This window comes from Protomyctophum parallelum (genome assembly GCF_964188405.1).
Source record: "Protomyctophum parallelum genome assembly, chromosome: 12".
Taxonomy (NCBI): domain Eukaryota; kingdom Metazoa; phylum Chordata; class Actinopteri; order Myctophiformes; family Myctophidae; genus Protomyctophum; species Protomyctophum parallelum.
This window is the reverse complement of record NC_139712.1, coordinates 35,204,451-35,348,629: the sequence shown is the minus strand read 5'-3', so window position 1 is coordinate 35,348,629 and position 144,179 is coordinate 35,204,451. Positions and strand designations below refer to the sequence as shown.

The following is a 144,179-nucleotide window of genomic DNA, read 5'->3' as shown; positions in this document are numbered from 1 at the left end:
ATAAAGTTGAAAATGGGTGAAGAGCTCCTTTAACAACTTAAACCTTTATACTTGCTTAACTGTACTCGCATGCATGGGCCCTATAGTAGTTAACAAATTACCTATGGGCCCTAGTTAACATATTATACCCATGGGCCCTATAGTTAACATATTATACCCATGGGCCCTATAGTTAACATATTATACCCATGGGCCCTATACTTAATCGACGGTATTGATGACGTGTAGAGATGCATGTGGTTAAACTCGATCTTAAAGTTCACTTCATGTTTTCATCTTAACCGTCTTAGCGGCAAACTCGCTGAGTATTAGTGTGTGTGTGTGTGTGTGTGTGTGTGTGTGTGTGCGTGCGTGCATGCAAATATTGTTCGAAAAAATGTCAAAAATGTCCCCAAAGAAACGACAGTGTAGACAGTGCTCTTCTCCAGAGTGAGATGAAACTTTACCCTCCATAGAGATGGAGGAAGTGATACATTTCCATCTCCAGTAATTGGCTCTCCATAATAACCTGCTATCCTCACTGTGAGACTGACAACTGCTATGCACAGAATTCATGCAGAGAGAGAAGGCCTGGTTAACACAGATTAATTTACAGACTTTACACTACAGTCTGTTCTAAAACTCTAGCTACTGTATATGTTTCAGTGTTACATGCAGTCAGATCCTTTTGTCAGGCTGGTGAATCATCAAGCCTTTGTCATGCTCTTCAAGCCTTATATATTCAGCCTTGGACATTTATTCATAGTTTAGGTCTTTAGCCATGTTTCTGTAGCTCTGTATATGTTCTGTATAGACCGATTCAGAAACGGGTCTCATGGTCACCGGCAACGTATTCCCTGTAGGCGGAGACGACATATCTGCGGTTTAAACCTGCACCTCTTCTACTACAGTGAATGGAAAAGTGACTGATGTCTGCCTCAAACTTTACTCTTTTACCTGCTTTTTACTAACATTACAAAGATGCCCAGAACATCGGGATGAACATGTGTAGTTTATGGCTGCTCCCTGGCAACATAAAAAAAAATGGAATGTCAAAATATCTACCGCAGTGGCTGAGACCAGAGCCATAGTGTAATGGTTGAGCAGTGAAAGGTCCTGAAAGATATATAATGTCAGTCTTACCCAATACCCAATCTTTCTGTTTTATGAACACAAGGCTGCTGTACTTTATACCTCATACTTTAAATGCTTAGTATGAGGTGCGGGTTTGTGGTGCGGGTTTAAACCGCAGATATGTCGTCTCTCCGACTACAGGGAATATGTAGCCTGCGACCATGAGACCCGTTTCTGAATCGGTCTATAGAGGGTATGCGTGTGACATCATCATCATACCCGGAAGTTACGCGGGAACGCTTACTGAGTGACAAAAAACTACTTTCTGGTCTTGACAGCCCATACATCAAAACAGATAACACCTATTTGATTGCATTAAACTACTTTAAACAACATTAAATTAACTTTGCCACTACCTTTGCCACGTGATTTGCCACTCAATCTGCCATTCACTTTATGCATGCACATACCCTCTATTAGTGTAATTCTGGTAGTTTGTTGATTCCCCAGGTGTTTCCTTATTCCTCTTGTTGTTCTGGTGTCTTCCTGTCTGACCTTTTATACATTACCTGTTTGCGTCATCGTTAACCGCAGAGAATGTTCCTTTTTTATCAATGAAGGCCATTAAGTGTGCTCCACTGCCGGTGTCTAGTAGCGTGTGTCCTATGTTTGTGTGAGTATGTGCTTTGTTGGTATATTTCTTATTTTATATTGCTATGCACAGCTTTGTGTGTGTGTGTGTGTGTGTGTGTGTGTGTGTGTGTGTGTGTGTGTCTGTCTGTTTGAGCACGGAATGTGATGTATGACAATATATGTTGATAATAGTGCCCCTCACTTCACACAAATGTGATTATTTGTTTCCCCCCCACGCCGCTGTGAGAGCTTGTGCTCTAAGCCTTTGCGGAAACCAGATTTTGGAACAACAATTTGAATAAATTAAGTTGAACCTTGCGGCTGCCTTTAGTCCTGCCTCTGTGTCCAATTCCTCACTCTAAAATGAAGAAAAATATGAATACATCACAATTGAGCTATTATACAGAATATTTGTGCTCACATGATTTTTATCCTGTCATGAAGCTGAGGAAGGCCAACCAGGCCGAAACACGTACGTTGTCCACTTTCGTCAGAGGTATGTGAAAAGGACATGAGTCATCATGTATCTTCGAGCCTTGCACCTAGAAAGGATTTTGTTCTAACCTGGAGGTTGTTTGCTTTGGCAGTGCTTTCACAATTCCTCACTCACCTTAACATTCAACACCCGCATGCGTGTCTCTCCATTCATCAGCGCTGTATTCATCAAATCTCAAGGTCAGCACATAGCTGTGAGTTACAGGAACTAAGCACATAATTAATTTAGACAAATCGATAAAAAGCGAAAGACCATATTTGTTTTATCATTCTTTGGATAACAAAAGATTGTTTGTGCTACACTGTATTGCTTTGTCTAAAGCTTTTGATACGTGGATGAAGAATTGCTTTCACAAGGATTATTGTCTATTGGTGTTGATTCTGTTGCCTGTATCTGTCTGAGAGACATCAATGTGTCAAAGCTGTAAAAGCCGAGTTCCTCCATAATTATAGCTAAAGTAGGACAATAGTAGTTTCAAAAGCAAGTACTCCAGTCCTTTAACTCGAGTACAAATTTGACAGCAACTTCAATTTATAATATTTGACCATAAGTATCTATACTTTGACTCGTGTACTTGAGGTGAGTACTTTATCCGGCTCGGAGCATGGACACTGACTCACTAGTAGCACTCACACACGCTCTTGTCTCTCCGAAGCCCAAACCACACCAATGGGTCGAGAGACTTGAGACACAACAAAGCGGTTCTGCGTTCGTCCCGGTGGTGTGATATGTCCTGTTGCACGTAGACCCATGTAGACGACTAGACGCATGTAGACACAAGTTGACCCAAGTGATTCAATTGGTTCAATTCAATGGTTGCTTGCAACTCTACTATGGGTCTACTCGCACATTGGAGACAGATTGGTGTGGTTTGGGCTTAACACACACTTTCTGTCTCTCTCTCTCTCTCTCTCTCTCTCTCTGTCTCTTTGTCTGTCTGTCTGCGTGCGTGCACACACGTGAAGGTGTTGCAGGGCATTCTTGAAAAAGAGAATTTGTTCTAAAGGTAAAAAAAGGAGAAAAGTATGTTATTAGATTGTTTAAAATAGTTTACAGTCTAAGCATTGTGACAGGAGGAATTTGCCGTCGGGGAATAGGGATGATACCAGGATTATTATGGCCTTGATGTGTTGTAGTCAGCAGCCATGGAGAGATCCTGTTCAATACACAGAGATTAGGCAGACAAGTGTCTATGCATGACCCTTCCTGTGCCATCCCAAAGCATGCGTCCATGACATCAGTGCAGTGTAGGCCCCCAAATATAGAGGGATAGACTCTAGGCAAAGGGTAACCATTTTTTTTTATATTTATTTTGTATATTATAATTTATATTTATCTTGCCACTGTATGTATTTCATAAATGATGGGCCAAGTACATCATGTATATTTTTTTAATAAAATGTAATATATTGTACTTCTACAATTGCTTCAAATTGCTTGCTGCAAAATCAAGTCATTTTGTCAATGTTGCTCTGTCAAATATATACTTATTTTAGAAAATACACAAGTATTCAAAAGCACCTGCTAAAAATACATTTAAATGCATATTGTTCCCACTAAATTCAAAGATTTTCCAGAAACGTTCAACAAATAGCCGGTCTACAAGCTCACGTGTTGCATTGTACACATTTTGTAAAGTATATTTTGATGGACAATACTTTTGTACAGGACTGAAAACAGGACTTGTATATGTTGTACTTTAGTAGTATTTCTACATTGTGGTACTTTTACTTATAGGTAAAATAAAACAATCTGAGTACTTCTCCCACCACTGATCCCGCTAAATACCGGGAGATTTGGAGTGAAAGGACCCCATGGTGAACAGGGTCACAGTGAACAGCCACTTGGCAGACAGCTATAGCTGGATGTCGATGACATCAGCGGCATGGTGTTCTGCACACAGTTGGAGGATTTCTGTGGAGTAGAAGATAGCGGAAGGGTTGGATTTACTGGGTGGGCAAATCCACGCATCTGCTTTTGATATCCCTCATTTGTGTATGTCCGCTAGGGATTAATCCTGTCTGTCTGTCTGTCTGTCTGTCTGTCTGTCTGTCTGTCTGTCTGTCTGTCTGTCTGTCTGTATACAGTGGCAAAACAAAACCATCTTTAGTTACTGGCTGCTGTCCGTATAGTTGCTTTGCAGGTTTTGAATAGAATATATTGACAATTTTGTCAACAAATAAAAACTAGACTAAAATGTTAGGAAGGGACTAGTGGACAAGAGATCCAGTATAAATCATTTTACACCTGGTTTCATGCTGAAAATAGCCGATCTACAAGCACGAAAGGTGGAAAAAAACTGTCATTACGACGGTATCAAGGCCCGCCAAAATACATTTTAGTCGACTAAAACTAGACTAACACTAAGACATTCCAGGTAACTAACATGTGACTAAAACTAAATGATAGCTATTCAAGAGACTATTACTAAAACTAAAATCAAAATGTGCCGTCAAAAACAACACAGGTCATACATCATCACATTCTGGCCAATGAGTATTTGCGCCCACACCTTCTTCTTCAATGTTTGTGTTACGCAATGTTCGTGTTTGCACAAACACTCAAAACCGGCGATTCATTGTCAATGGCATACAGTACAATGTTTGTGATAGGACGATGTTTGTGTTTACACAAACCCTCAAAGCTGGACATAGAAGGCGCTAGCACCCATACAAAAATCACACCCGTGTGGAGTGAGTGGCGCTCTTATCACTGTATACATCATCATGACGTAACATGTCGATTTGCTCAGACACATGACGTAAATTCTCCTTTCATTGTCAATGGTAAATGTGACACGAGTTAGGACAAAAAGCTGTACGAAAAACACTATTTTCCAAGACCATTCACAGTATAGCCTATTGCAGTATGTGTACAACCTCAATCAGCTATCGGAGATTTTGATTATTGTTGACGTTTTGATAATGCTCCACTTGAATTTCATTCAGCATCACTGAGGTGCACTGCAGTGAGCTGGAGAGCCTTGTGTGTGTGGCAGTATCTATCTATCCCCGCAGTATTATGTAACCATAAGGACTGCAGAGAGAGCTGGCATGATAATTTTGACTTGTACGGTAGCAAGGTAGAAATGTTCACTGTCTGCCAGAAACCTTTTATATCCATTATTTTAACTTAATCCTCTGGCGTCTGGCATTTTTGGTTCATGGGTGGGATGGCCGACAAATGATTATTTTGGCGGGGTTGAAAAGTTTGGGAACCCTCAGTAGCAGTGGGTAAATGTCGCTACGGTTTGGGAACCCTCAGTAGCAGTGGTAAATGTCGCTACAAGAAGACAGAAATGCTTCTCGTGTATATGTGTATAAATATATTCAGCCTTGTAATATTTAAAACATAAAACATAACATAAACATAAACATAAACTGTGGATGCCGATTCTGTTTTCATCGTTCAGGACCAGTTTATGTTTAGGAATAACTCTCATCACACAGTGTTTTGTGAGCAACTCCTTGCAACTGCTGTCAACCATTATCCCAAATGGCAGTTGAAAGCAGTTGCAAGGAGTTGCATTGGTGTGGACTGCATGCCTTTAGAAAGAAGGATTTGAGTTAGCTACTTTTCTTTCAGGGTGCGTTAGGATATGCGCACCGGGACTCGGGAGCGCACTCAAGTATTAATTTGTTTTAATTTGCACTCAAGTATTAATTTGCAAATCCAACAACCACTTTATCAAAACACTTAACAACACTCCTTTGAAACAGTTGGTTGATGACTACTATGAAGTATTTGGGTTCATATACCTTCTTCCCAAAAGGACTTTCAAACTTGGAAGGGTATGGCCTGGTCAGCCTGCAATGACATGCATAAGATCTGGTCATCCCAGCTTAGTAAGAGGTTCAAAGTAAAAAATATTTAGGACGACCGTTGAGCCGATTCTACTCTATGGCTCCGAGACAAGGACACTTTCAAATAAATTACTTTCTTCACTAGTCCAATACAGAAGAACACAGTTTGCTGACCACTGATCATGAGCTTATAATGTATCTTCCCTTCTTCTCTGGAATCCTGCCTCATAGCAGACCAGAGGTAGAAAATTGTCGTTCCCTGATCTCATCGCTATAGGGACACATGCATCAGTAAGCAGGAACTGGGGATGGCAATGAAGGACCGGGAAGTCTGGCGTGGCTTGTGAAATCTATGATCTCGACCGTGGTCAAAAAATGATGGATGATGATTCACACAGTGCGCTCAGAGCGCTATATCCGAACACACAGTGTCATCGTGGGAATGCCGTTTGGTTGTTTTGTTGTTTGGTTGGGCCCGAGCACTGAACAGTAGTTCAAAGCCTTATTTGCAATGATTATTATTTCATCCACAGTGAATCGCGTTTTTGAGACGCTAATCATACTCGAAAAGTTGTGCAACTTTACATACACATCACAAGCGGCGAACAAAAACGTATTTTAATTGTCTCAAAAAGGGGCACACTGCACAGCCTAATGGTTCAATAGCGACCCCTACAAAAGTTTTCCCGACACAATACGGTTTCATCTACATGTATGCAAATTGGTATGATACAGGTGGTACCTGTATCATGTCCCAATTTACAAAAACATCTCTTGGCGCCATGACCTAAACCAAACAGGAAGTCAGCCATTTTTTAAAATGTATTGTGGCGTTGGGCGGGCCTGTACATGTTTGTGTTCAGGAATGATGCAGAGTAGAGTGTGCACATGCACGGCTATATTGTCAGCAGACAGATAATGAAACAATGTTGAAAGAGCCCAGGGCCAGAGCAGAGGACAATGCGGTTGAGCAGCACAGCAGCAGGGATTCAGATCTAGCTTAAAAAAGAGGTGCACATGTTTCTATATGCACACAAAAATTCCCATAATGTTTTTTCCCCCTTTACCTCCTCCTCCCCTCTCTTAGGGACGAATACATGTTCTCTCCTCTCCTGCTCTCTTCAGAAAGCGTTCAGTGTGTAACCTGGGAGACCGATAGGATAGAACAGATCTTGACCAATGGTGCAGTAGCTATGTTTGTTTATTTATTCATTTAATCATTTATTCATGTATTCATTTATTACTTGCGCAAGCAGAGCGTGCAAGTAATGTTATCAGTCAGGTGCTACGATGCGTATGTCCCTTAGCAGCATATATGACGTCATATGCTGGCACGAAGCAGACTGTGCAGGTATGTTGTATGTCATGCTACGAAGCGTATGTCCCATGACGTGATGAAGATATGTACCAAATACCAATGTCCCTTAGCAGTCCACTATGTGTGTCCACTATTATGTTGCCTACCAAGGTGTTGCACCTTATGTTTATCCTCATCTACAAACACTTTCGATGTGACGCATTGTGAGGTTGTAGTTCTGCTATTGTACTTTTTTCCCCCTGCCTAGAAATGTAGCGGAATCAAAAGTGCAAATTTTGTCTTTAAAATGTACTACTAAATATACATAGCACAGTACTCAATTAAATGACTACTAGTAGAGGGTGACTACTGGGTCTGAACAAATGATGTACAGCAATAATTATACAGTTCCATTTAGTTCCATTTGGAGCTACATATGCTTGACACAAACAGAAACTCAGCGATGCGTTTTATTGCCTCCTACCTACCCTTTCTCTGACGTATTAACCCCTTGAACCCCGGGCAGCATGCCTATTCAGGGGGCGAATATTCACCAAGAATAGAAGATCTACAAGCTCAAACTGAATTGATCGGCTATTTCTGGGGAAGAGATTTGGCGTAGACGGGGATACGAGCTTGATTGATTGATTGTGTGATTGATTGATTGATTGATTGATTGAACACTGTATTGATAGTTTACAAATAGTAGAGTGGTACGATTATACAATGGTGCTAAAACTAGGATAACACAAAAAGCCCTATATTGGCCTCTTTCCATTGTGGTCCTGTGTATGCAATTCATCAAGTCTATGTAGCGCAGTGCACAGTTATAACTCAAGTCCGGTTCTCTATGACTAGAGTGGTTATAAAAAACAACCCCCCCCCCCCCCCCCTCTCTCTCTCTATCTTTCTCCCTCTCCTCAGAAAGCCGCCAGTGAGTCTGGGCAGCAGGAGACAGATGGAACGGAGCTGAGCCGAGGCTGCAACGACTCCTCCTCCTCCTCCAATACAGACCGACTGAGCTCCCTCCTCCTCGCAAGCAGCATCGTAGCCATGGATACCCCCACAGAGCCACCGGAGCAGACAGCTGCGGCCACAGACGCGGGCTCCGCTGACTCACCCGCCGCAGCGGAGCCCGAGAAGAACGCTCCCCCCGCCGCCGCTCCGGATTCCGGGAAGGATCCGAGGGCAGCTGACACAGAGACGCTTCGCCTGCCGTCACCACCAGACTCCCCCGGGATGAAGACAGCGCTTGAGCATGCCGCTGGAGCACACCTGCAGCCAGCCGGCGCCGCTGCTAACGAGATGGACGAGGCGATTAACTCGGACACTGTGCCGGTAGGACTTGTGTGGGGTATTGTCATACACAAACTAATCACAATTAAGCCATTTCATCGTTTTTTTTTTTTTTTTTAAGATTTTTCTTTTTGCGGCTTATGCCTTTTATTGTTTTTTTTTTTGAAGGGACAGACAGTAGGCTTACAGGAAACGGGAGAGAGATGGGGGAAGACATGCAGTAAATGCCGTGTCGGGCTCGGGAGTCGAACCCGCGGCACACTGTGACTGGATTACCAGTCGGGTGCCCAGACGGTTACGCCACCGCCTGGGCTTGTTTGTTGTTTTTGAGTGGTGCAACCACTCCAAGGAACAGCAATGTCCGTGTTGGTTAACCTATGTGACTTTAACCTATGTGACTTTAATGAGTACCAGTAGGGGCGCTGTTGTGCCAGAAACAGAGAGAGAGAGATAGTGCTGCACTGTTGCCTGCTAATGAGAGAGAGAGAGAGAGAGAGAGAGAGAGAGAGAGAGAGAGGGAGGGAGGGAGGGAGGGAGAGAGGGGAGAGGGGAGTTGCACCACTCAGTTCACACGGGTGTGATTTTTTTTGTGCACATGGGGCAGAATGGCATGATAGGACAAATATTGTGGAAATGGCCGAGAGGCTCACAGTGAGCTTGTAGATCTGCTATTTCCGCAGTTTGAAAATTTGATGTAGAAACGATTATGCAGAATAATTGTGATTAGCGGTGTCTCAAATAATTGTGATTATTTAAAGTAGGGTAGAAAGTGCTAAACAGAACATGAATATTCACGTCATCGGCTCTTCTGCATAGACTTCTATTGGTCAATAGTGACATAACGTACCACGTCACCGCTGGTGCTTTTTTCACTTTTCAGCCCCATCACCCTTTCAATTAGCCTGGTTAATAAACCAGACCGAATCAGCCGTTGGCAAAAAAAATCTGCCTGCGGATCCGTGCGATATTAGTCTGGTTTATTAACCAGGCTACCTTTCAATGGCTCTGACTCATACTAGCTGCTTCAAGGACAAGCCGAACCATAACAAGATAGTACCAAGGCTAGTGGAGACAATAAGCTCTTACAAGCTACCACATATCATATTGTTGCTGTTGAGAGGAAACCTCCTAACTCCATTTTAGTTTTTTGTTTTCTCCATAAATCAGTACTATTGAACACCCTATATGTCTGTGTATTGTTTCGAAAATATTGAACCAATGGAAAGTAGTAAAAAAATGCTTGGGACAAAACCTCTTTAACTCCATTGGACCCTCAAACTGTCTGCTAAAACAGCTAACTCCACCACCTCTCCCCCTCTCATGCAAAAGTAATTGATTTGACAATATATGAAGTCACAACACCAACGTTAATGAGGCTTTTTCAAAAATGTATATTTTTCATTTCCTGATAAATGAAACTTTTGGAGTTAGGTGGTTTCTTCCCGACAGCATATAAGTATACAATAAGTGATGGTAATATATAAAGGATAGATATAAGCAACCATAATAACAATAATACAGTATAAATGAATAATTCTCCTGCACGCTGCACCCTACTTTTAATAATTGTGACAGGCCGACATGACGGCTCGTACGGACGAAAAGGAAGCTCTGGTTTTGGAGGAGGCGCCGCGCTCTGAGGAGCTCAACAGGAACGAGTCGGTGGCCTCGTCGTCCGCCTCGGACACGCCGTCCAGCGCCGACAGCGTCTACGAGAGCGAGGCCCACCGCCGCCGGCGGGAGCAAGAGCAAGACCCCGAGACCCTGGAGGCTGCAGGCCCCGACGAGCACCACCACCCCCTTCAGCCAGGGGGGGCTGTTGACCCTCCACCGGACAGCGAGCCAGAGGTCGACACTCAACGTGACCCTGAGCATGCGGTGGCTGACCCTCCTTCAGACCCCGAGCCAGAGACTGACCCTCATCCTGACTGCAACGTGGAAGGAGCTCACGGGTAGGGATGTTAACGCAGTCCCGCCCCCGACCAGCGGCCCGGGAGAGAATTTCCAATTCATTTTTCCCATAGACGTTTCAGAAAGTATTTGTTTAAAGATCGTTAAGCCTCGGACAAAGCCAACTGGGATCATGACAAATCATCATGACAATAAACACACTCTTTTGGGCCGAACAAATAATTAGAAAGAAGAAAAAAGGGGGAGGGTACAAAATATTTTTTTGTTTGTTTTTGTTGTTTTTCTTCTTACTAATTATTTGTTCGGCCCATTTTCTTTTTGTTTATTGTCATGATTTGTCACCATCCGAGTTGGCTTTGTCCGAGGCATACAGGCCTTTAAATAAATACTTTTTGAAACGTCTATGCCTGGGAAAAATGAATGGGAAATTCTGTTCCAGGCCGCTCGTCATTCTGAAATGGGGCGGGACTGCGACGCTCTATAGTGCTGCATGGGCAATATATGGATATTATGGATATTGTGATATTAGAATACAGTATATGTCGTCTGGGGTTGTAATATTGTATTATGGAAGAGTGTTGTTTTCTTCCTGGTCTTATTCACTTAAACCTTATGTTAAATTTATAATATAGGGCAGCCACATAGCAGTGTCCGTAGTCTTCTGGTTCCACTGCAAAATCGACCATTCATTTATTTTTCCATAGAGGTTTACAAAAATATGTATATCAATTATTTTAAGCCTAGAATCAAGCCATACAGGGTCCTGGTGATTCATGACCATAACACCTTTGATTCTGTGAAGAAGAAAAAAAAGATTGAATATTTAATGATATGATATTTAATAAATACTCTTTGTTTAGTGGTTTGGTTTTATGGTCATGATTCACCAGGATCCTGGATGGCTTGTTTCTAGGCTTAAAATAATTGTATAAAAATATCGCTACTCCATCTTAGGCCATAGCACTTCACATTTAAAGCCAGGCGTTTCTACGGGTGCCATAGTAGAAAAAAAACTACAAATTGCGGACCCTGTGGCGGACCGGAAGTATTAGCCGACCCCGGTTCCGCCGCTCCATTTGACCCTTCACTAGCATGAAACATCTGAAAAATGAATGGCCGATTTTTCAGATTAACCAGAAAACCACACCCACTGCTATGCAGTATGCCCTATACAAGACTTTTTTTTTTTCTATTTTGGAAAACAAACTATATTATGTTATCATCAGAATGATATCATCACAATACAGTGCAGATATTCAGGTATTTCTTGAAAAAATATTGATATTTGATATTTCTATCCACCAATGCCACTCACAGGAGTTGCCACCACGACTCTGAGCCTGAAATGGATTGTGAGCTAGACGTCGAGCCTGAGGCTGCGGATCACGATCCAGGTCTCGACAGAGACCTGGAAGTGGAAGTGGAGGACGCGGAGGCTGACGAAATCCCGTTTGAGCCGCGGATTACGGAGCTGGTGGAAGAGTTGACACTGGGGCAGTACTTCCTCAGAGAAGAGTCTATGTCGGACTTCTCCGACGAGGTGGACGAGTGCCTGCGGGTGGAGATCGAGGCCGTTTCGTCAGACAGCGACACAAACGCAAACGAGAAGTGGAGGTCGATATTCTCCTCGTCCATCAACAAGGAGGACGACGACTCGTATCTGGACAGCCTGCAGCTGAGCGCCCAGGAGCTCTTCGTGCAGAAGGTTGAGGTGAGAGTATAGCGATGGAAGCATTGTCAAATTGTCAATATCATCCATCATACTCTGGGATCAATTCACCTTTTCCATGTTCTAGATCTAGAGAGAAACAGCGGATGTGGAAAATGTGTGTGTAGATACAGTTTTGGAGTAGACAGACACGTAGGCACTGGCTGGCACTCTTTACATTTAAAATAGACACCAGGTTCCCATGCTGACGCAAGCGATTTTTATTGCTTGATAAACATCTCTGCTCACAAATGATGTTTAATCACAATTGTCATACTATGAAATATTGATTATTGTCGCATCCTTATAGATGATAGACACAAACGATGGCGACGGCGTTCAGATTGTGGAACTTCCCCTGGAGGAGGACGTGCTGGAACAACCCGACGACAACCTCTCGTTCCCCAGCCCTCCGCAGGAAGTCACATATAACCCTTTGACGCTTCAAGTCCTGTCGAGGATTTCGGAAGACGGCAGCAAAAGCGGGAAAGACAGCAGCAGCGGCGGTGGCGACAAGTGCCACCAGCACCTCGTCACGGATCTCGCCGGCAAGAAGCTGCCGAAGGACTTCTGCGTCATCCAGGAGACCGTGAGCGAGAACGTCAGCACGGAACACGTGGACTTCAGGCTGGCGCGCAAACAGTGGCTGGAAATGGAGGAGCAGACCAAGAACCGCGTCGCCTTGCCCACCACGACCAGACAGCCCATGCTGCACGGCAGTCACAGCTTCATGTACACGCCTGTACGCAACGTGGAGAGACCTCACAGGTAGTTATATATTGTTAAATACTTAAACCCTCTAGTCTTAGAGAACCAGACTTGATTAACAACTTGACGTTGACCGCTACACAATCTATTCTCTCTATCTCTTCACCAAGAAGTAGCAGAAGCTCACAATGCGTCCCATTGCGACACGTTGTGAGCTTGTAGATCTGCAATTTTTGCTCATTGTGTGTACACCAACATATTCTAAAATTGCTAATTTACAACCTCACAAAGCACCACAGAAAAAAAGTAGCATCATAATTATAGATGTCCCGATACTGTATCGGTATCGGAAAAGTATCGGATCGGCCCTTATTTGGTCATATCGGGTCATAGCGGTATCGGCGAATATGCCAATCTAACCTCCGATCTGACACAGGGGTATGCGGTTGACACTATGGCAGGTAAATAAAATGTTGGAGCATGTGGAGTTTGCTTTCGAGTTGCCCAAAGTGCACAGTTGAGTGAGGAGTCTGCTATAAACACAACATGAGATATTCAGCTATAAACTTTATTCGGTGGACTTCAAAGTATGATCTTTTTTTCTTTTTGTATTATTATAAATATTATTCTTTAAAAAAAGTGTATCGGGACATCCCTAATCATAATGCGATATTATCGCAGTGTATCCTATCGTATTTAATAAATATTGTGATATTTGATATATTCTTTTGTACTACAGGAAGGCCCACGAGCTGGAGAACTTGACCCTGCTGGGAGACTATCCTCACACCCAGTTCAGCCCTTGCTCCGAGGACTCTGGCCTGGACGACTCCAGCTACAAGTCTCCTTACGACGACCCGGAGACTCCCATCGAGAAGGAGATCCGCATGGCGATGGAGAGAGAGAACGACTTTAGGAGAGAGAGGGGCCAAAGTATCCCTAGATCCACCAGTACCCCGCTCACACCATCCTTTATCATCACATCCTCACCGGCCAAGGTCCCGACTAACCACAACGCAAATAACACAATGGTCCTAGGTGATCAGAGGTGGGTACTGTATACAGTGTATAGCCATAAACTCTATGCGATTAAAAATAATTAAAAATATCGTTACTCCGTCTTAGGCCGTAGCACTTAAAAGCCAGGCGTTTTTATGGGCGCCCTTTTACCTGTGCCAGGCAAAAAACTAGAAAAAACTACAAATTGCGGACCCTGTGACGCGGCTTTTGAACCGGAAGTATTAGCCGACCCCGTTTCCGCCGCTCCATTTGACCATTCACTAGCATGAAACAAACTGATCTGCTAACCGGAGCAACGCGGGAGGTTTTTTTATTGACATCCTAATGTGCCTCACCTCATATAACCTCACCTGAGCTTCAATTTGGAGATAAACGCCGCTAAAGATCATGGCCATTACAGGAGTCTAAGTTTTGTCTTGCATATTGATGCAATCAAAACAGCTTTTCACCAGAGGAGAAAAAGTTTTTTTTTTAATGAGTTAATAGCATAGGCAGACTCTTCACATACTAGAGCATGTCTGAAATAAGTTTCAGAGCTGAAATCGTCATGTAAATATAAAATAAATGCTTAAACATGTAGCTCGGTGTAATGAGTCCACAGAAGTGAACCTTTCAAGCCTGTTTTCTCAACTCGCTTTCTGCAAAACATTACTCTATAAGCCATATCTCCAAAACTGGTGGGTCAAACTGAACAACCAATATGTCAATTTGAAGCTATGATTCCCTGCTTTATATGACATGAAAAAACGAAAATTCAAAATAATTCAAATTCAGTCAAATTTGGTCACATATAGACATTACATTATATAGATTATATAGACGGATTATAATAGACAGATGAGAGATTAACCTATAGACCTGGCATATAGTTTCAACACAGATGATTTATTTGTTCATATTATACTGGACTTGGACTGATGCTAGGTTTTTGGTTTACCTATGATCCTAGATATAATTTGATGTATTACCTCAGGTTTACCTTGCTTACTGGATGAAGAGTGTCTGCTAAATGTATAAATTGTACAACAGTGTGGACGCGGCTAACTCCAACTTCATCAAACTGGGAACCTCCAGCCTGATAGTCAGGAGCAACTCTGACTACTGCCTCAACAAGGTACGTACCAGTCATGTTGATTTATTTTGACAGCATATTTTGATTTAGTTTACTTTAAACCATTAAGACCTGAGACCAGATTCTACAAAAGTCTTCTAAATCCTAACTGGGGGGAAAAAAACGGGAAAAAACTGTATCTATGCCTAGTAATTGCTCAAACTATTTCACGTCAAAATATATATTCAAAGATTTGCACACGTTTTCAGAGTTTTTAACTCAATCTTTGCTTCTGGGGGGTCCCTAGCTGGAACAACATATTTTCAGATGGGGATCCGGTCCGTGGCCAAATACAGATAATTCTGGGGGTCCTTGACATGAAAAAGCACTACACCACTGACATAGGAACATGGGTTTTTCAGAAAACTTTTAGGATTTTAGGACGTTTTTTTAAGAATGGGGCTCAGTCCTAAATGGGTTAGTAGTCAATAGTCATAGATACATGCAGCATCACTGTCCGCCCACTGTACTGTACTGTACTGTACTGTACTGTACTGTACTGTACTGTACTGTACTGTACTGTACTGTACTGTACTGTACTGTACTGTACTGTACTGTACTGTACTGTACTGTACTGTACTGTACTGTACTGTACTGTGTAAGCAGGCCTGTGAGCAGCCCCAGGAGAAGACCTTCCTCAGCAACCCGTTCTTCAAGCTGCGCTCCAGGAGCACGCTGTCCCTGGTGGACGAAGAGATCTGCATGGCCAGGACGAGAGAGGAGGAGCTGAGGAAAGAGAGAGCCTGTCTGCACACTAAAGACAGGTTGTTCAACCCGCACCACATGGAGGCCCTGACCTTCCTCAACCCAGGTGAGATTGATTGATTGATTGATGTTCTTATTGTCAAAAATGTAGCCTTCAATCCAGACTGAGTTGCGCTCGTTCAGCGTTGTTTTTTCCCCCCACTTCATTTATCGGTCTGGCTATTTGAGCCTGATTTCTGAACTTCATCTGTTGTGTAGGCACATCATTGCTGATTTACTGATTAGATAGTGCTCACCATAGATGTAGATAAAAAATGTAATAAATATATGCCACATTGGCCGCTGCAGTTCGTTGGAGCCAATGTGTGTCGACGGGAGAGCGGAACAATTTACACACTGGGGCGGAAGTGTGGAAGGCACGCTACGCCACGCTGCCACTCAAGTGACTATTGGCCAATCACAGCGCATCTTTTCCGGGACTTGTCAGACCCAAAACATCCGCTCTGTGACGCACGCGGAAGGCTTCCGCTATGCTTTGCAAGGGAATCTCGGGAAAGCTTTGCACCCCTCTCGAGAACAGAGCTGGAAGAGGCGTCTACCTTTATATGTCTATGGTGCTCACTGAATCACAATAGGAAGGGAAGTGACTTGGATTACAGATTGGAAGGCTCTGGTCGCACACCGGCCCACAGCACAGACCGGATCAGAAAACCGAAAATGGTATTGATCACAGGCTAGGAATTCTGCCAGACTGAGAAGCGAAGTAAAAAAAAAAAAAAAACGCTGAACGTATGATTCCAGGCTATATTTATACATGATGACCAGATACATGATTTGTACATATCTGTCAAAAGCTTCAATTATCAATTATTTAGTGTTTGAGAGCATGTGATTTTGCCCTCATTCTCTCAGATGACGTGCCAGTGAAATGCAAGTCATCTCCATCTTCACCCATGAAAACAGCTTTCAAGATGGACCGCTCTACTTTATCCTGTGAGCACAGGGTAAGACCATGCTATTATGTTATCATTGGTTTTTTAATTTATTTTATTTTTTCATAAATTAAACACCTATATACATCTTACAGGAGTGTTGTTACAAAAGTTGTGAAAATAGCAGATATACAAGCTTGTCTTCTTCTTTTGGCTAATTCCCATGAAGGTCGCCACACCTGATATGTTTCCATTTGGTTCCGCATCTGCATCTTCAGCATCCTTCTCCCAAAAAGTAGCCCTCATCCCTGCTTATCTGCACCTTCTCAACCTCAACCTCGCCTCTCTTGCTTTATCCCCAAACCTTCTAGTCTGGGCTGACCCTCTAATGTAGTCATTTCGGATCATGCCCTTCCTTGTCACTCCTAATTAGCATCTTCAATTCTGCCAGCCACCTCCAGCTCTGCCTCCTGTCTTTTCGTCAGTGCCACCGTTTCCAAGCTGTACAGCATGGATGGTCTCATTACCATCCAGTGCATCTTCCCTCTCACTCTTGCTGGTACCCTTCTGTCACAAATAACTCCTGACAATTCTCCTCTACAAGCTTGTACATGTACATTGTATTAACAAGTGCTTGTGTCGACATTCAATATACACAATTACACATCGTAGCTGCATGTCGGGTGCAGGTCCAAAAGTGTTACTTTTCAGGAAATGGAAATTAAACCTGGGTACAATGAATCCAATGTAGTTATTATTTAGTCCACAAGCACTTACACTTACACCATATAGGTGGAAATCTTCCAATAGTTGGAATTCCTTTGAAAATGTAAAAAAATAATAATTGCGAACGCAGTGATTGCGAATGCACTGAGCACTAACTATGAGACCCTGCAGATCATGTCTGTGTGTGTGTCTGTCTGTCTGTGTGTCTGTCTGTCCCGCTGTGACACCACCCGCCCGCCACCAGAGGTCGCAGCTGTAGCACACACACACACACACACACACACACACACACACACACACACAAACAACCACACACACACAAACAACCACACACACACACACACACAGTAGAAAACTTAAAAAAATTACTAACTAAAAAGAAAAAAAAAGTACGTAATTTATTCTAATTGTTGTTATTGCAATTTACGAGCTGCGTTCGCTTCCCGCATTTGCGCGTCTTACTTGTAATAATAATACGATCTACAAGTTCACAATGTGTCACATTGTGAGCTCGTAGATTGCAACTTTTTGCAACTTTCTGCCACATTGTCGTACGACAAATATAAAACAGGGCATTCGTTTATTCGATTAAAAATCAATAATGAATGAATGAATTGTTGCTGCTGAACTTACATAATATCAACCATGTCACCATTCAATTAAGGCTGTGACTCGCTGAAAGCCTCACTGACGCTGGAGAAAAAAAAGCAAAGAGGTTACCTTTCCATTTCCAATGGTCTGTACGACGTGTCATTGCTCCAAACCTGAACCGAGCTCTATAAGAGAAGCGTCAGTTGGTTTTGATGTGTTCACTGTAGCTGCAACAGTTGTAAACAATGCAAGCGTTGACTGTTTTATGCTTATTTATTTTCAAGAAATGAATGATTAAAGAAATTGTATTCCACATTCAGTCCAAACTCCTGACGGAGGAGGAGGAGGACATGGAGATGCAGGAGGTGGGAGAGGTGGTGGAGGAGGAGTTGGAGGAGGAGGTGGTGGAGGAGGAGGAGTTGGAGGAGTTGGAGGTGGTGGAGGAGGAGTTGGAGGAGGAGTGGGAGTTTGTGCTTTGAGCAGTACTCTGATGTTGAACTTAATTAAAGGTAGCAATACCACAATGTTGAAATACTCTTGAGTAAAAGACAATGGAATAAATATTGTGGAACACGGGTTATGCGTTCAAAGTGTTTTAAAATAGGCCTACTGAAGTAAATGTACTGAGTTACTCTTGTCTTTCTTAGTTTCCAGAGGTCTACACGGCGAACGGACGGCGGAAGAGTGCCCTGGCTCTGCGCTGGGAGGCGGGAGAGTTCATCGGAACAGCAGAAGGCGCTGCCAACTGAACGGTAGGCGGGGCCAGCAAGATGGCGGTGAAAAGCATCCGTGGTCAACTTCGACGCGTGTTAGTTCCACTTTAGATGTCGCGTTGCAAATTGTTTGTGTACGTGTGTGTACGCGACACGACCTGACTGTCTGCTTCTGTGACGCATCAGTTAAAAAACCCCAGCTAAACTGTGTTTGTCTACGCTGGATTTAAAAGGAGCAGGAACATTGAAACAAGCGTTTAAAGCTGCAATATAACTTTTTTAGTGAATGCAACATTATTTTAACCATTATGATATAGACAACATTGAACCAATAGATGTCGCGTTTCACGTCAACAACCCCTCTTTGGCACAAGGTTTCTTACCGTATTTCCCGAGTAAGATCTACAAGGCAGCACTCATGCAGTTCGCATGAGGTCTCTTATTTCCCTGAGTCATGGCTAAAAGTATGCTGTTAGCCCCATTGCAACACTGTGCCATAAGTTTCCTAATTTCCCTGAGTCATGTCTACAAGGCAGCACCCATGCCGTTTGCACCATTTTAACGTGGAGCTTGCACGCATCTCTAAAGGGGAAAACTTGGATTAACCATTCTTGTGTCCGTCTGATTACAGACATAAAAACAATACTATTAAAATGTGGTGGAAATCTTTATCTCCGTATTTATTTTTATTTTTAATAGGTCAATCAATGCTATTGGTCAAACTTTGTGTCTTTGGGGTCTAAAGATGTAGACCCTAAAAAATATAATAATTGGAAATTCATAGTTTTGGATAAGGTTTCCATCTGATGGTGACAATAGTACTATATTTACGACAATCATCGGCACGACAATAGCCTTAAAGCGGGTGAGCTAGCAAATATGCTCTGAGAGCATCTGAGCAATTAACTCAATGGCCATTCGCAAACTCATAACGGTTTTGATTTTTTAACTAAACACAAATCTTCAAATCAGCCAAAATGAATATCGATTACACACTTAATGTGTGGAAAAGATCTATAAAGGAATTCAACTAGTCATTGTTATGCCTATAGATTCCTGAATGTTAATTACTGCCACAGTAATGTACGGTCCAGTTTGATAAACCTTTTCTTGACATTTGACGTGTAAATCAGATTTAAAAAAGACGTATTTTAATGTTCTGTCTTGATAACGCAAATGCTACATTGTTATTATGTGCTGTATGTATATTTATTGTATTTTCATACTGTGCTTCAAGAAATGCTGGATTTGGAGCTTTCCCGTAACTGGAAATGTTATAGAATGGTAATTTACAGTGAAGAATGTGTAATGATATAAAAATATGTCAGAATGTTTCACAAATATAGCGGATCTACAAGTTCGCAACACGTCACTCACATCTGCTGTTTTAAATTAGCCAAAGTATGAAAATAGGGCTTAAGTGGTTAATGTACAAGTAAATGTATGTTACAAGTAAAAGGTATATGCTACCTTGGCCAGTGTTCAACGTGTACAGTATAAATAAATGTACTCATTATGCAGAATGTTGTTCAAAATGTGTCAATACTGTATCTTTCAAAATAGCAGACCTACGAGCTGATGTGACGCATTGTGAGCCTGTAGATCGGCCTATCTTTGAACTGAGTATGTATAAAATAGGGCTTAAATCGTTAATGTATGTTTTGTACTAATAATACGTCTACAAAGTAACCTGTAGTTTTCAAATAATTGCAGTGGAGCAAAAAGTGCAATATAATATAAAAGTATTTAAAGGATTGAAAAACGGGTGTAAAAGTACGACACAATTGTACTTATTAACTGTACTTGAGTAAATTTACTTGGTTACATTCCACCATTGGTTGGAATGACTTTGAGCAAACATCGGGGATATATTCCATAATCAGTTGTGGACTTATTTTCATATGGAAATTCAAGCACAAATATTTTTGCTTCATGATATAAAGGGTATTAGCTATAGAAATATGAAATGACTCTTGTTTCAAAGGCACTTTTGTCTACTTTGTCTACAAAAAAACCCCGCAAAAATCGACTGCACTAGCTTCTAGGCGTTCCCATGGGAAGCGTCTTTTCAATGAGGTTTAGGAATAGGGCTGTGAAACTATCATGTCCGTGCTCGCCTCACGCACACCCGCTGGCATTAAATACAGATTTAATTGGTTACGGTTTGTACTTTGCACCAAGTCCTTTAGGCCTCAATAAGGGACACTGGTATGGCTATATACTCGTAAATGTAACTTCTAATCAATGTTTGTTTTTTTGTGAGTTGTCACTTACAAAATAATTGTTCCAGATTGTCGGAACTGCAGCTTTGCACGGCATCAGCGTGACAACTCTTTGACGTTCATGATGTTTTAGTAATTTAACGCTTCCATTGTTTTAGTAGAAATTACTATAATGACCACACTTGCTTTGCTGATGTTCTAAAATACAAAAAGTCTCCTGCTGTGAGAAAGGTCAACTCCCCCCCCCCCCCCCCCCCTCCAAAAAAACACAACAAGTTTCACCAGGGACCAGTATGTTGTGGCCCCGCCCCATGCATCCTGGAAACACCCCTTATGTGCTGGGACTGCCCCTCCTGCATCACACACGTTTTTAATGTGCCTGATGTGTGCTCATGGGCTCAGGCTTGTCTTGACAAGTTAAAGACGTAGTGAAATTACACTTTTAAGAGCATAATGAGGACATATCATTAGATGCCAATACATTTTTGTGTATTCTTATGTCAAAAGTCTCTAATAGTCAAATGTTGCTATACCACGGCCATACTGCAGGTGAAACAACAAAAACAAAATTGGGGGGGGGTGGGGGGGTGAGGGGGGTGAGTCCTCACTTATACTGATTTCTGCCATTGTTTTCTTCATGGCAGTCTTCAACATAGGGTGGATTGTTGCCTTTGTTTTATTCACGTCAGTGTTCCAAGAGATTATTGCAACAATAAATAATGTATCTCAATAAATGTGCCTACTGTATGTGTGTTTCGAAATTAATGTCTGAACTTAACATGTTTTGAGGATACTGCAGTCTGTAGTCCTTGGCTACAACATGCGGCTAGCCTAAAAAGAAACACAAAGATGAACAAAAATGACTGAATTAAATGGTAGAGTATGTTAACTAATACTGTTGGGACAGTCAGGACATCTGCAGGTGCACAAGTTCTGAGAAAAAGGTTCTGAGACCGCTCTGAAAGAACGTGGATTTAGTTATAATATCACCTCCCTTTATGAGTGAAATTAATGTTCAGACATCGGAAGGAGCATGTACAACTAACTCAACTGTTGTATTTGGTCTCCCTGCTGTTCTATTGAGAAATGCTGGTTCCATATTGTGACAGCCGGCAGGCTCTTTTTGGCTCAGGGGTAAACATCTCAGCACTTGTGTGGGAGTCGGTGGTTCGATTTCCCGGTGGAACACAACATTTACAAAGTGTAGCTTTAAAACTGTTCACCGTTCATGAGCTATGCCTGTTCAAAGTTTGCATTTTCAATTAAGTGCTATAGCGCCACGCTTTGGCCAATGGTTGTGGGCTTCGCGACCTCACCGTTTGGCATAGGCCTTTAGCATATTGGCAAGTTTCGCGAAAGCCGTCTGCACAGTTAAGCCAGAACTGCTATTTTTGGCGGAAGTAGAAAACAAACAAATACAATACAGGCCATTTGTCATGGTCATACTAACTACAATGTCACACACAAAGGTAGCAAAAACAGTTTTTCTTTCTTTTTAGTTTTTGGACCTACAAGGATTCCACCCGACAGCAATGGTGAATTACTGATACATCATAACAAATATTAAGGTTATAGATGGATTATAGCGGTCACCATCACACCCAGGAACGCTGCATGACCAACCAGGAACACCACCAGCATCACCGTTTTAAACTGTACCTGAGAGACAGACAGACAGACAATTCAGGGGGGTTCCAGCAGCAACAGTTTAACATGACTTAAAACACTTCAAAAGAAGGGTCTAATTATATAACACAGATACTAAGAGACAGAATAATGTCACACAGAGTTGGATATTTTTTTTACTCTATTACTTTCTTTGTGGACAATTACGGTAATCAAGTTAGAACACAATTCTACAGTAGAGCTGCAGCTATTGATTAGTGACTTTTTCCATTAATCGAAAAATCGATTATACTTTTTACATTACATTACATACATTTTATATAGATTTTGAGCTTGTTGCCATTTTCACTATTTTGGTCATTTATTGAGATTTGTCATCCACAATAATATGCCCAAAATAGGGATTGATTATGAATTGATTATTTTATTAACTAATTTACTATTTGATGTTGTTTTAATTAAATCGATAGTTTGATTCCGCATTCTGGAGAAATCCTTCGCAGAAAATAGCAGATTGCAAAGCGTTGTGAGCTTGTAGATCTGCTATTTACAGTATATTCAGTGAAGATTGTTTTAATAAACAGTGTACTGTTGCAGACCGTGTGTGTTTGTGATGTGTGACACTCACCCCTTGGTGTTTGTGACGCTCTGGACGGGATAACAAGCTCTCTTTGTCCTCACCACTTCCTGTGAACAACAGATCAACAACAACAATAAATCCAGCGCAGCGATAGTTCATTGAGACATGGAAGTCAGAAGGTTTATTATAATATATTACCCCGGTCCCCCCTCATTCTCTAATAGTAATTCATTCAGCTCCTTTAAATCAGCTGTCTCTCCACGTCAACTCCCTTCACTCTCATTCATAGATACACGCTATCTAATCTCATCTCACTCACGCCCAAATTCCCTCAGTGCAAATCAGGCGGTCTTCTTAAAGGACCACTTCACCACTTTTCAACCTATCTTCATATACTAGGTAATAGGTCCTCACTAATAATCATGATAAAATGGCACGATTATTTTCTACTCAGTCTGTGTCTCATAGGAGGGCTGTGGGCAGTTTAGAAACCGTCTTCCAGTGACATCATCATTAGGCAGATTATTTTTTAAACAAGATTTTTTTACAAAAATGTTTAGATTTTCATGCCTGCAGTTTTTATTAGCTTTTATTCCCCATCGATGATGTCACTGGAAGACGGTTTCTGAACTGCCCACAGCCCTCCTATGAGACACAGACCGAGTAGAAAAAAATTGCGCCATTTCTTCATGATTATTAGTGAGGACCTATTATATGAAGGTAGGTTGAAAAGTGGTGAAGTGGTCCTTTAAGCAGGCTCAGCTCACTACTCATTCTACATGCTGAGCTGTCAAAGCATTTTGTACAGCGTTGGCGTGACATTTCCCCCACCTCCCCGGCCTCCTCCCTGTAGTATTTAAGTTCAAGTTGTTATTAGGATGAAAGCTTTTATGAAATATCTGCTGAGACCATTAGGGTTTATCCCATGGAAGATGATTCTGAACATCTAGTTTGACCACTTCAGATGCGCGTGAATCAAAATCGCCTATTTTCGGTGTGTTACATGCTTACATAGAAGACATCCTGGCTTCCATGTAATGCAAATTAATGTTACAAATGTCATACCGTTAAACGACTAACGTATAAAAGGCTGACATTTTCAAGCCGTTTACAATTGGCCTTCCCACATCCATAATTACTTAGCTTCATAAAGCCAGGAACATACTGTAGAGCTTACAAATCCGTTTTTACTATTATTTTTACTATCTGTAAGATAAGGTGTTTTGATATGATAACCCACATTTTTATTAAATTCAGATTCTTTATAAAAGTAACACCACAATGTGAAAATACTAATAAACGTGCAAAAGAGAGGTTGTATAAACTTTGCACATAGATATCGTAACCTTTATTTATTGATCGATCAATAGCATAGCATATGAGCACTTTGGTATTTGCACGCTGTAATTTGCACATTGTAGTTAGCAGAGTAAAGAAATGAATGCAGTCATGATTTTATTGTTGATTAAATTCCACTGAACATTTTGAGTTGTTTCCTGTCCAGCTGAGCTGGCCACTTGGCTAACGAGTTCCACCTGTGGTCTGTGGAGAAAGAATGTTTGGTGTGATAATATGGCGAGTGCAATACGAATTCCAATACCCCAAATCTTGGCCACTCGCTCACTGGCGTTACTGTGAAATTGGTGAATTGCTGAAATATGTGACAATCACGTAGAGTTCAACCTGGCGGTATTCAGGCCACGTATTTAAAGACCTCCATGTATGATATGTGAAGTCCACAAGATGGTCACATATTTCGTCAGGACACGAATTTCACCTATTTCAACTGTGAGTGAGAGTGAGCGAGCGAGTGGCCGAGATTTTGGGTATTGGAATTTGGCCTATGCGTGCAATATAGACCAACGCCAACATCTAATACCCTACCCACAATGCTAATGATTAAAGCTTAAGATGTAACAAGGTGGGCTGTTCTGTTTGTCAGTGTAATTGGGATGGACCAAATCAGAATGGCAGAAGGGGGGTTAATTGTGCTGTGTTGATGTGAAGTTGCTAAAGGATATCATTATTGTTGTAGTGTATTGTCGTAGTACAATCATTATAGTTCAGGGAGGTTTCATATATTTTATGAGTGTTCATGTTATGTAGAATATTTGTGTATGAATTTGTAGTATATTTATGCATTTGTATATTAATCTACCCCTTGACATGGTTGAGTCCAATTAAAGTCTAATTGCTCCAGCTGAGTATAAAAACAACAAAGAATTCAGTCAGTGGTAGGATAAGAGCCAGGCACCACCTGTGTTGGAGCGCCTGTTTCAATGTAGTTTTGGTGACAGTGAATAAAACACTTTTTAATTGCACTTTACAAGCACGCACTCTGTACTGCTTTCAGTTACATTAATTCTCACAGAGAAAGAGGGGGTAAAACAATAATTGGCAAAAAATAGACATACACTTCAAAACATGTACTGCAAGTACCATTCTACAGAACTTGAGTTTGTCAGTATAGACAAATTCAGAAACGGGTCTCATTGTCGCAGCAAACATATTTCCTGTAGGCGGAGATGACAGTGTAAACTCTCAGGTCCTACTACATCGAATGGTAGAGTGACTGACCGCTCAAACGTTACTCTTTTACCTGCTTTTCACTAACACTAACTTTACAGAGATGCCCAGAACATCGGGATGAACCTGTGTATAGTTTATGGCTGCTCCAACAGTGGTGGCAACATTCAACTTTGGAGAAAAACGGAATGTCAAAAAAATACACCGCGGTGGCTGTAGACCAGAGCCATAGAGTAATGGTTGAGAAGAAGCAGTGAAAGGTCCTGAATGATACATAAACGTCAGTCTTACCCAATACCCACACATTCTGTTGTATATGCACAGAAATCTGCTGTACTAAGTAAAAAGTCTATACCTGTCATCCTGCACATCTGAGAGTGGATGAGGAGCACCAGGTCTGTCAGAACAATCCACAGCAACCACCCACCCAGCACACAGGTGCACCAGCCCCCTGCCAACAGCAAGGCCTGCTGGGTAACACCCAGGAAGATACTGATCACTGAGAGGAGAGGAGAGGGGAGGGGAGGGGAGAAGAGGGGAGAGGAGAGGAGAGGAGAGGCAAGATAATCAGAGAGAGATCATTCATGAGAGACTAGAAGACATCTTCAATCATGATGTTTTCCCGTTAACACTAAAAACAACTATTATTGAGGCCACTTTCCTCTCTATGGTGACATAGGATTGCTGCTCCATCAATCATAAATAATTCAGCCTCATACTCACCAGCCAGGATCTGTGCAGCGCTGCCTGTCGCCAGATGCATCCAGTTGAACAGGAAGCGCCTGCGGAGAGAACGAAGGAATACTGTGTCTTGGAATCAGGAGACCTAAAAAAGCTTGATTTATATAGTTTGCTGCACTGAGGTGGTTGTGAGCTTCTCGCGACATTCTATGGAGCGTAAATCAGTGTTGTTTTCGTTGATTAATACTATGACGAAAAATGTTCATCGACTACCGTATTTCACTGACAAACTACATAAAAACTAAGCCATGATGACTAAATATACTGACAATTTCGTCAACAAATAAAAACTAGACTAATGTTAGGAAGGGACTAGTGGACAAGAGATCCAGTATAAGTCATTGTACACTTGGTTACATGCTGAAAATAGCCGATCTAAAAAGCTCACAACGCGTCAAGCTTGTAGAAGTGTAAAAACATTACGATGGCATCAACGCCCACCAAAATACATTTTAGTCGGCTAAAATCTTATGATATTTAGTGATATTTAGGTGACTAAAATGTGACTGAAACTAAATGAAAAGTATTGAAGAGACTAGGACTAAAACAAAAATCTAAATGTGCTGCCAAACACAACACTGGCGTAAATCAGGTGATGTGTTACTTGTATACGTCTAGTCTTACCGGGAGGATTCTGGAGCGGGTCGGAACACGGCCATGACTGGTTGGACGATGGACAGAACCATGACACTACATCCTGTGTAGGAATGAGAACCTGCACGCTGCATGACAACATAAAACACACACGCACATAGTCGTGAAGCCTCATCCTCTCCTTGCACAAAATGGTCATGTGTGCACAGGAACAATAAAAGGCTTAAACACAACACAGTTGTCCATCTTAAGCGATGTACCACAGTGATGTCCAATATCCTGTGAACCGGTCTTAGAACTCTACTTTACACGAAGGCATGCATACGTATGCACAGCGCCTGGCTTCATCCCACAACCAAGTATGAATCACACTTGACCACTTTAAGCCATTTAGGCCTGACCTCAAATTAAAAAAAAATGTTTTTCACGTGATCAGAGCAGAGGGATCAGACAGCTATATAAAAAAATGTACCCATCTGAACTGAGTGAATTTCCGTACTCGGACGGACACAGGGCCAGGGACAGACATAGCTGTGTTTAGGACCATAGCACCACTCAAAAACCAGGCAGCTAATCCACTGGTTGGTGTGTTAGTCTGCACTGACTCACTCACAGCAACCAATGACACTAGTCTGGCTGTGTGGACTGCATTTAGCACTGTCACACACTCCACTGTCTCTACTGCCACCGGTGTCACCCACAGTGGTGGACAAAGTATAGGCATATGTATGTACTCACTGCCCAAGTAAATGCTCCAGTATTCACACACACATTACAAAGTACATTTTCAAATTATTGTTAATATATTATTAATATATCTGATATTATATTATATATAATAAATATATTTTTGGTATTATTTTGTCACCCAAGAGTCTAAATGTAGTGGAGTCAAAAGTACAATATTTCTGTTTGAAAACACAAAAATGTACATGAGTATACAGTACTCAAGTAAAATGTACTTAGTTACTGTCCACCACTCTCTCTCTCCGACAAACAGCATGTCACGCTGACACTGAGTCACCCATTCTTAGACACACACACGCGCGCACACACACACACACACACACACACACACGAAGCAGTGAACATGCAGAGCAGAGAGGATTCTGGGATTGTTCGAAATGAATCGAACAGCCAGACAGATGGGTGGACAGGTGGAACACACACACGCACACATGCGCACACGCATGCACGCACGCATGCACGCACACACGCACACACACACACACACACACACACACACACGATGCCTGCCAGTGAGGGTGAGTACAGTCCCCCACAGTCATAAGGAGCCGGTCAGGTGGAAACCTCATGTCTCATCTCATGGAACACACACACGCACACATGCGCACACGCATGCACGGACGCACACACACACACACACACACACACACACACACACAATGCCTGCCAGTGAGGGTGAGTACAGTCCCCCACAGCCATAAGGAGCCGGTCAGGTGGAAACCTCATGTCTCATCTCATTTCAGGATTAAAAAAATAAGCGAAGAAAGCAGATAGCTCGAAACAAACCAAGAAATAAAAACTCAAAGATAAAAGTTAAAATATGGCGATAAGAGGTGTGTGCAACAGCAACAATGTAGTGCAGTGGTTTTCAACCCTTTTCACATCGAGGTCCATTATTTATTCGTCATTTGAGTAATAGACCACCATTTGACGACATTTAGCCTCTCAGACCCAAAACTAAAGAATATTGTATTGTCGTTGGAGGATTCTGTCCACAATTCCATGCTGTATTGATGTGGTATACCATTAGGAGAGATAACAAAGAATTTAACTTTTGAGAGTGTAAAATTAAACCAAATGGACCTGCAAAGGTCCAACTCAAGAGTTAAAGATCTATCATTTAGCTGGGGACCACCTGGAACCCCCTCAAGGACCACTGGTTGAAAACCACTGATGTATTATATTGATACAGTATACTAGTTACGGTTACCTGACTCCATCCTCCTCTGTATATGAAAGGCAGAATGAACGCTGCACAGGTCACACTCACAGCCAGCACCATCAGCCCTCGATGCACCTATTAAACATTAAATGTTTAGCAGTTTTTATTTTTACATTTTTTGTTACAATAAGTTTTAAATGGCTATATATTGTGACAGTAATCTTTGCTATAGAGTGTTTGTTCAGTAACTAGGGGTCGGGATGCCATATGTTCAGGTCGGTAATGCCAGTTTTTCAGGAACAAGTGAAATTGTGACTTTGGAACTGGAACATAATATATATATAATATTTTTTCACTGTTTTGTTTATTCAAGATTCAGTAAATCAAATGACAGTATATATGACACACCCATATGAAACATATCAAAGATAACAAAATGTTGTGAGTCCATACACAACATATTGTAGTAAGAACTGGAACATAATATTGAAACTGATAAATGGACACTTTCCTGATTGGATAAAATTGGCAACCCACCTGAACATTTATTATCTGTTTATTAAAGACAGGGTGATAACATATCAAAAGATCTAAAAAAAGAAATCTTTTCAAATCAACAAAAGATATTTTTTCCCCAAATAATGAAATGAAAAAATAAAATTAAAATAAATAAAAAACGAGATGAAAGCAAACATCATTCAGACCTGGAACCAGGGCTTGTGTCCCAGCAGTGTGGTGTGTGTCCACTGCTCTTTGTAATGTCGAGCCACCAGCACTCCTGTGCTGACCAGCACCATCCAAGCACACAGCATCAGTACCCCTGTGGACACATGCATAGTCTATGGGCCAGACCCTATGGGTGCTTAGATTGACATGCACATTGAAGGACACTTCTTTTTTTCACAATTTGGTGCTTGGACTTGGGGGTGGGGGGGGGGGAAGGGGGATACTTCAACATACGGACTACGGTACAGTATGTCATTAATATACCTTAGAGTTGTTGTATGGAAATAATAAAATATAGTCCCCACCTTCTGCTTAGCCTGGAAGTGGAGGTCTAGAATTTGGGGTCATGTGATCAGTGACATACTGTAGGGAGGGTGTACTCTTATTTGTTGGTGAACCAGTGTTGATTTTGTCGACTAAACCTATGACGAAAAATGTTCGTCGACTAAGTGTAAAAACAGTCATTAAGACGGCATCAAGGCCTGCCAAAATACATTTTAGTCGACTAAATCAACTGTAGATTTAGTCATTTAGTCGACTGAAATTAGACTAACACTAAAACATTCCGGGTAACTAAAATGTGACTAAAACTAAGTGTAACCTATGCCAAAAACAACACTGTGGTGAGGTGAACAAACCGTGCATTTTGATGAGCAGTGGTGAGTGTGAGCCGGTCAGATCACGTGGCGGTCCAGTGATCAGGGTTTGATCGCTGGAGATCAGAGGCTGACGCTCGTGTCTGTAGATCAGACCTGTGGAAGACATTTTCATTATCATCGCTGTCAGACAGAAACCTTTGTATCTTCATATTTCAACTTTAATGATTTTTATTTTGCTGTGTTTTATTTATACATTAATCAACGCCCTATACTTCGTTATAGTACAGTCAGTGTCAGAAAAAGGTAGCAAAATGTGTCGCATCACGACACGTAAGTAATAACTACATTGGATCCATGGGAAGGCAGGTACCTTTTTTTACACTTCCTGAAAAGTAAGCGTTAGACATTTGGACCAACGGCGAACATATTTGACATCCAGAAATCCAGAAAGTCACAGCAATTGTGTTCCGGCTTGGATCAGTGTAATCTCTCATTCTGACAGATTCTACAGTGTTTGCCCCAGAGGCAAAAGCTAAAGGAAAATGTATTATTTCTCCCCTTTTTTAACCGAATGGGTCTCAGATTGGGATCAGTGGAAACAACATTTTAAGTACTTATATATTGGTATTGCTTTTTTTTAATATCAATGTTATATTATCATTTAAATCTTAGTGTTTTATTTTTTATTTATTTTTACCTGCAATAACCTCAAGGCCCACATGGTTATATGAACACATCAGCATTCAGAGAGCCTCTCAGCCTCTCTACCAGCAGCTCTCCAATCAGCTCAGTCATAACACATACCATAATATCCAATCAACAACAGCGCAATCGATGGTTGCTTCAGACTGTCAAGTGGACGGAAGCAATCATTTCACACTGTCAAAACATTGCCTGTGTGTGTGTGTGTGTGTGTGTGTGTGTGTGTGTGTGTGTGTGTGAGAGAGAGAGAGAGAGAGAGAGAGAGAGAGAGAGAGAGAGAGAGTGAGTCATCACCACATGCACGCACAAAGGCTGATTTGCATGCACGCACGCTTGTGTGCATGCTTGTGTGCATGCACGCACGCACGCACGCACGCACGCACGCACGCACGCACACACGCACACACACACACACACACACACACACACACACACACACACACACACACACACTTTGAGGCACATGGCAGAGCCAGCCCCCAGCTGTGTTCAAAACTATCAGTAGTTCCCACAACCAGAGCTGGAGTAGTAAGTAACTACTCAAAAGCTGTACAATGTTGAGGTACATTTACTTCTACTTTTGGCCATTTTTACTCAAGCAGAATTTTGATTACAGGACATTCTTTCATTCACATTCATTCATTTAGTATACATTGTGGCATTGCTCTTATTACTTATTGACTTATAGTCACTGCATATAATATATGCAAAAATGCACACATTTCACATCAGTTATGTGAAATGCATGTGTCAGGTTGTGGCAGTGGTGGTTATGTTATGTGAAATGTGTCCTCTGCATTTGACCCATCCTATAACTACAGTGAGCAGCCATTAGTTGCTCAGGGAGCAGTTAGGAGTTACAGTATGTATCTTGCTCAGGGACACTGTGGGGCCTGGAAGCGAACCTGGAACCTTCGGCTTCCCAGTCCGGTTCGCTAATTATTCGTCCCAAACTACAACTTCTTCCACCACTGCCACAACCTGACGTGTGTCACACGATACAGCTTCACATTGTGGTGAATGTGTGGAGTCACGGTGGTGTGCATCGAGTCACTTACTCTGAACTATAATAAAGAGGTGATTCATTGATTCTGTGGTTAAAATACACTCTGGGAAGTGCAGTCTTTGAACCCACTGTATACTGTTTAAAGTGAAACACTCTGTGAACTTCAGTTCTCCTATGTTGTGAGCTTGTAGACGTGCCTGTCATGTGGATTAGATGCTATAACTAGAAAAAGTGCCCTTCTGGGCACAGGTCTCCACCAGGATAGGAATGTAGGACATTGCAGCTTGCCTTCATCTGGTGGTTGGATAAAAGGGCAACAAAAGTAAACTAGGGAGTTGGCATACAAAGTTATCCACAGATCCGTGCAGTTAGAGGTAAAAACCCTTTTCGGCCAGTTATAGCGCCACCTTGAGGCTGAGTTGAAATTGTTCATGTGGCATTTCTTCCTCGGCCTAGTGGGAATGTGCGTGCAGAATTTCACGGAAATCACGCGATGTGTTCATGATTTGCAGCATTTTGTTTGAAACTGAGCACTCCTGTGAACTTTGGAAGCCTGCAATCTTAACCAATCAGGATGGAGTCTGAGAAATCTGAAAGACCCGTTTCGTTGAATGGCTCTAGAGAGACTGTGTACCAATTTGCGCGATGTTTGGACAAAATCTGTAGGTGTACTGTGCAAAAACTTGTTTTGCACAAAGCGGCCTCCTGGTGGCGCTATAACAGGCCGTTCTGGAAAGTTTGGGGCAGAGGTTCATCGTTGGCATCCAGGGAGTGTGTGTGCAAAATTTGGCATCGACCGGGTTAACGGTGGCCGAGATTAGCTGCTCACGGACACACGGACGGACACACACACACACACACGGACGGACACACACACGGACGGACGGACGGACGGATGGAGTGCAAAACATACTCTCCCCCCATGCCTTCGGCCTGGTGGAGACAATTAGTTGTTTGTATAGGATAGATGTACTTGTAGATTCGCTATTTGTCGTACGAGAAGTATGTAGGGCTTAGTGTGTGCGTGCATGTGCCTGTGTTTGTGTATGTGTGTGTGGAAGGGTCTCCTTTTTTATAAGATGTAAGAAGGCGGGGGGGGTACAAAGAATGACCGCTACAGTATATGGAGTGGTCGGGATCAGGTGTGGCCCTTGTTGCTTCTTGTAGAAATAATGCTCCAACATTTCAGTGTTTCTATCTGTATGAGTGTGCATGCACACACGCACACACACACACACACACACACACACACACACACACACACACACACACACACACACACACACACACACTAACACACTCACCATGGTGAGCTTTGCCGTAGGCCAGAAACAGGAAGTAGGTGTGGTTTAAGTGGAACCTGTTCTCTTGCTGGGGGAGGATCTTTCTACTGAAACGACACTGGATGATGCCGTCGGACAGTCTCCAGGCTCGCCCCCACAGAGAGTCCTGAAAACACACCAACACAGCCACTTTATCAGTTTGTCACATTTCAACACAGTTTATCACAGTTTCACCCAGTTTAACCCAGTTCAACCCAGTTCAACCCAGTTTAACCCAGTTTAACCCAGTTCAACCCAGTTTAACCCAGTACAACCAAGTTCAACCCAGTTCAACCAAGTTTAACCCAGTTTAACCAAGTTTAACCCAGTTTAACCAAGTTCAACCCAGTTTAACCCAGTTTAACCCAGTTTAACCCAGGTCAACCAAGTTTAACCCATTCTGTACGGGAACCCCTTTTGGTGTTTTAAACATCATGTTATGCTTTAGCTATTGAAAAATAGCAGACCTACAAGCTCGTAGCGCGCCACTCGGTGGCGCGCTACGAGCTTGTAGGTCTGCTATTTTTGAAAAATCGTGAAAATGTGGTGCAAATCCTGACAGAAAACGGTCAGGATTTAGAAGACATTTTCATAAATTTCGACGTCAGGCCTAAATGGATTAAACACAGTTCAACCCAGTTTAACCCTTTTTCACATTATGTACATACTGTACAATACCTGTACTGTTTATGCTACAATATCATATAAATGTAAATATCTGTGTTCTTTCTCTTGACCCGGCCGTTTGTTTCCTATGTTTTCTGTCTGTGTGCATGGCTGAGTGCACACACCCACATGCGTGCGTGCGTGCGTGCGTGCGTGCGTGCGTGAGTGCGTGTGTGTGTGCGTGGTACCTCAGGTTCCAGTGCAGGGGTAGTGCGTCCAGTGATATATGCAGGATTGATGTGAACTGCGTCTCCGTCTCTCACACACAGATACGCGTCATCATTTCCCTGCAAAATACACAAACAACACAACACCGCCAGAGTACCGCTGTTCAAAAACAGCAAACCAATTTTGATATGAATAATACCGCGTTACCGGTAGAGGAGTAAAAGTACAATATTTTTCCTCTGAGATAGTAGAAGTAGAAGTAAAAGTATTTGAAGTTGGAAATATACAAGTAAAGTACAAATACCTTAACCCATTCTGAACGGGAACCCCTTTTGGTGTTTTAAGAATTATGTTATACTTTAGCTATTGAACAATAGCAGATCTACAAGCTTGTAGCTTGTAGATCTGAGCTTGTAGATCTATTTTAGAAAGATTGTGAAAATGTGGTGCAAATCTTTGAATATATATATATTCTTTCAGAGCGAACGTTTTTAACTCAAATCTTTGCTTCTGAACGTTTTATCTCCTGGGTCAAATTGCTGTACATCTCTCCATTAGCCTCGGTTAGAACGAACAATGTTCAATCTGAATACTTTAGTCTACACCGCTGGACTAGACAAGGCTGCCCATTGAGCCCACTGTTATTTGCATTAGCCATTGAACCACTTTCGATTGCACTAAGAACTAATCCACATATCACCGGTATATTTAGGTTTGGGTCGGAGTTAAAGGTTTCTCTCTATGCAGATGATCTCCTCCTGTATGTCTCTGACTTGTCCACTTCGGTCCCCGCTGCGCTTACTACTCTCAATTCATTTGGTAGAATATCTGGATACAAATTGAACTTGAACAAGAGTGAACTATTTCCTGTTAATAGAGCCGTCAGGACATACCCTCTTCACAACTTCCCCTTTAGGATTGCTCCTGATGGGTTTACGTACCTTGGAGTTCATGTCTCGCGTGAATATGACGATCTATATAAAACTAACTTTGCTCCCTTAATGAAAAGAGTCAAAGAAGACTTTGACCGTTGGTCTTTGCTCAACTTATCCTTGGTTGCAAGAGTTAACACTGTTAAGATGAACATTCTCCCTCGATTCTTATACTTGTTCCAATGTATCCCCCTCTTTCTCCCCCTGACCTTCTTTAGTAAATTAGATATTATGATCTCTGAATTCATTTGGAACAAGAAGGTGCCTAGGTTGCGTAAGCAGTACCTACAGAGGCCCAAATCTCTTGGGGGAATGGCTCTGCCTAACTTTAGATTTTACTACTGGGCCTCCAACATTAGGATTTTCCAATATTGGATCTTATATGAAATAGCGGAACCCCCTCCAACGTGGTTAGCTATGGAGGCAAACTCGGCTGGTCCAGTGTCACTGAAGGCTTTAACATACTCTCCCATTCTCTCCTCAACCGCCCTGTACACTAAAAATACTATTGTTAAAAAGACTCTAAAAATATGGATCCAATTTAGACGCCATTTCGGATTGCACTCACTCTCTATTAATGCCCCAATAGCAGCCAATCATATTTTCCATCCCTCTTTGATAGATGGTGCCTTCTCAACCTGGAAAAGTCTTGGGATTTATACTTTCAAGGAGAAGGTCTTTGCATCCTTTCAGCAACTCTCATTTGAATATACGCTTCCCAAACAGAACTTTTTTTAGATATTTACAGGTTCGTAGTTTTGTTCAGAAAGCATTTCCCACGTTTCCAAATTTACCTAATGACTCTGTTATAGACACCCTTCTGACTCCGTTGCCAACCTTGAAGGGTGCGATCTCATGTATTTATGATGAGATTTGTTGTTTGCGCCCAGAGTCTTTGGATTCATTAAAGGCTCGTTGGGAGGTGGATATTGGAGAGGAGATAACTGAGGAGGTTTGGGATACAATTCTACATCGGGTACATGGGTCCTCTATTTGTGCGAGGCATGCTCTTATTCAATGTAAATTACTACACCGTGTCTACTACACCAAGGCCAGGTTGTCTAGAATATATAACGATGTGTCTCCTGAGTGTGATAGATGTCGGCAGGCTCCCGCAGACCTCATCCATACGTTCTGGCTCTGCCCTTCTCTACACAAATATTGGACCGATATCTTCAATTCCTTATCAAAGATAGTCGGGCAAAGAGTGGAGCCCACACCTTTGGGGGCCCTGTTTGTTGTTTTTCCCTCAATACCGTCGCTCTCCAAACCAGAGAGGGATGTTTTGGCCTTTGTCACTTTGTTAGCGAGGAGACTAATTCTGACCAACTGGAAATCGCCCACTTCCCCTTCTCACACTCATTGGGTTAGGGACACCTTGTACTGTGTAAAACTGGAGAAGATTAGACACTCCTTGAATGGTTCTTCCGATAGGTTTGGGAGGATATGGGGTCCATTCTTTCAATTCATTCAGAATTTGAATCCGTCTCTGCTTGGGGATGAGTGAGGTCTGCTGGACTTTTGTTTTAAAAGTAGCTTATACTGTGATTGGATTGTATGGATTGTATTGGATTGGATTATGGATGTATCATGTACCTATGTTTATTTTTATTTTTATATAGGATGTTGTGTACTGTTGTTTTGTCTGTTTTTGTCTGCCTTTTATTTTTCAACTTTTACTGATCTTGTATTTAAGGTTTGTTTGTCTTGTTTTCTGTTGTCCTTTTTCTTTGGGGTGAAAATTCAATGTGTTTACTCTTTTATGTCATACTTGTGGGGTTTATTTAAGAGAAGCTGTTAATGTTAATTATTCTTTTTCAAACTATCTCAATAATGCTTCTGTGAAAAAAACCAATAAACAAAGTTATAAAAAAAAAAAAATCTTTGCTTCTGGGGGGTCTCTGGAAAACATATTTTCAGACGCGGGTCGGCGAACCACTGACATAGAAACATGGATTTTTTGAGAAAACTGTCATGATTTAGAAGGGACTACATGCAACAAATTAGCTTATAGCTAACTCTGGCCCATTTACATGGATGTGAAAACTGACGTGTTGATTAATGAGCATTATTGTCCCTGTCAAATAAATAAATAAATGGGTTAAGTACAGTACTCAAGTAAATGAGTAAACAGCACTTGAGTACATCTACTTAGTTATTTTACACGAGTGAAAACTGACTGAGACTTTTTCTGCACGCCCCTTATTTTTCTTGGAGGTAAGGGACGCCCGCTGGGATATTCAGGTACTACACCCTGCCTACCATCCACTTGTCCAGGGACAGGGCGAAGGACACGTATCCGTCAGCAGGCCCGCTCAGCTCAAACGTGACGCTGGTCCCCGCCGGAGCGTCGGCGCTGAACGACAGGAAGTAGCAGTAGTGGTCGGAGGCCGGGTCACATCCTGCCGGGTCCCTGAGACATGACTTCCTGGTGCCACACCCCTCTGACGAGAACTGAGGTGGAGGAGGGGGAGGAAGAGGAGGAGGAGGTGGTGGAGGAGGACAACGATTAGGAGGAGTGCAACAGATAAAAGGATGAATCGATTTAATCGATTAAAAAAGAAAAAAAAATGATAATTGATCATTTAATAAAAAAATCGATTAGTAATGTCCTGACGTGCTGTGCCGTGCCGGTGTGTGTGTGTGTGTGTGTGTGTGCACGCGCGCATCTTTAAGTGGCATGTGTTGCACTGTGTCTCCTGTGTGTGTTTAATTAATGAAATTGGTTGCATCTTTTGTGTTTCAATCAGATGCAACTGTTTATGCCGTGCTCTCAAATACATACACACAAATGTTTAAAAAAAATCACACCCGTGTGAACTGAGTGGTGCAACTCCCCTCTCCCCCTGCCCCCCCCCCCCCCACACTAAAAAAGAAAAGGGATATTGCCTTACAGCAGTGGTCAGAGGGGTTGAGGAGGTGGTGCTGGGGGTGCTCGTGGCCACAGGGGGCGCAGTCCTTGGACTGGCACTGGCAGGGGCTCCTTTCAGAGAGACCACCGGACCTGGAAGCCTCACCCAGTACACCTTGTGGCTGTGCACCACCGTTACACTGCAAGGATAAGACAGACAGACAGACAGAGGCACATTTTAACGATTTTTCAAAAATAGCAGACCTACAAGTTCATAGCGGTCACTCGGTGGCGCGCTATGAACTTGTAGATCTGCTATTTTTCAATAGCTAAATTATAACATAATGTATGTATCCACCAAAAGGGGTTCCCGCTCAAAATGGGTTAAAGATCGTGATACACCGGCTGCATAATTGTAGATAACGATGTCATGAGAAAGGTCAGATAACGGCGAGACATATTAGCCACCCCAGGCTCTAATAACTGTATATGACTTCAAATGAGAATAGTGTAGCCGATTATATATAATTAAAAAAAAGAACACTCACTAGAATTGTACGATTTCGGGAGGGTTCTCTGCAGCCATCCAAACCGCTTGCACCGTGGTCTTTTTGTCACCGCTCCTGTGACTAACTCCAGATGCCTTTAAAATGACAGGGTTTCAATTCAGAATGCCACAAACACCTGCAAAAACGACTTATTAAAAATGACAGAGAAAACATATTTGGACAGTAATTTGTGGCTGTGACTGACGTGGTGTAATAACCCCAGTGTTTCAGGTTTGGTTGCGTGTAGAAAGAACATTTAGTGGTAAATGACACAATTCATTATTAAAACAAGTACTTTAGTTGTGTTTGTTTTTGTTTTTCATATCTCGGTTTGATGTTGAAAATGATCTGCCATGGCATCTAGGGCTGGGCGATACAATATTTTATTATAAAAAATAAAATAGCTGATCTACAAGTTGTGAGCGTGTGTGTGTGTGTGTGTGTGTGTGTGTGTGTGTGTGTGTGCGTGTGCGTGTGCGTGTGCGTGTGCGTGTCCAGTGTGTGTGTACCTGTGTATGGCCACAAGTCAGCAGCTGGGTGGTGCTGGGGTCCACCAGGCTGAAGGAACCCACAGCAGGAGAACTACACCTCCCAGCATTCACTGCAGGAGTACTACATGCCCCAGCATCCCTTGCCTCCATCAGGAAACCTTTGAAGTGTGTTGAGGCGGAGGTGGATAATGTCACTGGGTAGAGAAAAAGAAAATATAACGTTTATTATTTTCCTAGGTAACAAATTTTCTTTCTTCTGTTAAGATCTCATATCTTCGCTGTCGGGCAGAAACCATCTCTATATTTCATCCCTTTTTTTGTCCATTATTGAAAGAAAATGAAACATAACACTAACTAACAAGGGGATATATTGGTTAAATATGGTTAAAGATTTAACCCTGAACTGTAGTGTATGGAAAATATATGTTGTTTTGTGTAATTAAACCATGGTCATTCATTTTCTGTTGACAAGGTTTCTATACTTGACAGCGATGGTAATGATAACTTAAAGATTGAGAGGTGAAAATGGTAAACGGTGTTACCGGTGATGTTGCTGTGTGGACTGAACGTGGTGGTGTCTACCAGGACGTCGTATGGAGGTGGGTCAACCTGTGGCTCGTAGCCGTGTTGAGGTACCATGTCTGCACACGCCACGGACACACGACCGTTGCTGTAAGCCAGCGCTGGGTCTGCGTACACACTCAATACCACCAGGACACAGCCTGGAAGGTACATGTTCGCACCTGAAAGGAAAGGACATTACAGGCAGTGAGTGGTAAAGCGAGGGGGGGGGCGGGGGGTGACACATTAGCGTTGACTCCCATTGTAACAATGGAATGCGGAAGTGCTCATTCTATCTCAATGGGATAGTTCTAATGTTTGGAACTATATATAGCCCATAGGCACCCGCCTTGCGGCGAGATCAAAGCGTGTCGCCACTCTCTTACTATTACACTCGGGTTTTACCCAGGCTAGACTCTCCCCGCTGGCAGCTATGTGGTGGATGTTTTATGTAAAATTATACATGAGTAAAAAAGTACATACAAGTATTGGCATAATAATACAAAATATACTTCTTAAGTATATTTGCTACGGCCGTAGCACTTGCCGTAGCACTTGTCCTAGCCTCAACGACCTTACGGCGTTTGCAAAGGCTCAACTTATACAACTTAGATAGCATTTGATGTGGACATAGCACTCTATAGTGTATAAGCATAGTTTCTGGGGAATGCCAGGCAGGAATGTTCAATGTAGATTGGTGGTTTTCAAAGTGGGGAGTCAGGGCTAGGCTGGGATCCAGACTGATTTGTTAATAAAATAAATTAATTTAATCAAAAAATATTTTGAAAACTAGCAAATGTTAAACCTTTATTTTTGGCATTTGAAGTATACAATTTACAATTTAGGCATTTAATTGAATCCAGAGTGATTTACAGTAAGCAGAAACAACACATGGTAATACATCAAATGCATATAAAATAGAATCATACCCAGTAAGTACAGAGGTTTAAGGGTCCCCGTCTAGGTTTTTTAACCTAGTCGCCCTAGTCTAATGAAGGCCGTGCTGTAGGCTCACTGCAGTAGAACGCAATCAGTTGCACACAGGTCCAACTTTAGTCCAGTGTTTTGATGAGATAAGCAGCACCACATTGAAGTATCGCCGGCTGTTGGATAGTCATACAAATAATTGTTTAATTGTATAATACTACTACTACTACTACTACTAATACTACTACTACTACTACTACTACTACTACTACTACTACTAATAATAATAATAAAAAGGAAGGGTTATACAAGATTTCCACCTGACAGCAACGGTATACATTTTCAAATGAAACATGCAGTAGGCCTACTGTTTGCATTCACACACACACCCACAGTGATGGATACAATACTGCACGGGGAGGTGGGGATGGTAAAATACATGCATCTGCTTTTGCTATCCCCCCCCCCCCTATTTTGGGCATATTTTGGGCATATATTATTATTATTATCAGGAATGTACTTTGTGGTTAGGCACAAGCTTGGCTCAGGGAGGAGGACGCCCATAGCCCTAGAATGGATCTTGTTGTTTCATACAGTATACAGTATTTCACATACAGAGCCATAGAACATGCAAAGTCCAAGCCAGGGCACTTTGGATAATAACATCATATCCTGTGTTTGTAAAACCAATGTATTATTATTATTATTATTATCAGCCATCTACAAGCTCACAGCTTGTCACAAATGGATGCAACACACACACACACACACACACACACACACACACACACACACACACACACACACACACACACACACACACACACACACACACACACACACACACACACACACACACACACACACACACACACACACACACACGTGACCATATAATAAGTGTTTTAATGTGTAGATTAATATTGAATTTCTCCCTAAACTGTCTATAAACACAATATAGGGAATTAAGAACATAACTTCCCACTTTGTATCCTTGTTTCTTTAAACTTAAACACAAGTTAAAAAGGTCATTAGGTTTAAAATGTTCATGTCTTACTTTGTGGCAGCTTCCTTGTAAACCTGTCGTGTTGTTGTGAATGTGTTGATTGTGTTCTGTCACTTTACAGTGAAGATGGCTGTGCCTCCACTCTCCACCTCTAGAGGGCAGCATTCCTCCTCCTCCTCCTCCTCCACGGTGAGCAAACTACACAGCCAATGAATGCATTAAAGAAGGAGAGGTCACACAGGCACTACAGACTGGGTGGACTGGATAAGATCATAGATTCATGAATGAAAACATTTTCATCAGGTTCACGGATGACGCGGGCAGACATTTATTTGACAAAGGTTTAAAAAAAGAATAATCATACAGTAGCTAAATTAACACCCAGATCTCACATTAAATTACGTCAGATTGAAATAAATTAGTGTTAGTGAGTAAAATAAATTATTGTGAGAGCTGGGTGTTCATTCATAACATACACACAGACCACAGTACAAGATACAAGATAAGAACATATCAGTGTTATTCACAACAGAAAGAAAGTGACAAATGTGACCATTCCTTGTTGTATACTCCTCCTTTCTCTCAGCCAGAAGGGGGTGTGTGTGGGGGGGCGTGGTGTTGTGCAGAGTGCAGACTGGAAGACACGGGAAAAACGGCTCCGTCTTTTGAGCTAATTTAGAACTTCCTGTCTGAGAGCTAGCTAATTTAAGACATCCGGTTGCCTTCAGAATAAAATAAGGTTATTTAATTAATAATTATTACATTACATTATTAGTATTATTATTACATTACAGTTATTGTAAAGACACACATTATGTTTCTGTGTAAAAATAAGTAATTAAATAACATCAAAAAGTTATCTAAATGGATAAATGCTATTCACTGGAGTGAATATTCTATTATATTCTAAAAACGACTTATAAATCCTAAAGCCTTGTTTATACTTCACTGTGCAACGGTCCTATGCTGGACAATAGCAGATATGCAAACTCACAGCACATCTCATTCAAGACACTGAACTTGCAGATCTGCCATTTTTGAACACACTATAAAGTTAACCATTTATCATGCTGCTCTACGTGGCACTGCATTCTGTGACATTAAACCAAATGGCATTTTCCACTCTATGACACTACTGTTCTACATTTTGGTCTAATAAAATAGGCTATTAATTTAATCAATCAAACTGCATTAACTAACAGAGATACTACTAACCAAGCTATCCATGTCAACATGCTCTATAGGAGTCTCAATAACAGGTATAAGTAACGTTTAATGTTTAGTAATGTTTAATGTAGCAGAAGAGGCCATTCATTGAACAGAGTTTTGCACAATTTTAACATCCCAGATCGATTGAAATATGAATCTACTGTGCTGTGCTACACCATGATATATTAAGAGTACAATAACATTCCATTGTGAATAAAAACCTATTAACCACAGTGTAATGCTAAAGGTTTCATCACAGGGCTGTCTGCTTCATGTAATATCATTAAAAGTGTTGTTGGTGACAGTTATATGAGTTGGAAGCATTAAGACCCATTTTAACCCTCAATGGCTTCCTTTCTGACAAATAACGTTATTGTAAAAAAAAAAATATATATTCACGCGTTCATATGTAGCTATTTTGCATTAGAAGCGGATGGGACCAAGGGACCCGGATGTAACGTAAGAGGACTACAATAGATTCGCGGTTAAATCTCGCGGGCGTGGCCTCACACCGGAAGGAAGTGCCGCCGCCCTCAAATACGGAAGAGACGCGTGGAGGTAGGTTTGGTCAGTGTTTGTTTGGAACGTGCCACGTCACCATCGCGGGTCCGTCTTCGGAGCAAGTAAGTGATTAAATGTTATTTAATACTTAACGCTGTTGTTGTTTGTGTGTTCAAACGTCTATCACTTGAAGTTACTTGTTATGATGTTTATATATGATGTTTGTACGAAACTGTAAAACAGTGTTTCAGTAGCCGAATGGTTAGTGTCGAAGGTTTATAAACAACTATGCCCGGCCTCAATGTTTACTAACCGTCGACAGTACCCACTCGACTACCGAAACATGGCTTTAAAGAGTAGTATTTACATATCTAAACACAACAAGTAACTTCAAAAGTGATAACATGTTTGAGCCACGGACCACCATTTCACATTAATAGACTCTCACAATGGTGGTCAGTGGCTCAAATGGGTCTGAGAGACTAGATGGCCTCAAATGGTGGTCCGTGGCTCAAACGCTGAATAAATAATCGACTAGGGGTGAAAATAGTATTGTTTGGTAGGTAAAAGGACAGACATTCTGTGAAAATTGGCACGAAGCAACAAACATTCTTTGAAATTGGTGGGAAACGATCCCGGGCACTCATGTTAACAAAGCTCAGTCACTAACCACTATGCTACAATCAGCATTATATAATCAAAGGATCAAAAGTAGCAATCTTCTACATTCTCTAATTGTGTAGTTTTTTTGGAAATTAAGCAGATGCTTAACAACAATTGAACTATTGAGAGTGTAAAGATCTACTATTGGGGTCAATTTGGTTACCTAAATTAAATTGCTCTGTATTGTGACATTGTGATCATTGCTATAGTGTGTGTTCAGTAACAGTGTTAAATAGCTCTATAGTGTGACAGTAATCATTGCTATAGTGTGTGTTCAGTAACAGTGTTAAATAGCTCTATATTGTGACAGTAATCATTGCTATAGTGTGTGTGTTCAGTAACAGTGTTAAATAGCTCTATATTGTGACAGTAATCATTGCTATAGTGTGTGTGTTCAGTAACAGTGTTAAATAGCTCTATATTGTGACAGTAATCATTGCTACATTGTGTGTTCAGTAACAGTGTTAAATAGCTCTATAGTGTGACAGTAATCATTGCTATAGTGTGTGTTCAGTAACTTGCAACACAGCAGCCAAGTATATGCAGAACACATATACACGCATTTGACATAACACAAACAACAAGACAATTTACATACATAAAGACATGAAGAAAAGAGCAATATCCACCGCTTAGATTATCCTGTGGCTACTACAACTCTAGCCCCTTTCGGGACCCTACGTAAAACTTTTTTGATATTTTGTTTAGTTTTACGTTGGGTCCCTGCTCGCTAGTGTATTTTCGTATGGAAATTCCTAAATGCGGATGTGGAGATTCTCTCTAAAATAGGACCCGCGGCATGTGACGCCATTATTTTCCTTGAGTTATTCTGAATTCGGTAACTTTAAGTAGCTATACATCCCGGTGCGAATATCTCCTGTGGCGCGGAAGCCGTTAAGTATTTTTAATCTTTGTTTGACCGATTTGGTCGCTTTATTTCTTCTTGTTTGTTTACCGTTTATTGTACCGCCTCCCGGTGTGCGGTTGGCTTGTGAGGCTACGTCCCTGCCTCTGATCTGCTGTGTCATAGCTATAGCGCCACTAGCTAGCCAGATAGGCGGTACAATGAGGTGTCAATAAACAAGAAGAATCCAAGCTTCCAAATCGGGCAAACATATATTAAAAATACTTAACGGCTTCCGCGCCACAGGAGATATTCGCACCGGGATGTATAGCTACTTAAAGTTACCGAATTCAGAATAACTCAAGGAAAATAATGGCGTCACATGCCGCGGGGAGGCGTTTTAACATGTAAACATGAGCCAGTAAATGTTTTAATCAGGTGGCATGGACGACGTGGAACAGGACCCAATGCACTGGGTCGAACAAATGTCAGAAACTTCAGTAGCATTTGGGTTCTGCTTGGAGGGCTACTACAACTCCTGATTAAACCCTTTTCTATTTATTAAAGAGCTGGAGAGACAGGAATATTCCTGTTACTGAACACACACTATAGCAATTATTACTGTCACAATAACTTTGTACTTTTGCTACTGATATTTGTGTGCAACATTTGAGCTGGTGTCAAGTCACCTTAATTCAAGTGATAGATTATATACAGGGGCATGCCATATGGTCTACCTGCACAGCCTTTGTGATTACTGGTAGATCACGATGTACCTTTTGGGCACCCCTGCAATACAGGATTCCTGTCCAGAATTGTTTTTTATTAAATATAGAGGGTTTAAGTGTAGGGTTTGTCATGTTGGTGTTCTCTATAACTTTTCGTCCTGGGCATGACGTTAAACTGTCCAGTGTAACTCCAAGTTACATGGGGTGGGTATGGTTTGAGAGTTTGTGATGCTCAGTTCTTTTTTTGCGTCTCGGTTCCTCAGGTGGAAGCTGCATAGTTGGGTTTTTGATGGGTTGGGTTTCAAGTGGCTGGTCGTTTGTTTAGATATTGAAAAGGAGGGGGGCGAGCGCGCTACCTTGTGGGAGGCCGTTCTTTTCGGCTTTCCATTTACTCCTCTGGTCATTTAACTGAACATAGAAGCGCCTGTTGTTGAGGAGGCTTTTCCTGACCATTGTGCGGTGTTGGACAGTGTCGTAGGCAGCAGAGAGATCTCTGAATGCTGCTCCAGTTATTTGTTTCCCCTCAAACCCATCCTCAATGTGTTGGGTGAGGTTGAGCTCTGTCCAGCACAGGAGCGGCTGGGACGGAAACCAGCTTGGTCTTTAGTCAGCTTGGTATCTATGAGTGGCAACAAGGCGTTGGAGTAGCAGCTTCTCATATAGCCTTGTAGGTGATGCAGAGGGAAATGGGTCCGTAGCTCTTTGTGGATAATGGGTCTATGCCAGGTTTAGGGATTGCAACCACGTTGGCCTTTTCCCAGACAGAAGGGATGGTTTTCTGTGCTATGCATGTGTTCAGCATCCCCACAAGCCAGGTCTTTGCGTTGGGTCCCAGGTGCTGTAACATTTCTGCCAGTAGGTCATCAATCCCTGCTGCTTTTCCGGGTTTCAACTTTCCCATTGCAGTTTCAAGTTCTTCTAGGTCGAAGGGTTTGGTTTGAGGGCTGGCTGATTGTGGTTGGTCTGATACCACTGTGCGATGGTATTCTCCTGTGGGTCGGTGGCGGTCTTGGTCACAACTGGTGGCCAACAGTTGTAACCAACACCGCCACCGACCCACATAGAATACCATCGCACAGTGGTATCAGACCAACCACAATCAGCCAGCCCTCAAACCAAACCCTTCGACTTAGAAGAACGTGAAACTGCAATGGGAAAGTTGAAACCCGGAAAAGCAGCAGGGATTGATGGCATACTGGCAGAAATGATACAGCACCTGGGACCTATCGCAAGGACCTGGCTTGTGGGGATGCTGAACACATGCATAGCACAGAAAACCATCCCTTCTGTTTGGAAAAAGGCTGGAGTAGTTGCAATCCCTAAACCTGGCAAAGACCCATTATCCCCGAAGAGCTACCGACCCATTTCCCTCCTCTGCATCACCTACAAGCTCTATGAGAGGCACTACAATTTCTGAACAGACTATATTTACATCAATATGTCTGGGTCCCCACCTACTCACTCAGGGTTGACGTGTCACACCTGCAGTGATGGGAGGGGCACCAAAATGTGGTATTTTGATTGTTTAATGGGGGCACTCCCTTAGTATAAAAGTGTATGTTTTGTGTACACATGACCTGATGAAGATCAAATGGATCGAAACGCTGTCAGTATTTCAACAAAGAACGTCTTTCTTATACCTGTGGTGTGCGGGCTCCATCCAATACCTACACCAGTTGTGATGCAACAGAGTTTGCTGTGACCGTTGTGAATTATGGGTGGTGTGGTTTTTGCCAAGACGGTGGATTGTGGCCCATGCCTTCCTGCTGTTATTTGACATGTTGGTGTTCTCTATATCTTTTCGTCCTGGGCATGACGTTAAACTGTTCCGTTCGAGAGGACCAGCGACCCTCGAATGTAAACGGCCACGAAAGGAAATTATGTGTGTGTGAGGTGTTCTCTATAGGTTGGGTTTCAGGTGGTTGTATTGTAGTAGCTTGACATTTCTTGGAGGGCACTTTCAAGGACAGACTCAATCTTCTGGAAGTCTGCTTGTTGGGTCGTAATGCAGAGGTTGTCGGCGTAGATGAAACGCTGGCATTAGGCATTGGGTAGTGGCTGGTCGTTTGTGTAGATATTGAAAAGGAGGGGGGCGAGCACGCTACCTTGTTGGAGGCCGTTCTTTTGGGCTTTCCATTTACTCCTCTGGTCATTTAACTGGACATAGAAGCGCCTGTTGTTGAGGAGGCTTTTCCTGACCATTGTGCGGTGTTGGACAGTGTCGTAGGCAGCAGAGAGATCTCTGAATGCTGCTCCAGTTATTTGTTTCCCCTCAAACCCATCCTCAATGTGTTGGGTGAGGTTGAGCTCTGTCCAGCACAGGAGCGGCTGGGACGGAAACCAGCTTGGTCTTTAGTCAGCTTGGTATCTATGAGTGGCAACAAGGCGTTGGAGTAGCAGCTTCTCATATAGCCTTGTAGGTGATGCAGAGGGAAATGGGTCGGTAGCTCTTTGTGGATAATGGGTCTTTGCCAGGTTTAGGGATTGCAACCACTTTGGCCTTTTCCCAGACAGAAGGGATGGTTTTCTGTGCTATGCATGTGTTCAGCATCCCCACAAGCCAGGTCTTTGTGTTGGGTCCCAGGTGCTGTAACATTTCTGCCAGTAGGTCATCAATCCCTGCTGCTTTTCCGGGTTTCAACTTTCCAATTGCAGTTTCAAGTTCTTCTAGGTCGAAGGGTTTGGTTTGAGGGCTGGCTGATTGTGGTTGGTCTGATACCACTGTGCGATGGTATTCTCCTGTGGGTCGGTGGCGGTCTTGGTCACAACTGGTGGCCAACAGTTGTAACCAACACCGCCACCGACCCACATAGAATACCATCGCACAGTGGTATCAGACCAACCACAATCAGCCAGCCCTCAAACCAAACCCTTCGACTTAGAAGAACGTGAAACTGCAATGGGAAAGTTGAAACCCGGAAAAGCAGCAGGGATTGATGGCATACTGGCAGAAATGATACAGCACCTGGGACCTATCGCAAGGACCTGGCTTGTGGGGATGCTGAACACATGCATAGCACAGAAAACCATCCCTTCTATTTGGAAAAAGGCTGGAGTAGTTGCAATCCCTAAACCTGGCAAAGACCCATTATCCCCGAAGAGCTACCGACCCATTTCCCTCCTCTGCATCACCTACAAGCTCTATGAGAGGCACTACAATTTCTGAACAGACTATATTTACATCAATATGTCTGGGTCCCCACCTACTCACTCAGGGTTGACGTGTCACACCTGCAGTGATGGGAGGGGCACCAAAATGTGGTATTTTGATTGTTTAATGGGGGCACTCCCTTAGTATAAAAGTGTATGTTTTGTGTACACATGACCTGATGAAGATCAAATGGATCGAAACACTGTCAGTATTTCAACAAAGAACGTCTTTCTTATACCTGTGGTGTGCGGGCTCCATCCAATACCTACACCAGTTGTGATGCAACAGAGTTTGCTGTGACCGTTGTGAATTATGGGTGGTGTGGTTTTTGCCAAGACGGTGGATTGTGGCCCATGCCTTCCTGCTGTTATTTGACATGTTGGTGTTCTCTATATCTTTTCGTCCTGGGCATGACGTTAAACTGTTCCGTTCGAGAGGACCAGCGACCCTCGAATGTAAACGGCCACGAAAGGAAATTATGTGTGTGTGAGGTGTTCTCTATAGGTTGGGTTTCAGGTGGTTGTATTGTAGTAGCTTGACATTTCTTGGAGGGCACTTTCAAGGACAGACTCAATCTTCTGGAAGTCTGCTTGTTGGGTCGTAATGCAGAGGTTGTCGGCGTAGATGAAACGCTGGCATTAGGCATTGGGTAGTGGCTGGTCGTTTGTGTAGATATTGAAAAGGAGGGGGGCGAGCACGCTACCTTGTTGGAGGCCGTTCTTTTGGGCTTTCCATTTACTCCTCTGGTCATTTAACTGGACATAGAAGCGCCTGTTGTTGAGGAGGCTTTTCCTGACCATTGTGCGGTGTTGGACAGTGTCGTAGGCAGCAGAGAGATCTCTGAATGCTGCTCCAGTTATTTGTTTCCCCTCAAACCCATCCTCAATGTGTTGGGTGAGGTTGAGCTCTGTCCAGCACAGGAGCGGCTGGGACGGAAACCAGCTTGGTCTTTAGTCAGCTTGGTATCTATGAGTGGCAACAAGGCGTTGGAGTAGCAGCTTCTCATATAGCCTTGTAGGTGATGCAGAGGGAAATGGGTCGGTAGCTCTTTGTGGATAATGGGTCTTTGCCAGGTTTAGGGATTGCAACCACTTTGGCCTTTTCCCAGACAGAAGGGATGGTTTTCTGTGCTATGCATGTGTTCAGCATCCCCACAAGCCAGGTCTTTGCGTTGGGTCCCAGGTGCTGTAACATTTCTGCCAGTAGGTCATCAATCCCTGCTGCTTTTCCGGGTTTCAACTTTCCCATTGCAGTTTCAAGTTCTTCTAGGTCGAAGGGTTTGGTTTGAGGGCTGGCTGATTGTGGTTGGTCTGATACCACTGTGCGATGGTATTCTCCTGTGGGTCGGTGGCGGTCTTGGTCACAACTGGTGGCCAACAGTTGTAACCAACACCGCCACCGACCCACATAGAATACCATCGCACAGTGGTATCAGACCAACCACAATCAGCCAGCCCTCAAACCAAACCCTTCGACTTAGAAGAACGTGAAACTGCAATGGGAAAGTTGAAACCCGGAAAAGCAGCAGGGATTGATGGCATACTGGCAGAAATGATACAGCACCTGGGACCTATCGCAAGGACCTGGCTTGTGGGGATGCTGAACACATGCATAGCACAGAAAACCATCCCTTCTGTTTGGAAAAAGGCTGGAGTAGTTGCAATCCCTAAACCTGGCAAAGACCCATTATCCCCGAAGAGCTACCGACCCATTTCCCTCCTCTGCATCACCTACAAGCTCTATGAGAGGCACTACAATTTCTGAACAGACTATATTTACATCAATATGTCTGGGTCCCCACCTACTCACTCAGGGTTGACGTGTCACACCTGCAGTGATGGGAGGGGCACCAAAATGTGGTATTTTGATTGTTTAATGGGGGCACTCCCTTAGTATAAAAGTGTATGTTTTGTGTACACATGACCTGATGAAGATCAAATGGATCGAAACACTGTCAGTATTTCAACAAAGAACGTCTTTCTTATACCTGTGGTGTGCGGGCTCCATCCAATACCTACACCAGTTGTGATGCAACAGAGTTTGCTGTGACCGTTGTGAATTATGGGTGGTGTGGTTTTTGCCAAGACGGTGGATTGTGGCCCATGCCTTCCTGCTGTTATTTGACATGTTGGTGTTCTCTATATCTTTTCGTCCTGGGCATGACGTTAAACTGTTCCGTTCGAGAGGACCAGCGACCCTCGAATGTAAACGGCCACGAAAGGAAATTATGTGTGTGTGAGGTGTTCTCTATAGGTTGGGTTTCAGGTGGTTGTATTGTAGTAGCTTGACATTTCTTGGAGGGCACTTTCAAGGACAGACTCAATCTTCTGGAAGTCTGCTTGTTGGGTCGTAATGCAGAGGTTGTCGGCGTAGATGAAACGCTGGCATTAGGCATTGGGTAGTGGCTGGTCGTTTGTGTAGATATTGAAAAGGAGGGGGGCGAGCACGCTACCTTGTTGGAGGCCGTTCTTTTGGGCTTTCCATTTACTCCTCTGGTCATTTAACTGGACATAGAAGCGCCTGTTGTTGAGGAGGCTTTTCCTGACCATTGTGCGGTGTTGGACAGTGTCGTAGGCAGCAGAGAGATCTCTGAATGCTGCTCCAGTTATTTGTTTCCCCTCAAACCCATCCTCAATGTGTTGGGTGAGGTTGAGCTCTGTCCAGCACAGGAGCGGCTGGGACGGAAACCAGCTTGGTCTTTAGTCAGCTTGGTATCTATGAGTGGCAACAAGGCGTTGGAGTAGCAGCTTCTCATATAGCCTTGTAGGTGATGCAGAGGGAAATGGGTCGGTAGCTCTTTGTGGATAATGGGTCTTTGCCAGGTTTAGGGATTGCAACCACTTTGGCCTTTTCCCAGACAGAAGGGATGGTTTTCTGTGCTATGCATGTGTTCAGCATCCCCACAAGCCAGGTCTTTGCGTTGGGTCCCAGGTGCTGTAACATTTCTGCCAGTAGGTCATCAATCCCTGCTGCTTTTCCGGGTTTCAACTTTCCCATTGCAGTTTCAAGTTCTTCTAGGTCGAAGGGTTTGGTTTGAGGGCTGGCTGATTGTGGTTGGTCTGATACCACTGTGCGATGGTATTCTCCTGTGGGTCGGTGGCGGTCTTGGTCACAACTGGTGGCCAACAGTTGTAACCAACACCGCCACCGACCCACATAGAATACCATCGCACAGTGGTATCAGACCAACCACAATCAGCCAGCCCTCAAACCAAACCCTTCGACTTAGAAGAACGTGAAACTGCAATGGGAAAGTTGAAACCCGGAAAAGCAGCAGGGATTGATGGCATACTTGCAGAAATGATACAGCACCTGGGACCTATCGCAAGGACCTGGCTTGTGGGGATGCTGAACACATGCATAGCACAGAAAACCATCCCTTCTGTTTGGAAAAAGGCTGGAGTAGTTGCAATCCCTAAACCTGGCAAAGACCCATTATCCCCGAAGAGCTACCGACCCATTTCCCTCCTCTGCATCACGTCTTTCTTATACCTGTGGTGTGCGGGCTCCATCCAATACCTACACCAGTTGTGATGCAACAGAGTTTGCTGTGACCGTTGTGAATTATGGGTGGTGTGGTCTTTGCCAAGACGGTGGATTGTGGCCCATGCCTTCCTGCTGTTATTTGTCATTATGGTGTTCTCTATATCTTTTCGTCCTGGGCATGACGTTAAACTGTTCCGTTCGAGAGGACCGGCGACCCTCGAATGTAAACGGCCACGAAAGGAAACTGTGTGTGTGAGGTGTTCTCTATCATTTCATTCCAGACTTCACTGTCTATCTCCTGTGTTTTCCATTCATCTTGAGCGTTACACAGTCGTCTGATGTGCGGGGGGAGGTGCCGGCTAGCGCATAAAGGCACGGACGGGACAGGTGTTGTCTTGACCCATCCCGTGATGATGCGACAGGTGTCATTTAGGGCTGTGTCGACCAATTTGGTGTGACGTGATCGGCTCCAGCTTGAGCAGGCATACTCTGCTGTAGAGAAAGACAGGGCCATGGCAGTTGCACGGATTGTTTGTGGGTCTGCGCCCCACTTGGGAGTTCACTAGTTTTCACAGGATGTTATTGTGGGTGTTGACCGTGGCTTTTGTGTTCTCCAGGTGTTTTTTTGAAGAAGAGTGTCCTGTCCAGTGTAACTCCAAGATACATGGGGTGGGTATGGTTGGAGAGTTTGTGACCATCCCAAGTGACGCTCAGTTCTTTTCTCGCGTCTCGGTTCCTCAGGTGGAAGCTGCATAGTTGGGTTTGTGTGTCTTTCTTTTTCTGTCTTTCTTTCTTAGGACGGAGATCAAGGTAGACGCCATAGGAAGGCTCAACACTAGCCGATGCCCCTAGAGATCCATCCCAAAGCTTCCCTCAGGGAGCACAGCAAGCCAGCTAGCCAGCAAGCCTGCCCAGTCAGCCAACGCAGCCAGTCAGCTCCGCCAGTCAGCCAGTGTAGAAAGTCAGGCTGCCAAGCCAGAGCATATCAGCCCTTGCAGTCAGCCATTGCAGCCATACCAGCCTTGCTCAGTCAGCTCAGCCAGGCCTCTCTTGAGGCCTGGCTCTCTGTCTGCCTGGCCCGGTCTGCCCTGCCCTGCCTTGCAGCAACAGAACCAGCCTTTCTGGAAAGCCAGCCAGCTCAGAATGCGAGCTGAGCAAGCCAGTGCAGCAGCAAGCCCAGACTAGGTTACCGCAGCCTTACTGTGCAGCCACAGCCACTCAGTCTAGACCAGCAGGAGCTGGCCAGGCTCCAACCCTTGCAGCGCAGCCTTAGGCCGGACAGTCCCCCTGCCTGCACTTTGTTGCCTTCCTGGCCTGTCTGCCTGCCTAGGCGCCTCGGTCTTCCTGTCTGTCTGCCTTGGCCTGCCAGTCTGAAACTGGTTTAGACTAACTGCGTGCTTGCCAGCTGCGCTGGCTTGCTGAGCTCGTATTCTGAGCTGGCTGGCTTGCCAGCAAGGCTGGTTCTGTTGCTGCAAGGCAGGGCGGGGCAGACCGGGCCAGGCAGACAGAGAGCCAGGCCTCGAGAGAGGCCTGGCTGAGCTGACTGAGCAAGGCTGGTATGGCTACAATGGTTGACTGCAAGGGCTGATGTGCGCTGGCTTGGCAGCCTGACTTTCTACACTGGCTGACTGGCGGAGCTGGCTGGCTGCGTTGGCTGACTGGGCGGGCTTGCTGGCTAGCTGGCTTGCTGGACTCCCTGAGGGAAGCTTTGGGATGGATCTCTAGGGGCATCGGCTTGTGTTGAGCCTTCCAACGGCGTCTACCTTGATCTTCGTCCTAAGAAAGAAAGACAGAAAAAGAAACACACACACAAACTCAACTATGCAGCTTCCACATGAGGAAGGCAGGCAGGCACGCAGGCAGGCACAAGCTGCCTGCGTGCTTGCTTCGCCCTCCAGTTGCTGCTCCAGTTATTTGTTTTCCCTCAAACCCATCCTCAATGTGTTGGGTGAGGTTGAGCTCTGTCCAGCACAGGACGGGACGGAAACCAGCTTGGTCTTTAGTCAGCTTGGTGTCTATGAGTGGTATGAGGCGTTGGAGTAGCAGCCTCTCTTGTAGGTGATGCAGAGGAGGGAAATGGGTCGGTAGCTCTTTGAGGATGATGGGTCTTTGCCAGGTTTGGGGATTGCAACCACTTTGGCTTTTCTCCAGACAGAAGGGATGGTTTTCTGTGCCATGCATGTGTTCAGCATCCCCACGAGCCAGGTCTTTGCGTTAGGTTCCAGGTGCTGTATAATTTCTGCCAGTATGTCATCAATCCCTGCTGCTTTTCCGGGTTTCAACTTTCCCATTGCAGTTTTGAGTTCTTCTAGGTCGAAGGGTTTGGTTTGAGGGCTGGCTGATTGTGGTTGGTCTGATACCACTGTGCGATGGTATTCTCCTGTGGGTCGTGGCGGTGTTGGTTACGACTGTTGGCCACCAGTTGTGATGCAACAGAGTTCGCTGTGACCGTTGTGAATTATGGGTGGCTCCCTGAGGTCCTTGATCGCCATTGGGTCCAACAGTGGTCATTGAAGCGTGCACACACATGCACACATGCACCTACACACACAGGGGCACATGCGTATGCACACCTGGACCTTTAAATGAACAACAACACAAAAACTAAGGCACTGGTGTCGGACTTCTGGTTTACCGGAACGGGGTTCAACCTTAGAGTATATATTTCTAGAGAAGGCACCCAGAGGAAACCCTGAGGCGAAATGGACATAGTGGCCGGATTTGGTAGTGCAGCTCGAGCCAGCGCTGCTCCGTTGACTATCATTGCGCACGTTCATGTGATTGGGGCCATGACACGTGAACGAATGTTTCATACGTGAACGCGCACAAACGGCACAATGATAGTCAACGGCAGCGCGTTCATGTGTTTGTAACCAATCAATCCCAGAATGCACTCTGTTCCTACCAGGAAGGAGGAGTGAATCCGCCTCATGCGCTTTTGAGCAACTTAATGCAAGTGGATGGGAGGAGAACTCGGGTGTCTTCTCTATAGATATATAACTCTATGGGTTCAACTCCCTGCAGTGCCCTGCTCAATGTGTTGTATTTCATTCATTGGTCCATGGTCTCAGGTCATTGAGCGGCGCGCTATAGTGTGCAATTCTTCATCATTGTTGAGGATTTTTTAAAGGTGAAAATCAAGGAAAAGCAAAAGGCTATAGTCCATGGTCACGGACCGCATACTGGTCAAGGTCATTTATACTGGTGAAGATCATTTACTAGTCTTCTAAAGGTCATTTATACTGGTGAAGATCATTTACTAGTCTTCTAAAGGTCATTTATACTGGTCAAGGTCAATTACTAGTCTCATGAAGGTAATTTATACTGGTCACAGTCATATACTGGTCACGGTCATTTCTACTGGTGAAGGTCATTTATACTGGTCAAGGTCATTTGTACTTGTCAAGGTCATTTATACTGGTCAAGGTCATTTACTAGTCTTATTGAAGGTAATTTATACTGCTCAAGGTCATTGATATTGGTCAAGGTCATTAAGTGGCACGCTATAGTGCGCGATTCTTCATCATTGTTGAGGATTTGAAAAAAGGTTAAATTGCAGAAAAGCGAAAGGCTAAAGTCCATGGTCACGGAGGGCATACTATAGTATGTTGTTTTTCTCTTTTTTGGTGGTGTGCGGGCTCCATCCAATAACTACACCAGTTGTGATGCAATAGAGTTTGCTGTGACCGTTGTGAATTATGGGTGGTGTGGTCTTTGCCAAGACTGCTGTTATTTGTCATGTTGGTGTTCTCTATATCTTTTCGTCCTGGGCATGACGTTAAACTGTTCCGTTCGAGAGGACCGGCGACCCTCGAATGTAAACAGGTGTTGGGACAGGGTCAGGTGTTGTCTTGATGCATCCTATGATGATGCCACAGGTGTCATTTAGGGCTGTGTCGACCAATTTGGTGTGACGGGATAGGCTTGTAGGTGATGCAGAGGAGGGAAATGGGTCGGTAGCTCTTTGGGGATAATGGGTCTTTGCCAGGTTTAGGGATTGCAACCACTTTGGCCTTTTTCCAGACAGAAGGGATGGTTTTCTGTGCTATGCATGTGTTCAGCATCCCCACAGCCAGGTCTTTCCGTTAGGTCCCAGGTGCTGTATCATTTCTGCTAGTAGGTCATCAATCCCTGCTGCTTTTCCGGGTTTCAACTTTCCCATTGCAGTTTCACGTTCTTCTAGGTCGAAGGGTTTGGTTTGAAGGCTGGCTGATTGTGGTTGGTCTGATACCACTGTGCGATGGTATTCTCCTGTGGGTTGGTGGCGGTCTTGGTCACAACTGGTGGCCAACAGTTGTAACCAACACCGCCACCGACCCACATAGAATACCATCGCACAGTGGTATCAGACCAACCATAATCAGCCATCACTCAAACCAAACCCTTCGACCTAGAAGAACTTGAAACTGCAATGGGAAAGTTGAAACCCGGAAAAGCAGCAGGGATTGATGACCTACTGGCAGAAATGATACAGCACCTGGGACCTAACTCAAGGCCCTGGCTTGTGGGGATGCTGAACACATGCACAGCACAGAAAACCACCCCTTCTGTCTGGAAAAAGGCCAAAGTGGTTGCAATCCCTAAACCTGGCAAAGACCCATTATCCCCGAAGAGCTACCGACCCATTTCCCTCCTCTGCATCACGTCTTTCTTATACCTGTGGTGTGCGGGCTCCATCCAATACCTACACTAGTTGTGATGCAACAGAATTTGCTGTGACCGTTGTGAATTATGGGTGGTGTGGTCTTTGCCAAGACGGTGGATTGTGGCCCATGCCTTCCTGCTGTTATTTGTCATTTGTCATTATGGTGTTCTCTATATCTTTTCGTCCTGGGCATGACGTTAAACTGTTCCGTTTGAGAGGACCGGCGACCCTCGAATGTAAACAGGTGTTGGGACAGGGTCAGGTGTTGTCTTGATGCGCATAAAGGCACGGACAGGAGAGGTGTTTTCTTGACCCATCCCGTGATGATGCGACAGGTGTCATTTAGGGCTGTGTCGACCAATTTGGTGTGACGTGATCGGCTCCAGCTTGAGCAGGAATACTCTGCTGTAGAGAAAGACAGGGCCATGGCAGTTGCACGGATTGTTTGTGGGTCTGCGCCCCACTTGGGAGTTCACTAGTTTTCACAGGATGTTATTGTGGGTGTTGACCGTGGCTTTTGTGTTCTCCAGGTGTTTTTTTGAAGAAGAGTGTCCTGTCCAGTGTAACTCCAAGATACATGGGGTGGGTATGGTTGGAGAGTTTGTGACCATCCCAAGTGACGCTCGGTTCTTTTCTCGCGTCTCGGTTCCTCAGGTGGAAGCTGCATAGTTGGGTTTGTGTGTCTTTCTTTTTCTGTCTTTCTTTCTTAGGACGGAGATCAAGGTAGACGCCATAGGAAGGCTCAACACTAGCCGATGCCCCTAGAGATCCATCCCAAAGCTTCCCTCAGGGAGCACAGCAAGCCAGCTAGCCAGCAAGACTGCCCAGTCAGCCAACGCAGCCAGTCAGCTCCGCCAGTCAGCCAGTGTAGAAAGTCAGGCTGCCAAGCCAGAGCATATCAGCCCTTGCAGTCAGCCATTGCAGCCATACCAGCCTTGCTCAGTCAGCTCAGCCAGGCCTCTCTTGAGGCCTGGCTCTCTGTCTGCCTGGCCCGGTCTGCCCTGCCCTGCCTTGCAGCAACAGAACCAGCCTTTCTGGAAAGCCAGCCAGCTCAGAATGCGAGCTGAGCAAGCCAGTGCAGCAGCAAGCCCAGACTAGGTTACCGCAGCCTTACTGTGCAGCCACAGCCACTCAGTCTAGACCAGCAGGAGCTGGCCAGGCTCCAACCCTTGCAGCGCAGCCTTAGGCCGGACAGTCCCCCTGCCTGCACTTTGTTGCCTTCCTGGCCTGTCTGCCTGCCTAGGCGCCTCGGTCTTCCTGTCTGTCTGCCTTGGCCTGCCAGTCTGAAACTGGTTTAGACTAACTGCGTGCTTGCCAGCTGCGCTGGCTTGCTGAGCTCGTATTCTGAGCTGGCTGGCTTGCCAGCAAGGCTGGTTCTGTTGCTGCAAGGCAGGGCGGGGCAGACCGGGCCAGGCAGACAGAGAGCCAGGCCTCGAGAGAGGCCTGGCTGAGCTGACTGAGCAAGGCTGGTATGGCTACAATGGTTGACTGCAAGGGCTGATGTGCGCTGGCTTGGCAGCCTGACTTTCTACACTGGCTGACTGGCGGAGCTGGCTGGCTGCGTTGGCTGACTGGGCGGGCTTGCTGGCTAGCTGGCTTGCTGGACTCCCTGAGGGAAGCTTTGGGATGGATCTCTAGGGGCATCGGCTTGTGTTGAGCCTTCCAACGGCGTCTACCTTGATCTTCGTCCTAAGAAAGAAAGACAGAAAAAGAAACACACACACAAACTCAACTATGCAGCTTCCACATGAGGAAGGCAGGCAGGCACGCAGGCAGGCACAAGCTGCCTGCGTGCTTGCTTCGCCCTCCAGTTGCTGCTCCAGTTATTTGTTTTCCCTCAAACCCATCCTCAATGTGTTGGGTGAGGTTGAGCTCTGTCCAGCACAGGACGGGACGGAAACCAGCTTGGTCTTTAGTCAGCTTGGTGTCTATGAGTGGTATGAGGCGTTGGAGTAGCAGCCTCTCTTGTAGGTGATGCAGAGGAGGGAAATGGGTCGGTAGCTCTTTGAGGATGATGGGTCTTTGCCAGGTTTGGGGATTGCAACCACTTTGGCTTTTCTCCAGACAGAAGGGATGGTTTTCTGTGCCATGCATGTGTTCAGCATCCCCACGAGCCAGGTCTTTGCGTTAGGTTCCAGGTGCTGTATAATTTCTGCCAGTATGTCATCAATCCCTGCTGCTTTTCCGGGTTTCAACTTTCCCATTGCAGTTTTGAGTTCTTCTAGGTCGAAGGGTTTGGTTTGAGGGCTGGCTGATTGTGGTTGGTCTGATACCACTGTGCGATGGTATTCTCCTGTGGGTCGTGGCGGTGTTGGTTACGACTGTTGGCCACCAGTTGTGATGCAACAGAGTTCGCTGTGACCGTTGTGAATTATGGGTGGCTCCCTGAGGTCCTTGATCGCCATTGGGTCCAACAGTGGTCATTGAAGCGTGCACACACATGCACACATGCACCTACACACACAGGGGCACATGCGTATGCACACCTGGACCTTTAAATGAACAACAACACAAAAACTAAGGCACTGGTGTCGGACTTCTGGTTTACCGGAACGGGGTTCAACTCCCTGCAGTGCCCTGCTCAATGTGTTGTATTTCATTCATTGGTCCATGGTCTCAGGTCATTGAGCGGCGCGCTATAGTGTGCGATTCTTCATCATTGTTGAGGATTTTTTAAAGGTGAAAATCAAGGAAAAGCAAAAGGCTATAGTCCATGGTCACGGACCGCATACTGGTCAAGGTCATTTATACTGGTGAAGATCATTTACTAGTCTTCTAAAGGTTATTTATACTGGTGAAGATCATTTACTAGTCTTCTAAAGGTCATTTATACTGGTCAAGGTCATTTACTAGTCTCATGAAGGTAATTTATACTGGTCAGTCATATACTGGTCACGGTCATTTATACTGGTCAAGGTCATTTGTACTTGTCAAGGTCATTTATACTGGTCAAGGTAATTTACTAGTCTTATTGAAGGTCATTTATACTGCTCAAGGTTATTGATCAATATCAATGACCTTGATGACCCCAAGGTCATTAAGTGGCATGCTATAGTGCGCGATTCTTCATCATTGTTCACGATTTGAAAAAAGGTTAAATCGCGGAAAAGCGAAAGGCTATAGTCCATAGTCTCGGAGGGCATACAAAAATGTTTGGTGCTATACAGGCCGTTCTGGAAAATTTGGGACAGAGGTTCATCGTTGGCATCCAGGGAGTGTGTGTGCAAAATTTGGCATCGACCGGGTTAATGGTGCTGGAGATTAGCTGTTAACAAACTGACGGACACACACACACACACACACACACTCACTCAGAGTGCAAAACATACTCTATCCCCATGGCTTTGGCCTGGTGCCATACCGTTATTAATTATTGCCTACAATGTCAATTGTGAAATTACTTTACCGTTGCAATGCAAAATTTACATTTCAACGAATGGACCTCGTAAAACAAAACAAAAACCAAGGCACTGGTTGTGGTACTTCTGGTTTACCGGAATGGGGTTCAACTCCCTGCAGTGCTCTGCTCAATTTGTTGTATTTACATGGTTCATTTTTATTTTCTGCTCATTGTGTTGCCTTTTCATAGATGATAACCCCCAGGTTCTTTAATGTGTTTGCACTCCCTACAGTTAAATTACCAAGTCTATTTATTTATTATTTCTGTTCACTAGAACTAGAACCAATTACCAAAGTAGGCTTTCTAATGACACAACTCGCCTTTGTTTTTATGTGTAGCAAAAACGTTATTTTTATTTACGCCAAAGAGTAGAGGCTGGTCTGCATTCATGCGAGCGGGGAAGTTTAGAGTAACATAGCTCTAAATGAAACGCATTAGAGCTATGGACCAGAGCTAGTAGTCATAGCACTTCATGGTATATGCATAGTTTATATAGTTTCATTATAGATATATTAAACAGAGAGGACTGGAGTCAATTGGGTTATATTATGTTTAACACTAATTTGAAGCTGTCAAAATCTGACAGACTTCTGGCGGCCATGGCCACGCCCACCTTTTGGTAACGCCCACTTTCGGCCAAGCCCACAAAAAGGACCCCCCATGTCATTTGCCAGGCAGGCTCCACTCTCAGACAGATATTTGGCTCCGTCTTATGAGCTAATTTAGAACTTCCTGTCTGAGAGCTAGCTAATTTAAGACATCCGGTTGCCTTCAGAATAAAATAAGGTTATTTAATTCGTTAATTAAATAATTGTCAATGCCCCAAGGCACAGCACTTTTTTGAGCGTTGACCTCAGTAGAAGGTCTGCTGCCGTGAATTTTACACCTCTCCCACTTAGCGGAGAGTGGGGTGTGGTACAGGACATCTCCCCGAACGCGTGGGTATACTGCATCTACAAGTAGTACAAGATAAATTGAAACCATTGACACCTACTTCGATGGTTCAGTTGTCATCTATGCCGGGGAATTTAGCAGCTCTCATTCAAGCGTTTTTTCAAAATCCAGGTCACACATTTGATTGCAAAACAATCTGTGGTGTCACTCAACAACTAGTGAATAGCATCTTACTTGGCCTTAGGAATGCACAATGACCCATTAGATTTTATACACAAACTAGTAGTTTGGTTGAGTATGTGTGGTGTCCACACAGTTGTTCAAGCAAAACATACAGACATCTGTACATTCTGTGCCTGGACAGTTGAAAGCAATTAACAGAACAATAACGGAGGACAATTTGGAAGAAGATGATGATGATGTGGTTTTATGCAATGAAAGTCTAAATGACAATATGTGTGAAGCTATACCATTACCAATTCTAACATTTCTACAACAGACATCTGCTATCAAAAAATGTCACACACGGCTTGAAGAAGCAGCAGCGCAGGACTCAACATTTAGACGGAAACTTGAGAAATTCAATCTAGCCAACACATCAGTGTCATTAGTGTCTCAGAAATGTTCTAGGACAGAAGTATGCACCATATTAAATAGATTTGTAGAATACACACTTCGGTCTCCTTTCCTTGGAGATGACCTGCTTTGCCTGAAAAGTCTTAGTCTGTATAGTTGTACTCAATGTGGTGACAAGGCCTTACCATCTACAAAGAACATGTCACAATTCATAGTGCAGCCACTTGACGTGTCACAAAAAGGCATCTTAGACACTATTGCACAAATATTACCTGCTCAATCTGAACAATGTGAAACATGTCAGCAGGAAAAGAGCTTATCAACATATGAAGTAATTAACAGCCCACAGACCTTACTTCTCCTGTTAAGAGCTGGCACAAGAATTCCAAAAACGTTCAATTTATCCTGTCTGTACCACCAAAATGAGTATGCTTTGACCAGTATGTGTGTATTTTTCGACAGGCCACCATATGCGTCATTGTACATCCTTAAAGATCATAAATGGCATATCTGGACAAATTAATCGAATGACACAGCAGGCTATACCTTTGAGCTGATGCAAAGAACATCCGCTCGACAGCACACAAAGACAGTAGTCACAGGTAGTTTCTATGTCGTGTCATACGAGAAAATAAACAGTCGAGAAATAATCAAGTTTCGTCAGGACAAACAAATGCATAAATGCACAGACAGATGCAATCAACGCACACAAGTGACACCCATTCCAAAGCTAGAGGTAACTCCTTGACCTGACTTAGCTTGCGTAGAGAAAGTGATTTCATGTCAATGCCCCAAGGCACAGCACTTTTTTGAGCGTTGACCCCAGTAGAAGGTCTGCTGCTGTGAATTTTACACCTCTCTCGCTTAGCGGAGAGTGGGGTGTGGTAGAGGACATCTCCCCGAACACGTGGGTATGTCCAGATAGTTGCCTCGCGGAGGCCTCTTTGTCCAGTGTCCATTCTGGGTCCGGAAACGGTACTTTTTGTCAGCATTGACCCCAGTAGAAGGTCGGCTGCTGTGAATTTTACACCTCTCCCGCTTAGCGGAGAGTGTGGTGTGGTAGAGGACATCTCCCCGAACGCGTGGGTATGTCCAGATAGTTGCCTCGCGGAGGCCTCTTTGTCCAGTGTCCATTCTGGGTCCGGAAACGGTACTTTTTTCAGCGTTGACCACAGTAGAAGGTCTGCTGCTGTGAATTTTACACCTCTCCCGCTTAGCGGAGAGTGGGGTGTGGTACAGGACATCTCCCCGAACGCGTGGGTATGTCCAGATAGTTGCCTCGCGGAGCCGTCTTTTGTCCAGTGTCCATTCTGGGTCCGGAAACGGTACTTTTTGTCAGCCTTGACCCCAGTAGAAGGTCTGCTGCTGTGAATTTTACACCTCTCCCGCTTAGCGGAGAGTGTGGTGTGGTAGAGGACATCTCCCCGAACGTGTGGGTATGTCCAGATAGTTGCCTCGCGGAGGCCTCTTTGTCCAGTGTCCATTCTGGGTCCGGAAACGGTACTTTTTGTCAGCATTGACCCCAGTAGAAGGTCTGCTGCTGTGAATTTTACACCTCTCCCGCTTAGCGGAGAGTGGGGTGTGGTACAGGACATCTCCCCGAACGCGTGGGTATGTCCAGATAGTTGCCTCGCGGAGCCGTCTTTTGTCCAGTGTCCATTCTGGGTCCGGAAACGGTACTTTTTGTCAGCCTTGACCCCAGTAGAAGGTCTGCTGCTGTGAATTTTACACCTCTCCCGCTTAGCGGAGAGTGTGGTGTAATGTAGAGGACATCTCCCCGAACGTGTGGGTATGTCCAGATAGTTGCCTCGCGGAGGCCTCTTTGTCCAGTGTCCATTCTGGGTCCGGAAACGGTACTTTTTGTCAGCATTGACCCCAGTAGAAGGTCTGCTGCTGTGAATTTTACACCTCTCCCGCTTAGCGGAGAGTGTGGTGTGGTAGAGGACATCTCCCCGAACGTGTGGGTATGTCCAGATAGTTGCCTCGCGGAGGCCTCTTTGTCCAGTGTCCATTCTGGGTCCGGAAACGGTACTTTTTTCAGCGTTGACCACAGTAGAAGGTCTGCTGCTGTGAATTTTACACCTCTCCCGCTTAGCGGAGAGTGGGGTGTGGTACAGGACATCTCCCCGAACGCGTGGGTATGTCCAGATAGTTGCCTCGCGGAGCCGTCTTTTGTCCAGTGTCCATTCTGGGTCCGGAAACGGTACTTTTTGTCAGCCTTGACCCCAGTAGAAGGTCTGCTGCTGTGAATTTTACACCTCTCCCGCTTAGCGGAGAGTGGGGTGTGGTATAGGACATCTCCCCGAACGCGTGGGTATGTCCAGATAGTTGCCTTGCGGAGCCGTCTTTTGTCCAGTGTCCACTTTATAAAGTCCATGCACTCCAGTGAATAGCATTTATCCATTTAGATAACTTTATTATTATTATTATAAGGATTTAATTACTTATTCTTACACAGAAACATAATGTGTGTCTTATAGCATCATATAGCATCATTTAAATGCTTAATTTGTAAACTTTTTTTCAATACTCTAGAGGGTACTCTTATTTTGAAGAGATCGTCCACCGGAAGTCTTAAATTAGCTCACTAGATTAGCTCACTAGACGCTGCCCAGACTGGAAGACACGGGAAAAACAAGGTAATCGTTTCCGTTCATTGAAATAAATAAATGTCCAACAAAAAATATATAGTAATATAATAACAACAATAACAATGACACCAGAGCTTCAAGGTGTGTGTGTGTGTGTGTGGGGGGGGGGATTCAGTAATTCATACTGATATATTATATGTATTACACTGTCGCAGTATTTTCCTATGATCTTTTTTTGTATCCTCCTTGGTTGTTGATGGATTCGTATTAATATTTACACATGCAGCTGCTGTTGGCTTGATGCTTTGCTTTTTCTACCTGTGATTTGGGAATACATATGTATTCCCAATTTCCCAGATATATATTTTTCGCATGCACACACGGTCCGTCGTACTTTAATTGCGACGGACCTTAATATTTATGCAGTGCACGTTACGGGCTTTGGTTCACATGACGCTCGTACGGGTACAGTGAGTTCCAGGGCTAGTTAGTTACGAGTCCGTCGTGGGGTGTCGCACTATACGCTTGTGCCCCCAAAAGCTGCAGGTTTTGGTGAGCAACACGGGTCGTTTGTTTGACGAAGTCGTCACTGTGAACTTTGCATGCACTCGTTCAAAAGGTGGAAGGCACATTCCTGCGCGTACAAACTCGTGTCTCCTTGGTGGTCTAGTGGTTAGGATTCGGCGTTCTCACCGCCGCGGCCCGGGTTCGATTCCCGGTCAGGGAACTCTGTTTTGATTCGCTACACCACGATACCCATGGGCCATGTACCTGTCAAAATACTTCCTTATTGAACTAAGGCCAAGATCACCACAAACCATGTTCAACCCAGATTCGGCTCCAACAAGGCACTAAATTAATTTCGCTCCTATGCCACCAAAATAACGCCCCACCAACAGTCATTAAGACTTGTGAATTACTAGACTCCTTCAAAACCGCTCTCAAAGAGCACTTACGGGCAGCTGCAATTCAAAACTGGCCCCTGTAAAAAAGTTAAAGTCAGTTCAATTCAAAGTAGCTTTATTGGCATGAGGAACAAGCAAGTGTCAAGTAAAAACTAAGAAGTGTATGCACAAGAAGTACAGTAGTAGACTACTAGAATGGAGTACAGTAGCCTAATGATGTGTTTGTGTAAACAGAGAGCTGTCACAATTATAAAGGGCAAAAGCTCTCAGTTCTCTCTCTCTGCCCTGCCTCTCTCTGCGTAATGACGCACAGTGGTGGTCGGGGGTGGTGGGGTTAACCTCCCTGGTGATGTGACCCATTCATTCCCCCTCCTCTCTCTCTATTTCCAGACAGTGTCAGCCTGAGGGGGTCGCGCGCGGAGGCTTGGAATCCTGACAGCCGTGTGGCTCATCTCTCTCCGTGCATGTAAAGGGCAGCTTAAAAAAGCAACGCCAAAATGGTCCTCGCCAACAGACAGACACGGATACTGGTCCTCAACGACATGGAGCGCCTGGAGCGAACGCTGTTCCGCCTGGAGCAAGGTACGGATCCACACAACCAATTATATACCATACACAGTATATAAAACATGGTCTGTATTTAGAATACATGCAATGCATGGAATATATGCCACTTTACAGTTTGCCTTGCAAAGTAGCCTTCTAGATACAGTATATATTCTTAGATTATAGTGCGCTGTTGGTGTCGGGCACAAACCTCTTATCTCCATTTTGCCATCTTATGTGCCATTTTACAGCATGCTGTATAGCCTTCTACTAACTGCTACTAACTGTTACTACTAACTGCCCCTCTATGCAGTGGTACCATGTCATTGTATAGATCAGATTAACATTATTATGAGAGGTACATTATAGAGCCATTTAGCATTGCATTTGTAAGAGGGACATTATTGTGACATTCTAAGGCTTTGTGCAGTTTGCATGGAAATCTGATTTGTTTCTCAACTCTGATATTTAGGACTGACTGATCAGATCAGACTTGTATATTCAGACCTTGTTGCCTTGTTGACCAGTACGCATTGGTTTATGTAGTAAAAATTGGACACAGGCATGCTTGACTGCTGATCTACAAGCTCACAACAACGTGCCACAATGTGAAAAATTATAAAGCAGGCTTCATGTTGGAGTGTCATCAAATCTGATTTAAAAAAATCAGTTTCCATGTTGTTTTTCTCATTGCTGTTGACTTAATAAAACAAATCTAATCACACATCTGATTTGAGCTGCCACTCTGCCTAAGCGCTAGGCTCACAATTCTATAACCCAAGTGCCCTGTCGGGACTCGGAACAGGATTATGCAATGGTGTGTCACTAGAGCGAATCTCGGAGGCCGTTAACTTTACATAGCGTTCATGCTTGATGTCATGGTGTGAAATTCATGTTTAGCCTGATTTGTTCAATGATTTTTAGGCTGTACTGTTTGTTACAGAATGTTGTGTTTTAGCTATGCGTCTGCTTTGCCTCCTGTATGTGAATAGTGGTTGCTTCAACTTTCACTCGGAGTCGGCGTACAGCCACTGTTATGCTGTGTTCACATTAGCAGCGGGAGAAGCTACACAATTCTCAAGTGTGGCATTGCTGTCAAGTCAGCGCTGAAGTGTTGGCCAAGTCACACTGTTACACACTATCCTTTTTCATTGACACAGAGTAAACCGGTTAACAGCAAGAGATACTCTTCCTTTTACAGAACAGAGCAGGGATTATGTGGAGACGGAAATGGTGAAACATAAACATTTGATTGATTGATGCTTCACTGTGTTATTCGAGCGCTGAAAACTTTATGTCACTCAAGTGTCAAGTGTCAGAACGTAGCTTCATGTTGCTGGCTTCCATTGGAAATCACTTGTAACTTTTTGCCCTGTAGCTGGCAGCTGCTTGTGTGAAGTTAGTTACAAAGCAGCACTAACATAATATAATGTAGCACATTAAAGGGACACTTTTAACATGATTTAACGCAACAACCAGTCAGACTCCCTGCTGCTTTTAGCTTGCATGTCAGGCTTGTACACACTCATTTCCATGCATTATTTACATTGAGCCCGAACAGCCACCAAGACAGAGAGGAGAGAATTACGAGTAATGAAATGAACAAATTGGACGTGAAACAAAGTGTTAAAGTGAACTTGTTAACCTGTTATCCTCCAAAGGTAGAGATGGTTGACTAAATGTTACACAATGTCCATTATATGGAAATGGTGTGGATTCCCCAAATGTAACACAGCACAGTACCCACTCTGCAAAGCATGCCGTGGTCAGAACCAAGATGGGAAATCAGAGCAAATGTTTTCCATCATCACCGACTGTCCTGAATGAAACGTTATTAGCAACCGTATCGAGAGTATGAAAATGCGGTTCTAATCTAATGCGGTTAAACCAAACATATTACACTGCCTTTAAAATGCTCTATTGCCCCCCCCGTCCGTCCCCTGCAGGCTATGAGTTGCAGTTTCGCCTGGGTCCCACACTGCAGGGTAAACAGGTGCGTGTTCACACCAACTACCCTCCCGAGGGAGAGAGATTCGATCGCAACAAGTTCCGTCCTCTGGACTGGATCAATACAGCCCCTAATGGCCGGGAGGACGACAGCGATAAGTTCTGCCATCTGGAGCTACGGGTGGCTGGGTCATACCAGTACTACTTTGGAACTGGGTAGGTAGACTCAGACCGATGTTTAACTGTATGGCTGCGAGAGATGTAACGGTTCATGGTTTAATACACTTGTCACTTTTATGTCATTATGGGAACCCATCGGCAAAAAAGGAATTTGAATTTGCCTCTGGGGGCAGTGTCAAACAGAATGTGGCCTGTTTGCTCTGCCATAGGCGCTGTTCCTCTTCCTGTGGGACGTCTATGTTTTCATTCCCACTAACAACAATGTATACACATTCTGAATGCCCATGTCGACATATTCAGTTGTAGCGTAGCTCGGAATCTGTTCTTGAGAGATCACTTTGATGTTAACTCTCCCATCGAAGAGGCAACAATATGTGCATTCATGTTTGAAAATACACCCACTGCAAATTCTGCAATATCACATTACTCTAATCTAATTTAAGATTGACAAGAAACCCTCTCTTGACTGTTCTGGATTGTATTACAACTTTAGTTTGTTTGCAGCTTGCTACCGCAGTCAATGAAATGTTCCTTGTGTCTGTGAAATGTTCCTTGTGTCTGACTGTGCCTGTGTGTTTGTTGCCTGTGTGTGGGATTATTTTATAAAGGGACTGAGACAAGCCATTCAACAAATAAATAGTGAATGTAAGCATAGCTATTAATCAATAGCTAATTCATTTTGACATAATTTACTTTATAAAATATCGGGCGACACTGATGTGACCGATATGAGTTATAGTGACACGTTATTGTGTGTGTGTGTGTGTGTGTGTGTGTGTGTGTGTGTGTGTGTGTGTGTGTGTGTGTGTTCCTGTGCATGTAATCTACAGAGACAATGACAAGGCGGGCAGTGGGTACATAGTGGTGGACCCCGTATTGAGGGTGGGTGCAGACAACCACATTCTACCTCTGGACTGCATCACCATCCAGACATACCTGGCCAAGTGTCTGGGACCTCTGGACCAATGGACACACAGGCTCAGAGTCGCCAAGGAGGCTGGTGAGTAATTGAGTACATGTTACTTGAGCACTGTACTTGAGTACAGTTTTGAGGATCATTTACACCCAGTGTTTCCCCTAATCCAACTCTTGCTGATGCTAGCCTGGGCAGCATTCCTTTTCGGGTTTATGATCCGGTCGGGAGCGGATGATATTGTTACGTCATGTTTTAGTCATCAGGCCGGAACCCTCAATCTGGAACTTCCTTTCCCTCAAACTGATTTTTCCCAATAAAAGCCACAGGGTTCGGGAGATCGAGTCGCGCTTTTATTGTTATTCTTCCGGTTTGCGGGAAAGGAAGCTCCAGATTGAGGGTTCCGGCCTGATGACTACAAAACAATGACTACAACATGACGTACCAATATCATCCGCTCCCGACTGGATCACACAGCAATTTTGTAACACAGACCAGGCTTTCCTCCAAGGTGGAAAGCCTGGTAACGCAAGGAACATGCTGATGCTGAGTGTCAAGCAGGGTCTTTGGTATGTTTCAATCTATCCAGGCCATGTTGTTCATTCACTAATGCTTAGATTATCCGGTAAGCACATAGTTAACTGAGCTGAATATGAAACGATGAAGCTTTCTTCAAATAAACTGAACCCGAGCCGACTCATAGACTTCCATTGTAAACGCAGAGTCTTCACATAATATTCAGACATTAATTGCCAAAACCAACTTGCAGTTGATTGTGTGCGTGATCAGAGATGACGACAAGAACAAGAAAAATGCTGAAGTGACGTAAACGTGCATTGCAAGCAGTAGCAAGATCAAAGAGTCTGAAGTTGCGCAAAATAATATAACTTCAGTTTATACAGATATTTATAATTTACATTAATCAAGGAAGGAGACATCAACCCTTGTAGTGGCACTGATGCCAACATTAAATGTACTGTAGCAGTACATTGCAGGCATTCCAAGCACAGTGGGAACAGGATTTAACGATAAGCATGGCCATGGGGCCTTTGTTTGTTCATGTCACCATTCCATACGACCATAGTACAAGGGCTGCAGTCTGGGCAGTTGAACCTATAGCCTCTGTTGTACCTGCAGCTCTGATGAGAAATTAAACCACACTAGAAAAACACAGCGTGCGTGTGTGTGTGTTTTAGGCCCCTTGCTGTCAGAATTGTTTAGATACACTTGTGGTCACTGAACTGTTATGAAATATGAATACAAGGAACACAGACACAACACAGCCTTACTTACTCTCTTCTTACTTTGCTTTGGTTGTTGGCTAAACACTGTTGGTGAACTCAGAGACTGTAAAATGAACTCAAAATCCCAAATGCTCCAATTGGGCACATTTTAAACTCTAAGATGATAAATATACATTTCGATACGATCTCGATACCTAAGGTGCCTATTTGATTTATATTGCCATTCTTAATTATATTGCGATTCTACAATTTAACTTAACGCTATGTAAAGTTAATTTGTTGTGATTCGATATTATGATTTTTTGCAAGTCACATTTTAAAACATGTTCACCAGAGGCAATAAGGTCATTTACCTTATTGACTAGAGTTCGTGTTGTCTGCCATCACGGCTGCACTCTGGGAGAACAGAGGAGCTGATTCCTTTGTTTTGAAGATGCGTTCCATCATGCTTGTTTGAAGCACGGCTAGATAGCTGTTTCAACCAATCAGATTGCTTCCTCGAAATGACCTGTTGTATAAACTACACATGTAAATCACTCTGGATTAGAGCATCTCCTAAATGCCCTCTCTCTCTCTCTCTCTCTCTCTCTCTCTCTCTCTCTCTCTCTCTCTCTCTCTCTCTCTCTCTCTCTCTCTCTCTCTCTCTCTCTCTCTCTCCCCCCCCCCCCTCTTCAGGCTACAATATGATCCATTTCACCCCTCTCCAGAAGTTGGGTCAGTCGAGGTCCTGCTACTCCCTGGCGGACCAGTTGGAGCTGAACCCAGACTTTTCCCCTGAGGGGAAGCACTGCTCCTGGATGGACGTGGGCAACCTGGTGGAGAAGCTGAAGAAGGACTGGAACATGGTGTGCATCACAGACGTGGTCTACAACCACACCGGTACTGCGTGCACACAGTTATTGCATGTAGCCTAGCGGGAAGCATTCCTTTTGGGGTTCATGATTCGGTCGGGAGCGGATGTTAAGTAACCCATTTTGACCTGAGATCAGATTAAAAAAATGTCTTAAATCCTGACAAAAATAGCTAAAGCATAACGTAATGCTAACACCAAAAGGGGTTCCCGCCTAAAATGGTTTAACCAGATTTCTCAGGTTTTATGCTTGTACCCTCGTGTGCCAAACACGCACAATCTCAGGTTTATTTAATGTAATTTAATCTAGCTTTAAAAAAAAGAAATCTGCGGCTGGACCCCATAGTACTCCCACGGTAGAAACGGCCTACATGATAATCCTCAGTGCACACGGTCATTAGTGGTTTTTAGTGCTCAGAATGGGATAAAGTACCATGTTGGGAGCTTAATTAAACATTAATTCGAGATCGTACTAATAATTGTCTGGTCGGCGCTACACAGCCTGGCGCGGAAATGGAGGACAATCACTTCCGGGTTGGCCGGATGAGGCCTCTTCTTCTTCTTTGCTTATGTAGCGCATTTCACTGGCACTGGCCTCACGTTACCGCCTATGGTAACGGGAGGGAATCGGTTCATTTATTTTATGTCATGTTGTCACTCCTTTGTAGTCAGGCAGGAAACCACAAAGTCAGAAGTACCCCAAATTCCCCGTGATCAAGGGCATCGTCATTTTAGGTCCTACCCAATAAAAGCCTCGATGCGGCGTATGAATCCGGCACGTTTATTCAAGTACGTCTTGGAAAAGTTGTGACGTACTTGATGCCCAAAAAGCCGGAAACCTCAAACGGGGAATACGAGTTTTTTATTTTATTCTTTTTTTAAATGTTACCATCCGGTCTAGACTGGATTACACTGCGATTTAGAAACACAGAGCAGGCTTTCCTCCGAGGATGCATTCATGTGGAACACAATTGATTGATCGTTCAAATAAGAAGTAACTGAAAATGCATGTAGCCCACCCATCTGGCCACTTACATGGTCAGACGCTTTTCCGGTTTTCAAGTGGGCCCTGATCCAGAAAATTGCTTCCTTTCAAACCAAAGTGTAATGCGAGGTGACATCGACAGGTCCAGAGACCACTTCCAACAAATAATATGGATAATGATGACACACAATCTCGTAGCTCAGTAGTCAATCCCTCTTCCACACGCTAGAGTGAGGCACTACACTGTGTTGAATGTCAAACAAAGACGGTGGACACAGCTTTACAAAATAGGTACGCAGCTAAACAAACAATTGGAAATGTTTCTTTACAAGCATATACAAACGCTTAGATGAAAGGAAAGCACTGGAGCAGCTCAAGACGGATGCATTTTTCGTCATTGAACGTTCCAGACTAACGTTTCAGTGTTCATCATGAAGGTGGCATTTAAAAGAATGCCAAGGAGAGCTGGGCAGTCCTTTTAAATGTCAGAACATTCAGTGCTCAGGGTGTGACTTCATGTTGCGACCCCGACTGCTATATAGGCCAGAGAAAGTGCCAGCTCTGCCTAGCGATGACAGTGCTGTCTGGGCTTGACTGTGATGGACAGAATAGTTTATATCTGCTAATCCTGGTCTCTAAACTGCCTCCCCCTGGTCAGCCTGATGGAGGGGAAAGGAACTGGTTGGAATAATGTGTTCCTTCCACGCGCTACGTCCAACCGGGGAAATTCCTCCCGAAAAGAAGCGGCTTGTGACTCCTCGTGCATTGAAGGAAGCATGAGGTCAGTCCATTGCTCGCCCCAGGTTTGTGTAGAGCCCATGATTACATTCGATAATTGACTCTTGAGTGAAAAACATGGGTTCTTCATAGTGTGGTGCTTGATGCTAAATTACTTAATATAGCATCATTTTTATACAGCCATTATTTCTTTTAAATATTGGCACCGGTCATTGTCAGTCTTTCCTTTGTATATTTCAGTTATATGTATTTTTAAAGCCAGGTTAGGAAGAGCTGGAAGTGACTTTGGTAGTTAAATGTGGAGCATGGATATGCAATAGTGACAGACAGATGGCAGCACTGAGGCCGTGTGTAATCTCTTCATTCATACAAAGCCAAGCCTCTGGAATGTGCTACTTCCTCTGTCACTCTGCTAATCATCTACAATCACTTTGAACGAGTAAATATTTTGTCTGAACAGGGCCTTGGAGTCAAACTGACTGCAGTTGGTCTGGCTGAGTCAACAAACAAACACATAAATAAAATCATTGTGCCAATAATGTACTGTACTGTGACGGAATAGCATCAAAGCACCACTGTTGGCCTTTTGGCCAGTTAATCCTTAATGCAGCAGCTGTCTGTCTCTTACTCTTTAAACACTGCTGCGTTTGAAGGTCATGTAGACCTACGTAGATGGAGAGAGAAAGAGACCGTGCACGTTGATGCCGACTACTGTCATCAACCTGATGACGACAGCTGCCGTTTGCAACTTTCGGGAGGTGTTGTTTACAGACTCGGCAGCATTCGAAGATTGTAGAAGAATTGTCAGCATGAGAGACTTAAGCAAAGTATCCTCCACCTTGTTTTTAATGGCACTCTGCCAATAACAGCGGTGACTAGGGGTGTCACCGCGATTCCCGCTATGAACGATTCAAAATCGATTCATTTTTTCTTTTCTTTTTTTGTTGTTACAGTTACAGGAGTTTTCACAACATGGTGTTTGTGATATGAAATGTAATCACAGTAATCACAGTAAACATCATGTCTTTAGTCATTCTCAAGTTACTGTAGTCACTTCAGTTCAAGACTGGAGTCTAATCGAGTAGACATGTCTTCAGTCATTCTCAAGTTACTGTAGTCACTTCAGTTCAAGACTGGAGTAGATTGTGATGAAATCCTATGTATTAACAGTTTGACTGTTTTAAATGCTTAACCCGCATTTTAATCAACCCCCCATCACTGCCGAGATTGTTGTATTACCTTTAGAGCATACGCTGAATTATTTGGGCTTTTAATCCGCGAAAATCCAGCGAAAAAAGCTTCCTCCGTTTGTTATGAACGATTGCACCACCCGCCATTTTGTTGCACCCGGAAGACGCAGCACAGGAGCTTCCTCCATGAGGAGTTGTACCCCATTCGTTTGCATTGGCCTCAATTTCCCAGAAGCCCTAGCAGCCCACAGCATGTGACGATTTCCGGTTTCGTCATCAAAGCGGATGCATCTAGTCTCTATCTCCGCGACGAAGACGGAGTTTATTTTTATTTATTACAATACAGCGGATTAAACAAATAAAACAAAAGGCGGGTATGTCGTATATCGCAGCGACAGTAACCTGGATTAAACCATTCCCGGCACGGAAACTGTTAAATCGAGAATCATTTTGAATAGAGAATCGTTTTGAATCAAATCGTGACCCCAAGAATCGGAATCGAATCGAATCGTGGGACACCCAAAGATTCACAGCCCTAGCGGTGACGACCTTTACGTGATCTTGATTAGAGCTGCAACTAGCGATAACCCCTGATTAGCCTACTATAGACAAATAACAGTTTAAGTACAAATTGTATTCTGACCCCTCCACGAAAAGGCCTAGTTGTCCTGACCCCTTATCCATCATTTATACATTATGGATAATTAGTGTGGACTAGTGTGTTATTTGTCTATAGTACTATTGGTCAAATAGTACTATATGTCAAAGTTATTTTCTAATCGTGGTTGTTACCACTGTCACTTCATGTGCTTAGATTACTATTGTCCCAGTACTGTATGTCACAGTATACGCATGTTGATATTGCATAATGACCTGCAGTCCTCGTGCTCAGTAGTCCAGTAAGTCCACTAGACCAGTTGTTCTCACAGTGGATTCCAGGGATTCTCTGGTTTCCTCAGGGGGGTCTAAATTAGTCTGGAACTCTGACAGTATAGAGGGTATGCACGTGACATCATCATACCTGGAAGTTATGCGGGAACGCCCACTGAGTGGCAAAAAACTACTTTCTGGCCTTGACAGCCCATTCATCCAAACAGAAAAGTCCTGTCTGATTGCATTAAACAATGTTAAACTCACCAACATTGCAGCTGAACGAAAAGCTTGAGTTATCCTCTTTCTATCTGCAAAGTTTTTGTTTCATGAAAATCCACCATAGAAACGTTAGCTACTTTCTGCATTTGATTATTTGATTATTTATTAAGTGTCAGAGTTTGGAAGTGCTTGTTTTCAATAACACAACATTTTGCTGCCTCCTGCATTATGTGACATTTAGAAACAGGTGGTACGCAGGACTGTTGAGTGATTTCCAACGAGCGCTTCCAAACTTCAACGCTCAATGTTTTGCCACTCAGACTAGATGAGGGGGGCGTGTCCTGATGGGGAATTCATGTACTCTCTATAGACTAGAGCGTCCCCTTTCAGAACGACGAGCAGCCCGGAAGCGGATTTCCCATTAATTTATCCCATAGACAAGTATTTATTTAAAGACCTTTACGCCTCAGACAAAGACAACAAAATAATAATAATAATTACATACAATCTATTTGTATGAGTCCTCTCTCCTGATTGTATAAAATAGGAAACAACCAAACAAACAAGGTCTTAAACAGCTATGCAACTATCTAAAATATCACTTATACCACCTTTCAAAAACATTTTGTAATGGGTCAGAATGCGTTGTGAGCTTGTAGATCTGCTGTTTCCTCTATTGTTGAAATAGGGCTTACGTGGTTGTTAATACTAGGGCGGACCACAGTCTGTTAGAACCATAGACTGTAAAAATATATGGACAAAGCGTTCTCCGGGTCTGATATGGACGTAAGATGAAGCCAGTCAGTCCTTGAATTGTAAATCGCCATCTTTCTAGATCCGTTTGGGCCCAGCTGGCCATTGGCTGGCCCAGACAACGAGGCGGGACTTCCCCCCTTCTTCTTCGTTGTTTTTTATTTTGACTCGAACGGGGGGTGGCTCCCGATCATACACTGACACGAAACAAGACAGGAACGCCCAAAAACGTCACAGCCGGTTTTTTAACAAGACAGGAACGCCCAAAAACATCACATCCGGTGTTTTACCCTGGGCAGAATTTTCTATGGCTGCCAATGCAACTTCTTCCAATCCTTAATCACATACGGCAAACACCTATGCCGATAATATCTAACTTGCGGAGGTAACGTGCCTTGTCCGCGGGCAACAGATCTTTCAACGTATGGCATTGCAAATACGTTAGATAATCGCTACTCTGCGCAATATTGTTTTGAAAATGCCGCAAATTGCATTGCAGTGAACGAGAGCAAATCACAAATCTTACCCTGGGGGGTGGGCGGAGCCGCGGAGTCGCAGCTGACGCCCCTCCCTCCGCTCTGATGACGCGTTGTTATGTCAATGTATTGACTGTAACGCTAGCCACGCCCCTCAGAACATACGTGACTTTATGGTAATGTTTTTAATAAATGGGACCATAATTTTCCAAAAAGAATATTATGAGAAATGAGACTTTAAACTAGTGACTGGAAGCAGAAAGTATTCATGACCATGTTTATTAAGGTAATACAGTCTAGGTGAAGTTGGGCCCAAATACATGGACCTCTATGGAGATATGGGTTTTTTGGGGCCCAATGACAGCGCCACAACAGGCCATTATATGAACTTTCAGGAAGTCCCGATTTCCTTAGTGGCTTCACAAAATATCTGTCTGACTGCCCCCCTGGTTAGAACGCATGCTGAAACGATGCCGTTGGCCTTTTGTCATCTCGTCATGTATACAGGGTGTGTGTGTGTGTGTGTGTGTGTGTGTGTGTGTGTGTGTGTGTGGCAGGGTGACATTATGGTGTGGCAGTGTGACCAGAAGGTCACTGTCTGTCACACATTCCCCAACTGAAACACTATCTAGACACACACACACACACACACACACACACACACACACACACACACACACACACACACACACACACACACACACACACACACACACACACACACACGCACTCCCCATGTGAAACACAATCTGCACACAGGCACTTAGAGGAGAACCCCCTACTGGTGTGTGTGTGTGTGTGTGTGTGTGTGTGTGTGTGTGTGTGTGTGTGTGTGTGTGTGTGTGTGTCTGTACACTTTCACATGATAATCTACTCTGTGCATGTTTTCTCACACGTCTAAAGTGAATAGCTCCGTTACACAATGCAGTGTTTCTGCAGTGTTTGGCCTCAAGTACCCTTTTTACCCGACTACATTTTCATTTGAAAATGGCAAGAGGAAAATCATAGCTATGCTCAATATGATGCTATGAATGAATGATGGTAACCCACCTTCTGAAGAATATAACATTACGTATAGAAGAAACAGAGTTGCAGTTAGTGCCCCTTAGCACTAATATATTTGTGCAAATATCTCTGAGTGGGTAGAGAGGTTGGTTTGGTAATCAGAAGGTCACCTGGTCGCCTCCCGGACCCGGTCTACATGTTGAAGTGACCCTGACCAAGATACTTAACCCCTAACTGCTTCCCCCGAGCGCTGATCATGACCATCTGAGCAGTCATCAGCTGGCTGAAGGTGAAACTGAATTAAAAGAATTTCCATTTTATCCAAAACTCATCCGATCTGCCCAAATTGTTAATCACACATCGAGGGTCCTAAACAACACGGACTCAAAAGCATAGGGGCGCCATTAATGCTACAAATGTCACCGTTTGTTGTTGATTATATTATTCTGGGATGAATGGGATGAACAAACGTCTATATCTTTCTGCGGTGTCCTCCCAGCGGCCAACAGCAAGTGGATTCGTCTGCATCCGGAGTGTGGGTACAACCTGGTGAACTCTCCCCATCTGAAACCAGCGTGGGTACTGGACAGAGCCCTGTGGCATCTCAGCTGCCAGGTGGCCGAGGGCAAATATGAAGACCGGGGCGTGCCGGCGCTCATCCACACTGAACAACACATCAACGTGAGTCTACCTAGTGACCTTGCACATGACTCTGTGGTAATCTATTTAGGACTGAGGTCAGTTTCTACGAAATGTCTTCTAAATTCTAAGTGTTCTATTTCTATTGTCTTATATTTGGCCGCCGACCCCCATCAAAAATATTTGGTTCCAGGGACCTTACAGAAGCAAAGATATGAGTTAAGAATGTTCACGTGAAAGAATATTCATTAAAAGATTTGCACACATTTTCACGATTTTTCTAAAATAGCAGATCTACAAGCTTGTGGCCTGTAGATCCGCTATTTTTCAATAGCTAAAGTATAAACTTGCTTAAAACACCAAAAGGGGTTACCGTCCTGAATGGATTAAAACAAATGTTAAATAGCTCTACATTGTGATAACGTGTACCTGTATTTTCAGTTGTATGAGTCTCACCACTTCTCAGGCTCTGTTGAATTTAGATGTCACCAGACCTACTGTATCATGTTGAATTTAGATGCCACCAGACCTACTGTATCATCCAGTAGATGGCAATCTGTGGTCATCTGGGCTCAAGACTTTGTATCCCTGTCCGAGTGGATTAGATTTGGATTTTGGGTCGTTCAAAATCCAAACAAAACATGCTTTGGGATCACTTTGATATCCAATCTGTGATCATTTAATTTTCTCTACAAACACTTATGTCAATGAGACATGATGTTTGACCTGTCTGTCTAGCATCAAATGTTGGATGAGTGAGAACTTTCTCAAGCTAAATGAGGATAAGACAGAAGTTCTCATAATCGGTTCTAGTGAACAGAAAGAATCAATAATAAGCAGACTTGGCAACCTGACTGTAGAAAGTAGCAGTACAGTAAAGAACCTGGGGGTTATTATTGATTCTGAATTGAATTTTAATTCACACATTAATCATGTTACCAAGATTGCCTTTTTTCACCTTAGAAATATTGCACGAATCAGAGCCTATTTGTCCTTGGACGATGCAAAAACGCTAATCCACGCCTTTGTTTTTTCTCGGCTTGATTACTGCAATGCACTTTTTTCAGGACTGCCTAAGAAAACAACTGACAGATTACAACTTGTCCAAAATGCAGCAGCCAGAGTTTTAACTAGAACTAAGATGAGAGAACATATTACTTCAGTTTTGGCATCACTGCACTGGCTTCCGGTTGTTTTTAGGATTGATTTTAAAATTCTGTTACTTGTCTATAAAGCTCTCAATGGTCTCGCACCTTCCTACCTACATGACTGCCTGCCTAAATATGTCCCAAACCGCCCCCTAAGGTCTTCCACTGCTGGCCTGCTCGCTTTGCCTAAAAAAATGGCAACTAAAAAATACGGGGAAGCAGCTTTTTGCTGCTACGGGCCGTCGACATGGAACAAGCTCCCACTGTACCTTCGTCAGGCATTTTTAAAGCTCAGCTCAAGACCCACTTCTACAACATTGCTTTTAATTGATCTTTTATTTTGTATTTTTTGTTATTCATGTCCTCACTGTATTGCATTACTGCTTGTTTTTTGTCGTTGCCTTCCTTTTCTTTTATTCTCCATTGTTCTGTAAAGCACTTTGAGCTGCATTTCATGTCATGAAAGGTGCTATACAAATAAAGTTTTATTATTATTATTATTAATCAAATAATAATCCAAATCACCAAACCACTATCCAAATCTGTAGAGATTTAAAGTGTTGAACTCTTAGGCCGAAGGCTTTGAGAGGTACAATACACTAAAATGTGTACATTTTTGACACCATTAACAAACAATACAGTGCTGAATTGCTGGTGCAAAAATTACATTGCTCAAATCAAATGCAATTAATCTCAAATAGTCTACTGATGACTTCATGTTTCCATCAGTGATTCAGTCAGTGTTGTATCTCTCTCTCTCTCTCTCTCTCTCTCTCTCTCTCTCTCTCTCTCTCTCTCTCCAGGCTCTGCGGGGGGTATTGTTGGAGGAGGTGTACCCTAAGCTCAAGTTGTGGGAGTTCTTTCAGGTGAAAGTAGAGAAAGCTTTGGACCTCTTCAGAAAGATGCTGCAAGCAGGTACACACACACACACACACACACACACACACACACACACACAGAAACGCATGCATGCACACACACACACAGAAACCATATGACCTAATGATAAAGGATTTAAGCGTGTGTGTGTGTGTGTGTGTGTGTGTGTGTGTGTGTGTGTGTGTGCGTCCTTGTCCGCGTTCCTGTCCAGGCTCACCGACTGCGAGGTCCAGTCCTCCTCGTCATGAGGGGGCGCCACTGCTGAAGGTTATCCAGGACCCTCACTACCGTCGTTTTGGAAACACTGTGGACATAACCTCTGCCCTGGAAATGTTCACGCCACACAGGTGAACCCTCTCTCTCTACTGTAGTTGTAGTTCCATCGGGCAATTTGTAGTTCAGTGATGTAGTACAATTAGGGTTGCCAACAACTATCTGAAACTCGCCCGGCTAATTAGTACAAAGACAACTTGGGTCAAGTTTACTATGTTTTGAAAGTAGGTTTAGGTGGTTACTCTAGGTCGTCCTCAGACGAGCCTTCCATCGTCATCTCCAGTCATCCCGGTTCTCCATACATCCGGCCAGCTCCCGCATCTTTCTTGAGTACATCCACAGACATACAGTATGTTAGTATGGGACGTCCTCGTGACCGGTGCCCATGTGTTGGTTCCCACAGCACCAGTTTGCTGGCTGGCAGCTCTTGGTGTCTTTGGCAGTGTCCTGCGAGTCTCATTCTCCTGGCTGCTATTTTGTCGCTCACCCTGAATATTCCGGCATACAGATTCAGATACAGATGTGTACTCTTGCTGATGTTGAGCACTACACGTAACATTCTGGTATAGCACCCGGCTAGAGCCTTCTGCAGAGTTGGCTTCAGGGTCCAGCATTCACTGCCTGTGTGTGTGTGTGTGTGTGTGTGTGTGTGTGTGTGTGTGTGTGTGTGTGTGTGTGTGTGTGTGTGTGTGTGTGTGTGTGATAACAGCAACAGGCCATCAGACATGCAGGAGTGCTGCAATCGGTTCAAGAAGACACTGGAAGAGTTGAACGCAGATCGCCACAGAGAGATGAACTACCACGCTGAAAAGGTGTGTGTGACTGTGTGCTGTGCTTACTATTATTCAAAGTTTTCATTTTATGAAGCATTGACAAGTTTATTTGTACATCACATTTCAACATCAGACTCCATCTTAGCCTGTAGCACTTGCCCTAGCCTCGACGACCTTACAGGCATATGCAAAGCCTAAACTTATGTAATTTACAGTAGATGGCATTTTATGTAGACATAGCACTCTATTGTGTATACTCATGGTTTCATTTTACAGATATTCTACTGTTAGACGGATGTTAGGGTCTTTGCTTGCTTATGACTCTTGATGACTATTTCTAAATGTATTAAGCGTGTCTACTAAATTCCTGGTTTCTAAATTGTTTCTCAGTTTTCGGGATGTGTTGTTCCAGACTATATATAGCAGGGGTGCCCACACTTTTTTACTTGAGAGCTACTTTCAAAATGAAAGCTCAACAGCTCAACAGCTCAACAAGATCTACCTACCGGATAGAATATTATACCTGAAGGTGCTGGTGTTACATATAAGAGAAACACACGGAATGGAACTTATGTAATGCTTATGCTACTGACGTTTGTGTTCAACACTCTTGAAAACAAAGTATTGCATTGTCGATTTGAGCTGACAGGCCCTATTTGTTGTCAATCATCATATGCCACACTTAATTTGTGTGGCATATGCCTTTTTTATCATGTTTTTGGGCCATGTCATGTGATCTACCTGCACAGCCTTTGTGATCTACTGGTAGATCACGATCTAACTTTTGGGCACCCCTGATATATAGCATTCGGATATTCTGGAATAGTTGTCTACACAAGGCTAGTGCTTTATAAACCGTAGCATTTTAAACCGTTCAATGCTCAATAAACCAACAGTAATATGTTTCTGAATGAGTGAATGTCCCAACCTCCCCCCCCCCCCATCTCAGGCCATCAGTTGCATTGTGGGAACTATAGTTTATGAGCGCACTGCAGAGCACGGGCCTAAGCTAGGAGCTGTCACCAGGGAGGACCCTCTAGTCACAAGGTACATGTCGCACGCTCGACTAAAATACATGATCTTTGCTTAGAATTAGACGTTATGATTTAGATCAAGAGTTATTAACGTTTTAAGATTTTCGGTCTTGTTGGCTAAACAGGGGGGGAACATTTTCGTTGACGTCCCACGGTTGCGCAACATCGAGTGTTTCGCAACAGGCACTCCCAGGCTGTGGAGCGATGCGATCGGATTTGATATCAATAACCTCCGTCTTTTTTATCAATCTTCGTCCTGGGCGCTGGGTGTTACTAATTAAAAGATGTTCAACTTCGTCCTGGGCGATCGGGGTGTTAAAAAGTTGCAAAACGTTACACTCTATAGCAATGAATGATGATGTATTGTCCCTGCAGGTATTTCACCTTCCCCTTCGATGAGATGACCTTTGACCAGGAAATGCTTCTGATTGGCCAGGCCGATCAGGCGTGTCACTTCCTGGCCCACAACGGCTGGGTGATGGGAGACGACCCGCTCCGAAACTTCGCCGAACCAGGTGACCCCACAGGATGTGCATGCACACGCACGCACGCACACACATAATTATCTATTGTTGTCACATAAATTTTGCAATGGCCTTTATTGCGTTATATTCTTCCTGGCACAAAAAACTAAATAAACCAATTATTATTGCTATCACCGCATAATTTACATATTGCATAGTGCATAGTGCATCCTTGGTCCATTTGGTTAGATAATTCCTTCATTGAATGTAGGATTAATTTACTGTGTGGATATGGTTGTCTTCATTGATATTGAAGGAGCATAAACACACCAGTAGGTGGTGCCAGTAATCAACATTTTTGTCATTGCAACTGAGTAAAAAATGGCTAATTAACCCATTTAGATCTGGAATGCATCTGTGTCGCTTAGCTTTTAATTTGAACCATTATTTTAAACTTTAGCTGTTGAAATCTACAAGCACCGAGTGCCGCACTACGAGCTTGTAGATCTGCTATTTTTCTTTATTGTGAAAATGTGGCACAAATCTTTGAATATATATTCTTTCACAGCAAACGTTAATAACGCTTCTGGGGAATCCCTGGAACAACATATTTTCAGATGGGGGTCGGCGGCCAATTATATATAATTCAGGGAGTGCTTGACATGAAACAGTTTGAGAACCACTGATATAGAAACATACTGTCGTGATTTAGAAGACATCTGTAGAATGTATTCTTAATGGATGAACTCCTCTCCTCTCCTAACAGGGTCTCATGTGTATCTCCGTAGAGAGTTGATATGCTGGGGCGACAGCGTGAAGCTGCGCTACGGCGACAAGCCAGAGGACTGCCCCTACCTGTGGGCCCACATGAAGAAATACACGGAGATCACCGCCAGGCACTTTGCAGGCGTCCGACTGGACAACTGTCACTCCACCCCTCTGCACGTGGCCGAGGTACGCTATACCGTCAGTCAGCAGCCAATCAGGAGCTTTGATTTGTAAAAAAAAGAAAATAAGACTGGGTTAAAAACCGGGCGATATTTTGTTGTTTTGGAAATGAATGGTCGGTAGGGCTGAAAGATCTACCATTCACAGCCATAGTGTGAATCTGCCCTAAAGGTCTCAATAGAAGAGCAGGGAGACTAAATAAAGTTAGATTGTATTAACATACGGATTGGTCAAAATCACATTGTATTCACTAAGACAAGTTACATCGTGGTACTTTCAATGAACACAGGATTTATCTATGCAATTATGATTCCATCGTTCAGAAACTTTCTGTGTGTGTGTGTGTGTGTGTGTGTGTGTGTGTGTGTGTGTGTGTGTGTGTGCGCGTGTGAAGGCAATGCTAGCGGCAGCCAGGGTGGTCAGGCCCAACCTGTACGTGATCGCGGAGCTGTTCACGGGTAGTGAGCTCGTTGACAATGTTTTCGTAAACCGCCTGGGCATCACCAGTCTAGTGCGAGGTAACGCCCGAGCAAGCCATTCTGTAATGACGTGGTGCTGGCGATGACGTGGCACGCTGTGTGGCTTTGTGGGACGATGCACGATGCATTAAGACGATATGCAACTCTCAACATCGTTTAACCCATTTTGACCTGAGATCTGATCTAAAAATGTCTTCTACATCCTGACAGTTTTCTGAAAAAGCTATGTTCCTATGTCAGTCGTTCTTCGATTTTTCAAAAATAGCAGACCTACAAGCTTGTAGATCTGCTATTTTTCAATAGCTAAAGCATGACATAATGCTAACACCAAAAGGGGTTCCAGCCCAAAATGGTTTAATGTGTGCAGCTTTGTACCCATGGGATTAACCACAAGTAGTAGCCTACAGCGTCAGCTAGTAACTACAGTAGTATCTACGTATAACTAGTAACTGAGTAACTAAGCAGTAACTAAGTACAACTATTATCAAGTACTACTACTGACTATGTACAACTAGTAACTAAGTACACCTGGTAACTGAGTAACTAAGCAGTAACTAAGTACAACTAGTAACTAATTATACTAAGCAGTAAGTAAACAAGTAACTAAGTTAGCATACAAGTAACTAGGTAGTAGGCCTATCTAAGTAACTAACCAAGCTAGTTATTCAACTATATTGTACTTGACCACTTACATTTAGTTGAGCTGCACCAGGTTCCCTCCTTGTTCCCTCTCTACACCAAATCTCTTCTGTGAGGCAGATCGAAGCTATTTTGGTGACCACTCTGGAATAGGGTTATTAGGGTTCATGTGGTTTATCCCATATTACACCGGGGCTCCACCGGGGGCGCCAGCGTTGCGTCTCCGTCACCGTCAGGGAATGTTCCCTTTTTAATCAATGAAGGGTGGCTCCACTGCGTTGCGTTGCGTTGCGTTGCGTTGCATTGCGTTGCGTGACAGCATTAAAATTGCCCCGGTTCGTTTTGTGACGCACGCGACGGAGACGCAACGCGCCCGGTGGAGCCCCGCCGTTATGCATCCGTTGGAGAATGTGTATGACACTGAATATCTCTTCTCTCTGTCTTTCCCCCTTCTTGTTTACCCATTTCTCTTATGAATTAACTCTCACCAAACTTTCACTTATTTCTGACAAATCATCTACTTTCATTTCAACTACCACTCTCTCTCTCTCTCTCTCTCTCTCTCTCTCTCTCTCTCTCTCTCTCACTTTGCATGTCTCCCTGCATCTTGTGCTGTTCTCTCTGCCTCTCCTCCTCTCCTCCTCTCCGCCTCTCCGCCTCTCCTCCTCTCCGCCCTGGCTGTGTGTGTTTTCACTGCCCTCCATTGCTGCATGGTGTGTGTGTGTGTGTGTGTACATGCAGTACATGCTGGAGCAGGCTCGTGCAGTCAGGCCTGACCTGTATGTGGTTGCTGAGCTGTTCACGGGCAGCGAGGAGCTGGACAATGTGTTTGTCACCAGACTGGCCATAACCTCACTCATCAGAGGTAAGGGCACAGACAGTATCGAAGTAGGTCTGCTAAAGTACTGTACTGCAAGTACATTGGACTATTTTTCTCTGCCACAATAGAGGGTATGCACGTGAGATCATCATCATACCCGGAAGTTATGTGGGAACGCCTACTGACTGAAAAACGATCTATCTGATTGTATTAAGCAAATTTATTTGACCGTTTTAGTCACAAGTTACTTCAGAGAATTAGATTGCTATTACAAAGCATATACAGTAACCATTTAAGCTCTATTTTATTCTTCATTAGGAAATAGCAGATCTACAAGCTGCCAACGAGTCTAGCCCATTCTGTGATCAAACAGAGCGGCAGTGTGCCGGTGTGAATTCAGTGTTCAAGACTTGTCTGTCTGTCTGTCTGTGTCTTTCCGTCCGTCCGTGTGTCCCAGAGGCTATGAGTGCAGGGGACAGCCATGAGGAGGGCAGGTTGGTGTATCGGTTTGGAGGTGAGCCGGTGGGATCGTTCGTCCAGCCCAGCCTGCGGCCGCTGGTCCCCTCCATCGCCCACGCCATGTTCCTGGACGTCACCCATGACAACCAGTGTCCCATACAGGTAGCTCCTTCCTCTGTCACCATGACAACCAGTGTCCCATACAGGTAGCTGCAACTGTCCCCTCCCTCTGTCACCATGACAACTAGTGTCTCACACAGGTAGCTCCTCCCTCTGTCACCATGACAACTAGTGTCTCACACAGGTAGCTCCTCCCTCTATCACCATGACAACCATTGTCCCATACAGGTAGCTCCTCCCTCTGTCACCATGACAACTAGTGTCTCATACAGGTAGCTCCTCCCTCTGTCACCATAACAACTAGTGTCTCATACAGGTAGCTCCTCCCTCTGTCACCATGACAACTAGTGTCTCATACAGGTAGCTCCGCCCTCTGTCACCATGACAACCAAGGTCTCATACAGGTAGCTGCAACTGTCCCCTCCCTTACAACCATTTTCTATACTTATTTATATGCAAATATATACAAAATATTCTCAGATGGGAGGGCCCGTGGCCAAATACAAATTAATTTGGGGGTCCCTGATGTGAAAACGGTTTGAGGACCACCGGTCTAATAACATTGTGTCGCTGTGACATTGTTGCAGATTCGCTCCGTGTTCGACTCTCTGCCCAGCTCTGCTATCGTCTCTATGGCCTGCTGCGCCACAGGCAGCACTAGAGGATACGACGAGCTGGTGCCTCATCAGGTAACACAAGAAAATAACAGACAACAATGTTAAGCTCTTACTAGAAGATCTTTTTTAATCTCTCTCTCTCTCTCTCTCTCTCAGATCTTCACTTCTGTGTTTTTAAATCTCTAATATTTTATAGGCACCATGTGGCTATAATCATCTGACTGTCATGTTTATCATGTACTGGAAAAAGATTGAATAAAGAAGTCTTGAAAATCTCAAAAATCTCTCTCTCTCTCTCAGATCTCGGTAGTGAGTGAGGAGCGTATGTACCCGTGTTGGAACCCGGAGGCCAAGCCCTGCAGCCCAGGAGAGGTGAGCCTTCAGACGGGCATCATCGCTGCTAAACGTGCCCTCAACAAGCTGCACCAGGAGCTGGCTGTCAACAGCTTCACACAGGTGAGAGAGACACAGTGGTGGAAGAACTACCCAGGTTGAGGGTGGCTGGCCATGTCCCTTAAGACATTTTGACCTCAGATCAGATTCAAAAATAGCAGACCTATGAGCTTGTAGCGTGCCACTCAGTGGCACGCTATGAGCTTGTAGATCTGCTATTTTTCAATAGCTAAAGCATAACGTAATGCTAACAGCAAAAGGGGTTTCCGCCCAAAATGGGTTAAGCCAAATTCCCAATACCCAAAATATCGGGATGCAATGTCGCACTAGGAGGAGGCCATGTGGGGCCGACCAACGACCAGATTTGGGGGATTATACCTGTAAACCGGCCATTGGATCCCACAGGATGAAGTGGCCAATGACACGCCCGCCGTCCTAAAAGTGTGTGTGCGTGTGTGTGCGTGTGTGCGTGTGCGTGTGTGTGGGTGTGTGTGTGTGGGCGTGTGGTGCGTGCGTCTCTCCCAGGTGTATGTGGACCAGGTTGACGAGGACATCGTGGCTGTCACCAGACACTGTCCCAGCAGCCACCAGTCTGTGGTGGCCGTGTGTCGCACCGCCTTCAAAGACCCCAAAACACACACGTACAGAGACAGCGTGCCCCCTATGTTTATACCAGGTAATACACGCACACAGACACACACACACACATGCAGGCGCACACGCACGCACACCGGTTTATAGCCGATGCTAATTTGCGACCCCAGTCCCTGGTTAGGCCTTTCCATACAATTATCTATCTATACTAAAAACAATAGTTTAATACAAAAAATACATGCATGAAACTCTAATCTAAAGTACAAAGTACATAACATTCCCAAATTGCATAACTATTTGAAAATGTGCTTAACATATTAGTGTTCGCACCTCTGGCCCGACTTCAACCAGTGTTAAATATAATGTGTGTGTTGGTGTTCCCAGGTAAGATAGAGGAGGTGGTGTTGGAAGCTCGTATGGTGGAGCGGAGAGTTGATCCCTACGCGAAGGATGAGAAGAACATCAACGGCCTGCCTCAATACACTGTGGAGATCGCTGAACACCTCCAGGTACACACACACACACACACACACACAGTCGCACATGCACACACGCACACGCACACACACACACACACACACACACACACACACACACACACACACACACACACATGCACGCCGCACGGATAGATTAGATGAAATTATTATTACATTACATAACATATTTTGCCTGTTTCAAAAATAGCTGATCTGCAAGCTCACAACGTGTTGCATTATTTGACATGTGCTATTGCGTTGTAGCCACACGCATTGTTTTTTTGAGTGGCGCTGGACACTCCAAGACACAGCTTTGTCTGTATAGATCTGTCCGTTTGAGCACGGAATTGTCTGTTTGTCCCATGAGCTGCAGCTGTGGCGTAGATAGGGTTTATCAGCCGTGGGATTTCTTATCAGAGGGGCCCTGCGCACGCGCGTGCTCGTACACACGTACAGCGTGCAAATCGTTACTTTGGCCAAATATTAATCTACAAACTCATTCATCAGCAGCATCACGTGATGGACCCTTACGGGTCCATTTGGTTTCATTTTAAGCTCTCAAGAGTTAATTTTTTGTTAAACATTTGCATTACTTAATTTACAAGAAGTCTACACAAACAATTAGAGAATTGACATCACCTCTCGAGGTTGTGATGTCATTGTGTTTACAGCTGAAGGACAGTAACATGGTGAAGCGTGCTGACGTCACGTCTCAGGGCTGTGATGTCATTGTGATGTCATTGTGTTTACAGCTGAAGGACAGTAAAATGGTGAAGCGTGCTGACGTCACGTCTCAGGGCTGCAGTGAGTTTGTCCAGGAGATCGTGTTCCAGCGTCTCACTCCAGGCAGTGTCATCGTCTTCAGGTGAGCCCCCCCCCTCCCACCCATTCCCTATTCTGGTGAGTCCTGTAGTAAAGAGCTTCCGTGCTCCAGACTGTAGGACGGAAGCATTTTAAAATTGCGAGAGTCAACAGTCTGGCCTGATGTGGTGTCTAATGCAGGGTGGTCCCTTATGTCCTTGTCATGCAGGGTGAGTTTGGACCCTCGCTCTCAGGAGCTGGTGGGGACACTGAGACGTCACCTGATCCAGTTCAGTCCCCACTACAGAGCAGGAAGCCTGGCCGACAACAATGTCCCCGCCATCCTGTCCACGCCACTGGAAACGTAAGTACTTTACCCACTACTCACCAGGATTAATTAATGAATTCACAACTAGTGTGTGTGTGTGTTGTCGCATATCACTTCCGGTCTTGTGATGAGGACAGAGAAACCATGATCACGGGGATCACAGCGTCGGCTATGGGCCGTGGAATAAACCTTGTTTTGACCAGAAATGTCATGTGGGACAAAAGGAATTGGAGATATATGCGATTGAAAGGAACAGATTGAATGGTTGGGGGTGTGCACGGCGAACAAGATGGCGCGCCGTAGGGTGCGAGAGAAACGCTACATTGTACAGCTGCAGCATCTCTGTATACTCTCTCTCTCTCTCTCTCTCCTCCTGCCCAGCATCATGTCCAAGCTGTCTCTAGCGGACATGAACATGTTGCTGTATCGCTGTGACGCTGAAGAACAGGAGGACGGAGGAGGATGTTACGACATACCGTCATGGCAGCCGCTCAAGTACGGAGGCCTGCAAGGTACAAAACAAACTCACTGCATCTGACCAATAGTACAGCTGATATAGTGACATTTGTTCTCCGCAATTGACCCATCTCTTGGAGTGGTGAGCCGCAGCCAAGGAGCGGTGAGCTGCAGCCGTGCCACGCTCGGGAATCATTTGATTAGTTGATTTGACCTCCCAATCCAACCCATTGATGCTGAGTGCCAAGCAGGGAGGCTTTGGGTTGGGTCCCTTTTTTACAGTCTTTGGTATGACCCAGCCGGAGTGTCGAAGCCCGACCTCCCAGGGCGGACACTGTAACCACAAGGCCACTATCTGGTCTCAGGATCTCAGGATTTGGAAGACGTGTAGAAATGGCCTTCTTAGGTCTTAAGGTTAATTAAATTGACTGTTTTAACCATAATGCTGCTGTTCCCACTTTCCTGTCACCAAGGTGTCATTTCGGTGATGGCTGATGTTCGACCCAAGAACGACCTGGGCCACCCGTTCTGTGACAACCTGAGACAGGGAGACTGGCTGATCGACTTCATGGTCAACCGACTAGTCGCAAAGGGAGGGGCTCTGGGAGAGGTGAGACATCAGTCAATCAATATTCTCCAGCGCTTGCTCCGTGCGCACCCACCCCTCTAGACCGGAGTACCGGTATTTGGCAAGTTATTCAGGAATAGTGACACCTCTCTTACCTAGTACTCCTTTAAAAAGTAACAATATTACATTACATGACCTGGTATCAAGAGTTTACGTTACAGACACTATATATTACAAGTATTATTTTACTTTTGCTAGGAGAGGAATGAAGGTTAGCCGCAGCAAGACAGAATACATGTGTGTGAATGAGAGGAACCCATGTGGAACAGTGAGGTTACAGGGAGTAAACGTGAAGAGGGTGGAGGACTTTAAGTACTTAGGGTCAACATTTCAGAGCAATGGAGAGTGGAAAAGAGGTGAAGAAACGAGTGCAAGCAGGTGGGATTGGGTGGAGAAAAGAGTGTGATAGGAAAGTATCAGCAAGAATGAAAGGGAAGGTGTACAAGACAGTTGTGAGACCAGCTATATTGTATGGTTTAGAGACAGACAGACAGCTATGTTGTATGATTTAGACTCAGAGACAGACAGACAGCTATGTTGTATGGTTTAGAGACAGACAGACAGCTGTGTTGTATGATTTAGACTCAAAGACAGACAGACAGCTATGTTGTATGGTTTAGAGACAGACAGACAGACAGCTATGTTGTATGGTTTAGAGACAGACAGACAGCTATGTTGTATGGTTTAGAGACAGACAGACAGCTACAGTATGTTGTATGGCTTAGAGACAGTCGCACTGAGGAAAAACAGGAAGCAGAGCAGAGACTAAAATGTTGAGGGAGTAACAAGGGTGGATAGGATCAGGAACGAGTACATCAGAGTACATCATCAACTACATTGTGTTGTATGGAACATAACCTACTGTGAACTGACTACAGGGAAAACATGCACATGTACATAATTTATGTTACTATTATTTTTTACACTTTGATTGCTCTTTCTTGCATTCTTATTCTTGTTTGCTGTGCTTGCTGTGGTATTGTTGTTTTTAAATGTTATGCTATATATGCTGCTGCGTTGTCTGCTGCATTGTCTGTAAGGAAGCCAAAACAAAAATAAGTTTTACTCTTATGTACCTGTACACAAGATGTAACAATAAAGTACAACCTTGAACCTTGAACCTTGAGGGACAGCGGATGTCAGATATTCTGGAGATAAAGCCAGAGAGGCCAGACTGAGATGGTTTGGACACATACAGAGGAGGGATAGTGAGTATATCGGTAGAAGGATGCTGAGGTTGGATAGTGAGTATATCGGTAGAAGGATGCTGAGGTTGGATAGTGAGTATATCGGTAGAAGGATGCTGAGGTTGGATAGTGAGTATATCGGTAGAAGGATGCTGAGGTTGGATAGTGAGTATATCGGTAGAAGGATGCTGAGGTTGGATCTTCCAGGCAGGAGGCCTATAGAGAGAAGATCTACAAGCTCATAGCGCGCCACCGAGTGGCGCGCTACGAGCTTGTAGGTCTGCTATTTTTGAAAAATCTAAGAACGACTGACATAGAAACATAGCTTTTTCAGAAAACTGTCAGGATTTAGAAGACCTTTTTAGAATCTGATCTCAGGCCTAAATGGGTTACTAAATGGTGTTTGTGCTGTAGGTGGGCCAGTGGCTCCAGGCCATGTTCGGCCTCCTGAGGCACATCCCTCGCTACCTGGTGCCGTGCTACTTTGACGCCATCATCCTGGGGGCGTACACCACCGCTCTGGACCACGTCTTCAAACACATGACAAGGTTAGTTAGTGGGTTCATGTTTTGACGTCATCGTTCCATTACGTCCAGCTGGCAAAGCCTCGCATCGCTTGTAGACATTAACTGACTTCCAAGGTAACAATGGGGGGTTCGTGCTCTCAAACTACTGCTTTTGAGCGGTGCCAACCGCCACCATTAAGTGACCTTGTGTGTATGTCTGTCTGAGTATGACCTATTGACCCCTGCAGCTTAGCCATTTACACTGAGCACACACACACACACACACACACACACACACACACACACACACACACACACACACACACACACACACACACACACACACACACACACACACACACACACAGAGTAACTATAACAATAAAAGTATAGTTGCACCGCTCAGTTCACAACACATCCACATCCTTAACACCTTAACACTACAACTAATAAAAAGTAAACTAAAACTAAGGACTAAAACTAACAAAACACGGAATAAAATAAAATTGAAATTGAAAACCAATAAATAAATAAGTCCAAATGAAAAGACTAATGAAATGACCTTGGTCTCTGTATTTGCGGCTCCTTCCGGGGTGGGTGCCACAGCTTCGTGCAGAACGGTTCCACGCTGGTCAAACAGCTGGCGCTGGGCTCGGTGCAGATGTGCGGCGTGGGGCGTCACCCGGCCCTGCCCCCCCTCTCCCCCCACCTCAAGGACGTCCCCTACCGCCTGAGTGACATCACAGACAAGGAGGAGCAGTGCTGCGTGTCCCTGGCCGCAGGTCTGTCTGTCTATCTGTGTGTCTTTTGTGATGGACCACGGTTTGGATGGTCCATCCGTCCATGTCTGTCCGGGGGTGTGCGTGTGCGTGTGTATGAATCTCATATTATATTGTAATGTCAGCTACATTGTAACTGAGGGCCTACCCCTCAATTGAACTCCCGAGTTTAAATAAAGATGATGATGATGATGATGATGATGATGATATGGGGCTGTTCCAGGTCTTCCACACTTCTCGTCTGGTATTTTCCGCTGCTGGGGTCGTGACACCTTCATCGCCCTGCGGGGCCTCATGCTGGTGACGGGAAGACACCTGGAGGCCAGGTATGTCTGTTGTTGTTTATTATTATTATTATGCTCCAGCCCTGAATCACTAGCCAGGCCCATTAGTTATGGCGATTCAGGTCTGGTGACTCTGAGTCTGTCTATGGCGGCGTTAGACTGTTGAAAAGCTGATACAGCGGCTGACAAACATGGCTGCCCCCACTGTGGTAACTGGTGACCGTATCCATCTGGGTTTTAGAAACACCGTCATGTGACATATTTTACCATGTTAATTTACATGCTAGCAGTGCTCCTTGACTGTGTTTTTTGAGAGGCGCAAGCCTCTCCTATGTCCAGCTTTGAGGGTTTTTGTAAACACAAACATTGAATGCCAGAGCATTTCTAAAGTTTATTTGTTTTTTCCATGGGGACCTGACTACATAACATGATATCTAAATGAACTCTAGATGTGAGGAGCCCCCTAGTGGCCTCTGTCTACATAACATGATATCTAAATTACATTTTAGCCTTTGCATAAGCCATTGTCGTCGAGGCTAGGGCCGATGTGGTGTCTGCAATGGTCTTCAGATTAAATAAATGCTAAAGGGTGCATATGTTGTGCATATATCTTGTTTTATTGATGCAGTAGGCCTTTATATTGGACTACAGATGTGCAAAATGTGCATTCTTCCCAACTCCGATGTATTTACACTGCAACTAGTCTCAACTCTGCTTTACGCAGTTGTCTTGCTGTGTTCACAAATTAAATATGTTGTGTCCTTTCCAAATAAACAAATGAGACCAGTAAGTAATCTGTCAAACCCTTTTTAAACACCATTTGCTGTGTGTGTGTGTGCGTGTGCGTGTGCGTGTGCGCGTGCGCGTGCGCGTGTGTGTGCATGCCGGTCAACAGGAACATCATCCTGGCGTTCGCCGGTACGCTGCGGTACGGTCTGATCCCCAACCTGCTGGGGCGGGGCAGCGGGGCGCGCTACAACTGCCGTGACGCCGTGTGGTGGTGGCTGCAGTGTGTGCAGGACTACTGCACCCTGGTGCCTCACGGGGTGGACATACTGATGTGTCGCGTGTCGCGCATGTACGTCACCAACGTGTCCCCACCGCAGCCCGCCGGACAATGGGTAAGAAGGACCTGCTGCTTGTCATGAAGCTGTGGCTCAGGACTCAGGAGGTAGAGCAGGTCGTCCAATGATCCCTGGGTCGGCGGTTCGAATACCGGCTCCTCCTGTCCAATTGCCTCCGATGAGTTGGTCGTTGTGAGCTTGCCACCATTGGTGTGTGAATGAGGGAAGTGGGGACGCTGGCGTCGACTGTTCGCCGCTTCACCTCCCAATGTATGAATGAATGAACCATTGTAAAGCGCTTTGAACACTTGGAAAAGCGATATAAACATGCAATTCATTAACACAAGGCTATTTTTAGGGATGTCCCGATCACGTTTTTTTTTCTTTCTCCCGATCCGATTCCGATCATTTGATTTTGAGTATCTGCCGATACCGATCAGATATTTATATTTTTGTGGAAGACTTATGCCATATCACAATAGTACAATATCCCAAATCACACATGTACTGTATACACATATGTAAAATTACTAATATCACAATGGATATAATATAGATACTAGGGATGTCCCGATCAAGTTTCTTTTTTATTTCCGATCGTTTGAAAATTACAGATCGGGACAACCCTAGTTATTATAGTTAAAGGTAATATGTCTGTGATATTTCCTTGTTAAAATGTGTTTTTATTCTACCAGTAATATGGTATCAGAAATCTCTTTTACAAGACAGACCTGGCCTAGCTACAGCTGTAGCAGCAATATAAGAACACAACCAAATCACATTACATTAAATGCAACATACATGTCTATAAAATCCACAATAAAAACCTTGCATATAGGTATATATAGGTGTATATTGCTATAGAGTGTTTGTTCAGTAACAGGGGTCTCGCATGCTGTAGACTTCACATAACATTTCAGCGGTGAGATGATTGTCTTGCTTTAAATCCCCACGTGTTCACAATGCATCCATAACTGTGTGTTTACAGGAGCAGCCTCTGTACGACGTCATCCAGGAAGCCATGCAGAGACACATGCAAGGAATCCACTTCAGAGAGGCCAAGGCTGGGCCAGAGATAGACCGCAACATGACTGATGAAGGCACGCACGCACGCACGCATGCACGCACGCACGCACGCACACACACACACACACACACACACAGAAAGAGAGAGGAGAAGGCTGGGCCAGAGATAGACCGCAACATGACTGATGAAGGCACACATGCACGCACGCACACACACACACACACACACACACAGAAAGTGAGGAAGGGCATGCAAATCCAAATAAAGATTTAAATGAACAGAAAATAAACACCCAGTGTTGATTTTGACAGCATTTTTCTTGTGAATAAAAAATAATTGAGTTCTAGTCATATTCTAGTTTTAGTTGAATAAATATATGATTTTAGTCAACAAAGTCTACAGTTGATTTGACTAAAAGTAAACTAAACATATTATCCATTGTGACATGACAGTGTCTCTCGTGTTTGTGCGCACGCAGGCTTCAACGTGGAAGCCGGCGTGGACGATGACACTGGCTTCGTGTTCGGAGGAAACGCCTTCAACTGTGGCACCTGGATGGATAAGATGGGGGAGAGTGAGACGGCACGCAACAAGGGTGTTCCTGCCACCCCCAGGTAGCTAACAAGGGTGTTCCTGCGACCCCCAGGTAGCTAACAAGGGTGTTCCTGCCACCCCCAGGTAGCTAACAAGGGTGTTCCTGCCACCCCCAGGTAGCTATAGTCACCACCAGGTAGCTATAGTCACCCCCAGGTAGCTATAGTCACCCCCAGGTAGCTATAGTCACCACCAGGTAGCTATAGTCACCCCCAGGTAGCTATAGTCACCCCCAGGTAGCTATAGTCACCCCCAGGTAGCTATAGTCACCACCAGGTAGCTATAGTCACCCCCAGGTAGCTATAGTCACCCCCAGGTAGCTATAGTCACCCCCAGGTAGCTATAGTCACCACCAGGTAGCTATAGTCACCCCCAGGTAGCTATAGTCACCACCAGGTAGCTATAGTCACCACCAGGTAGCTATAGTCACCCCCAGGTAGCTATAGTCACCACCAGGTAGCTATAGTCACCACCAGGTAGCTATAGTCACCACCAGGTAGCTATAGTCACCCCCAGGTAGCTATAGTCACCACCAGGTAGCTATAGTCACCCCCAGGTAGCTATAGTCACCCCCAGGTAGCTATAGTCACCCCCAGGTAGCTATAGTCACCACCAGGTAGCTATAGTCACCACCAGGTAGCTATAGTCACCACCAGGTAGCTATAGTCACCCCAGGTAGCTATAGTCACCACCAGGTAGCTATAGTCACCCCAGGTAGCTATAGTCACCCCCAGGGGAGAACTTGTGATCGGAAAATATCGGAAAATATCGCATCCCGGGGAAATACATCCGATGGATGTTTTCCGGCCCGATACTTCCAGCTATGCCAGCTAGGTTGTGACCAGGCTTTTCTCAGCCAGGGAGGCCCATGACCAAAAAAAGGGCGCTCTCCGCTAGGGAGCTCTCCGTGGTTTTGACCTAGCTATACTTCTGTCATTTCTGACTTCAACATGCCTCTCGCCCGGAATATTAACGCTTTTAGAGAGTCTCCATCTTAATCATAGTAAGGTAAGCAAGCAACAATTATGCAATTAGGGCGGCGGTGGGTCAGGGGTAGAGTGCCTGGATGGTAACCGTAAGGTTGCCAGTTCGAACCCGGGCTCCCCCAGAGTTACTGTCGAAGTGTCCTTGAGCAAGACACTGAACCCCTAATTGCTCCCGATGTGCTAGTTGGTGCCTTGCATGGTTTCCGCTGCCATCGGTGTATGAATGTGTGTGTGAATGGGTGAATGTAATGCACAATCTCTGTAAAGCGCCTTGGATAAAGGCGCTATATAAATGCACCATTTACCATTTACCATTTTATGCCTCCCGGTTTTTGTACGGAACGGAAGCCCCCGGCTTTCAGAGTAAAAGCTGCCATATCTGCCCGACACCCCAAGCTTCTATTTTGAAAGAAATCCCGGCGCTGATTGTGTTAAAGTGAAAGTGTGTGTGTGTGTGTGTGTGTGTGTGTGTGTGTGTGTGTGTGTGTGTGTGTGTGTGTGTGTGTGTGTGTGTGTGTGTGTGTGTGTGTGTGTGTGTGTGTGTGTGTGTTTCTCAGGGACGGGTCGGCGGTGGAGATCGTGGGCCTCTGTAAGTCCACACTGCGTTGGCTGGTGGAGCTTCATAAGAGCGGCCTGTTCCCCTATACCACCGTCACCATCCGCAGAGAAGGTACGCTGTGACACTTTGGGTGGAAAATACGGCATGAGAGAACTGCATTCTTCAGAACAATCAGAATTCAGAAAAGTATATATTTTAACTTTAAGTGAATAGGCTCTTCTATGCACACAGAATAACTATTCCTATACTTCCGGGCCGCTTCCCTACTTCCTTCACAGGTGTTACCGATGAAAACTAAACTTTTTAATTGCAAAGACCACCATAACTGTGAGAGTGTACTCTCTACGTCGTCCTCAGATGAGCCCTCCATCGGCGTCTCCAGTCATCTCGGTTCTCCATACATCTGCCCAGCTCCTTTGTGCTTTCTGCAGCGGGGGGGAGGGGTTTCAGGCCCCCATGACGATTAACATTTTGTCTCTGACCCTGACTGTGTTTGACCAGAATGGAACAGAGCCTTCATTAGTATCATCGTTAAGACCTGTGAAGGAAGTAGGGAGAGTTCCCAAATAGCATGTATGCATAGAGCCCCTCCCACATCATGACATGAATATGAGGACTTTTAGGCTAGAATCGCATGAATCCATCCAAAAATGTTTCACCGCAGACAGGAACCTCTCCGTGCCGTATGCCGACTGGGAGCACAAGATCCAGGAGAACTTTGAGAAGATGTTCTACGTCTCCCACAACCCCTTGGACCCCGACGAGAAACACCCCCAGCTGGTGCACAAGAGAGGCATCTACAAGGACAGCTACGGGGCCTCCAGTCCCTGGTGTGACTACCAGCTGCGACCAAACTTCACCATAGCCATGGTGGTGGTAGGTGACAACTAACTAAACGTTACCAAGACTTCACCATAATGGCAAAGTAACTCAGTAAGGATCATCTAATAATAACAATGTGGAAAAATTCATATACGTACGCATATAGACTACTGTAAACAAGCAAGATCTAAATATTTTCAATGATACAAAACTGCCATTGGTAGGTTGCAACTGGCAAGTAACTAAAGCCCTTCTCTCATATTAACACTGTGCAATTGGCCTTTCACAACGGGAGAATGTCTGTTTCAAATGCATTCACACATGAAGGTAAATAGCCCGTAAGGGTGAGGGGTGGTGTCTGGGTAGTAGATGCACACTTTAGCTAGTCGTCGTCTCCCCCCCCCCCCCCCCCCCCCACACACACACACACACACACACACACACACAATGCAATGACCAAATGCCATCTTTTATTTATTTCCATCCACAGAAAATGACACATTTCCAACGGTGTCGCTCTGTGATGCTCTGTGACAAGTAGATCAGCTATTTTTGTTCTGCGACACCTGTGTGCAACTATGTGCTCATTCCTGTGTTTGTGCGCGCTTGTTTGTGTGTGCACGTGTGTGTTTGCGTGCGTGTGTGTGTGTGCGCAGGCTCCTGAGCTGTTCACGGTGGAGAGGGCGTGGGAGGCTCTGGATGTGGCTGAGAAGAAACTGCTCGGACCTCTGGGAATGAAGACCCTCGACCCTGAGTGAGTACCTCCTCTCCTCTGGTTGTTTACACAGATGCTACAGTAGGTTTCATGTTTACCTGTTAGCCTAGTTCCTTTGAGGCACTACAGTATGTTGTTCCCTTACCTCTTTTACCCTGTAGTTGTTTGACTAGAGTTCATGCTTACGCTGATCTCACACCAGTAAGTGGCTTTGGATAAGAGCATCTAGATTGTGGATGCCCAAAAGGTAGATTGTGATCTCCCAGTATAGATCATAGCAGCTGTGCAGGTAGACCACATGACATGCCCCTAAAAAATAACTATTACAATCACAAAACTCCTCTTGAATTAGGTAGCTATAGTCACGTCAACAAGTGGCACTACCACTTGAATTAAGGTGACTTGATTGATTGACACACACATTATTTCCCATTCAAAGTGTGTTTGTCTTAACGCCAGCGCTGCTATTTGAAAGCCCTCTTTCAGTGGGTAGAGCTTGTTGAGCTGGCCATTTTAAAAGTAATTATCAAGTCCAAAAAGTGTGGGCACCCCTGATCTAGATTGTAAGTACAGTAGGTCTTGTGTCGGTGACTTAATGGAACATTGTGTGTGTTGTGTCAGTGACATGGTGTACTGTGGCGTCTATGACAACAATCTGGACAATGACAACTCCGCCTTGGCTAAAGGCTTCAACTACCATCAAGGACCGGTGAGTTGGATGTTAAACCATCCTGACATCTCCTGTTTCCACTTAGAAGCACTCTTTTACACAACAAAGCACAACATTTACCACTCTAGTTAATGTGAGTGTTCAATAAGTTCTTTAGGTTTAGATACACCAACTATATCAATGTTTTTGCCATTTGCATGCATATCTGCCAACCTGTCAGAAATACCAAAAAACGTGGGTGTCCACAAAACTGTTACTTTTCAGGAAACAGAAGAAAATAACCTGTGTTCCAATGAAACCAATGTAGTTATTATTTAGTCACAAGTGCTTGTTAATACTATAATATTGAACCAATTATTACCAAACCCCCAGGGGTTCCGGGGGTTTCTTCTATTGGCGAAGTGCTAGGTTAAGAGTGACAAGGCCTGGACTGGAAGTTGGCAGAATGCACTGGACTGGAGTTGTCACTGTGCAATACTTTAAAACAGTTTTCATGTTGCACACATGCCTGGTTGATATTTGCGCCGCCCTTGTTGAAAACAATGTTTTTCAAACTCCAGCTTGTCACACTCCAGGGCTGCATGAACAGCGCTCGAGCGCTGTTTTCTGACCCCTCAATGGTGCAACTCTCTCAGCTCTCAGCTGGCTCTGGTTATTGGTAACGCTGAGCATGCACCGCTCAGAGTTATCAGGGTTCATGACCCCAGTGCATAGTAAACTGGGGGTCCTTGAAATTAAAAGGTTTGAGAATCATTGATTTTAAAAAGAAATAGAAAACAGACACACTTTCACCCTGGTGTCCCCATAGACACTATCTTTTCAAAAGGTAGCAAAAAATAGCCCACGACCTTCCCTGGTTTATAACACACACACACACACACACACACACACACACACACACACACACACACACACACACACACACACAGCTTGGTAATGAAGGTGTTTTAATTTGTTATTGTGACCTGATATCATAATAAAGTCACCATAATAAACTGTGCGTGTCACGCGCACGCATGACTGACTTTGACTTTGTGGTGTGGTTAAGAAATTAAGCCCTATACTTAGCAACACATTGAAGATCTGTAGATATGCTTTTTTTTATATTGTTTGGATTCTGTTACTATAGTCTTTCAGATGCAGATGCGTTGGACAAACGAAACGATCATGAACTAGAAAAAGTGCCCTTCCGGGCACAGGTCTCCACCAGGTTATCCACAGATCCGTGCAGTTAGAGGTAAAAACACTTTTCGGCCAGTTATAGCGCCACCTTGAGGCTGAGTTGAAATTGTTCATGTGGCATTTCGTCCTCGGCCTAGTGGGAATGTGGGTGCACAATTTCACGGAAATCACGCGATGTGTTAATGATTTGCAGCATTTTGTTTGAAACTGAGCACTCCTGTGAACTTTGGAAGCCAATCTTAACCAATCAGGATGGAGTCTGATAAATCTGAAAGACCCGTTTCGTTGAATGGCTCTAGAGAGACTGTGTACCAATTTGCGTGATGTTTGGACAAAATCTGTAGGTGTACTGTGCAAAAACTTGTTTTGCACAAAGCGGCCTCCTGGTGGCGCTATAACAGGCCGTTCTGGAAAGTTTGGGGCAGAGGTTCATGGTTGGCATCCAGGGAGTGTGTGTGCAAAATATGGCATCGACCGGGTTAACGGTGGCCGAGATTAGCTGTTCACGGACACACGGACACACGGACACACACACACGGACACACGGACACACGGACGGACACGCGGACGGACGGAGTGCAAAACATACTCTCCCCACATGCCTTCGGCCTGGTGGAGACAATAAAACTTCATGAACAGAAATCCCGCACTCTGCTCTTGCTCAGCACTGTCAGCAGCATCAATTTTATTCAAATTGACATGGCGTTTCTGTGACTCTGGACCTTCATTGAGAGTGTCTATTACTCCAGCCAATTAATTTGTTTGTTTGTTTAACCTTATTGTTAAATCATAGTTAAGTAGGTAAAGGCCAAATTATTTGGTGTTGGTTCCTTGGCTCAACTTTGTAGCAACAATAACAATAGAAGTCAGAAAGAGAATAACACAGTTTATACACTGAATGATATGTGGCCGTTTAGAAAGCTACTCAAAAGCTACTCAAGTACAGGCTTGAGGAGTTCTTGATATACATATTCAGATTATACATTATATATAGAGAAGAAACGGCGTGCACTCTCTGTAGAAGTCTTACGAGTCTTAAGATCCGCAGCAGCATTCAACGGAACAGACACGCTTTGGCACACAGGACACCGGCGAAGGCCTGCGCACCAAAGCGTGTCTGTTTGGTTGACTGCTGTTGTGGATCTTAAAACATTATTTTAAAAAGCATGCAGGTTGATTCTTCTCTATGCTCAAAATATGCTCCAACATTTTGCCAGTCTGCTTGTTATTATTACCCCACAACCTCTCACCAAAATAACATAATCTGTCTGTCTGTGTGTGTCTCTCTCTCTCTCTCTCTCTCTCTCTCTACAGGAGTGGTTGTGGCCTGTGGGATACTTCCTCCGTGCCAAACTCTGCTTCGCCAAGAAAATGGGACAGGAGACGTACGACAAGACTGTCTACCTGGTGAAAAATGTTCTGTCCCGCCACTACGTTCATTTGGAAAGGTGAGGCTCCATTTTTGTCTCCGCCAGGCTGAATGTGAGGCTGAGACTACAGTATGTTTTAGAGAGCCAGAGCAGCAGACTACATTTTTCATGCATGTTATAGCGATCAGGAGGCCACGTTTTGCTAAATAAATGATCAACAATTACCATACTTTTAGGCCTGAATACCAGAAGAAAAGGTGTCTTTATGCGCTTAATGTCCTCAAAGTTACGCATCCAACAAGCTTTGAACTGAGCAGATTAGACATTCCGGTCCAGCGATAATGGCCAAAACGGACACTTTTTCAATGATCGGTTGGGTTTCGGCCATTGTTGCCTGTTTTTCTTTAATAATACGGGCTAGGAAAGTCGGGCTGCGACAAACCAGATACCAGAGTAAAGGTCACTTTGAGCTGCATCCGACATATCCACTTCCCTTTCTGTCAGCCTTACCATTGCCCTTAGCAGCCTGCTAAAGGCAATTGAAATAGCTTTTTGGGGGGTTCAGATCTGAGCCAAGTCTCCTGAGGAGGCGCATCTGAAGCCTGCATGTCCTGGACGGGGTATCCGGACGTAAAATCAAATCCCTCCATCCTGTGCTCCGAGGAGCACCCTTTTGTAGCTACCAGTGATTCTCAACCTGTGGGCCGCGGACAGGTTGGGATACCAATTCCATCCGATCGGGAGAGAGAACTTATATAGGATATTATACACGATAAACAAGTCAATATTGTAATTGATGAAACAAAATATTCGCGCAGAATGATTTGAACTGGATAAATGGTCTTTGTGGGGATCATTCTCTGCAACATTCACACATATCACATCATGTGTTTGTGTCCCTGCAGGTCGTCATGGAAGGGCCTTCCTGAGCTGACCAATGAGAACGGACAATACTGCCCCTTCAGCTGTGAAAGCCAAGCATGGTCCATCGCTACCGTGCTAGAGGTCCTACATGACCTGTGACAGACACACACACACACACACACACACACGATGTGCGTATTACAATTTTACTTGTGTTTAAAATTCTGAAGAAATGGCTTGACTGCTAAGAAATACTGGCAAGTTATTGTCAAGATGTTGTTTACTTTATTATTATTGTTATTATTATTAATTCAAATACAACTGTTAGACCTCCTCACACTGTTACATGTTGACATGTTCAATAGAGTAAACCCTAAACTCTGAGATATTAGCATTGTGTTACTGTATGTACAAACCTCTGCACGCTGTATGGTCGTGTTGCGACGCCTTGCCTGCACGCTGACCAAGACCTAGCCGCTTGAGTTTCAAAAATGGATGTACCGGAACTTAAGTACTGCCCAAGGAAACAACGTTGAGGCTTTACAAACCTGTTTGTCCTTTAGTGTTGTGATTAGTCGAAAAAGATGGTTTCCAAAGGGAAGTCGCGCCCCCCTATTGACCCTCTGTGTTAGGTTGTGGCCAGGCAATGAGAAATGGCTGGGAACGAGGCTACGCATTACGACGTGATGCGAGATGTTAGCTTGAAAGTCATGTTGTTTGAAGCTAAATGACGCAAAGTGACTTGGTGCAACTGAATTCCATTCTAACAACGCATCACGTTATTGTTATTATTATTAGTATTGTTATTAGTTCAAATACTGCTGTATTTGCTGTATCAGTACATAGTATATACTAAACTAAACACTGGTATGTTCATGTTTTGTTAATACAAATTACAAACCATATAAGCTTTGTGGTCATGATTAGTGTACTTCACTGTTATGCTGTTCATCGTAATCTGACTGTATCTGCATCACTTGTAATTCCACATGACCAGAATATGACCATAATAAATCTTATCGTTAAATCTTCCCCAAGTCTAATGAATTAATATTGATATATTGATATTATATATATTGATATTATATATATTGATATATTGTTTTCAGCGGCTTGTGTGTGTGCACGTGCGTGCGTGCATGCGCGTAGTGGCTTACAATAAAGAGTGATTTGTAATCTAACGTCAATGACCTACATTGCTCAGTTACATTTGCTTAATGTCGAGTTCAGACTGCAAGATTTCTGCCGCATGCTTCAAAACTATACCACTTGTGCACGCTGTGATTGGCCAGTGCACTTGTGCACGCTGTGATTTGTGCAAGGATGCACTGTGATGCGCTGTGTGTGGCCAGTAGCCACTTCTTGAGTGGCAGTCGGGGAAAACAGAACATGATTTACTATTCTTTGCCTATCGGCTCGCAACCCGAACTGACCCTTTGCAACGTTCGACACGGCAAATCTCTCACTTTAGCTCACTCGGTGGTGTCTCACGTGGCTCAAGTTTGCTTGAGACGGCGAGCCTCTGTCGCTGTCTAGTTATATATTTAGGTCTAGTCCGCAGATGTTGTAGGCGATTGGCACTTCCTCGTTGGCCACAGAAGCGGGGCGTTGTTATAAGCACAAGCAGCATAGAGTTTTGAATGTTGCATTTCTGCAGTCTTTGAAAAGGTTCAAAGACTGAGCTCAGCGTGGTAAAATTATGAGACGATAATCGTTATTATTGTTTATCGCAATTAAATAAAATGCTCACATTAATCATATCGAGATATCGAGTTAAAGATTGCATATTATCTTATTATGTCAACACTTCAATCAAGATATAGTACATTTTCTGTAGCTGGCGGTAGGCCTACCTGCACACAGACCTTGTGAGTGGTGAGACATTACTCTGTGTGTGTGTGCACGTGTGTGTGTGTGTGTGTGTGTGTGTGTGTGTGTGTGTGTGCAGGGCGAAATCCTGATTGTGACATGTACTTTTTTTTGTACTATTGTTTGATCACTGATTTACAGTCCATACCTTAAATTGAGATATGAAATTTCCCCTCTTGACTGTTTTTGTATTCTGTTGATTCTATGCCCTGTTGAATGTATTTCTTTGTTTAAGTCTGTGTTAGCCAGCATGTTGTGATTGCGATGACATGCTGTCTCTTGTCTGCTTGCTGTTGAGCTACCGTACAGAATCAGATTAATCAATCTATAAATGCACCATGTCTGTGTGTACGTCTGTAATCCACATAACTCGAGAACCGTTCGCCCCAAGACTTCAAATTTGACACACGTGTTCCACACCCCCACAGAGAGTCCGGTGTCCCGGTGTCCGGAACCAGCACAAAAGCCTCTGCCCGGGCTCTGGACATGCAGGGCCCAAATCCAGATCTCCATAGTCCATATATGGAGCTGGCCTGTTCTGACATCACAATTCTGACATCACAACACTTATTTTGGCATGCCTGACACAGAACTCCATATATAGGAATAAAGGGACACAGAGAGACAAATACATAATTCTCCATATATGGGCATAAAAGAGACACAGACAGATGGGTGGAACGGGTACAACGGGTATTGCATAGCCGGGTGGGGCATGGATCTCCAACTTCCATCGTTACCGTCACTCTACAGCCAGGCACCGGTCTAGTATAATAAATGCAAGGATGTTGATATTAATACAGTACGACTTAATTAGTTTTAAATTCAATAAAACAAATACAACATTGTCTCATGAGAAGGCTCTGGGCGAATGTTGCCATGTCATGGTCTATTCATCACGAGCCTGCTTACTCCCACATGTCCACGTGCACACGGACACACACACACACACACACGGACACAAGGACACACATTCCTGTCAACACTAAGCTGTTGTAAGATGATGATTTTTGGCAGTGGTGGAAAAAGTACTCAAATGTTTTACTTAACTAAAAGTATAAATACTGCAATGTAGAACTACTCCATTACAAGTAAAAGTCTGGAATTCAAAATGTACTTGAGTAAAAGTACAAAACAAGCAAATCTATTTAGTTTACAATTTAACGCTGATTAATACAATAAATATCAAGGGTGTGAAATTTAAATTACTTTTAATAATTCAGTTCACAATAAGAATAAAGTAATTGTAATTAGTAATTGAAACCATCGCTCAGGAGTCTGAAGTTTCAAGCTCTGGGATGTTTTTTGCTGCGTCATGGTCTATTCATCCCCAGCATCCTGCCTCCAACAAGCATAAACGCACGTACGCACACACACTTGCACGTTCACACTCTCTCTCTCTCTCTCTCTCTCACACACACACACACACACACACACACACACACACATATACAGTGACACACTAGTATTACTATACTTGTGAGGCAGTGAGCACATCAGCATTTTAGGATGGCGATTTTAAGAATGCCATTTTTACTATTAGTTGCCATTTTTAAACCACCTGCCTAAAGTGAGGTCAACAATAGCAGATCCACAAGCTCAAAACCACCTTGAAACATACAATAATGGGACCCACGTGGGCTGGGACACTGCAGCACATTTTGAACTTGTAGATCTGCTGCATCTGAGCCATTTAATTTAATTTAATTCCCTAATCCCTCTCATCCTTAACACTCCCAAGGACCAGGAAAATTGCACACCCTATGGCTGTTTCTCAACTACTATACTTGTGGGGACATTTGGCCCTGGCATACATGTGCACAAATATGTGTGTGTGACACACGCACACGTGTGCGATGCTTCCAGGAATTAATTAGTGGTGTTGTTATTTCCACTAGATTTCATCTCATTCCAAAACACCTCATTTGACTCTCAGCCACTGGGAAAAGTGCTGACTCACCATTTGTTGTTATGGGTGAATAAAAAATGCACTGTCACGGTTGGCAACTTGGCATGTTAATCATGTCAGAGTCAGGTCAGCTACAATGCTCGGAAATCATGTCTGAAATGGAGAAATGCAGCGGATATACTCAAGTATAGCTACTTTAGGCTATACTTATAAGTGCAACTTTTAGGTACTTTTTAGGTTTTTGGTGTATTTCCACTTTATCAAAACTATATATTATATTATTATAAGAATGTTGTATGTTTTTTGGCCTATGTACTCCTTGAAATATTTTGATTATTACTAAACAGTAGGCTATATTAACCCCTTTATTAGCACTATCATAGACTATTTGAAGAGCTACAAGCTCGATCATTGTGAGCTTGTAGATCTGCTACTTTTGCAAACGTTTGGAAAAGCAGATCTACAACCTACGTTTGGAAAAAAAAATCTGTAAATGGAACATTCATATTGAATCCAATTATCTATATAGGCCCACTCAAAATTGTAGCCTACTTGTAACAGAGTTGTCAGTTTTGTATTGCCACTTTTACTCAAGTAAAAACTACTAGGCCTACTGCTGAAAACTGTTGCTTTAATCTGTCTCAATTATCCAAAATACTTTTCACAGGAAGACTCCAATCACCCTAGGGTTTACATTTTTCACAAAGTAGCCTAATCCACACACCACATCTGTGAACGTGTGTACAGTGTGTGTGTGTGTGTGTGTGTGTGTGTGTGTGTGTGAATATAAACAGAGCAGCAGGTCTCCTAGTCGGCTAGTCCTCCCATCTCTCTCTCTCTCTCTCTCTCTCTCTCACACTGTCACACACACTCACACACACACACACACACACACACACACACACGCATAATAAAAACTCGTCATAATTAAACGGTAGGTCACCTTTCCTTGTTGTCGCGCGTCACGCGCGCTCTGTCGCCTCCAAACACACTTTTTTTGATTCCACGCTTCAGGCTTCACTGCGCTGAGCAGCTGCAGTTTAAGGAAACATATTCTTGATCCAACGGATTGATTTCGAGATGGATCGCGTTGCTTCCCTGATAGTAGGAGCGGCTGTTGTCCTGGCTGCTCTCCCCGTGGTTTGGAGCTACGGCTCGGGTGCAGTCACCGGGAGTTGCGGGGACCTCACCCCGGGTCACCGGGGTAGCGCGCAGACGAACCCCGCACCTTTCACCGTCATCGCAGACAGGCTGAGCTACCAGGATGGAGACCGCATCACAGGTGAGAGAATAGCCCCATATAGCCGCCTACTGTATGTCCCCATTATGATATGCCCCATTGCCCCCAGTCGCTCACTCACTCGCTCCGAGCTACAGAAGTGGCGTACTTGAGTAAAGATGGAAAGAGATTCACAGATTAGCAATCTAATCTCTTTCCATCTTTACTCAAGTAATGAGCGTAGGGACTGAGGGCACTGGGCACATATGGCTGGGGCACCTCTGATCAAAGTTAGGCACCTGTAGGCTAGGCTACTCTCCTTAGGATTTAGAGCCAAATGGAGACATTTCATCATTTTGGACCATTTCTTTAGTGTGTGACTGTACAATGTTAATTAATTCATTATTTCATTGCTCATTCTTCTCTTTTGAGCTTTTCTTTAATCTCCTTTCGGTTTGCTGACCGAACGAAATACTTTCCTTATAAGAACACACACTATAGTTTGATTGTGTTGTTCCTCCAGTTCAGCTGCAGGCTCAGGATCCATCGTCTCCATTCATGGGCTTCATGTTACAAGCCAGAGAGGAGGGAGGAGACGGCATTCCTCTGGGATCCTTCACTGTGGAGGATCAGGATCACCTGGCACAGCTTCTCACCTGTAACGGAGCACCTGTGAGTCGCCAGCTCATTGTTTACACCCACTTTTCAACCTCACCTCCCAAATTCTCTTTTAGCTACAGTGACAGTGACACACCCAGTGGTTATCAACGTGCGGTCCGGGGACCCCCCCAGTGGGACTGTGAGCCTGTTCCAGAGGGTCCCCTAGCATTAGTGCAGGGGTTCTGCAACGATGTTGGCTGGGGACCCCCGGAAAGGCTTTGGCCATGTCTCACGCCCCTCGCCCCTGCTACTTAATTATTTTCGGCTAAAATTGCCAATCTACAAACTTGTAGATCGCTATTTTTCCAGTTTTAGCTTCCTAAGATCATCTTAGAAAGCTAGAACTGGAAATAGCGTTAACCTTTTAAGGTAAAGACTGGTCTCTAAATGTAATGTACGTGTCTGTGTAAGGAGACGCGGGGAGCAAAGTAGGTTACTAAATCACAAAGAATCTTCTGGAGTGTATGAATGCTTGCAAATATTTTGGTTATACGGAGCTGTGTCCAACACTTGTGTTTTTGTGTTCTTGTGTTTTCTTGCAGAATTCGGCAGCATCACACACATCGAAGGTTCAGAAGACGTCAGTGCGAGTCATATGGACAGCAGCAGCCTCAGTACAACCCAAACCCATTCAGTTCCGGTAATTACAAACGATATGTAAAATGGCATGCTTTTCTGTTTCCATGATTGATTTGTTATTTATGCCATTTGTATGTTATTATATCTTCGCTGCATTGATTTGGAAACCAAAGCTGTTACTTTTCAGGGAATGGATCCAACTTTTCATTGATCCAGTATTTATGGAACCCACAGACACACTTTTAAGGCCCATTCATACTCCAGGTTTAGGTGATAAGGTGAACACTGAAATGGTGGTTAGTAAAACAGAGAGATGTGTTTGGGTGAGCGGTAACCACCGCAGCGTGACGTCATATTGTAGTTTTCGGTGGTCACCTTATCACCTAAAACTGAAGTATGAATAGGCCTTCAACCACTTTCAATATAGCATATGGTGGAAATGTCATTCTCGGCAAAGAAAACATTAAAATATGAAAGAGGCTTCCACTCGACCGTGACAATATTTTATATTCTTAATTATAGATCATACATCGATTAAAGTCTAACTGGTGACAATTTAAAGGGGTGGGTGTGTGCTGTGTGAGTTGAGTGAATCGCTGCATGCCTATTCTTAATACTAGAGCTAGAAATATTTCCATAACATTCTGCGCCTCTTTTCCTGCAGTGCGACGTTCGTGCAGAGCTACAGTACGTATTGGGTAGGAGTCAGAAGTCCTTCACTGTCGTACAACAGTACAGTCAGCGTGAGTACACCGTCATACAGTAACGACAGTGTGTTTACAACACCGTCTTACAATAATGACAGTGCACTTAATGACTCCTCAACCACAGCTGTGTCCACCGTTAACGTCAACACCAGCTCCTCCCCGCCCGCAGTAAGTCATGTGAAGCAGTGTTTCCCACATGAAACCAATATGTTTTCATTTGTGTGTTTGTTTCCTGGTTTGTTTGTTTTTAAATTCAGAACTTTTTTAGATGGTGAAAATAACCAATCTCACAATGTGAACCACTGGTGGTCCGTGAAGGTATTGCATGTGGTCCCTGACAGTAATGTAGGATTGGTTGAATTTTTGTAATTTTCCTTCTACTAGTTGAGAAACAGTGAACTGAATGACCTGGTGACCTATGATGAGTCTGACTGTCCATTTAGTCATTTACTGACAAGTTGGAGGTTATGAAATTTAGAGTTAGAATCTCAAGAGGGGGAAGTGCACCGAATTGTCTGGATGAGTCAATATTATTAGGAAATGATTAGTAGTCAATGTACCATTGGTTGAGAAACAGTGGGATGTATGCACATGGGGTGCATAGCAAGTGTTACAAAAGCACTAAGCTGGGTGGTGGTGGTCCCTCGTTCACAATCAGTTGAAAACCCCTGATTTATATAATGTGTTCTTGTACGTTTGGGTCCTGCCGGGGGAAAGCTGAAAAGCTTTTTGAACCTCTGGTTTTAAGACAACCAATGACTGTGAACCTTAGATAATAATAATAATAATAATAATGGATTTTATTTATAACGCACTTTATATTCGCAAGAATCTCAAAGTGCTACAGCAGTGAATAAAAGCAAAAGAAACAACACCATTAAAAACATCTAAAAGAACAGGAACATTTAAAACATAAGGGCAAGGCTATAAAAATGCTTTGGTAAAAAGGAAAGTTTTGAGTCCTCTCTTAAAAGCGTCTACCGACTGTGGGGCTCTCAGGTGGGCGGGGAGAGCGTTCCACAGTTCACATGGTGCGTAGGTTGGTCTTTGTGGGTTTGAGGAGGTTGGTGTTTGAGGAGCGGAGGGAGCGGGTTGAGGATTGAAGGGTGACAAGTTCCTTGAGGTAGGGGGGGGGGGCGTTGCCGTGGATGCACTGGTGGGTTAGCAGGGAAATCTTGTATTCAGTCCGGAATGAGATGGGGAGCCAGTGGAGTGAGCGGAGGATGGGTGTGATGTGCTCGTGTTTACGCACTCTCATCAGGACCCTAGCAGCGCTGTTATGAATGTATTGGAGCCTTTGAAGGCTCTTGCTAGGGATCCTGATGAGAAGTGCGTTGCAGTAGTCCAACCTGGAGGAGACAAAGTCGTGGACAAACTTTTCAGCATCAGGTAGAGTGAGGGTGGGACAGAGTTTGGCAATGTTTTTGAGATGGAAAAATTATGTTTTGCAGAGGTGTTTGATGTGGGCCTCGTAATTGAGGTGGGGGTCCATATTAACACCCAGGTTTGTGACGACAGATGAGAGTGGAATGTCCTGGCCAGAGAAGGTGATGCTTGTGATGGGGGATGATTGAACCTGGTGTGGGGTGCAGATGAGAATGGCTTCTGTTTTAGAGCTGTTTAGTTGCAGGAAGTTGTGTTTCATCCACGCCTTTATCTCCTCCAGGCAGATGGTGAGTGTGGATGAAGGTGATGTAGATGGTGACGGGGAGGACAGTGGGGCAGCAGAGCGGGGAGGGGTTGGGTCCAGTTTTATGTACAGTTGTGTGTCATCAGCATAGCAATGGAAGGAGTGGTTTATTGCATGGGTAATCTGAGGGCTGATGGCTTGGATGTGTAATTTGAGCAGGGCTGTGGGGAAGGGGTCCAAGGTGCAGGTGGAAGGCTTCATTCGCCTGATGGTATCCTCGATCTGTGGTGGGAGTGAAGCAGCAGAGAGGCTGGGGGGGTCCAGGCTGTGGGCTGGCAGTCGGGGGAGATGAAGAGGGGGGGCAGAGAGGGATGAACGGATGGTGTCAACTTTCATTCTGAAAAATGAGAGGAAGTCGTTGCACTGTTCAGCTGTGGTTGCTTGGTTTGTGGGGGTTTGGGGTTTGAGAAAGTGGTTTATGGTTGAGAAAAGTTGTTTTGAGTTGCCGGGGTTGTTATTTATGATGTTGGAGTAGAATATGGATTGTGCATCTCTCAGGGACTTTGAGTAGGCCTTTTGGTGGTCTCTGTAGGCCATTTTATGGACTGTGAGTCCTGAGGCCTTGAGGCGCCTTTCAAGGACACGCCCTTCTGCCATTGTTTTCCGCAGCTCACTGGTGTACCATGGGGCTGAACGTGAAAATGTGACAGTCCGTGTCTGTATTGGGGCATGAGTGTCGAGGAGATTGCTAAGTGATTTATTGTAAAAAGCCACCGATTCCGTTGCTGATGGGTGGGTGGCAGAAGACAGGTGATGGAGGTCCAGGGTCAGGGTGTCTGGGTTGATGCTTTTGAAATTCCGGAAGTGGATTTGGCGTTTGGGTTTGGTATGGGAGGGAGGGAAAAGCAGCTCAAAGGAAATTACTTTATGGTCAGACACACCCATGTCATACACTGGATATACCTTACATCAGTAGGAATAGGACAATTGTGTGGGAAATGTCTCTATTCAGTGACCTAAGCCATTGGTGGAGTACTTCTCACTCACCCAACAGTAATCAAACCAACATACTGAACAGTATAAGTGTATACAAGTTATCTATTGATTACTTTTGACCATTAAAAAGTAATCAACAAACTAATTTATTAAATAAAAAAGGTCAGACATTTGGCCAAATTGTCAAATATTACCCAAGTCCTAAGAGAGAGCAAACATTTAGCGAAAATAGCCAGTCTACTACTAGACTGTAGTACTTTAAGTACACTGGATCCCCAATTCAAATATAATTATTAGTAATTAGTATGAGTATAAAAGTATGAGAACCACTGGTATATGGTAGACGGGGAAGGATACACTGGTGTAGTGCTTTGCAAGGTACTCAAAGCTAGCCTGGCTAATAAGCCAGACAATTTATTTTTGCCAACGGCTGATTCGGTCTGGCTTTAGCCAGGCTAACTCAAAGCCACTAACCTGCTAGAGGTAACAGTGAAGATCACCTTTAAAATAGTCTTGCGTAGCCAAACTTATGATGAGTCTGCTGATGTTGTAATTCTGTGGGCTAGAAGTGTGTGGTAACAAGTCGGTTCTACAATATATTGTATTGCAGAACCGATGTGAACGAGGGAGCACTGTGCTTCCTAAATTGGGGCGAAGCCATTTAGAGTATGTGGTAAAGGCTGTGTCCTAAAAACCAACACACACACACACAGTTGGCGTAGCCCTGTCACCGCTTGCCTTTGCCGTTAGTCAGCAATCCAAGAAGGCCATACAATGGATTAAAATGTATTCCAGATGGAGATAGCTGATCGTCTGGTAATATTAGTTAGTTAGTTTCATTTATTGTCCACGTGTGGAAATTCGTCTTCGGTCTCAACAGTAAGAAACAAACAGTTACAACAACAACAGCAACACTTAACTTAATTATTTTCTCATGGCAAAAAAAAAGTGCAGGACAACAGTGGCAAATACATTGGAAAAACAAACAAATCTAGCGAGACATGAGTAGTCTATATGGGTGTGTGAACGCTACCTCTTTTGACCACTGGGGGGCGCCACTGAGTCAATTATGCAAATTAGTAATAAAATAGTAATTAAAAATTCTTTACATTCCTTGAATTCCATACATTCCATAAATCATAAATCATATTGTATATATATATATCATAAATATAATTACCAGAGTGTCATTATTAAATAAAAGAAAAGCTACTAATAGTTTTTATAATGTATGTGTTCTAAAAAGCTGGTTATCTCTCTCTCCCCTCCATGCCCTCTGTCCCCAAACCTAACAGACACCTCCGTTTTTCAAAGGTGTGAAAAGAACAATAGAAATGCAGATGACGCTCGGGTGGGGGTGGGGAGGGCTCCACTATGTTGAAGAGCAAATGAGATGCTGATTAAATGCACTTTAAAGTTAGTGTTAGTGTTATTTAGTGTTAGTGATATTTTTATAAAAGTAAAATGTAGTCTTATTTTAACATAATAGAACATTTTTGGCGGCTGGGCCTTTTTTGAAATATCATGATTGTAGTCTTAGTTAGGTTCACTGTCAGGGCTCATGTCTGGGGGAATTTGTGTAGGAGATCAAGTTGCTGCTGTAGTCCTTCCTTAGCAGACATGCAGTCTCCAGGTGTGAATAGAACAATAGAAATGCAGATGACTTTGCAGATGACTTTTTTGAAGCGCCAGGTGCCAGTGGTAACTTGTGAAACCCCCTCAAAACACGGTCGCGGTGTTAGGATGTGTTAATTAGATTAACACCAGGGGTGGGGGTCCTTATCTTTGATGTGACTTGTATGCATGATGTGTGTGTGGGCCATGGGTGGGGGGGGGTCCCTTATCATTGAAAGTGGCAGGTGACAGGTGACAGGTGACAGTTGACAGGTGACAGATGACAGCTGACAGCTGACAACAGCTGATAGTTGACAGGGAAAACACATGGCTTTTGTTATGTTTAACTCCAGCATTACATTTTCCATGTACATATATACGTCAGTGTAATGGGAGGTACAGTAGGTGTAGTGTAGTCTAGGTTATATTAGACAATGTTTGTGGTATCAGAATGAATGCATCTGACTTTGTTTATTTATTGGGTAAGTCAAGGATACCCCCCTAGTGTTCAATTTCTATATATATAATTACACTGCAGTACCAACTATGCCCTGATGTGATTTTAATGATTCGTGTTTTGTTTTGTGACTGGAGAAGGTAAGTGTGGTCCTAATATTGGTGGTTAACGTAGGGTCTTGTATTATTTTGGTGTTTTGTGTTGTGTTTTTAGAATTTTGTAGGTTTCATGTTTTTTTTCCTAATGTTGGTGTTGTGTTTTTGTGAATCTTGTAGTTTTCATGTTTGTCCTAATGTTTTGGTCACCGTAGGACTTGTATTATTTTGGTGTTTTGTGTTGTGTTTTCAGAATTTTGTATGTTTCATGTGGTCCTAATAGTGGTGATTAACGTAGGGTATTGTATTATTTTGGTGTTTTGTGTTGTGTTTTTTAGAATTTTGTAGGTTTCATGTGGTCCTAATGTTTTGGGTTAACGTAGGGTCTTGTATTATTTTTGGTGTTTTTGTGTTGTGTTTTTAGAATTTTGTAGGTTTCATGTGGTCCTAATGTTTTGGGTTAACGTAGATCTTGTATTATTTTCGGTGTTTTGTGTTGTGTTTTTAGAATTTTGTAGGTTTCATGTTTTTTCCTAATGTTGGTGGTTAACGTAGGGTCTTGTATTATTTTTGGTGTTTTGTGTTGTGTTTTTAGAATTTTACAGGTTTCATGTGTACTAATGTTGGTGGTTAACGTAGGGTCTTGTATTATTTATGGTGTTTTGTGTTGTGTTTTTGTGAATCTTGTAGTTTTCATGTTTGTCCTAATGTTTTGGTCACCGTAGGACTTGTATTATTTTGGTGTTTTGTGTTGTGTTTTCAGAATTTTGTATGTTTTCATGTGGTCCTAATATTGGTGGTTAACGTAGGGTCTTGTATTATTTTGGTGTTTTATGTTGTGTTTTCAGAATTTTTTAGGTTTCATGTGATATTTTTAAAATTAATATTTCATATTTTCAAAATTATTTTTTCAAAATTAATATTTCATATTTTTCAAAATTCATATTTCATATTTTCAAAATTCATATTTTCAAAATTCATAATTAATATTTTCAAAATTCATATTTCATATTTTCAAATTTCATATTTTCAAAATTAATATTTTCAAAATTCATATTTCATATTTTCAAAATTCATATTTCATATTTTCAAATTTCATATTTTCAAAATTAATATTTCATATTTTTAAAATTAATATTTCATATTTTCACATTTATTTCAAAATTTCAAAATTATTTTTTTCAAAATTCATATTTTCAAATTTCATATTTCATATTTTCAAAATTCATATTTCATATTTTCAAATTTCATATTTTCAAAATTAATATTTCATATTTTTAAAATTAATATTTCATATTTTCACAATTATTTCAAAATTTCAAAATTATTTTTTTCAAAATTCATATTTTCAAATTTCATATTTTCAAAATTATTTTTTTCAAAAATTCATAATTCGTCCTAATGTTTTGGGTTAACGTAGATCTTGTATTATTTTTTGGTGTTTTGTGTTGTGTTTTTAGAATTTTGTAGGTTTCATGTTTTTTTTTTTTCCTAATGTTGGTGGTTAACGTAGGGTCTTGTATTATTTTTGGTGTTTTGTGTTGTGTTTTTAGAATTTTACAGGTTTCATGTGTACTAATGTTGGTGGTTAACGTAGGGTCTTGTATTATTTATGGTGTTTTGTGTTGTGTTTTTGTGAATCTTGTAGTTTTCATGTTTGTCCTAATGTTTTGGTCACCGTAGGACTTGTATTATTTTGGTGTTTTGTGTTGTGTTTTCAGAATTTTATATGTTTCATGTGGTCCTAATATTGGTGGTTAACGTAGGGTCTTGTATTATTTTGGTGTTTTATGTTGTGTTTTCAGAATTTTGTAGGTTTCATGTGGTCCTAATAGTGGTGGTTAACGTAGGGTCTTGTATTATTTTGGTGTTTTGTGTTGTGTTTTTAGAATTTTGTAGGTTTCATGCGTTCCTAATGTTTTGGGTTAACGTAGATCTTGTATTATTTTTGGTGTTTTGTGTTGTGTTTTAGAATTTTACAGGTTTCATGTGGTCCTAATGTTGGTGGTTAACGTAGGGTCTTGTATTATTTTGGTGTTTTATGTTGTGTTTTCAGAATTTTGTAGGTTTCATGTGGTCCTAATAGTGGTGGTTAACGTAGGGTCTTGTATTATTTTGGTGTTTTGTGTTGTGTTTTTTTAGAATTTTGTAGGTTTCATGTATTCCTAATGTTTTTGGTTAACGTAGATCTTGTATTATTTTTGGTGTTTTATGTTGTGTTTTAGAATTTTACAGGTTTCATGTGGTCCTAATGTTGGTGGTTAACGTAGGGTCTTGTATTATTTTGGTGTGTTGTGTTGTGTTTTTAGAATTTTGTAGGTTTCATGTGTCCTAATGTTGGTGGTTAACGTAGGGTCTTGTATTATTTTGGTGTTTTATGTTGTGTTTTCAGAATTTTGTAGGGTTCATGTGGTCCTAATAGTGGTGATTAACGTAGGGTCTTGTATTATTTTGGTGTTTTGTGTTGTGTTTTTAGAATTTTGTAGGTTTCATGTGGTCCTAATGTTTTGGGTTAACGTAGGGTCTTGTATTATTTTTGGTGTTTTTGTGTTGTGTTTTTAGAAATTTGTAGGTTTCATGTGGTCCTAATGTTTTGGGTTAACGTAGATCTTGTATTATTTTCGGTGTTTTGTGTTGTGTTTTTGTGAATCTTGTAGTTTTCATGTTTGTCCTAATGTTTTGGTCACCGTAGGACTTGTATTATTTTGGTGTTTTGTGTTGTGTTTTCAGAATTTTGTATGTTTTCATGTGGTCCTAATATTGGTGGTTAACGTAGGGTCTTGTATTATTTTGGTGTTTTATGTTGTGTTTTCAGAATTTTGTAGGTTTCATGTGATATTTTTAAAATTAATATTTCATATTTTCAAAATTATTTTTTCAAAATTAATATTTCATATTTTCAAAATTCATATTTCATCTTTTCAAAATTCATATTTTCAAAATTCACAATTCATATTTTCAAAATTCATATTTCATATTTTCAAATTTCATATTTTCAAAATTAATATTTCATATTTTCAAAATTATTTCAAAATTTCAATTTTTTTTTTTCAAAATTATCATCATATTTCATATTTTCAAAAATTATTTTTTTCAAAAATTCATAATTTGTCCTAATGTTTTGGGTTAACGTAGATCTTGTATTATTTTTTGGTGTTTTGTGTTGTGTTTTTAGAATTTTGTAGGTTTCATGTTTTTTTTTCCTAATGTTGGTGGTTAACGTAGGGTCTTGTATTATTTTTGGTGTTTTGTGTTGTGTTTTTAGAATTTTACAGGTTTCATGTGTACTAATGTTGGTGGTTAACGTAGGGTCTTGTATTATTTATGGTGTTTTGTGTTGTGTTTTTGTGAATCTTGTAGTTTTCATGTTTGTCCTAATGTTTTGGTCACCGTAGGACTTGTATTATTTTGGTGTTTTGTGTTGTGTTTTCAGAATTTTGTATGTTTCATGTGGTCCTAATAGTGGTGATTAACGTAGGGTCTTGTATTATTTTGGTGTTTTGTGTTGTGTTTTTTAGAATTTTGTAGGTTTCATGTGGTCCTAATGTTTTGGGTTAACGTAGGGTCTTGTATTATTTTTGGTGTTTTTGTGTTGTGTTTTTAGAATTTTGTAGGTTTCATGTGGTCCTAATGTTTTGGGTTAACGTAGATCTTGTATTATTTTCGGTGTTTTGTGTTGTGTTTTTAGAATTTTGTAGGTTTCATGTTTTTTTTTTTCCTAATGTTGGTGGTTAACGTAGGGTCTTGTATTATTTTTGGTGTTTTGTGTTGTGTTTTTAGAATTTTGTAGGTTTCATGTGGTCCTAATGTTTTTGGTTAACGTAGATCTTGTATTATTTTTGGTGTTTTGTGTTGTGTTTTTTGAATTTTGTAGGTTTCATGTTTTTTTTTTTCCTAATGTTGGTGGTTAACGTAGGGTCTTGTATTATTTTTGGTGTTTTGTGTTGTGTTTTTAGAATTTTACAGGTTTCATGTGTACTAATGTTGGTGGTTAACGTAGGGTCTTGTATTATTTATGGTGTTTTGTGTTGTGTTTTTGTGAATCTTGTAGTTTTCATGTTTGTCCTAATGTTTGTGGTCAACGTAGGACTTATATTATTTTTGGTGTTTTGTGTTGTGTTTTGCGAATTTTACAGGGTTCATGTGGTCTTAATATTGGTGGTTAACGTAAGGTCTTGTATTATTTTGGTGTTTTATGTTGTGTTTTCAGAATTTTGTAGGTTTCATGTGGTCCTAATAGTGGTGGTTAACGTAAGGTCTTGTATTATTTTGGTGTTTTGTGTTGTGTTTTTTAGAATTTTGTAGGTTTCATGTGTTCCTAATTTTTTGGGTTAACGTAGATCTTGTATTATTTTCGGTGTTTTGTGTTGTGTTTTAGAATTTTGGAGGTTTCATGTAGTCCTAATGTTTGGTGTTAACGTAGGGTCTTGTATTATTTTTAGTGTTTTGTGTTGTGTTTTGTGAGTTTTTACAGGATTCATGGTTTCCTAAGGTTTGTGGTTAACGTAGGTTCTTGTATTATTTTGGTGTTTTGTGTTGTGTTTTTAGAATTTTACAGGATTCATGTTTTTCCTAATGTTTTGGGTTAACGTAGGTCTTGTATTATTTTTGGTGTTTTGTGTTGTATTTTAGAATTTTACAGGCTTCATGTTGGCCTAATGTTTTGTGGTTAGCGTAGGGTCTTGTATTATTTTTGGTGGGTTGTGTGGTGTTTTTTGTGAATTTACAGGCTTCATGTTGTCCTAATGTTTTTGTATAACGTATGTCTTGTATTATTATGGGGTATGAGAGAGAATATTATATTATTACAAGCCGCGTTGTAATAATATAATATTCTCTCTCATACCCCATAATAATACAAGACATACGTTATACAAAAACATTAGGACAACATGAAGCCTGTAAATTCACAAAAAACACCACACAACCCACCAAAAATAATACAAGACCCTACGCTAACCACAAAACATTAGGCCAACATGAAGCCTGTAAAATTCTAAAATACAACACAAAACACCAAAAATAATACAAGACCTACGTTAACCCAAAACATTAGGAAAAACATGAATCCTGTAAAATTCTAAAAATACAACACAAAACACCAAAATAATACAAGAACCTACGTTAACCACAAACCTTAGGAAACCATGAATCCTGTAAAAACTCACAAAACACAACACAAAACACTAAAAATAATACAAGACCCTACGTTAACACCAAACATTAGGACTACATGAAACCTCCAAAATTCTAAAACACAACACAAAACACCGAAAATAATACAAGATCTACGTTAACCCAAAAAATTAGGAACACATGAAACCTACAAAATTCTAAAAAACACAACACAAAACACCAAAATAATACAAGACCTTACGTTAACCACCACTATTAGGACCACATGAAACCTACAAAATTCTGAAAACACAACATAAAACACCAAAATAATACAAGACCTTACGTTAACCACCAATATTAAGACCACATGAACCCTGTAAAATTCGCAAAACACAACACAAAACACCAAAAATAATATAAGTCCTACGTTGACCACAAACATTAGGACAAACATGAAAACTACAAGATTCACAAAAACACAACACAAAACACCATAAATAATACAAGACCCTACGTTAACCACCAACATTAGTACACATGAAACCTGTAAAATTCTAAAAACACAACACAAAACACCAAAAATAATACAAGACCCTACGTTAACCACCAACATTAGGAAAAAAAAAAACATGAAACCTACAAAATTCAAAAAACACAACACAAAACACCAAAAATAATACAAGATCTACGTTAACCAAAAACATTAGGACCACATGAAACCTACAAAATTCTAAAAACACAACACAAAACACCAAAAATAATACAAGACCCTACGTTAACCACCAACATTAGGAAAAAAAAAACATGAAACCTACAAAATTCTAAAAACACAACACAAAACACCGAAAATAATACAAGATCTACGTTAACCCAAAACATTAGGACCACATGAAACCTACAAAATTCTAAAAACACAACACAAAAACACCAAAAATAATACAAGACCCTACGTTAACCCAAAACATTAGGACCACATGAAACCTACAAAATTCTAAAAAACACAACACAAAACACCAAAATAATACAATACCCTACGTTAATCACCACTATTAGGACCACATGAAACATACAAAATTCTGAAAACACAACACAAAACACCAAAATAATACAAGTCCTACGGTGACCAAAACATTAGGACAAACATGAAAACTACAAGATTCACAAAAACACAACACCAACATTAGGAAAAAAAACATGAAACCTACAAAATTCTAAAAACACAACACAAAACACCAAAATAATACAAGACCCTACGTTAACCACCAATATTAGGACCACACTTACCTTCTCCAGTCACAAAACAAAACACGAATCATTAAAATCACATCAGGGCATAGTTGGTACTGCAGTGTAATTATATATATAGAAATTGAACACTAGGGGGGTATCCTTGACTTACCCAATAAATAAACAAAGTCAGATGCATTCATTCTGATACCACAAACATTGTCTAATATAACCTAGACTACACTACACCTACTGTACCTCCCATTACACTGACGTATATATGTACATGGAAAATGTAATGCTGGAGTTAAACATAACAAAAGCCATGTGTTTTCCCTGTCAACTATCAGCTGTTGTCAGCTGTCAGCTGTCATCTGTCACCTGTCAACTGTCACCTGTCACCTGTCACCTGCCACTTTCAATGATAAGGGACCCCCCCCCACCCATGGCCCACACACACATCATGCATACAAGTCACATCAAAGATAAGGACCCCCACCCCTGGTGTTAATCTAATTAACACATCCTAACACCGCGACCGTGTTTTGAGGGGGTTTCACAAGTTACCACTGGCACCTGGCGCTTCAAAAAAGTCATCTGCAAAGTCATCTGCATTTCTATTGTTCTATTCACACCTGGAGACTGCATGTCTGCTAAGGAAGGACTACAGCAGCAACTTGATCTCCTACACAAATTCTCCCAGACATGAGCCCTGACAGTGAACCTAACTAAGACTACAATCATGATATTTCAAAAAAGGCCCAGCCGCCAAAAATGTTCTATTATGTTAAAATAAGACTACATTTTACTTTTATAAAAATATCACTAACACTAAATAACACTAACACTAACTTTAAAGTGCATTTAATCAGCATCTCATTTGCTCTTCAACATAGTGGAGCCCTCCCCACCCCCACCCGAGCGTCATCTGCATTTCTATTGTTCTTTTCACACCTTTGAAAAACGGAGGTGTCTGTTAGGTTTGGGGACAGAGGGCATGGAGGGGAGAGAGAGATAACCAGCTTTTTAGAACACATACATTATAAAAACTATTAGTAGCTTTTCTTTTATTTAATAATGACACTCTGGTAATTATATTTATGATATATATATATACAATATGATTTATGATTTATGGAATGTATGGAATTCAAGGAATGTAAAGAATTTTTAATTACTATTTTATTACTAATTTGCATAATTGACTCAGTGGCGCCCCCCAGTGGTCAAAAGAGATAGTGTTCACCCACCCATATAGACTACTGACATGGTATAATTTAGTGCCTCAATGGCATTTGTTATTTAAAAAAATGTTACGGTTAGCTTTTGGTACGTCTACCAGAGGGAAGTAGTTCGAACTCCCTGCAGAGTGGATGAGAGGGGTCGTTTGCTATCTTGATAGCTTTTTTACGAAGTACCTCCTTGTAGATACAGCATAATTGTTGCTGTCTCTTCCCAATGATTTTTGAGGCTAGGTTTACTATTCGCTGCAGCTTGCTTGTGAGACACAGACCATCATCTATAGTGTCTCTGTTCTCCTTATGCTTCCCCAGAGCCTCATCTCCAGTGCAGGCTGCGGTGTCACTAAGGTGTGTTTCAGCGAGCCTTTGGACTGTGACCCGGCAGTGAGCAGCAGCAGCTGTTACTTCATGTCGGCTCTGATGAGGTCTGGCAGCCAACCTGCCGTCCAGTTTGAGGTGACCGGTCCCTCAATGGGATACGTGGCCTTCGGGTTCTCCGACGACCAGATGATGGTAAACACAATGTCACTGTTCCAATAAGTATGGAATATGTAGACAGACAGACAGACAGACAGACAGACAGACAGACAGACAGACAGACAGACAGACAGACAGACAGACAGACAGACAGACAGACAGACAGACAGACTGACTGACTGACTGACTGATGGTCTATCTTTTCTCCTCTCTCTAGGGTAATGATGACATCTATATCTGTGTTGTTAACAGCAGTGGAATGGTCCAGGTGCAACATGCCTTCTCAACAGGAAGAAAGAGACCGAACACTCTTCCTCTGGTACGCCAAAACCTTCACACACTCATGCTAAAGTGTTGAGAATGAATCTGAAGTTCTACAAGCTCACTCAATATTTTTAGATGGGGGGTGCGTGGTCAAATACATGACAACCTGGGGGATTCTTGACATAAAATTGTTAGATATTGACAACCCCTGGCAATGAGAGCTGGTGAATCATCACGTAAGCGATTGTTGTAAGCGAACACAACATTATTTTCCACCTTCACTAGGGGAACGTCGCGGACGTGAGGGGCTGGATGAAGGACGGGGTGATCAGCTGCTCCTTCACCTCCATGAACCCCATCTCCACTCAGAGGACCAGCGGCTTCAATACGCCCTACTATATCATGATGGTCCACGGGCCCAGCCATGACGGTAGGCTAACTGCCGTTATTGGTGGTCTTGGTGCTGGGAAGAGCAGCACAAAAAAACAATCTTCATCTTCATTGTTCTTCACTGGACAGGTCATATCAGTATCCACAGCAGCACCTTCACCAGTGATACCAAGGTGGACATTTCACATCCTCAGCGTGTTGACAAAGCTGCATGGCCGCCCCAAATCATCAAAGCACATGGTGAGTACACACTGAGCGCTATTCCCTCGCATGTTTTGCTGACGTCACGTGTACACACTCCAAGGTGGTCTCCCTCCCTATCTCGCCAGCTCTTTAGTAAACAGAAATACGATGTCAGACATGGCTGTCATGTCAGCATACCAATTTAATCACACAAAACAATAACACACATTCACAAAACAAACAAAAAACTGCATGTGCAACATTGGACCTGGAACACTATAAATCTGATGCTGGAATGAGCTACAGATAGATACATGAACAGATATAGATAGATACAGACGGTGTGTACAGTACTAGTGTAAACACTCTATACAAACCCTGATGTTAATGAATCCCCATGGGAACGATTAGTGTGCGCATGTGTTATCCTATGCCCTGTGATACATGTTGTTGTCATGCATGTCATGACCCTCAGTCCAGTATGGACATGCCCATACTATATGTATTACTTTAACATTTTTTAACTATGACAGATTTTTTTTATTTTTATAAATTGATACATATCGTCAGGGGCTCGGGATATAATATCGATATATATCGATATAAAATATATCGTTACATGCCTAATTAGCTATACTAGCCCTTACCCGTTATTTACCGTTATTTACCTTACCCATATTTGGGTGCGTTTTTAATTCACTAATAAATTCATTATTAATAATTAATGTGTCAAATCGAAAAAAGGGCTCCGTTACGCCCTCCATATTCATATGGTCAATGCCTGTGTGGGAGCGATTGGTGCAGGCAATGAGGAGATAAGTGTTTGTTTCTGACAGACACACACACACGGACAGACATTGTTAGAATTATAGTATGATTAGTGCTTCTGATGAAAGCGAAAGTATCTACCGGCTGCCCCGGAAATGAATGATTGTTACTTCCGGTTCACAAAATCTTCAAAATAAGGGCTTACGGCTGAAACGCTCTTTGGTGGCAGAGAAGCTTAATCCAGTTTGTGCTGGTGTTCCAGGAGCGTTGATGCTGATAGCGTGGATGACCACAGGGACACTGGGGATGCTGTTTGCCAGGTATCTGAAGGGCGTGGCCAAGGGACAGGGCTGCTGGGACAAAGATGTCTGGTTCCTGGTGAGACCTCAGAGTTTTACATCATCACTTCATGCAAGGCCCGAGGAATGTGGCACATTATCAAATATAATTTGTACCTCCACCGGGTGGAAACCTTGTACAGTATGTATAGCTTGTAGATCAGTTATTTCCACTACTGTTGTGGCAGTGAGACACTTGCACAACAATTGATTTCCATTTAAAAAAAAATATATGTTTTTGGAATGTCACACTTTCTTTGTTTTGAAATTTTGTAACTCATTACGATTATACTTTGTGTGGGTGCGTGTGTGTGTGTGTGTGTGTGTGTGTGTCTCCAGGTTCATGTGGCTTTGATGATATTGACCGTGGTAGCCACCAGCATCGCCTTCATCATCGTATTCGCTCATGTCCGGGGCTGGAGTAGCTGGAGTGGGGTTAGTGGTCTGACTTACACACCATGCACATCATTTACACACACCAGGCCTTTCACAGTGCAGTAATATGCACATAAACACTTATAACCAGTAAGACGCCTGAGGGCGAGAAGCAACCTCGCCATAAAGGGCGAGGTCACGTGCACGCATTCCGCCTTGTTGACGGCAGACTGCTGGGCAAGTGTAACCCGTGTCTCGTTGGAAGCTAGAGGATCAAAGGATGCATGGGCTAGATAAACAGAAGATTCTAGATTTTCGTTGAGGGAGATGGTTGCTGTTTGTACAACAGAATGAAGCACATCAAGACTCATTTAAATTTCAAAGGTAAGAATAGTTTTTTTTCTGTTTGTTTCTCAATACCTTTTAGTTTTATTTTATTGCATAACAAATGGCTGAACTTGCCAAATTTACCCAAAAATAATAATGTATGAAGAAAATAAAAAAATAAAAACCTGAATGTTCAAATTAGTTTTTATCAACACTCGACACTCTATATTTTACTTCCTCTGGTTCCACTAAGCTGTAGCTAATTATTTCGGTTTGTTAGATATTTTGTGCTGACCTGTTAATGTCCTAGTTTGTTTTGTTTTGTTGTTGAAATGTTAGAGCTAATGTTAGGTAACTACTACTCACTATGGAACCAGGCTCCTATTTTATTTATTTAACTATATAATTTTTTTATCAACCTGAAACCCTTTAAATACCAGAAAAAACAAAAGTGTGACCAGACCTTAATGAAAAGAAAAATGAAACTCTGAATTAAATTCCAAATGTTAAACACCAACGGGATATCAGTCTCTAAACAATGTAAACATTCAAAATGAAACAAATCAAAAATCAATTGAACACCCAATCAAAAAAACAATTAATCTTCTGTTTTCGTTCTTTTTTGTATCTTTCAGTTCGTTCTGCTGGCAACAACTCGAATACTCAGTTCAGTTTGTGTGGTTAGTGTACCACTTGCTGCTGTATCTCAATAGTTTAGTCTTTCAGTGTGAAAAGATGAGCGATGCAACAGCACTTGTCCTACCACCACTGTAGACAAGGCACACTTCAAGGCACAACTATTTCTCCTTCTTTCAGGTTCAGGTGGGTTTCATGGGTAGCTCGCCAGTCTGCATGCTGCTGTAGGAATCCAGGAAGGATGAGCAGGCTGCAGACGAATCCAGGATCCAACTAACAATTCAACTCCAATACAACAAAAAAACCCGGCCTTGAAAACAAAGCCAGAAGACTCATTAGCAGTCTTACTCAAAATAACACCATGTAAAATGTCCCTTTGTCTTCATGTTCTCAACAATAATACTGTATGTTGTGATTAAACTGAAAGTATAACCAACCACATGTAGCTTATTCAATTACTGTTCACCTTATCAAAGTGAAACCATTACAGTAAACACACAACTCAATGATTATCATTTCTTATAATACCATGCTTTTAAATTATTTACTGGTAGCAACTTATTTAAAATGGAGCCTTACCAAGGGGGATGCCTCAAAGAACAATGCTGGACTGCTCTTGCAGTAAATGGAAAAGAAAGTAAAAAGATCGTTTTTTCACTGTGTTCACAGTGGGAGAAAAAACGTTTTTTGTATTTTTTTCTCTAAAAGTGTCTTTCTTCATAAACCTTCTGATTCTGTTCAATCAAAGTGATTTCTCAATCAAATATCTCTTAATCTTTTTTAGAATGAAATGTTTTCAATAATACAATCCACAGCAGCTCTCTGGCTGACACAGCAGAAAAACAAACATGTCCCTCCACTTCCTTGTCTAGAAGGAAACAACCAGCTGCCTGATTGGCTAACTCAGCCAACTCACAGCAAGCAGAATTCTCATTGGCTTACAAAACTCCCCATGTTTAGAGTGACTTCTGCTCCAACCACTCCATTATCTTGGAGTCACATAAATTAACCCCTGCAATGCCAGTTCAGTTATTGTGCTGACACTGGGTTTAGATTATGTTGGTTTGTTTCATCACATACTTAAGTCACTTTTAAATATGTTATCCTATTTATTTGTCACTGAATAAATTATTTTAATGATACCGATTAATAATGTTTGCATCATTTAACCCTGGGTTACACCCTCCCCCCCTTAAAGTAATGCACGTCCCGTTGCATCTATATAACTGACAGGGATCAGTGGGGCAAAGTGGGGGGTGACTACTGGCAGGATGTGGCCCATTCTGTAAGGCAGCGACAGCTACTTTGAGACTCTGTAACAATGTCTGAATAACTAAATTGAAAGGGTTCCCCAACTCATGATAGGTTAATCTGTCTGTCTGTGCAGGGTTTTGCCTGAGGGAACGCCTTGTAGTGCCATCCATGTCATCTTGTTGGTTATTTCCCTCCCCTTGATTGCCTTGCGGGATTTTGACGGCAGCTACTCCACTCCTCTCTGGTGTCTCGTCTTCCTCACTCTCAGATACATGCAAGTGGATGGGTAGAGTCTCATCCATTAGGTTTGAAATGTCTTCTGGGTGTCTGATCACAGATCTCTGTCCTGATGCTGTGTCAGGTGAGTCTCCGCTGTCATCATTTAGATCAAGTGATCTTCCGCTTGCAGGTTTGACCTGAGGTAAGTTCTGTCTTTCAGGTTCCACTTCAGGTAACTTCTCTCTTTCAGGTCCCACTTCAGGTAGGTTCTCTCTTTCCTCTCTTCCAGGTTCCACTTCAGGTAAGTTCTCCCATTCAGGTCCCACTTCAGGTAGGTTCTCTCTTTCAGGGTCCACTTCAGGTAGGTTCTCTCTTTCAGGTTCAGCACGAGCAGGGTGCAGCTCAACCTGAGTAAATGCAGTGTGCAGTGTATTATGTGTTTGCTGATTCCTCACCGACTGAACCAGTTCAGTGTTTGATCGGATTCTAGTATCAAACGCCACTGTCCTTCTGTGTGAGTCGGGATAGACTTCATCGTCCTCGGAATCAAATAGTTCTCCTGTGTCCTCGGGTTCATTAGTATTCTCAATACGAGAACTCCGTGTCCGAGGCCGATGAACGGTCTTTGACACATCTGGTTCAATGGGAATGACCAAAGGTAGGAATCCGCAGGGTAATAGCAAGTCACGGTGCAGGGTCCGGAGAGGACCATCTTTACTCTCTGGCCGGACTGCATATACAGGGAGGTCACCGAACCGTTGGACCACCACATACACATCAGTCTCCCACTTGTCGGCTAACTTGTGCTTCCCTCTTATTCGGACGTTCCGCACGAGAACTCGATCACCAGCTTCTAGTGTTGAGTCAACAACTCGTTTGTCAAATCTGCGTTTGTTGCGATCGGCCGTCTTCAAAGCATTCTGAGTGGCAACTTTATAGCTTTCTTCTAAACGACTTCTCAAATCATGTACATACTGAGAATGCGACTTGGGTGGCTTATTGACAGGCAGGCCAAAAGCCAAATCCACTGGTAATCGAGGTTGTCTTCCGAACATCAGCTCATATGGTGAAAACCCAGTCACATCATTTTTCGTACAGTTGTACGCATGTACCAATGGCTTGACGAAATCCTTCCAATGAGCCTTATTCTTGTTTTCCAGAGTGCCCAACATCTGGAGGAGTGTCCTATTAAAACGCTCCACTGGGTTTCCTCTTGGATGGTACGGTGTCGTTCTCGTCTTATAGATACCAGCAAAATGGCACAGTTCTTTGATGGTGCGTGATTCAAAGTCTGGCCCCTGATCACTATGAAGCCTTTCAGGGAACCCATAATGCACCAAGAAGTTGTCCCATAAGCACTTTGCTACGGTCTGTGCTTTCTGATTACGAGTAGGGATCGCAACAGCGTACTTGGTGAAATGGTCCGTGATCACCAATATGTCTTTGGTATTGCTCTGATCGGGTTCCAAAGACAGGAAATCCATGCAAACCAACTCCAAGGGTCTGCTCGTCTTTATATTAACAAGGGGGGCTGATCTCCCCTGAGGAGTCTTTCTACGAACACATCGTTCACATGTCTTTATCTTCTTGTCCACATCCATGGACATCTTTGGCCAATAGAATCTGGATCTCATGAGGTCGAGGGTTCGTTCGGCTCCCAAATGACCCAAGTCGTCATGTAAATTTCTCAATACACCAGGTCTCAGATCAACAGGGAGCGCCAGCTGATATGTCAGATTGCCTTGTTCTTGTCTCCTTCTGTAGAGCACCCCATTTTTCATTTCCAACCGGTTCCATTCTCGCAACCACAGCCCTAAGTCAGGGAGTTCTTTTCTTAGAGTGGGTGAAGGCTTTTCCTTGGACTGAAAGTGCTCTATAACGGCCCTAAGTTCTGGATCTGCGCTCTGTTGCTCGATCAAGTCATCTTCAGAAAGATGCGGAACCATAGGGAGACCATGGTCATCTTCCCATTGGAACCCGGTGGGTAGAACATCAGAGTGGAGTGCAAGCGATTCCACTAAAGTTACAGATGGGTACTGGTGTCCAAGGTCTGCATTGAAATGGTTGACTTGATGTTTTTCACAAATGGCTTTAACTGCCTTTGGAAGAACCACATCAGAATCTTCTGTATCTGCCAAATGGTGAAGAGTGAATTGCTTGATCCTCTCCCTTTCTTTCTGTGACACCAGGTCATCTGTAAGATCACCATGTGGTCGTCGAGAGAGTGCATCAGCATCCTGATTCTGTTTCCCAGCTCTGTACTGGAGTTTGAAGGAGAACGTAGACAAACTTGACAGCCATCTGTAACTTGTGGCGTCTAATTTGGCTGATGTCAGGATGTAAGTTAAGGGGTTACTGTCAGTTATTACTGTGAACTCTGTCCCGTACAGATAGTCACTAAATTTGGTAGTAACAGCCCATTTTAGTGCTAAAAATTCGAGTTTATGAGCAGGATATTTGGCTTCGCTCTTTGTCAGCCCCCTGCTCGCAAAAGCTATGGCTCTTTTCTTCCCATCCTGCTCTTGGTATAATGCTGCACCCAATCCAATAGTGCTGGCGTCTGTGTGCAGTATGTACGGACGTTTGGGATCTGCAAACCCCAAGACAGGAGCAGATGTGAGTTTCTCAATAAGTGTCTCGAAAGCTTGTTGACATGTCGGTGTCCATCTGCCGCCAAAAGGCTCTTTGGGATCAAGGTACTGACCACTTTTCTCCTTTTCTTTTCTGCAGCTCTTCCTGAGAGGGGGATATCCTGTTGTAAGGTCATTTAGAGGTCTTGTGATCTTGGAATAATCTTGAACAAATCTCCGATAATATCCTGAGAAACCAAGAAAGGATTTCAAGTCTTTGAGGTTCTTCGGCCTTGGCCAGGTTTTTAGGGTTTCGATTTTCTCCGGATTTGTCTCAACTCCATACTGGGACACGATGTGACCCAGGTATTTAACCGATGTCTGGAAAAACCTGCATTTTTCCGGAGCGAGTTTCAGTCCGTACTCTTTCAAACGTTGAAGAACTTGCAGCAGTCGGGATTCATGTTCCTCTAGGGTGTCGGAGAAGACTATAAGGTCATCAATGAAGACCAATACTTCTTTCCTGTTGAGATTTCCCATACACCTCTCCATCAATCTTTGAAAGGAGCTGGGCGCATTCGTAATTCCTTGTGGCATCCTATTAAATTCCCAGAACCCAAGAGGGCACACAAATGCAGTTTTCTGCTTATCGGACTCTTCCATCTCGATCTGATAGTAGCCCGACTTCAGGTCGAGGACGGAGAACCACTTTGAGCCGGTCAACACTGAGAAAACTTCTTCCAGATTGGGTAAGGCATATGCATCTTTTATAGTCTGGGAATTCAGTTTCCTGAAATCGATGCACAGGCGGACTGAATTGTTCTTCTTTCGAACCACAACTATAGGTGACGCAAAGGGGGATTCGGATTCACGAATTATGCCAGCTGCTAGCAGTTCTTGAATGTGTTTCCTTACGGCGTCAACATCATGAGGGTGAATAGGCCTGGCTCTATGCTTGAAGGGGGTCACATCGCTGAGTTTGATGTGATGCTTCACCTTATCCGTATGACCAAATTCAAGGTCATTTTGGGCGAACACTTCAGGCATGGAGTTCAGCTGTTCTGTTATTCTGTCCTTCCATTTGGATGGTAAGGGAGAATCGCCAAAATCAAATGTCATCCTGGGATCGGTAGGCTCTCTCTGTGTGTCACTGGAGTTACTTGAATCTGTGAGGGGCTTCTTCTCCATCACTTGCTGGATAACATGCAGCTCAGCTACAATGGTCTGTGGGGGAATCACTATGTCATCTTTTGTCTCATTCTTGAGCAGAATTGGTAGTTGGCATAGACGTCTAGCAGGTAAAGTGTGTAAGCAGCTAGCCACCAGCAATCCACGGGGCAGGGAGGACTTTGATGGTGGCTCTACAGTGACCCATTTCTCCGTGTGGACACCCTTAACATGGAGCAATCCCTCGAAGACCACTGTGTGGCCTGCTGGCACAACCTCAGGTGTGTTTCCTTTGACCTTCACCCATCCCAGGGTACCAGTACATGTCTTCTGTCTCATTTCAAGAACCTTGAGAACTGCTTGGTAGCCGGGAAAACTTGCCTGGGGGTGGCAAATGTTCTTCTGCACATAACTGGAGTAAAGGACATCTAAGCAGTTAGTACCAATGAGAACCTGTGGTGCACTAGTCATATCTGGAACCACAAGTGCCAACGTAGACACTGTAGTTTTGTTCCCCAAAAACTCCTTGGGAAACGTCACTCTTAGATCCACGTATCCAATGTAAGGCACACCCTGTCCATTTGCTCCTTCGACTTCCAACAGGTCCTTTAGCGATTTCATGGAATGGTTTGATAGATGGCTCTCATAGAACGACTGGGGAATCGTTGTGACTTGAGACCCGGTGTCCAACAAGCAGTTTACTTGTTTTCCTTCAACAATAATTTGGGCTGTGCTCTTCATTCCCACTAGCCCCTTTGGGAGTTTGATTGGCGACTCCTCACTTTGGACGCACTTGTTGTTCACTTGTTCAGTTTTTCTAGGACGTGTTTCTTTTCTTTCAGTCACTGTTTGCCCTTCAACAGAGACTCTTAGTAGTTTAAACGATCCCATTCCAGTTGCCTTTCTTTGCACAGATGCCTCTTTTGTTCAACTAGTTCAGGATTTGGTTCATTCTCACAGCTAGGCACGATATGCCCATCTTCTCCACAACGGAAACAGTACCAGGGGCGGGGTCTATTAGAGGTAGCTCCGCCAAATCGTTGCTGCTCTGCTGTTCTCTGGTCAGTGGGTCGGGATCCCGCTTTGATTACAGGCTCTTTTGAGCGTGCTTTCCTCCCCGTTTGCTGGTCCTGCACGTTCAGTTTGGTCATTTGAGTTTGGAGCTGTGCAATCTGTCTCTTCAGTGCATTGAATTCAACTGCAGAGTCGTCGATGGTGACGTCTGGGGTAGTTGGTTTCATGACAGCAAGTTGAGCTTTCATCTCAGTGACTTGTCGCCTCAGTGCATTTATCTCATCTGCTTCAGGGTGGTTGGTCTTGATCTTTGGTTGAGATGGTGTCTGTATCACTGCAACTTGTGATTGAAGGTCAGCGATTTGTCTCTTCAAATTGTCAGTCTCGTCAGCAGCAGCATCCGAACCATCACAGGGGTAAATAGTTTGGCGGTGTGCTACTGTTCGTAATTTCGAAGCACCCTGAGCTTGCTTGTGTAAGCCAAGGTGTTTCCTCATGCGATCTTGCTTTGAAGCCTGTCTGTCTTCTTCGGTCCTGATAAGGAACACCAGTTCAGCGAAAGATGGTGTTTTCTTTGTGTGTTCCAGCTGGAGGTCTGTGATCAAGTCATGGTCCCAGCAACCGAAGCAAAATTGCTTCAGAAGACGGTGATTTCGTTCCTGCTCTGAAACACCACCCCTTCTGATTGCTGTGCTCAGGATAACTTGCAATCTGTGTAAGTATTCTGAGGGTTTTTCACGATCATCCTGTAGGGTACTCATGAATTTAAAAAACAAGTCGTCCCCATCTTCCACTGAGCCATAGACTGAATCCAGGAGCTCAAGATATGCTGAAGGTGAAGCTTGAGGGCTAACCTGCTTGATGACATCTGTAGCAGGAGGCAGCAAACTGTCTAAGATTTTCTGGGTTCGATGTAGATCAGAAATAGAAGGATCAGTCATCAGAAATTCAACACCTGTACGCCAGGTGTAGTAGTCTGGTTCATTGTTAGGGCGAGGGATCTTTCCAGAAAAAGCTCGAAGGCGGAACGAGAGTCTCTGGTGTGACATGGCAGAATCATTCTTCACAATGTGTTCAATGACCATCTTTTGAACACTAGGGGGGTTGATATTGCTCATAGTGAGTGCTGGATGGACCATTACAGGAGCGTCAACACTCTCTGCACCTCCTAAACTGTGCTGTGTGACATTTGGGTCAATTCCCTTGGCTGGGTTTTTGGGGTCTAGATCCTCAGGGTTCCTCAATGGAGAAGCATACGGGGAATGTGTGGTTGTGGTCGCTGTGACAAGCTCTTGCTGATTAGAAATGTCACTTGTTTGGCTCTGATCTGTTGACAGTGCTTTTTCTGCAGGTCGGTCCTTACGCCTCATCGAGCCCATCTTGCTTAGCTCATCCTGGAGCACATCTTGAAAGGACCTCCCACTTGCTTCTGCAATATTCTGTAATGCTTCAAGGTAGCACTTGGTGGCGCTACTGCTGTCCTCAGGAGTGTAGACACTTTCTAGAGCACGTATAGTGAAGGTGGCATTTGGGTCACGGGGGCTCGTGAAATCAAAGGGCAGTAGGGGCCTTAGTTCAAGCATGGCGGAGCTTTCATCAAATTCAATAATCACATGGCCGTGAAATTTGGAAACTGTATCATCAATAATCAAGTGGCGTCTAATACGACCATAAGTCACTAACTTTTCCTCAAGCTCTTTGCTCAGATTAGGCTGGGTCGTGCCATTAATAATGACAGAGTTAGGGACGTTTACGTTTTCTGCTTTTACTACATCCATTTTAAAGGTTTGAGGGGACGTTTATCTATTTTGTGGTTTAGTGTGGTGCAATCACTCTCTGTACAAACACGATCTCCCTCCTGGCTAGCTCGCCATAAATTATCTGTAACCCGTGTCTCGTTGGAAGCTAGAGGATCAAAGGATGCATGGGCTAGATAAACAGAAGATTCTAGATTTTCGTTGAGGGAGATGGTTGCTGTTTGTACAACAGAATGAAGCACATCAAGACTCATTTAAATTTCAAAGGTAAGAATAGTTTTTTTTCTGTTTGTTTCTCAATACCTTTTAGTTTTATTTTATTGCATAACAAATGGCTGAACTTGCCAAATTTACCCAAAAATAATAATGTATGAAGAAAATAAAAAAATAAAAACCTGAATGTTCAAATTAGTTTTTATCAACACTCGACACTCTATATTTTACTTCCTCTGGTTCCACTAAGCTGTAGCTAATTATTTCGGTTTGTTAGATATTTTGTGCTGACCTGTTAATGTCCTAGTTTGTTTTGTTTTGTTGTTGAAATGTTAGAGCTAATGTTAGGTAACTACTACTCACTATGGAACCAGGCTCCTATTTTATTTATTTAACTATATAATTTTTTTATCAACCTGAAACCCTTTAAATACCAGAAAAAACAAAAGTGTGACCAGACCTTAATGAAAAGAAAAATGAAACTCTGAATTAAATTCCAAATGTTAAACACCAACGGGATATCAGTCTCTAAACAATGTAAACATTCAAAATGAAACAAATCAAAAATCAATTGAACACCCAATCAAAAAAACAATTAATCTTCTGTTTTCGTTCTTTTTTGTATCTTTCAGTTCGTTCTGCTGGCAACAACTCGAATACTCAGTTCAGTTTGTGTGGTTAGTGTACCACTTGCTGCTGTATCTCAATAGTTTAGTCTTTCAGTGTGAAAAGATGAGCGATGCAACAGCACTTGTCCTACCACCACTGTAGACAAGGCACACTTCAAGGCACAACTATTTCTCCTTCTTTCAGGTTCAGGTGGGTTTCATGGGTAGCTCGCCAGTCTGCATGCTGCTGTAGGAATCCAGGAAGGATGAGCAGGCTGCAGACGAATCCAGGATCCAACTAACAATTCAACTCCAATACAACAAAAAAACCCGGCCTTGAAAACAAAGCCAGAAGACTCATTAGCAGTCTTACTCAAAATAACACCATGTAAAATGTCCCTTTGTCTTCATGTTCTCAACAATAATACTGTATGTTGTGATTAAACTGAAAGTATAACCAACCACATGTAGCTTATTCAATTACTGTTCACCTTATCAAAGTGAAACCATTACAGTAAACACACAACTCAATGATTATCATTTCTTATAATACCATGCTTTTAAATTATTTACTGGTAGCAACTTATTTAAAATGGAGCCTTACCAAGGGGGATGCCTCAAAGAACAATGCTGGACTGCTCTTGCAGTAAATGGAAAAGAAAGTAAAAAGATCGTTTTTTCACTGTGTTCACAGTGGGAGAAAAAACGTTTTTTGTATTTTTTTCTCTAAAAGTGTCTTTCTTCATAAACCTTCTGATTCTGTTCAATCAAAGTGATTTCTCAATCAAATATCTCTTAATCTTTTTTAGAATGAAATGTTTTCAATAATACAATCCACAGCAGCTCTCTGGCTGACACAGCAGAAAAACAAACATGTCCCTCCACTTCCTTGTCTAGAAGGAAACAACCAGCTGCCTGATTGGCTAACTCAGCCAACTCACAGCAAGCAGAATTCTCATTGGCTTACAAAACTCCCCATGTTTAGAGTGACTTCTGCTCCAACCACTCCATTATCTTGGAGTCACATAAATTAACCCCTGCAATGCCAGTTCAGTTATTGTGCTGACACTGGGTTTAGATTATGTTGGTTTGTTTCATCACATACTTAAGTCACTTTTAAATATGTTATCCTATTTATTTGTCACTGAATAAATTATTTTAATGATACCGATTAATAATGTTTGCATCATTTAACCCTGGGTTACACCAGCACTGGCACTTTGGCATGGGGGGGTCAGATCAACATGGAATGAATTCTGTACTGACCATATAAGGAGCATGTCTTGAGTGTACAGGGTTTGATGAGGTCAGATCAACATATGGAATGTCAGAACAGGTCAGCTCCATATATGGATATCTAAGGGTGGTAGCAGGGGCAGTGTCTTGAGTGTACAGGGTTTGATGAGCCTTCATTTCCGGGCCTGTTGAGAACTCTAGTTTTCGCCGGGTGCGGTTGCACTAATAACTTTGGGGCAGGTCTGTCTAGAGTTTGAATGGACAGGTATAAGTCAAACGGGAGACATTGAAGAGGAAGTATGGATGGGGAAGGATCAACATATGGAATGTCAGAACCTGTTCTGACATTCCATATGTTGATCCTTATATCCATATATGGAGATCTAAGGGTTTGATGTTTGAGATCAGATGTAGAGTTGCTGGACAATATTGATGACATCAGGGATCTCCATATATGGGCTTAACTGCGACAGCAGGTCGCATTTACTATGACATCTCAATCTCTGATGTCGTGAGAACATCCACAGCACACAGAACGTAAATGTTACGCGTTGATGAAGTGACGTTAGTTTCACCAGATCTTTCAACGAGGTCGATGTTTCACTGTGAATGCAAAATTCAGCCTGCGTGGACCAAATTAATATAGCTTGATGTGAAATATTCACTGATATCCACAGTTACATTTGCAGATTTTTCTCTCTGTACTTTTTTTTTAATTTATAATTTTTATCCCACAATTTTTTGTAACCCATTTTTCACCCCTGTGTCAATTATCTAATGTGATCCTGGGCTCTACACACCCTCCGCCAACCTGGGGAGAGCAACGGACTTGAACTCATGCTTCCTTCATGCCTGAGTGTCCAAGTTGCTCCTTTACACCTGACAGGTGTCTGTACTTGACTCACATTGTGAGCTTGTAGATATAATTGTATATGTTCTGTATTGTTTGCAGGGGGCTCATTCAGTCTTGGGGTGTCTTGTGATGATTCTATGTTTGCTCCAGCCTGCTGTGGCCGTGTTCCGCTGCACTCCACACCATCACCTGTATGTATGGATAAAAATAAATGTAATTAAATGATTTACACTGTCAGAGTTGACTCAGTAATTTGCTGTGTTATTTGAATGGCTGTGTGTGTGCGTGCGTGTGTGTGCATGCGTGTGTTATTATGCTTAATATTTCTTAATTTTCTTCACCAGGAGGTTTCTGTTTAACTGGTATCATTCTCTGAATGCAGTAGCAATCAAAGGCTTGGCGGGTAAGGAACTGTTGATATTAATAATTTATGTGACACCTCAGTATTCCATTTATGTACTTACAGCGACCCAACCCAACTAAAACAATGTAGTATACAAATAAAACACAAACACAATGGCATGCACACATGGGAGTCAGTTCCATTCACTCTCTTCTACTTTCTGGTCAGTGCCGAGCGTTAATGCTCCAAATCAAAACCAATCGCTCAATCTATATCTATCCATCTATCTAGCCATCACTAAATCTCTCTCTCTCTCTCTCTCTCTCTCTCTCTCTCTCTCTCTCTCTCTCTCATATATTTCATCACACAGTGGCAGCCATATTCACAGGCCTCAAGATGATTGACAGCACAGAGGACAAATGGCTGATGAAGGTGATGGGCGGGTTCGTGGCCTGGGAGGTTTTATTCTACATCCTGTTTGACCTTCACAGCAGGTGGCTGCACAAAGGTAAACACACTACGGTAACCATGACAACACACTCTGTAACGGCAGTAACATGCCGGTACAGAGGTAAACAAATAAAATAATAATGAATGGGAAAACTTGAACCATACAGCTTACTTTGTCTCCAGTTTGAGGCATTTAGTTTCTAATTTAATAAAAATAATGTATTCACATTTTAATTCATTAATTTAATATGAATAAAGTATTAATTAAACTGGATAAAAACTGGATAAAGATGGATTACACCACATTTAAATGCATTACACCAAAACCTGAACCCTAAATGTCCTATTCTGGGGGCAAACATTTGGTAAAAATAGCCGATCGACAACTTGCCAACACGTGGGTTTGCAGTGCTTTGTGAGCTTAAAGATCATCTATTTTGAATCAATTTTAGGATAAAGAGAGTGGACCAAATACAGAGCCAACTCATGTCATGTTATTAAGTGACTAAACAATTTCAGAAATACAGTTTCTATAGCACGTTTGACTCTTCTGTTTCCTCTCTAGATGTTTCCTCTCTAGATACAGAAGAAAGTGACTCTGCAAAGGTAAGACCCAAACACAACAACCAAGCCTGACTGTACAGTAGATCAGTTAGAATTCATAGGTCACCGATTTCAATGTAACGCAACACAGGAACCCCAGCTAGTGTTTTTTGGTCGTCCAACAGTTTCGTAACCACTCTGTGGGAGGAAACAAAGAAAATGCAGATCCAGCGTCGGGGAGCAACCTTATAACTTTATGGGAGCAGCGGCGATAGTGCTGGCACGGTGGAACCTGGCAGTGCGCTGAATGCATGCGCGTTCATTCGCTGGGCGCGCAAGCGCTTTAGTTCTTGATTGTGTTACGCGCATGCAAATCACATGCACGCGCACAATGGGGCCTTTTGATTTTGTGTAGCGCCAGCGCCAGGGCCTTCGGAGGGGTTGATTCAGCACTGCGATCAACAAGCTTTCAGATCGCGTATTTTCACAAGTTTTTTAAAATTTGGGTTAAAACGGCATTCCCAAAGTTCTAATACTCTTGTATTCATTTGTGCTCTTTGCAGGACAGCTTGTATTTGATGGTGTTGGGGCTGTTTTCTCTCGGGAACCTCACCTTCCTCACTGCACTGCTGGTCGGAATCGGGATGTCCTGAAAACGACCACCAAGAGAGAGAGAGAGAGAGAGAGAGAGAGAGAGAGAAAAGACAACTATGAAAGCCTTTGGTCCATTAAGACCGGGAAAGCCTCTGTGTCATTTTCAGTTTTTGCTATAAAAACAGCACATTGGTTGGCTATTTAAAAATAGCAGATAGACAAGCTCATAGCGCATGACTTTGTGCCATGCCTATTTTTGAAAAGTCGTGAGAATCCTTGCAAATATTTCAATATATTTTTTAAATAGAAAATGTTCTACTTTCGGTCGGTGGCCAAATACATATCATTTGGGGGGTCCTTGACATCAAAAAGTTTGAGAACCACTGATATAGCAACATATGTTTTTAGAAGAATGTTAAGATTTTTTTTTAAATCACCTTGTAAAAAAATATATGATGAAATATATATATATATATATATATATATATCCACGTGCCAGAACTGTTATTTGCACCTCGTTTTGTATGTATTTTGTATATAATCTGCTGCTCGTACCTCAGTTGTACGGACAACTAAATAGTTTAACTCATATTTGATAAAGATATAGTATAAAAACTGATCTAGTGTAAAAACTCAAACTATTCAATAGGCTTGCCAAGGTGTACATATACTGTATTTAACCGGTTGTTTATCACTATAAGCACTTGTAGATTATGCTTATAGGCCTACTGTATATTGATGAACTTTGACATATTTCATATATTAAAAATAATATAGATTTAATGTGAATTATCACGTTATGGTGATTATCACGCTTGTCAGGAGAAAGATTGACAGTCAGAACTGGAGGGCTGCAACAAAGTAGGCAATAAGGGAATTTGTTGCATGATGATTGACTTCATTCACTAAGTATTAGTAGTAATACATGTATTTATATATGGTAAATAATTTCCATATTAGCCTTCCAAGTACCAATATAATATCTGTATTCCAACTGTGTTCAGGACATGCGTTTGAGTGGGTCGTTTTAATGAGTGAACCCCGAACTGAAAACTGATGTTTGGACGCCACCTAGTGTCCAGCAGCAAACACTACATGTGATGTCTAGTATAGCTCCTCTGACCGAAAGGAAGTGGGGGGTGGAGGTTTGTTTACGTGTTTCTACTGTCAGCTGCCTGACAATGTCAAAAAATCTTTTCGATTTTTTGTTTATGAAGTAAAATGAACTCATCTGGAGCTTATTATTGTCTCTCTCCAGCCTATGTACGACAATGTTCCGTTTTTTTAATTTTTTGATCGTGATTCTGAGTTGTTTTGCTGGTGGTAAGTACGTCGTTTGATTTCATCTACATATATAGCCTACAACAATAAAATCACATTTAACTTTATTTCGCTTCCTAATTTTAATGAGCAGCTCTGAACTTTACTAATCCGCAGTCCAGGTACATAATATGTACCTGGACTGCGGATTAGTATTATATTATAATAGAAACCGTGATGGTCGTGGAGGAGGAGGACTCGTCCGAGGTTAGCCCCTCTCGGAACCCCCTGGGTCAGCCCAATCCGAACTAAAATATGTCAGAAACTTCAGTACCATTGGGTTCTGCTTTTGGGGCTAGTCCGAGGTCAAACCAGGTAACAGTTTTGGAGGAAACTAGAAAGTTTTCGAAAATAATCACAAGATTCACAACACGTAGACCTGTATATATAGGTACAAGACAGTGGTCTCTGAATGCATTCATTCTGGAATTAAGTCACGATCGATTCACGAAACACCTCATGCATATGAACTCATCACATTATTCTTATTTGTCTCATTGATACTTCATTACAAAGAGGAAGGCACATCATTTGGTATCAAATACTTCACTTCACTCTATGACAGTGTTTGTAACAGTAGCCTATATTAAGCGATGTGTGTGCATCAATCACAGTAATAATGGAAGTATAAATCAGGCATGACACGACATGTATATTCCCAATCTTCTATTTGATTAATATTAATACATTAAGATATGAGGAGTCATGGGCAGCTGGTTTACATGTTTTTGCCACTGACATTCTTAGATAGGAAGACTAAACTACTAGTGGTGCCAAATCTCTTATTTTGTACTATTTTCATTTTGCATGTTACAATCTTTATTTGAGGGCCTACAAACTCCTCAAAAACAACTACAGACAGCTCAGAATGAATCTCTCAAGACAGATATTTTTCCTTTTTTTGCCGATGGGTTCCCAGATTGTCTCAGAAGAACATTTATATATTCTACCTATAAGGGTAGATTCTGCCAATCCTTTATTTTTCTTTTCTTTTTTTTTCTTCAGAAATCCGCAAATGGCAGCATACTGCTCCATTCCCATTGGAATGCATTGGCAGAATCTGCCCTTATTTGTAGAATGAAAGTGCAACGTGACCGTGCCCTAAAGATCATATTTGGTGTAGTCCATCCCCATATTATTTTATAAGAATTTCTTTACTAAGGGAATTTTACAGTTTTTTCACCAGAGCCAGCAAATTGGCTATTCCTATTTTTGAATGTAAAGTTGGCAAGGGAGTATTTACTTGCATATAGGAGCTACAGTGAAACAGCCCTGAAAAATAAAAAATAAAACTGTGTCAAACTGAAAACCAATCTGAGGTCCTTTAAGCAGCAGACTAAAGCATGCTATTAAAAATGGTTCCCCGATAGAAGGTACAATTTCTCTAGTAGGGAAAGATAGTGAAGCACTTGTTTTTATTGTAATGTATATATTTTTTGTAATTTATTAAATGACCTTTGTTTATGATCATATAGTTTAATCACGTATCTTACCTATGACATGTCTCTTGTTTCTAAGTCTCATATGGAACAACAATAGAAGTATGCTATGGGAGTGCTTTGACCACGGGCTGGTTTGACATGGGTTACACCTACAATCGTGGGATCATGGGGTACATCCTCAGCAACAATCTGACCATGTTCTTCACTCCAAGTCGACCTGGCAGCCAGAGGATACAGGTGTCTGACAACGGAGTGGTGAGTAACATATCTGAATTTTCAGATATTCATTCATCTACAAGCTCATATGAGCTTGTAGATCTGCTATTTTTGTAAAATAGTGAAAATGTGGTGCAAATCTTACCGGTATATATTCTTTCAGAGCGAACATTTTTAACTGAAATCTTTGCTTCTGGACGGTCAGATTGGGGGTCGCCTGCCAATTACATATATTTTTGGAGGTCCTTGACATAAAAATGTTTGACAACGACTGACATAGAAACATGGGTTTTTCAGAAAACTCTCAGGATTTAGAAGAAGTAGTAGAATCGTCCTCCGGTCTAAATGGGTTAAGTCTCTTGCTCAGGGACACCTCTACACATTGCCGGAGCTGGGAATTGAACCTGGGACCTTCTTCCATATGTGTTTGTGTTGTCCCCCATGCAGGTATTGGACCCACACTACAATTTCACTAATTCTAAATTCAAAGTACACAACGTGACGGAGAAAGATGACGGAAGGTTTTCTGTCCTGATGGACGGCATCTTAACAGACGTCCTGACACTGGAGATCATAGGTGAGGCTGATGGATGCTTCAATCCAGGGACATTATAGTTTATTATAAAATAATATTTCATGCATACACATTGTAGGTCATTTAGCTGTGCCTGTTTTAAGCCTTTTTGTCAAAAAGTGCCGAAAAGAATACATCCATGCACAATCTGATGAGACACATTGCATTGTGCTAAATATGGAGTGTTTCACAATTATAAACATGATGTTTACCACTTGAATGCATAAAGTTAGGTAAGTGGAATGCAAACTCAAATTGTAAATTATTAATTAACAATATTTGGAATCAAGTTAAATTAATTTGCCTCAAACTCTGACATTATATATTATATTTTGGGTACCAATCACGTTCTTCCCCCTGTGTGCGTGCGTGCGTGCAGATTGTGCAGAAGAAGTAATTTGGAAATATGGAGACACCTACAGCTTCTCATATCCTTATTTCTACCATGCGTATGCCCTCTACTTCGCCCGTCAATGGTACTCCGATGAGCCAGCAATGCTACTGTGGAATCGCACCGGCAACCCACAAGCCGCTGTGGGGCGCATGGGAAGGCTGGTGGGCAACAAGTGGACGATTGAGCACACCACACAGTCTGAGCACAGTGGCTACTACACGTTCAGGGACAAGAACGGGGAACTTGCTTTCAGAAGAAAGGTGGTAGTTGAAGGTTAGGATTCATTAACAGATAACGGTCCTTTTATTCACACTGGCAGTGTGATGAGATTTGACCAGTGGTTCTCAAACATTTTCAATGTCAAGGACCACCAAATGAATGAAGCAATATTACACGAGAAGGTATGCTTTACCGTCATTAATGGCACGCTTGCGTTGCTGCAGGAATGAGCCGATAGGCGAGTTCCGTAAGCAGCGCAGAAGTAAATATCGGTGCCAGGGACCCCCATTGTGTTTATTTAAAAAAAGAAAAAATAGCATTTGTTTTCAAGATAATAATAATAATCATATAAAATAAATGCTCTTGGTGTGTACAGAATCTTTATGCGTTTCATCTTGACTTTTTTTATCCACTGTGAAATTATTGTATTGTGAAGTTATTGTAATACATAACCTCTTGTTTCTCTTGTTTCGTATACAGAGATGTACGAATATTTTGACACATTAAATGGCGAGGAGTTCCTCTTCAGCTTAGAAATTGAATCTGATGTGTCGGGCATGACCTTCACCCCACATTATGGAGGCGCAACAAGGGTGCTGATGACGAGTGGCGAGATGGTGTTAGACTGGGAGTGGGTGTTTGACGGTAGAATGTCAATGTCGAGGTCCACCACGGGCCAGCTTCATATCAGGATCACAGACGTGCAGCCGTCTGACGCTGGTCTCCTAGAGATTAGAGACCAGCAGGGCAACCTGGCTCTGGTGGTGGAGCTGGATACACCTGAAGGTGAGTGATGCTGGTCCTTGTTGGTCCTTAACTGTTGGTTGGTAGAGTTTTTTACTACTACTAAAAAAACTACTACTACTACTACTACTAAAAACATCAAAAATAATTGTTTGTCCTACTATACAAGATGTCTGGCTTAAGTGGCTAACATCATGTCCCCCACACACGTGGCTATTATTCCATGTTATTTAGACAGACATTAGTTTCTTGGTTTACCTGTGATCCTAGTTTACAGAGGCACTACGACTGCACACACTCTGCATTTGATGTATTATGCTTACCTTGCATTGTAAGTCTCTCTGGATAAGAGCGCCTGATAAATGCCTTAACTGTCAATTGTATTCCTCTCGTAACATTGACCTGATCTTCTTGTTGTTCTTACAGGCTCTTCTCATGAGACTTACATCAGTATTTGCGTTGCCGTGGTCGTGTTATTGGTGCTGGTGGTCTGCTGTGTGTGTGTGAGGAAGCACAAGAACAAAAGCAGGAGGAACAACTCTGCTCCGCTCAGTGAAGCAGCAGCAGCAGGAGGAGCTGTATCTTTCACTGATGTAAGTAGCAAGAAAAAAAAACTAATATTTAGAACCAAGCAATTACCCACTTAAACTTGCTCATGTAGGTTTCTCGAATATTCAGGAAGCATAGAATTTAAACTTGTAAAAACGTTGTTTTTGTTTTTAAATAATCAACTAAATTGGTTAGTCTGATTAACCACTTATATTTGGTTGAACAATGGTGACTTGCAAAAAACAGCTTCTTATTTTCGCAATTGTATTTGAAAATAAAATAAAATAAATGTTTTTCTTTCATCATAATCGACGAAAAAAAGT

The 144,179-nt window shown here is 43.0% G+C and overlaps 4 protein-coding genes across 8 annotated transcripts in view; 3 read left to right on the top strand and 1 right to left on the bottom strand.

Annotated features, from left to right (window-relative positions):
- Positions 1-22,429: 22,429 nt before the first annotated feature.
- frrs1b (ferric-chelate reductase 1b) lies at positions 22,430-41,497 on the bottom strand. 2 transcript variants are annotated; one of them, XM_083777988.1, is made up of 17 exons: positions 41,458-41,497; positions 40,403-40,576; positions 39,455-39,655; positions 38,931-39,106; positions 38,422-38,516; positions 37,917-38,073; positions 37,285-37,476; positions 34,111-34,209; positions 33,239-33,383; positions 30,266-30,379; positions 29,606-29,721; positions 28,950-29,036; positions 27,023-27,120; positions 26,381-26,439; positions 26,013-26,156; positions 23,180-23,238; positions 22,430-22,584 (listed from the first exon to the last, which is right to left on the bottom strand). In XM_083777988.1, the coding sequence occupies exons 3-17, from the start codon at positions 39,645-39,647 to the stop codon at positions 22,495-22,497; spliced, it is 1,824 nt and encodes a 607-aa protein (XP_083634114.1). In that variant the 5' UTR covers positions 39,648-39,655; positions 40,403-40,576; positions 41,458-41,497; the 3' UTR covers positions 22,430-22,494. The 2 variants fall into 2 exon arrangements, with proteins under 2 accessions (XP_083634114.1, XP_083634113.1); XM_083777987.1 differs by having other exon boundaries at positions 40,489-40,576.
- Positions 41,498-65,393: 23,896 nt separating this feature from the next.
- LOC310867724 (glycogen debranching enzyme-like) lies at positions 65,394-103,530 on the top strand. Of its 2 annotated transcripts, none has more exons than XM_083777838.1 (33): positions 65,394-65,581; positions 67,492-67,708; positions 68,503-68,672; positions 70,505-70,708; positions 77,418-77,599; positions 79,509-79,620; positions 79,796-79,931; positions 80,567-80,669; positions 81,580-81,677; positions 82,040-82,179; positions 82,895-83,082; positions 84,936-85,059; positions 85,472-85,635; positions 86,181-86,282; positions 86,511-86,666; positions 87,129-87,279; positions 87,582-87,706; positions 88,429-88,541; positions 88,707-88,841; positions 89,187-89,317; positions 89,735-89,871; positions 91,491-91,624; positions 92,189-92,364; positions 92,585-92,687; positions 93,541-93,766; positions 94,698-94,809; positions 95,215-95,350; positions 96,874-96,986; positions 97,540-97,751; positions 98,354-98,451; positions 99,034-99,121; positions 101,579-101,712; positions 102,540-103,530. In XM_083777838.1, the coding sequence occupies exons 1-33, from the start codon at positions 65,497-65,499 to the stop codon at positions 102,655-102,657; spliced, it is 4,623 nt and encodes a 1,540-aa protein (XP_083633964.1). In that variant the 5' UTR covers positions 65,394-65,496; the 3' UTR covers positions 102,658-103,530. The 2 variants fall into 2 exon arrangements, with proteins under 2 accessions (XP_083633964.1, XP_083633965.1); XM_083777839.1 differs by lacking the exon at positions 84,936-85,059 and adding an exon at positions 83,471-83,594.
- Positions 103,531-107,210: 3,680 nt separating this feature from the next.
- LOC310868140 (putative ferric-chelate reductase 1) lies at positions 107,211-138,504 on the top strand. 3 transcript variants are annotated; one of them, XM_083778403.1, is made up of 15 exons: positions 107,211-107,558; positions 108,019-108,167; positions 108,698-108,795; positions 109,399-109,609; positions 122,132-122,332; positions 122,514-122,615; positions 122,846-122,990; positions 123,080-123,190; positions 124,164-124,279; positions 124,579-124,674; positions 136,568-136,659; positions 136,813-136,871; positions 137,182-137,319; positions 137,827-137,867; positions 138,368-138,504. In XM_083778403.1, exons 1-15 carry the CDS (start codon positions 107,357-107,359, stop codon positions 138,455-138,457), a joined length of 1,851 nt encoding a protein of 616 aa, XP_083634529.1. In that variant the 5' UTR covers positions 107,211-107,356; the 3' UTR covers positions 138,458-138,504. The 3 variants fall into 3 exon arrangements, with proteins under 3 accessions (XP_083634529.1, XP_083634530.1, XP_083634531.1); XM_083778404.1 differs by having other exon boundaries at positions 137,842-137,867; positions 138,368-138,487; XM_083778405.1 differs by lacking the exons at positions 137,827-137,867; positions 138,368-138,504 and having other exon boundaries at positions 136,568-136,681; positions 137,182-137,315.
- Positions 138,505-139,899: 1,395 nt separating this feature from the next.
- Positions 139,900-144,179, top strand: part of LOC310867772 (uncharacterized protein) — a 6,352-nt gene continuing 2,072 nt past the window's right edge. The window contains exons 1-7 of the mRNA XM_083777898.1: positions 139,900-139,925; positions 140,024-140,033; positions 141,237-141,415; positions 141,824-141,953; positions 142,330-142,617; positions 143,044-143,349; positions 143,734-143,900. Coding sequence (XP_083634024.1) covers positions 141,299-141,415; positions 141,824-141,953; positions 142,330-142,617; positions 143,044-143,349; positions 143,734-143,900 — 1,008 coding nt within the window. The 5' untranslated portion in view covers positions 139,900-139,925; positions 140,024-140,033; positions 141,237-141,298. The remainder of the gene's footprint in view (positions 139,926-140,023; positions 140,034-141,236; positions 141,416-141,823; positions 141,954-142,329; positions 142,618-143,043; positions 143,350-143,733; positions 143,901-144,179) is intronic.

Excerpts from the sequence above, each read along its gene's own strand:
- LOC310868140 (XM_083778403.1), top strand. The coding sequence starts at position 107,357 with ATGGATCGCGTTGCTTCCCTGATAGTAGGAGCGGCTGTTGTCCTGGCT. Across the intron at positions 107,559-108,018 it reads GGATGGAGACCGCATCACAG|TTCAGCTGCAGGCTCAGGAT; the intron begins GTGAGAGAATAG and ends TTGTTCCTCCAG. Across the intron at positions 122,991-123,079 it reads CCACGGGCCCAGCCATGACG|GTCATATCAGTATCCACAGC; the intron begins GTAGGCTAACTG and ends TTCACTGGACAG.
- LOC310867724 (XM_083777838.1), top strand. The coding sequence starts at position 65,497 with ATGGTCCTCGCCAACAGACAGACACGGATACTGGTCCTCAACGACATG. Across the intron at positions 65,582-67,491 it reads GCTGTTCCGCCTGGAGCAAG|GCTATGAGTTGCAGTTTCGC; the intron begins GTACGGATCCAC and ends CGTCCCCTGCAG. Across the intron at positions 92,365-92,584 it reads CTGCGTGTCCCTGGCCGCAG|GTCTTCCACACTTCTCGTCT; the intron begins GTCTGTCTGTCT and ends GGGCTGTTCCAG.
- frrs1b (XM_083777988.1), bottom strand. The coding sequence starts at position 39,647 with ATGTACCTTCCAGGCTGTGTCCTGGTGGTATTGAGTGTGTACGCAGAC. Across the intron at positions 34,210-37,284 it reads TGTCCCTGGACAAGTGGATG|GGAAATGATGACGCGTATCT; the intron begins GTAGGCAGGGTG and ends TGTATTTTGCAG. Across the intron at positions 30,380-33,238 it reads CTACGGCAAAGCTCACCATG|GTCTGATCTACAGACACGAG; the intron begins GTGAGTGTGTTA and ends TGTCTTCCACAG.